The following is a 128,870-nucleotide window of genomic DNA, read 5'->3' on the forward strand; positions in this document are numbered from 1 at the left end:
TGATCCTGGGGAGGCTGGAGACTGGTTTGGCTTCCAGCACTTATTAGAGAAACTTCAAGGCTGTTCTATCCTAAACTTGCTGTAACAGTGCCTCCGGGACCATTCCACAAGCCCAGGATCATCCTTGGCACACTTGTACATCAGAGGGCTGGACAGGAGTGGCATAGAGGCAGCATATTTATTATTATTAATTAGTGGTATTACTGTAGCACCTTGGACACCTAGGAATCACTGTCAGGGACCAGAACTCCATTGTACCAGGTGCTGTATAAACACAGAATAAACATCTCTACATCAACTTGAAATTTCCCTTCATAAGTGGAATCACCACTAGCTACCCATTTAAGGCAGTTTTCTAAGATGCTGTGTCTTAAGGGTAGTAAAAAATGGCCTTTCACATCTAAGTCAGTAATGCAGATCATATCACCAGCTACCACATACTCTTAACATCTAGAACAGAGGTGGGCAAATTATGGCCCAAGGGCCACATCCAGCCCGTGGGACCCTCCTGCCTGGCCCCTGAGCTCCTGGCCCGAGAGGCTACCCCCCGGCCTCTCCCCTGCTGTTCCCCTTCCCCCGCAGCCCCAGCATGCCACACCGCCGGTGCAAATGCTCTGGGCAGCCGGGCAGCGCAGCTGCCAAGCCGCAGCCTGATCGGGTGCTCTGTGCTGCGCGGTGGCGTGGCTGGCTCCAGCCGGGCGGCATGGCTGTCAGTCACCGGTGCTTCAGGCAGTGCGGTAAGTGGGTAGGGAGCAGGTGGGGTTGGAGAGTGGGCAGGGGAATGCGGGGGTGTGGATAGAGGTCGGGGTGGTCAGAGGGCAGGGAACGGGGGGTTGAATGGGTGCAGGGGCCCTGGGGGGCAATTAGGAAGCAGGGGGGGTTGGATGGGGCAGTGGGGGGCAGTCAGGGGCAGGGGTTCCAGGGGTAGTCAGGGAGAAGAGGTGGCTGGATGGGGCAGGGGTTCCGGGATGGGGGGGCAGTCAGGAATGAGAGGAGAGGTTGGATGGGGCGGCAGGGGGCAGTCAGGGGTGGCGGTTCCAGGGGCGGTCAGGGACAGGGAGCAGGGGGGATAGATGGGGTAGAGGGCCTGGGTGGGCCATCAGGGAATGGGGGAGGGGGTTGGATGGGGCAGGAGTCCCGGGGGGCGGCCGTCAGTGAGCGAGAAGCAAGGGGGGGGGGGGATAGGGGGCAGGGGCCGGCTCATGCCTGGCTGTTTGAGGAGGCACAGCCTCGCCTAACCGGCCCTCCATACCATTTTCAAAACCCGATTTGGCCCTCGGGCCAAGAAGTTTGCCCGCCCCTGATCTAGAAGCTGTGCAATGGCCTGCTGGATGTGAAATAAATTGACGGTCTCAGAGCAGTTCCCAACGGGCTGGGGTCCACATCACAAACCTTTGTCACAGATGGCACTAGCTGGCACCCTTCTTGGCAGCTGCAGCAAAGAGGAGTCCATGGGGAGAAGGAATGAGCTGTTCTATGTATGGTCTCTCTCCAGTTCAGAGATGATGGCACAGCATAAATAGGGTCCCACCATGCCGCACTTGGTTTGTGAATAAACGTGACAATGTTAAATTCATACGTTGTAAACTCATTTCTTAGCCTATGTTACTAATTGCACCTTCGGCTTTTTAGAACAGAATAATTTAAAATCCAAATTACAATCAACACTGGGCTTTTTTATTTGCTCTTTGAGTTTCTTGGACAATAAGAATTAGTTAAGTCAGTTTCATTTAAAAAGATGCAGTGCTTGACCAGGAAAAAACTACAGGCAGATGTTTATTTGTTTCACAAACAACAGTCTCCATTGAAATAAAAAGACAATGGAAACATTTCTATTAATTTTAAGCTTTGTAAAATTTGTTTACAGAAGCTATGTGGTAGATTGTGCAACTCTTACTCACAATGGTGAACACCTTCCTGGGCAAATAATTCCATTGAAGCAAATGTGGTAGCTTCCTATTCCCTAGCAAATTAAATCATGGGAATTTTGCCACTTTACCTCAAATTCTAAAACTATGAGATTCCTGAAGCTTCTGATGTAGTCATCTTAGATGTGTGGCAAACTAATTTAAGAAAACTGACATTTTTCCTAGAATCAATATTGACAGAGAGAATTGGAATGATCCCATTGAAGTCAATGGAAATTTATACTTAGATTGTAGTGGGAGCAGGATCAGACCAAATATTTCCCCCTTGTACCGCTCCAAACCAGCAGCAAAGGAGGAAAAGTGTTTTCCCAAGTGATTTATTTGTGCAACCCCAAGATAGCATGTTGTTTCTCACAGGGGAGATCACCAGAATTCAGAAGTATATAAAGGGCCACTCCAAATGCTTTCTCTTCTTTCGTCTAACAAAGGTCTCAGAAGCTGGAGTTAACCTGATGTGACAAAGAAACTTTTGCAAGAAAAAACAAAATCACAGAGGGGAAAAATAAAGAGACTTCAAAGGAAGTTTTTCAAGTGCTGTCAAACTTTTAGCAGGTTGAAATAGGAGCTGCTCTGCACAATGGTTCAAGTGTGCACATTTCTATAGAGGTATCTGGAAAAAGATTGGAACCATTTCTTAGGGACTGTAAAGCCACAGAAGCTAGCCTTGGAAACAGAAAAAAAAAAAGATCAAAAGGCGAAGGGCTGTAATACTTCACCGCTGTATCTCAGCTGCTGATCAAGTTCTAAGAAACAGCCCAGGTTTCTTGGAAGACTCAGACAATGGTGCTCATTTAACTATATGCCTCATAGGCTAGAGTTGCAACACACTGTGTCAGAGAGAACAGTTAGCACTTTCAATGCTCATGTATTGCAGGACATTTACATTCCAAAATTTGTTAGTCTCTAAGGTGCCACAAGTACTCCTGTTCTTTTTATATTCCTTTGTTTTTCATGATGTGTTAGGACTGGTTTCAAGTTCATTGAAAGGTTGGCATCCATGTAAAAAGCCTTAAAAAGAAAAAATTACATTTTTATTAGAAACAGTAACTTCTGATGATGCGTATTTATCCACCATATTTTGTGTGTACACTTTGCGAGCCGGGTAACACAGGAATAGCTTCCCAGACAATAGGGTGCATGTACTTCACTGCCCTCCTCAGTAATCAAGCCAGCTTCCCTGGGTGGCAGTGATGCAGAGAGCACCATTGTATTTAGGGTTCAAGGCATTTTTACTAGCATGTCACATAGAATATCAGGGTTGGAAGGGACCTCAGGAGGTTATCTAGTCCAAACCCCTGCTCAAAGCAGGAACAATTCCCTATTTTTTTTTTCTTGCCCTAGATCTCTAAATGGCCCCCTTAAGGATTGAACTCAAAACCCTGGGTTTAGCAGGCCAATACTCAAACCACTGAGCTATCCCTCTCCCCTATAATACTTGCTCAGAACAGTTATGATGGCCAAAAAAAAGTCTAAGACCTGACTACACTAGTGCTTCCAGCATCATGCTATGATAGGAAATTTCCACAGCAATGACAGTGTTGGCATCTTATGGGTCTAATTCTCCAGCCTTTGCACTGAGTACCACTAACTCTCACAAGGAATTCCATAACTGCTTACATGAGTAAGTGCTACTCAATGCAAGTAAAGGTTGGAGAATTGGGCCACAAGTTAGCACCACCCGCAGGGCCATCTAGACCTGCTCCAGGTTCTCCAGTGCATCTGAGCCTGATCCTTCTCTATGTATTCAGACTTTAAGTTGCAACAGGGACTTGAGTTTCATACAGTGCTAATCACACTGTCAACGCGATAGCAGCATCTTAGGGTCTTAGAATAACTACTCTGCAAGCTGAGAATACTACAATTTCTGAATCTCTTAATGCTGAATTTTGCAAAAAATAAAATAGCAGGTTGTTTTATCCTTACACTAGCTTTCGATCATATGGATTCTCCTGCATGGACTGTCCAATACATTCACAATTGTTCTGTGCTTTACACCTCCCGCTATTGTATCCCACTGAATGAATCAGCAATTAGTAGCCCTTTGGAATGACAGTGGATGTTAAAAACATTCAATTAAACAAATTATTCGGAGGTAAACAAACGGCTAAAGCAAGCCAACATGAATAGGAAGATAAACAAAGCCACCACAACACTAAGGCCTTGCTTGTATATGTTAGAAGTGTGCATTGCATTGGGATGGTCCTGGCTACATGAGAAAATGGTACCAATTTAACTAAATCGGTTTAAGGTAAATCTACACTTTAAACACTGCAGCGGCACGGTATAGCACTTCAGGATAGATACTACCTATGCCTACAGGAGGGCTTCGCCCATTGTTATAGTAAATCCACTTCCCTGAGAGGTGGTAGGTAGTTAGGTTGATGGAAGCAGCAGAGAGTCCTGTGGCACCTTATAGACTAACAGACGTATTGGAGCATGAGCTGAAGTGGGTGAACACTCACTTCATCAGATGTATTCACCCACAAAAGCTCATGCTCCAATACGTCTGTTAGTCTATAAGGTGCCACAGGACTCTTTGCTGCTTTTACAGATCCAGACTAACACGGCTACCCCTCTGATAGGTTGATGGAAGAATTTTCCTTTGATTTAGCGCTGTCTACACCGGGAATTAGGTCAGTATAGCTACACCTTTGAGAGGTGTGGCTATTTCACACCTCTGACAGACTAGCTATACTGGTGTAAATTCCTTGTGTAGGCCAGGCCTCAGAAACTGATCTAATTATATCAGTGCAATTCCCTTTCATGGGCACTTATGTCTGGTCCACACTAGAAAATTGGGTGGGTTTAATTATCACTCGGGCTGTGAAAAATCCATACCCCGGAGCAGCATTGTTAAGCCAACCTAAGTCTCCACATAGGGCTTGTCTACACTGCAAAGTTGTTGACAAAACTTTTGTCTTTCATGGGTACTTAAAAAAGCTCGCCTGCAAAAGACAAAAGTTTTGCTGACGTAAGTGGCAGTGTGAACGCGGCTTCGTCGGCAGGAGCGCTCTCCTGCCGACAAAGCTAATGCCGCTCGCGGGGCTGGAAGTATTTTGTTGGCAAAAGTGCAGACAAATTACCGAAAAAGAGCATTTACACACGCTGACTTTTAGCGCCAAGGCTGTGTTGACAGATGCATGGCATAGACAAGCCCTAGACCGTGCTAGGTCAACTGAAGAATTCTTCCATTAACCTGGCTACAGCCTCTCAGGAAGGTGAATTACAGGAAAAACCCTCCCATCAGCAGGATCTACACTGAAGAGCTGCAGCAGCCCAACTGCAGTAGTGCAGCTGTTGCTGTAACGTTTTAAGCATAGACAAGCCTTGAAACTGAATCAAGAGTATCCACACAAAAAGATTACATTAATTTAACTAAATCAGCTTGGTTTGATAATACTGTGTCACATAGGCAAGGTGTAAATTACTCCGGCCTAGTCTACACTAAGGGTAGGTCTACACTTACCTCCGGGTCCGGTGGTAAGCAATTGATCTTCTGGGATCGATTTATCGCGTCTTGTCTAGACGCAATAAATCGATCCCGGATTGATCCCGGAAGTGCTTGCCGTCGACGAGAGGAGTACGCGGCATCGACGGGGGAGCCTGCCTGCCGCGTCTGGGCCCGCGGTAAATTTGAACTAGGTACTTCAAATTCAGCTACGTTATTAACGTAGCTGAATTTGCGTACCTTAGTTCGAAATGGGGGGTTAGTGTGGACCAGGCCTAAGAATTTACTTTGGTACAGCTATGTCTCTCCGGTATGAAAAATCCATACTCCTAAGAGATGCAGCTATCCCCACCTAACCCCTGGTGTAGACAGTGCTAGATCAATGGAAGAATTCTTCCATCAACCTAGCTACCAACTCTCGGGGAGGTGTATTATTTACATCAACAAGAGAAACCCTCTCATCGACATAGATGGTGTCTACACTGGGGTGCTGCAGCTGTGCTACTGTAGAATTTAAAGTGTAGACATACCCTCATTTAAGCTAAACTGACATAAGCTAGTATCGAACTGCTTTGAGTGTAGCTACGTTAATGATTTGCACCAGTTTAATTTTTTAACTAATATAGTTAAACTGGTGCATTTTTCTAGTATAGACAAAGCCTAAGGAAATACCAATGTTTTTATGTACGCGATTAACATTTATATTTTCATAGGTCTCATCTACATCATAAATGTCTCTGGTTTCAAGGACTCATTTACAACACAGTTTGCCCCTGCCTGGACATTATTGAAGACATGCTTCCAATCCTGCTATGGTTAAATCCTGAGGTCCCTATATTCAGCCTGGCTCCTTTCTGACTTGCACCTGGGGTAGTCATCTACACTAGTCCAAAGTGGACATAAGCACCAAACCAGAAGTCCCCTTCACACTGGTGCTTGTATTTTACACCCAGTAGCATCCCCTTACATAGGGTGACCAGATAGCTCAATATTAGGGGCTTTGTCTTATATACACAACTATACTCCGCCCTCCCTGAAAAAATAAGTGTCCTGATTTTTCACACTTGCTATCTGGTCACCAGGTCAAATTTTACAGGTGTAAGTTTCTACGCAAGGTGAGAGGCAGTGTGGAGTCAGACTCCCCGGCTTTTCCTCATGCCTTACCCTGGAAAACTCCAATCGACCTTTAAGCAAGTTTGCCAGAGTGAGGGCTGAGCAGAAACAGGGGAGGACTTTGAGTTCAGCCTTTGGGCTTGTGTGGAGCTGCAACACAAGTCAAGAATGTGTTTGTGATGAATCAGCTGAACATTAATTGACTAGCAGAGTAGTGTGATGAATCTGCTGCTCTCTCCTGCCCTGGAGATTCACAGATCAGGAGGCGGAAGGGTCCAGGCAGCTGGAGCGGAGAGTTGGCAAGGAGTGAGTCAGGAAGGCAAAGGATACATTAATAGCATAGTCACTTTTTTCTGAGTAAACATCCTACTTAAAATAAAGCCCCGATAGTAGGTAACATCCTTTTTTCATTCCCTTTTCATTCACTCTATAATCATAAAAGAAATTTTGGATTCTGCTAACTGGAGGATGAGGTGGACAAAGACATAGGGTTCTGCAGGGACACATGGCTCAAGTGCCAAGGACTCTCAGCCGTCTTCCACAATGGTTTTGACACAGGAAGCTGGGTTTTAAGAGGAATGTACTTATCCTGGTATTAAAATGTTGTGCATCACTGTGTGTGTAGCCTGCCAATCAAAGGATGACAATCGTTACGAAATGGAGCCTCCCAAGCTTTGGATTTTTTGGCTCCAATGTGGGAAGTTTCCCCTTGACTTAAGTTGCCTAAGCACTTGGCAGGGGTGGTAACGATACATGTGCTTATTTGTATAGTCTCATGGTGTCAATAGTTTTAACTGCACCTATTGGGGTGACCATTTCAAAGCGCAAACATCTTTACTGAATATGGTGCTCAGATGGGATTCTGGTAGGGAGCCATATAAATGCCTAGGTAGGTAGAGACTTTCAGATCTCCAACTGAGAGAAAGATGAGACTGGAGTAGTAAGTTGTTTCCATAGAATCCAGTGTGCCTGGGACTGAGGTCAGGCTCAGGCCTCTAGAAATGGGGTTTTATAATTTACATGCAACTTTATGTTCTTCATGAAACTTGCCACCAGCACGAACATCCTTTTAGGTAGAAAACAGTAAAGTGGCAACTGTCTAAACCCTTTTCTATTGTATATTTTCTGTGCATTATGGGGATTTCTACTTTGCAAATATACTAGAGTGGCAACAAGTATAAACAAAATTATCTTTAAATTATATATATGGGTGCAGCTTCTCAGGACTGCTCTCAGATAGAGTACACTCAGGGGATTAGATAAATCTGTCAACCACTACTAGAGGGGCGATCAGCAGAGTGTGATTGAAATAAGAGCTAAAGCACAGCAAAACTCTTCTCCCATTCTAAGATCTGCTGGGGAAACTACCCTGAGGGTGATCCTGGGTATTCTTATCATTTCAAGTTGCACCATAGAGATGTTCACTGAACAGACATTGCATTAAGGTGGGGGGAAAGATGCTCGTAGAAAAGTGTACAATTTTTAATTGACCATAAGAGCAGAGACAAGATGGGTGAGGTAATATCTTTTATTGGACCAACTTCTGTTGATGAGAGAGACAAGCTTTCGAGCTTGCACAGAGCTCGTCTTCAAGTCTGGGAAACAATGTCACAGCTAAATATAAGATGGAACAGACAGTTTAGCATGAGCAAATAACACAAAAACACAGAATTGGTTGTTGACAGATGACTCACCTATGCACCTTTATTTGCGACACAAATGGTGATTCAGGTAGAAAAAATCTCAACTAAAGCGTGTGTGTGTGTGTGTGTGTGTGTGCGCACGCGCAACTTGTCTCATCAATTTCAAGTTAAGCAGAACCAGAACAGACCTGCCGCAGGACATTGTGGAGGTGATTTAACAGCTGGCATTCTTCCCAATCAGTCATTACTAAACCAATCACCCAGCATTACCCGAGGCATCAAGGGGCAATGTGATGTTGTAGATGTCCACTTTAGATAAGACAGAAAACCGTGGTCCTGACCCCTTGTAGTTATTAAAGATCTTCAGCCCTAAGGGGGGGGGGTGGCTGGAGCCTGGCTGAATTCCAGGTTTCTTAATAATATTCTCACTGCCTAAAACTCCACCCATGGTTTTAAGCAGGTATTGGCTCTTCAACTCCTGTCCTAAAGAATTGTGTAGTGATGGTGTACTGTACATGGTCAATTGCCAAAATTACATCCCAGAGTTGATTGCATTTCATTAGCAAGAAGGCAAGGGGTATTCCTTTAGATGTGTTGTATACTTACCCTTTATCCTGGAATATATACATGGCTGTAAATTGTCTTTTTGCAAATCTATTTGTGAGTTTAGTTCTAAAGCCCCACCTATGCTACAAATACAGCCATTAGAGGGAATGTCGTTAAACCATAGGCATCCCTCAGTATGGTTAAAGGGAGGCTGAGTAGCTGTGCAAATGAGAGTTTGCAATTCCAGCCTGCTCATATGTCACATTAATGTACACACTCAGTTTCAGCAGAATTCAGAAATGTTTTGTTCCCTTGATTTAAGAACTCAAGAGAGATTTGTATAACATTTATCCAGTATCAACTGGTCATTCTTCCGTAGCATTAAAATACCTAATGGGTTACAAAGAATTTCCTAAGCTGAATGTTAAATGCGCAGTTTACATTGGCTACCATTGTGGACTAAAAAAAACAAACTAGGAAAAAATTGAGTGTGCGCCCCCCGCCCACTAATCTTTCAGTTCTGGTAATCTTAAGGATTACTCGTAACAAAAGTTTGTACATTTTTAATTAGACAGCATCTATTTAACTAAAAGGACCTAGACTGACTTTTTGTTGGGCAAGTGCCAGTTCTGCAGTCTAAACCTGCCTGTAGGCTGTATTAATTTGTGCACCGTTGGAGCAAGATCTGTAAACATTCTGTTCCCTTGGATTGAAGTACTCAGAACAGAACTGTGTAACTGCTTTCATGCACTATCAACGGGGAAATCTTCTGTCCTTCTATTGCACCAAGACTCTAATTGCTTGGAATGGGATGGCCCAAGCCAAATGTTAGGAAGACAGCAATCTATTATGATCTGTGACTATGCAACTTAGTTTCTTTACTTATGCACAAGAATAGGACTTGGCCTCGCCTACACTGCAAATACAACCATGTCAATGGACTCTGTTGTCTATCTGCAGCTAGCAAGAAAACTCTTGGATTTCTATTTATACGGTATAAATACTCACTGCCATAATATCTGAACCTGTCACATTCATTAACAGATTTTATCTTTATGGCAGACTGGTGTGTTAGGGAAGTACCATCTCCATTTTATAGATGGGGAACTCAGGCAGAGGAAAACATACATGATTTTCTCAAGGTCAGACAAAGTCTGTGGCTAAACTAGGAAATTAACCCAGGTCTCCTAAGTGCCAAATCCAGTGCTCTATCCACTAGGCCATCCTTCTTACCTGGTTCTAGACTTCACCATAATGATCCACACATGCATGACCGTCCGCCCCAGCTTAATTATTGTATTGCTTTGAACGTAGGCAACCTTATAAAGATACAGTTGGTTCAGAACAGCAGCCCAAAGTTCAGCAACACAGGGGTGCCATGGGGTGCTACGTCACCCCGGTGCTCTACATTTTGCACTGGGTTACCACGTCAAATTCAAGATTTCAGGCCTCATCTTCAAAACCCTCCATGGGGTTGTCCCAAGTGACCTGAGGAACTGTTGCATTCCGCACGATCCTGGCTTCCCGCACCACCTACATTCCACCAGACCCATAGAATAGCTATCCTCAACTATTAAACTCTGGCACGTGAGTGCTGTTTTCCTGGTGATTGAGGATTGAAGAGATTCGGATGACTACTAACACCAAAGTTTTCAGAAGTAAATACAAATGCCATTGCTTTGACCCACTATTCTGACAGTAATACCACATTAAAAATAAAAATCTGAAAATAAGAAAACTAACAAAACCCCCAACACCAAGTAGACAAAGCCCAGTTGCTCTATGTATATGTACGGTACATAATTTTGGAAGGTGCTCAGCTACCAGTGATGGAGGCCCTATGAAAACCTATCTAGACAGTGACTGACCATTGCTAGGTGTAGCCCAGTCTAGGGCTCTAGGGTTTCCTGAGGTTTTTGTGACCAACTGAACAAAAACACTCGACATTGTTGCATGGATCAGAGCCTCCCCTCTCAACACTGGAGCAGATCGCAGGAGACTGGAAAACCAGCTGCTTGTGATTAATACACCAGCCAAACACCATTTTCATGATTACTGGGATACTATTTTAAATTTTGAAATGCTCAATTTTTGACATGATTAATAAATGAAAAGAGGAAAAGGTTAATTAGATTAAATCTTTTGATGTATTTCTGGCAGGGTATTCCACTTGAAAAATAAAATTGTTTCAACATGAACATATTATAGTGACATAGTGAACACAGTGGTTAATATTTTCCCCTTCAAACAAAGATACACATGACTGATGATGAAGATAATTCAAGAAGTAGAATATGATCTGATTTCCTTGTCTGACATGGTCATATACCTTTAACAAAATACTGGATATCCTTTCTAGACCAGAGCCAGAACCTGCAGACGTGGGGGGTACTGGATCACCAGAAAGCACCGTACCCAAGGGCAGTTGAAACTTTAGTGAAATATGTGGTGCCACATTATGTAGAATATGACCTGCTTAGTGCTGATTACCCTGTGATGATAATTTGATCATCAAGATGTTTCCTGCTTTTTCATGGCGCTGGCCAGGGTACATTACAGTTCCCCACTTCCTCTTATTTCCTTCCTTCCACAACAACAAATGTCTATCTGGCCTTCTCCCGAAACCCCTTGCAAAGACCTACACTAGCTCTGGATATTGTCCCTTCTCCCCCGAAGAGCCCACCCCTCCAATGGAGTGGCAGAATAATTTGGGCAAGGGGAAAGTTAGGTGGAGTAGTGGTTTGGAAGTATACATTTTGAACCTCCGGCTTTACTGCAAGGGAAACAATCAACTAGTTTGTAAAAAGCATGATCTCTGCTTGAACCGGCCTCTCTCTAGACAACCTATTACATTTGCAATGGGACGTTTGCATGTCCAGCAAAGAACTTGGAAACAGAGTAAAAATTCCAGAGAAGTTACATTTATAGATCTTTAAATCATTTTGTAAGTCCTTTAGGTGATGAGCACTCAGTCTTAATTTTATAGCATTAAGATGCTCATTTTAGAAGACCTGGTGAATTGACTGCCAAACTCTATAAATGGCAAACTTGTTCTAGAGAATCTCCCTTTGGAATGCACAGGATTTGAGGAAGAAAATAATTTCTCTAGACAAATGAAAGGGTTCCCAGTCACTTAAATTCGTACATGGCAATGGGAAAGTTACCATCAAAAAGTATTCCTCTATTTCCCTCCCTCCTCCCCACCAAATCCTTTGAGGAATACACAGCCTCAGTTACTGTTGTATAGCAAGAGGCCATATTCAGGTCTACCTTAGTAAAGAACTCTCCACACCTGTTTATATTTAGAAACACCAAAACATTCTCTAGGGTTGAAATACCTGAAACAGGGAATTTGACTGCATGAACACACGTCTTCATGCATAATAGGACAGACAGGGAGAGGTTTTGTAATATTTTCTTCTAAAAAAAAAAGTATGTGCCTTTTGAAGTCTGATTTTGGAAGAGGGCTGAACTTCAAGGCTTTAAGCAGGACAAAGTCGGATTAGAAATGGGAAAATAATGTGGAAAACTAACCACTTCGTGTATGATGAGGAAGGCTGTTTTTTCCTCCCCCTCTGAAAAGGTTCTTCTTAATTTAAGAACTGCTGCTATGCTAAGTAAAGGTCAGGATTGAAATCACCTCCCCCCTAAAGAAAAAAATCTGAGCGTTTCAGAAGAAGCTGAGTGCCAAGGCTCAGTGGGCTGAAAGAATTAGCTCTCAGGTCAAGACAATGGTCTAGTTCTATAAAACCAAGTTATGTGGGTTTTTAACTGTGAGCTGGAGCAGTGGGAATGTGGACTGCTTGCAACTGGCAGTGGTGAACTTCCAGAAGGTGATTGATGGCCACGTGCTTTGCTATGCTGAGGGAAGCTCTCATGTAAGGGGTCTGCTGCTCCAGGGTGAGCTCTGCTCAGGTTTTTAGGAAAGTGACATTTGTCCTCCTTAAGTTCTGCTGCCACTACTGGTCATCCCAAGTCTGTAGCACTATCCTGTCCCATCGGTCCGTGCATGTTGGCCAAGTCCAAAAAAGCAGCAGTCCACTGAATGAAGCATTCCATGTAAAGGTCTAGGAGAAGTGTCTGCTCAATGTCAGCCTCATCCCGAGGTGCCTTACTAGGGCTGCAGACTACTGCCTGGTTGTGAGGTCACTGCACAACTGTACACAGGCCTGTAGTGGCCTGTTTATAATCATCACCATGAGGATTGCAGAGCTCACCAGTGCTTCATGCTGCCTGACAGAGCTTTAAAAAAAAGGCATTGGCTTGCAATGTCCAATGTACGATGACGTGAAAGGAGGGGAATCATGGCAATTACACAGTTTGAACGAAGCCTCAGAATTCTAGTGCCTTTCAGTAGATATCCCCATGATGATCAGTGTCCAGAAACCCCCAGGGATATGACCCCAAAGAATAAACAATTGAATCAACTGGTTGTATATAATGTTATTGTGTAAAAATATGTTGAGTAAGGTCTTTTATGGAAGCGTGTAATGTTCTGAGCTCGATGGTCATCACAGGATATGTATAGAGATGGTGGTTATGAATTTATGTATATAGAGAACTGGGTGTTTAAAGCTTTACCTCCATCTCACAGCAGGGCAGTGGTTGGCCAGGCAAGAAGGGAATGCCTCCCCAACCTAATGAGACTAGCCCCAAACACTTAGCATTGTACAACCCAGAAAAAGACAAATGATGGGCCAGTAAAGTTAATGGGAAAACACAGACACCCCAGCTAGAATTTCCCCACCCACGTAACCATGGTTACCATGGAAGGAGGAAAAAAAAGGAAAATAGCCTTTTTGAAAAGGAGGCTTGAAACCGAGCTCTTGATCCAGAACTGGAGGAACAGTCTTGAAGGTGGGGAGGAGGGAGTGGCTGCCTGTCAATGCTGGATCCCCTCTATGGAGCGGGGCACACTGGGAAACTGTTCAAAGGCACTAGGTAACTTGTGTTAGAAAAGGAAATGTATATAATATAGAAGTGCAAAGCTTGAAGTTGTGTCTCTGTTTATTTTCTCTGTAACTGGTGTTTGCTTTTCCTTATTTCATTTCTGAATCGGTGATTTTTCTATTAAATAAACTTGTTTATTTTTACCCCAAGGCAGTCTCTGGTGTGCAAACTGTGTGGAGTGTGTGCACCAAAATAAGCTGGTGTTGGGGGCAGGTTTCATACCTTTGGCGTGATGAACCAGAGGGGGAAAGTCTGAGTGTCTGGCAGACAAGAACTCAATGTAGACGGATTTGGGAACTCTTAGGACTGGAAGGGCCGGCAGGGTCACCCCGCAAGTAACAACTAGGCTGGTACAAGCCAGGCTGAGACCTTTATGCCTGGGGGCTGGCTACTGGTGTCATAGCAGCACAGCATTACAGCACCCAAAGTTCCAAGACAGGCGCTGACAGAGCACCTTACTCTTGGGAGATCCTCAAAATGTCACAATCCCACAATGGAAAGACTCCCAGAAAGCACTGAGCGCAGGAGCAGAGCAATGCACTATGGGATGCCTGACCAGCATGCAGAATGCTTGTTTCAAAATATTGCTCTGCTGTGTGGCAGCAATGATATAAGGCAAAACCTACCTTAATCACAAGGTAATGTTATCATGCGTCTGAACCGCTCATGCAACACTTGTTGCAGATCACTTAACACAGATACGCAAAACTGGCAGCAAGTTGCAAATGCAGACATACCCTTACTTACAGTGACATGAATCAGGAGTAGCTCTACTGAAGTCAGTGGAGTTCCACCACGGTAGCACTGGTGCATGGGGAGAATCAGGCCCTTGGATTTTAGCAGGGTTGTAGCACAGTTCAGTACCCAACCACTCTCCAGTAGAGAACTGTTTTAACTATTACAGGAGTTTAACTTGTAATCAGCTCTCCCAGCAGGTGATTTTGCAGATTAACAGTTTATACTTCTGTAGTGATTCAGGCAATACTAAGTCAACTGAAAAATAATACACTATGCTAGCTGCTTTTTCTCAATTTATTTCTTGCCTCATCTGGCAAGTGTTTATAGATTCCTGTGCTAACATTTTCAGTGCTTAAATGACCCAAAAATTGGATTTGTTTGGAGGAAGGATTATCTTGCGGTTAAAAGCACAGACTGTCAGATCTCCTGTGTGAAACTGGGCAGGTGATAGCCTCACATTCCACATCTGCGAAATAGGGCTGATTCCCGCCTCCTTCACGCAGGTGTTGTAAGACAAAACATTCATCAGTACTTATAGAGCACCGTGAGATTTCTGGATGGAAGGCTCTGTAGAGGAGTAAAGCAGCAGTAGTAAAACCACTGTATCTTTATCTAAAGACCTTCCACCATCACCTTGCAAAACAATTCAAAATGACGAAGTTCAGTACTTGTCCTTGGGCCAATCCAACAGCTTAGTGGTAGAGATCTACATTTGACCATCTATCACCATTCCAGTTAGCAGTATCTGGGAGCACAATGGGGCAACACAAATCTGTTCTGAAATGGGGAAAGGCCTTTACTGCTTAGCAGAAATAGCACTGTGTACAAAGGACTAGTGCTCTAGTACTGGTGGATTATGATGGGAATCCAGGCCTTGTTGGTGAGGGATGTGGAGAGCCCTGCTCCCACAAACAAATCACATACCCCTTTGTAAAACAATTGGAAGTTTTGCAGCAATTCACAACATCAAAGGCAGACATACATCCTCAGTAAGTGAGGCAGCAATGTATGAGGATTAATACTACATTACACACCAATGTGCATTTCAAGTGCTTTTGGGATAATACTGTAGTAGAAACCACTTACTTTTGTGCATGTTGGGGGAGGGGGAGGAATTAAAGTCCAGACATTAAAGAATAACTTATATAGTAAGAAAAAGGTCATCAATTTAATCAATCATTTACTTTAAGCAGGCAAGCAATTTGTAAACATTCAAAAGCGGCAGCATCCAAGTTACAAACAATTTAGAAGAAAAAGAATTGAGATTAAGGGTTTTTTCTTTCAAAAAAAATTGGAAAGGATCATTTAAAATGCTACAAACACTGAACACTCAGTTACATCCCCTATCATCCTGCTAATAGTTCTTTCTTATAAAGATTCCAGTATTTCTAAAATTCATGATCTTGTAATAACTTGTACATTAGCATTTGCTGTTGCTTGGGAGTTACACCTGTATTTAAATCCCATTAGCAAAGGTAATGCTTGTGTCTTGATTCAATATTTCTTTAACTTCTGAAGGCAAAGTGTCAAAGAGGTGATCTTCCACAACAAGCCCGCTTTTCCTGAGAAGCCGACATTGTCCTAGCATAGCTGGTAGCCGATCTAAGCAGTTTCCCTTCAGTTCCAGGTGAGTTAGCTGCACGAGCTGACCAATTTTATCTGGGATCGAGGTAATACAGTTTTGCCCCAGACTCAAAGTCCTTAATTTCACACATTTAAACAACTGTTTTGGCAAAATATCCACTTTGTTTCCTGTGATATGCAAATGCTGCAGATTTTGAAGCAATCCGATTTCCAGTGGAATTACTGCAATTGAGTTATAGCTTACATCTAAGCATCTGAGTTTCTGTAAACTGAACACTGCGCCTGGCAAGGATTCGAGTTTGTTATTGGAGAGATAAAGTGACTCCAAGTTCTTTACATGGGTAATGGAGGAAGGAATGTTGACTATTTTATTGTGCCACAACTTTAAGCAAGTAAGTCTTTTTAAGTGCTGGAAGCTGATGACTTCTTCAATTGTGCGTATGCTATTTGATTTTAAATCCAGATCCTGTAAATTAGACAGACTGAAAATGGCATGCGGAATTCTCTCCAGTTCACAGTTCTGTAGTTCTAACTCAGCTACATTCATCATTTTCTTAAGGCTATTCAGTACCACAAGCTTGGTGCCATCATTGTGAATTATTAGTTTTGTTAGATGCGGTGCCACATCTGTGATATTGGTGGGGACTTTGGTCAAATTACTCTTCACATGAAGAATTTTAAGGTGTCTTAACTCTCTGAGAGATTCAAGCCCTATCATCTTATTGTTTTCAGAATTCAAGTTGCCTATCAAGTATAACTCACGGAGATTTTTGAGCAAATACACCCAAGCAGGAATTTCTGCAACATCTGTGAATTTCACGTGAAGGCATCTCAAGTTGTCACGGAGGAAGCTGAAAGCAGTCTGCTCAACCTTTGCAGGGCAGTGATAGAGATGAAGCTCTTGAAGGTTAGTCATCTGGGAGATTTTAGCTGGGATTTTTGCTTCAGGAATCAGCTCAAGTTTCAGCACATCCAGGTCTGTCAGATCAAACACTGCATCAGGGACCCCTGATAGCATGAAGAGATGCAGCTCTTGCTTGTCTTGTGCATTGCGGGAGACATGCTGCCGAAGTTTTTCAAATGTCCACTCGTGGTTTAAACTAATTTCACGTAGCTTGTTTTCACTTACCTCTGACAAGAAGACACCAAATCTCTTGGAGTACAACTGGTCGTATTGATCTACCATGTGCAAAAGAAATGCAAAATCGTTTTTAACATCAGGAATATCACTGAAGCTGCTCTCTTCTCTGACCTTCTCAAAGGAATATTCTTTTAAGGGTATTCTAAACAACCAGAAGAGTGTGTACAGACAGACAAAACCATACACACAAATGAGAGAAATGTAGCTGATAAGCAGCTTTTTCAACATATAAGCCATATTGTGTGTGCACTCAAATTCCTTATAGCCAGTCAAATGCTCCACTTTTGGCTTGCAGTTGTGCTCAAAACTAATCTCATTTACAAAGTTAGCTGTATAGCAAAGAATAAATATGAACTTGACTGTCTTGATGACTGTCTGGACAACATAGAGTTTATAAATCAAGTCACTGTCCTCCACATGGGCCCGGAATTTTCGAACTTTTTCAAACAGGGCTTTGGCTTGTTCTCCGTCTTTTTTATCTAAAATAGTCATGCTGGGAACCTCAATAACTGGCTTTTCAGCTGAAAACTTGAAGCCAGTCTTGGTTATCATGGGAGTACTAGCACTTGGGCTTCCTTCATCACTGCTAGTGGAAACGTGCTTTGGCAGGGACTGGGCACCCGTTAGTCTCTGTTTGTTCTCCTCAGAGTCCTCACATGCTGTTTCAGATAATGCTTTTGTAGTCCATGGGGATTCAAAACACTTTCCTAATATAGACACAAAATGTTCAATTTTTGAGCATGTTTTGGGATATTTAAACCAAAAATTGCTACTGACCATTAAAATAATAGTATGTATGAGAGCAAGATAGGGAAAATACTTTGAATACCAAGGAAGAGCCAAATGATAGCACATCTGGTTAATAAATACATATTGCTGATAATCCAAATTGGTTTTTCGGCCTGAAGAATCCTGTTTGTCATTCTTCGGCTCCTGATTTGATACAGTAGATTGCAACTGAGAATAGGTAGTTCCGCTCAGTGGTATGTCTGGTGTTATGGTAGGCGCACTTTCAAAGGAAACTGTTCTCATTGCCATTTCTTTATCCTGATCAGTGGTTGCTTCAAATCCTGGTGTAACATCAGCATTCCCTGATATGCTGGGTTGTGCTTTTGAATTTACAGCAGACTGCAATACTGGCAAGCAGACCACCTGATCTTTGGTCAGCTGCATGGTTCCAGCAAAGATGGCAACCATTAGCATAACAACAGCAAGATAATCCATAAATACATCCCACCATGGTTTCAGGATGCGATAAGTTGGCTGAATGTCATTAAGTGATGCAACTTCTGCCAGGGTAAACATTCCTGAAACAAAACAAAACATAAATTACTATAATTTGTTGTTGACAGACTGGCTATAATTTTATTTTCTATTGAACAACGTAACATCACAAGACATATAGACTCTGAAAAAGTTTTCCTCTGCTCTTTGTATTTTGTTGAAATGTATGCTATTGTCCACCACCCCATAAAATGGAAGAAAGCCAGACAGGATCCTTTCAAGGGTGTACGGTGTCTCTAGAATAACAAAAACAACAAAATCTCTCTCTCTACTGTCAAATTATATTTAGAGAGAGCCATCACTTAACATTACAAGAGCTAAAGGTTTGCACTGTATGATATAAATATCTGGACTGTTAAGAGCTGTAGTTGATATATTTTAAAAACATGAATAGCAAATAGAATATACCTTGCGAAAATCAGTTTCTGTAAAAGTGATTGCACTGTGCACTTTGAATATGTGAAGCACTATATTCGTGTTCATTAAAAATATATTTTAAAACAAAAAAAATATAAAACATTTTGCAAAACATTCTGCACTCTTATAACAATATGACAAATCCTCTCATTTCCAATTCATTCAAATAAGCTAAAAAAACAAAACAACAACAAAAACCCTCAATACATTTCACTCCTTTGTTATCAGATCCTTTTCCTTAGGTACCACCAACTCACATCTTAGCAATGTTAATGTTTCAGCTATTATATAAAAATTCTATACTAAAAGAGCTGCTTTCAATATTTTTATTTATTTTATAGTAAGATATTCAAACTATTTAAAATAGTCTGGAAAATGGATAGAATCTCTCATTTCTCAGTTAATGAAAAAAAAAAAAAAAGACAATTATCTGGAAATCATTTTATATACCAAACTAGTTTTCCAATTAAATTTTATCCATTGCTACCTTGAACTGTAAATCTGATTTGGATTCCCACCCAATCCTTGTTGCAGCATAGTTTACTGCCCATCAAATAGATGTTTCCTTTTATTATGCAGTCTGGAGGGTAGAACCCATCTGTTCAAAGAATAAACTTCCCTTGCAACCAGGATGTGGTAAAAACATCAGTTTAACTGTTATATTCATGACTAAAATTTGTAATTTTAGCTGTAATTATGTAATGCATGTGTCACGTGCATCACCTATACCCACACAAGCGGCAGGGAGGAGGAGGGGAAGGGAAATCTGTATCACATACAGTCAGTTTAACATAGTAGGAGTAGCTAATGGTGAGAATGGCCAATCAGGATACTAGGAGAATCCAAAGCAGGCAGGCCTAGGATGGACCAGCTGGGTTAATTATTTTAACTGTGTGGCAGTTCAGATCTATGTAGAAGTACACCTCAGTTTGCTGTTTGTTACTTAGAAGGTACAGTCACAAGTGTACATGCACAGAATGCGATCACTTGGTTATTTCTAATCCATATTTCTTCATACTTGTCAAGTAAGCTTGGACGGAGTCTATAGCAGGACTGTATTTTAAGACACTGAATATTTACAGGCCAAATAGTGCAATTAATAGTTGCTTCTTGCTCACATCTGTGTGCAGAACTCAAAAACTGGCCACATTCCATTTGGCCAACTTCTTATATAAACAGAGTTCACCTTTAGGCTGAGAATGAGCAGGAGACATTTCAGCCAAAGCCAAATTTTAGTCAGAAAGTTAGAGGCACCTGAAAATAGGGGCCCAGAATGGAAGAGTCAGCGCCATCATGCTGCTACAACTACCTGCACTGTAGCTACAACACAAAAGCCATGGCCCACATCATCACCTCCTGTGGGGAAACTCACAGGAAACAGCTTTGAGGGAGGCAGTCTTCCATGAGGATCTGTAGGAGGGGATGAGGACAGCATGTTCCTTTCTCCCTCCCGCCCTCTGTCAAAACAAGGTGTGGGGGCCACCCACAAAGCTGGTGGATCTGGTCATTTGCTTAGAGACCCAGTACCTCCAGACCAATGCTGCCTTCACTGACACCATCCACTCAACGTGGCTATACTGGAGCCATTTTAACAGGGATTCCTGCGCCCATGATTACTCTGGGGGAATCCCAAAGAGAACAGCCTCCACAGTAAAGAGAATTCATCCCCAGGCTGGAAAGGCCCACTACTGCTTCAGCTGAAGTCAATGACAAAACTCCTATTGACTTCAATGGCACCAGAACCAGACACAGTCTGTTAGTCATTTATAATTTATGTAGTTAGATAAACATATAACGATCCTCCCCACCCCTCAGGGCTGGGGTCACAGGTGGCAAAATGGCTATCCCACCCAGCGTAGGAAAGGAAAATAATAATAATAATGTTTTTTCCTGTACAGATCTTTCAAAGGGGCTTTGAAATAAGGCTTCTAATGGTCTCAGATACTTTCTCCAAGGTCTGGTCTACACTAGAATTTTAATAAAATTTCTCCACCAATGAACGGTAACAGTGGTGAGACAGCTAGCAAAGACAGCCCACCAACAGCTACTGGTACTTTGCCCATTGTCAGCTAAACCTACGCTGAGCATGGTCAGCCGATGCAGCAGCCAGAGAACTAGCTGCCAGTCTATTCTACCATTCCCACCATTATACTACTGCTACTGGTGGTAGTACAATAGCAGCATTTTTCTCAAAAACTTCCTTATGTAGACACAGGCTAACTATGCAGAAAATGGTTTCATTCAGTCTACGCTAGCAGAAGCCATTTTCAGTTCAGGGGAACCTATTCCTAAAACCACTGCCACCAAGGGCTTAATTTCACAGTGTAGAAAGGATGCCATGAGAACATTTGCATAACACTGAAAACTGGCCACCATTAAGGCCAGCAAGTTAAGAGTCATCCAGTGGGCTGGCGGAGAAATGCGCGAAATAGAGACAGAGCTCAAGAGTTCAAGTAGTTGTTGATTTTTTTTTTATATAATCTTTTTTAAATAATCTATTGCAGACTTTGTCCTATGCACAAAATTATTTCAAAAGTTTCAGTAAACTTGATAGCTGCTGTAATCCTCTTACTGTAGGCTGCAGCAGTGTGATGTAACAAGAGCTTTACACAAGAACAGCATTCAGCTCTCTGAACAGATCTTTTCTTTCAAGTTACTGAAGCCCACAGAAGAACTGCTGTTTCAACAGAGATTAGCAGTTATAAAACATGGAAAATGATGATGTATTACAATCTAAAATTCAGCATGGCATAAAAAAGAGAGGTAGACAGTTTCTAGCTAGTATTGTTGGGTCTATGAACTGAAAACCAGCTCTCCTTTCCCCACCTGTAAAATATTTAGGCACTCTGAGTTAAAAACAAAAACCCCCAAAAGCCCCCACAGTTCATAAGTCACATTCTGAGAAACTGCAAGTGCGTTCGATATACTCCACAACAAGTCTTCAATCTCCTCAATTTCACTGAACTAATAACCATAAAAGTTGAATTTATACTTCAATGCTAATTTTTCACATTCCATCTACTGCAGATTTGGAGGACTTGAGACTTCAATTTAAGTCAGGACAACAAGTTTGCCACTGTTTTTATGATTATTTTACTAAAAAGGCCAGCTCTAAGTACTTACAAACTATAGAACAAAAAACATGTTCAAACTGTGCAATACCCTTTCATAAGCTGGAAAACAATTTCTTTCACAACCATTTTTCATCTTCATTTTGGGGATAGGGATCAAGTTTGATGGGAAGGCAGAAACTGAATTATTCTTGTAAGTCTAATGTAGGAATATCAGACTCATTTGGCATTGGGGGACAAACTATAGTTTAAATTTGGATCTGTGGCCTGGAATTAGAAAACCAGGGCCATAAACAACACTTTGACTATAGCAGGCTTCCTGTTGAAGTCAATGGGAGTTCTGTGCAAAGATCCAGGGTAGCCTATTCTGTAGGCTGGCATCTTAGAACACTGGAGAACACATACCATTTCATTGGAAAGCCAAGAACCAGATTTCCTGTGGTAAAAAACCCATCTACTTCTAGCCCTTGTGGTTCATCAGGCACTAAATGGTAAATAGGCCTCCAGTCTCTCAGTCGAAGCACTGCTTTTTTGACACCATAGTCCAGGACTGAAACTAGAAAGTCCTGGTTCCCGAAGATGTTTTTCAGTGATTTCCATTCCCTAGCACAGAGTTTAGAGGGCAGACACTTACTTTAAGACAGTGTGGTTAAGTTCAGTTTTGATGTAAAACTAGTCATTTCAATTATCGCTATTACAACATGACAGCTTAATGCTACATAAATAACTGGAATACACAAGAAAGCTATCTACAGGAAATCCTTGTATTTTGATGAATAACCTCCTCTCCTTACCTAAACCTTCCAACAAAATAATCATTGATTTAGCCAATCTAAGTAGTCAATATGATAGAATTTTATCATTTTTATCAGCAATGCCAAGTCCCAATTCAGAAAGCAATTTTCTGTGAGAATTCTCTCTTCTTCAGATAAATTATGGTTAGCTAGGTTAGGCACCTCAGTTTTGCTCTCATCTCCTCCTAAAATCTTAGAAAGAACCTTCAAAGTCCTGGCAGCATGAGTGCACCAACTCCCCTTTCATTGTGAAGGTGACTTGGGAGGTATTTTAAAAGTATTTTAATTTATTCTATTATATGGGTTAGATATCAGGGCAGTTTAATGATTCCTAAAAGCTCCAACCTAATCTGAGTATAATGTACCTGAACTTTTCTTGAAAAAGAAAATATTCTCCATAAAGTCTCACTTTCTCGTAGATGTGATTGTAAAAAACCAAAGAAATTACTTGCAGTTAAAACAATCAGAGCAGAATGAGAACCGTTGGCAATTACGTATGCACAGACAGAAAGATAATAATACTACTGATCTAAATTACAGGCTTCAGATAAATCAACAACTGTAACCATTATTACATAAATTGTGTTGCCTGCCCAATTAAATTCCCTTTAATTAGTTTTTGAAAAGTAAGTATTAGCACAGCCCCTGAGAGATGTGATTAACAGCTCAGGAGTTTCATTGGCAGACCTCAGAAAGCAACTACTCAAACAAACAGTGAGTGGACATGTTGGGATATTTCTTACTGGGTCACAAATTAAACTATTCTATTTGTAAATAAGATCAGTGTAAAATCTAAAGGAATCATTGGAATAGGAAGCAGCATCTTGGTTTGCATTCTTTATGTTTATTTACATCCCACTGCTTCCTGTACTCACTGATCAAAATTCATCTGGCCGTCTCTGTAAAAACAGGAGTATCTGTGAGTTACGGGCCCTATTTGATAAACCATTTCATGTTTTCATTAATTTCACAGAGAGCGGGGGGGGGGGGGGGGGGGGGGCAGGGGGAGGAGGGGGCGCAGGGGGAGGCACCTGTCTTTGTACCCCTCTGAAAATGGAAATGTTCATCAACATCATTCCCTGGAGTTGATCAAATATTTCTGTCAAAACTTTTCCAACAAAAAAATGCCTGTTTGAACTAGATGAATCACTCAGCTCACTCACACTCTCTCTCTTTCTCACTCATTCACACATTATTCCCCCCTCCCCCTCCTCTTTTTTTTTGGACCAGCCCTAGCTATTAATCATCACCTTCAGAAAGGTAAAATAGTCCCAATATATTTATTCTTAGCTCATATGGAAGTCTTTCCATGCCTCTCTGATCATTGCCACTGCTGTTCTCTAGGGCTTTTTGGTTTGTGCTATACCCTACAGAAGATGGGGTGACTAGAAATGAACTTAATATAGTGGATGATGAGATTGATATTTGCAGTGTCTTGCTGGTGTATGAGGGATTACAGTTGTTCCACACTTCCTCAGAGAGATCTCAGAGAACGGTATTGAGAACACCTTCTCTTCTTCCCAAGGAACCTAATGCAAGGGGCCAGAGGATTTGATCTTTTCGTCCCTCCTGGATAATGTGTATACAGAGAACCTGAGAGAGATTATCAGGCATTATGGGACCCAGTGGCACCATCATACAGATGACATTTACCTCTATGCCTCATTTTCACCAAACCTGGATTATAGGGTTACTGAACCTAGTGGAAGTTAAAATCTGGATGGGAGCAACTTCCTGAAGTTTAACCTAGACAAGGCATAATCAATGCCAGAAGACTGAGATTCATTTCAGAGCAGACTGTGCCTCAAACTTTACTTGGGTGTGTAGCATCACCCTTTCCTAGCATGCTTTAAAGTCTCCTGTCCCATTGGATCACTCGCTGCTTCTAGTTACTCACAGAAGCAATGGCAACCTACCAATATCGTCTCCCATTTCAAGAGAAATAGGATGGATAAATAGTTATAAGCACATGACAATTGTGTTTCGCTACCTATTCCATTCCAGGTACAATTCAAAGTGCTGGCGACGATTATCTTTGTGACGTACAAGTGACGTACAAATCAAAACTGAGAATTCAGCAAAGTGCAGATTTCTATGCTGAGTGCTCCTACTCATCAGGTCTTGGGGAGAATTCAGCACAGAAATATAGAGAGAGATTTTAAATAACTATTTTAAATGTTTCTCAGTTCTGCTTTTTGATACTTCTTGTGTGACTTAAGGTATCACAGAATACATCATCATCTCACACCAAAGCCGTGAGTAAAAGAGCTGCAATGAGATTTCTGCTACTTGTAATGTCACTCACAATTCCTGCCTTTGAAGCCATCTTCCTTAAGAACCATTAGAACTTACATTTCACAATTTGATTGTTTTTTAATTTAGTCAGTCTTTTAACTTAGCATATGTTATTTTCATTTATTAGATATTTTAGGCTAGGCAATCTTAAGAAGGATGGAATTTTTTTATTTATTTGATTTCAGTATATTTTAAAGTAATTTTTTCTACAGTAATAAAACTACTGTACAGCAGGTAGGAACTTCTGTGAGACCTGCTATACTATAAAGCATGATATATTAATTTAGAAAAACAATTGGGGCCAAATGGACAAGGAAAATATTGGTTCAGGAATGTTGAAGGAGGAATTCCGAACAAAGAGCAATTAAAAAATTAGGAACGACAGTTTAACTCTAGCCTTAAAAAAGTAAGAAGTTACACCATTGCCCTATACCATAATTTGTAGCTTGTACCTGAAGATTAAAAAAAGAGAAAAAGAATCATGCTAATTAATCATTACATTAAGTGAATCAAAAGATAACAGCTAAAGGGCTGGATCTTCTCCCACCATATCACTGGGTCTGAAAAGTATCCTCTGTCTAGATAAGATTGTTCATAAATGCCTCAAAGCCATTATCTTCGTCTTTCCATACAGCACCGAGTATGCTGACAGGGTGAAATAAATGACTATCATCAACTAACCCACCCTCTTCTACTATTCCTTATATATGCTGGGTATGTAAACTTTGTGCTTCATTAGCTTTGTGTCATAAATGGGACTCCTGTTTTATAAACAAACAATGTCAGACTACTGCTCAATATTTTTTGTTAAAAAATTCTATAAAACCCCTCTCTTCTACTCCTCAAAAGTTTCTGTCCCTCAAAGCTAGACTTTTTCTGGTTATGAAACACCTTGTAACTTAACTTTCAATCCTGCTATTTTACTGTTTACCTTCTATATTCCCTGCATACCACCAGGGTGGATTTGGTTTAAATCTAATTGATTTAAATAATGATTTAATCACTAGCCAGGAAGACTCGATTTAATCATGGTTTTCTACATAAAAGTGCATTCTTGTTGGTTGTTATAACCTTAATACGCATTCTTCACAACTCAGAGATAGATGTAGGTTTCATTTTTAGAAAGTACACACGATACATTTTTAAACAGTGATTTATTTTGAAAACTTTTCAGATTAGTTTTACAGCTATATCAGAAAATGAATTATTGTTTGGTTATTTCATTTACCAAAGGTAAAGCAGATATTTATGAAGTCATAGGGAGGTGAACTATCTCCAACTCAACAGGTTAATCATTAATATTCAGAGGATTTTCTTGCCATGCTGTATTAGGAGGAGTACATCACCAGACAGACATTTAAATTGTTTTACTTAACTAAAACAACAATGTTAAGTATTCTGGATTTTTTTCTTCAACAGCAAACATATAATATTTTAACAAAATAAGCATATGTCCCTCGCTTCTCACATTTATCTCCAGATTTCTTCTCCTTGTCCAGATCTATTCTGCCCCGAACAATCTTCTATTCATTGAACTTTTTTAAACTCTGCACTTTTAGAGAGAGGTAAGGGATTGATTTTGTGTACACAAATTTGTAGAGGGACAATAGAGTTGTCTGTTATTTCTCACCTCTATTATTTATTTATTTTAAAACATTTTTGCTGTTAACAAGCATGTTACCTTTGGAGACACTAATCCACAGTTTTGCAGTTCTCAAACTAAGCATCTCTGATGGTACCTTCTAGACCACTGCTTCTCAAAGCCGGTCCGCCGCTTGTTCAGGGAAAGCCCCTGCAGTCCAGGCGGGTTTGTTTACCTGCCGCCAGGGCCAGCTTTAGGCCGATTCAGCCAATTCGGCTGAATCGGGCCTCGCGCCTAAAAGGGCCCCGCAGCTGTCCACCCCTCCCCCAGCTCACTTCCCCCTTCTCCTCTCCCCTGAATGCTCTGCCCCCTGCTCCTCCCCCTCCCCTGCGTCCCACGAATCAGATGCTCGTGGGAAGTCTGAAAACAAGCAGGGGCAGGCGGGCAGCAGCAGGTAAGCTGGGGTGGAGGGGAATGCGAGGAGGAAGGCTCCAGGGAGGTGCGGCGCAGCCCAGTCCGGGCCTGGCCGAGCAGCTCCCTCTGGCCCTGGGCACTAGCACTGGTTCCAACTGAGCGCGCCGGCCCAGGTTCTGGCCGAGCGCACTGCCCGAGCAACCCCAGCGGCTCCGGCGGCTCTGGCCCTGGGGCTCCAGCCCTAGCCAAGTAGCGCCAGCTGAGCACCGCCCCGGCCTGGCTCGGGCCCCGGGGCACCATCCCCAGTTCTGGCCGAGTGTGCCGACCCCAGCGGCTCTGGCCCGGCTCGGCTTGGGCCCCCGGCCCTGGCCGAGCAGCGCCGGCCGAGCACCCCCGGCCGCTCTAGCCTAGCTCGGGTGCCGGCCCCAGCGGCTCCGGCCCAGCTTAGCTTGGGCCCTGGGGCCCCGGCCCAGCAGCGCTGGCCGAGCACCCCCGGCGGCTCCGGCCCGGCCCCCACCCTGGTTCCAATTGAGTGCGCCGGCCCTGGCCCCAGCAGCTCCAGCCCAGCCCCAAGCCCCACGACTGGAGCTCCGAGGAATCCCAGGAATCGGGCCCCACTCTTGCTAAAGCCGGCCCTGTCTGCCGTGTCCGCAGATTTGGCTGATCGTGGCTCCCACTGGCCGCGGTTTGCTGCTCCAGGCCAATGGGGGCTGCAGGAAGCGGTGCGGGCCAAGGGATGTGCTGGCTGCCCTTCCTGCAGCCCCCATTGGCCTGGAGCGGCGAACCGCGGCCAGTGGGAGCCGCAATCAGCCGAACCTGCGGACGTGGTAGGTAAACAAACCGGCCCGGCCCGCCAGCGGCTTTCCCCGAACAAGCTGCAGACCGGCTTCGAGAAGCACTGTTCTAGACTGAGCGCGGAGTCCCAGTGAGTAGATAGAAAGATTAACCTAAATAATCTATACGAAGCCTGTGGAACCCCATCAGATTGGGTCCCTAATCCATGGACTGTTGGAACTCATTTACAAAACTTTTCTTAAACATTACATGAATATATTGTCTCATACTATAAAATTAGAATTTATAATCCCTACTCCATGATGAGATATCTTTGAGCTATAATGATCTTAATTAAAACTACCTTTAGATAGTTTTTTTCCTTAAAAAGCATTTTATAAAAAAATCCGATTTTTTTGATTAAAAAAAAAAATCATTGATTTTTATCCACCCTGCATACCACCCATTTAATTAATAATTGCTTGAAAGTATTGATATATAAATCAACCATACACAGAGGTGTGGTCTCATCAGTGTTGCTTATGCTTAGAGCAGCAAAATTATTTCTCACACCAGAGGGAAATGTTACAGGCCCCCTTCCCCCTTCAAAAAACGTTTCCTAACATTTCTGTTCATCCTAGTCCAAAACAGCCTTCAATGGCAGCTGCAGGTGCTCAGCACCTCCCAGGTTTTGGTCCATTAGGGTTAAACTATTTGACAGTGTTCTTTTGATTTATGAACAACAATTCAGAGAGAGCCTATCAGCCTGATTCTCAGTTAGACTAGCATAAAGGGACCTTAGTGTAACAGTCACTATCTCTGCCTTCTCCCCAGTCTCAGCAGCAAATCAAGGGAATGTTAGGCCAGATGGGCAGCATACATCTGAAAGAGTGACCCCTTCACATGGGGAGAGCTGTACAACCAGAGGTACATGAGGCAGGGTTTCAAATAGTATTCCAATTGCAATTGCCCTGTGCACGCATGCCTCTGTATCTTTGGCCCTCTCCCATCCTCAGTTGGGTCATAAAAGGTGCCAAGGCAGTAGGGGGTGGAGAATAGGAATCTCAGAGTAGGAAGAAAGCAGAAGCTTTGAATAACAGGAGTATAAGTGAGCTGAAAGCCTAAGCAGAGGTCACAACGGTAGAGCTGCAGGAAGCCAATAAATGAGGTCATGAAGAACAAAGAAAAAGGTAGAGATGCAGGTTCATTAACATGACTCTCAATAGTAGTTTCATACTAGTCAGTGTTCACTATTCCCATTCATGCACAAACACAACAGCTAATCAAGAGAGGGTAATAAAGAGCAGAGAGGGGAGGGAGCAGAAAGCATTTCCTGTTGCAGTTGTTATAACTCATGAGGTATATACCCACAGCATTAACACTGTCTTTATTGCAGACTCCCATAGCTTTGCTAAATGCTATTAATTATGATAGCACCTAGGAGCTCCAGTCACAGGCCCCTATTGTGCTGTACAAGCACAGAACAAAAGCTGGTCCTTGCCCCAAAAAGCTTACAATCTAAATAGGAGCTTAGAGTCAGTGTTTTAAAAGCTATACATGCTTGAAATCAATATGAGCCACACCACCTAGGAAAGGAAGACACACAAAACTAAGAGATATTATTAATGGAACTAAGCCACACAATGAGCTTGTGTCCTGACCTTTCACCTCTGTATATCTGGAATCAAATGCTAGCTTCAGTCACCAGGAAACAAATTTGATGGGTTGATTCTAATTCCTGCTTATGTACAACATGTACATTTACAATGCTCAAACTGGCACAGTTTTTAGTGTCTACCAAATAAGTATCCTAGACTAAAAAGCAACAGAGGGTCCTGTGGCACCTTTAAGACTAACTTCACTGATACTTGACACCTATCTTAGACTAGTGTTTCTCAACCTTTTTGATACCAGGGACCAGCTTGCTGCCTTCCTAAACTGTATCAGGGAGATCTCAGGGACCAGTGCCCAACCTAGACAAGAACAATACTTGGTGCTGCAGGTCAAGACTGACAGTGCACCAGAGCTATGCACAAACAGCTTCAGACTAGTGCTAAAATGAGTACCAGATTAACTCACATTTTACAAGAGAAAAGGATCTGAGTAGAGACAATAGAAGTAGCATTGATTTCAGGTTAAATGACAGATTCACAAGCAAAGTGTGTTACTTACGCAGTAATTAGTTGCTTGACACTATCTATAATTAGACTATATTGAGGTTGTGGATCGACAGAGTACGTCTCACTGCACAGCACTGACAGTGGCATGTAGGGTATGCATACCCACAGTGAAAAGCAGGCTGCATCCACACTACGGTTTGCTACATGCGGCAGTGAAAAGCTCTAGTGGGGGAGCCAGTGGGACACCACATTGCTAAAAATAGTGTAGACAGGATAGGACCTGCTTGGGTGTGTAGAGAGCCGTGAAGAGTCCATAAAGAGTCAGGTGTGTCTTCACCTCTGGTAAGACTATCTACGTTACTATTTATACCTGTGCTAGGGTATGTATGCAACAGGCCACCATAAGGAGTGTGCAGTACAGATATACCCAAAGTTCACATCCCATTCTCGGGTTACCATACATCCTGTTTTTTCCAGACATGTCCGGCTTTTTGGTAATCAAACCCCCATCCGGGGGGAATTGCCAAAAAACTGAACATGTCCGGGAAAAATACCGCCGGCTGGGCACTTCCCCTCCCGCGGCTGGTGTGCTCCTCCCCTGACTCTTCTGCTCTGTTTAAGAGCCGAGCTGCCCGAGTGCTACCGGCTTCGGGCAGCCCCCATGCTTCCGGACCCTGAGCCGCCGGCAGGACACTTCCCCTCCCGGGCTCCGGGGGTGCAGGGTCCAGAGGCAAGGGGGCTGCCTGAAGCCGGTAGCACTCGGGCAGCTCGGCTCTTAAACAGAGCCGAAGAGTCAGGGGAGGAGAACAACAGCTGGAGCCCGGGAAGGGAAGTGCCCGGCCGGAGGTGCATGGTCCGGAGGCCTGGGGGCTGCCCGAAGCCTGAGCACTACCGGCTTCACGGTTTGCCAGGCAGCCTCCAGACCCTGCGCCCCCGGCTGGCGCTTCCCCAGTGCAGCTGGAGCCCAGGAAGGGAAGCGCCCAGCCAGGGGCGCAGGGTCTGGAGACTGCCCGGCAAACCGTGAAGCTGGTAGTGCATGGGCAGCCCTTTTCGCATGGCTAGGAGGGAGAATGTGGGGCGCTCAGGGAGGGGCGGAGTTAGGGCGGGGACTTTGGGGAAGGGCGGAGTTGGGGCAGGACCAGGGTGGGAAAGGGGCGGGGCCAGGGCCCCGTGGAGTATCCTCTTTTTTTATTTTTTAAATATGGTAACCCTATCCCATTCCAGAGAATTTTTAAGATGCACACAACCAGTAATATTGATAAAGATACAGAATGGATGTGTGTACACAAGAGAATTTGGCAAAACACCTTGTTGTTTAATTGCCGCAGTAAAGGCACCACTAAATATGATTGCTCTTCATTTAACTTGGACTGATTGGGCATATTATACGATCACATAAGGTTATGAGAGTCTATAATCCATATGCTGTATGTGGGTTGAAAGTCAGGTTCCAAAATTTGTGCAGGGTGTGTGTCTCCATCCGTCCGTCCCCACTTTGATGAGCAGAGCGACAGATTGTAAACATCATACATGCAGCCTGCTGCCTCACCATGAACCGATGTCTCTTTGGTTTCTAGTGAAGTACGTGTGGTTCTGCATAAGCGCCGTTTTCCTTTGTTTGCTTCTCCACCATTAAAACAGAGGTTCATTTAAAGAAACAGTAGGATAAGGGGGTGGGGGTGGGGGAGAAGGTGAGAGTAAAGTTATATTTATTGTAATCACTTTAGACATCTAAAAAACACTGAAGCCCCAAGGATCTTTAGGGCCCTAATCTCTGATGTGTTTGCTGAATTTACTTTTATTTTCAGCCCATGTGATCATGACAGCCCAATAGCCGGAAAAGTCTTTTTGACCTCTCTCCTCTATTCAAAATGTGTGTGTGTGTACACATGCAGGGACTGGAGGATCCAGTCCTCTGACCTCATCCCTGCCTGCCCTTATCATACAAGGAAGCCATCCAGAGCATGGCCTATGTCAAATAGAGGGTGCAGATCCCTGTTGCCCCTCCCCCACACACACTGCTGAACACCATTGGTTTTATTGCCAGAGGACCCTCTGAATCCAGACTATTTTGTTGGGGGGCGGGGAGGGGGGGCGGAAGGGAAGTGTTTTTGTTTTTAAACTTACTAGATATTTTCTCTTACAAATATAACAACATGTTCTCTCTAGCAGAGAATGTGTTGTACCTACATTGACCAAGCACAACAACTGTTGGGTGCACTAGGTGTGCTTTATTCTCAGTACTCATGAATAAATAAAATATACCCACACTATACATATGCCTAGAGACTGTATTTTTATCTTGGGATTCTGCTGACATGCACAGACCACTAACTGTGTTTTATGATCTACTTCCTCAAAAACCTGCATAAAATGACGAAGTAAAACAACAAGAAGAAAACTGCTCTGACAGACTTGTTCTCTTCTAGGTCTGCAGTCTCCTTGCTCACTAAACCCTGCTTTAAAAAAATAACCCCATTGTCCCTGCCAATAAGTTTCACAAGGGCCCATCACACCACAATTGGTGCTGGCAAATAAGCCATTTAGAATGCAGGTAATGGTGATCTTATACTACAGAAGTAACATTAGCATTCAGAGTATTTTCCTCAGTGATTTTCAAACTTTGTGTGTTTGTGGGTTACTTGCTATGTGCTGACCTTGTGTTTGTCTGTCTGTTTGTTTGTTTGTAGGACCATGTGCTGTGGCCAGCAGTTGGAAGCTGTGAGCTTCTAAACAAGGTTTAAAATCTAGAAGCCTCTGTTCATTGGCTGAGCCTTAGTCAGGGGGCAGGGCTATCAGGAAGGCCAGGGCTTTATAAAGCAGTGAGTCAGCAACCAGGGAGCTTTGCGACCAGGGGCCGCTAACAGGGAGTTTTGAGAGGGAGTGGGAAGGGGGCAAGGTACACTTGCCATTCTTTAAAACCTTTAAACTAAACTATAATCAAAACTTCTTGATTTAAACAAAACCCCTCTCATTAACCTAGGTAGCTGTAGGAGAGAATGCAGGCAGAAGCTCAGCAGCAGAGTGGGGGCTATCCTGTTTATTGCGCAAAGTGTAGCATGTATGATTACCTGCCCTGTGGGCGGGTGGCCTATATGTGCATTCGGTGCAAGGAGCTCCTGGCCCTCAGAGACCGCATACGGGCTTTGGAGACCAGGGTGGTGGAACTGAAGGAGCTAAGGGAGGCAGAGAGATATGTTGATGAGGCTTTCCGGGACACTGTAGATTTGTCCCACCTCCAGTCAGACAGCCCCCTGCACTGTTAAGGAGGATGAAAGGCTCAGGGAAGGAGAGCAGTCAATGGGAGCAGAGGGAAACCTTCCCATAGTTGGGACCCTCCTTCCAGATGATGTTGGGGTATCCTCTCGCACTGAGGTTACCTCTCCGGGGGAGGGAACTCCAGTCATTAGGAAAAGGCAGGTGTTAGTCATGGGAGATTTGACCATTAGAAACATATATAGCTGGGTTTGCAATGACCGGGAGAACTGTATGGTAACTTGCCTGCCTGGTGCGAAGGTTGAGGATCTCTGGAGGCATCTAGATAGACTTATGTGTAGTGCTGGGGAGGAGCCGGTGATCGTGGTACATGTAGGTACCAATGACATAGGGAAAGGTAGGAGAGATGTCCTGGAGGCCAAATTTAGGCTGCTAGGAAAGAGACTGCAATCCAGGGCCTCATGGTGGCATTCTCAGAAATGCTCCCAGTTCCACATGCAAGGCCAGGTAGGCAGACAGAGCTTAAGAGTCTCAATGCGTGGATGAGACGATGGTGTAGGGAGGAGAGGTTTAGATTTATTAGGAACTGGGTAAACTTTTGGGATAGGGGAACCTATAGAGGAAGGATGGGCTCCACCTAAACCAGAGTGGATCCAGACTGCTGGCACTTAACATTAAAAAGGTTGCAGAGCAGTTTTTAAACTAAGAGATGGGGGAAAGCCAATTGCTGCAGAGGAGCATGTGGATCGGACAGACACTTCTCTTAGAGGAGAGTCTATTGATCGAGATTATCTAGGTTTTAGTCAGGAGGCGAGGATGGAAGAGGATAAAGTATGGGCCAGATCAGATGAGAAACATTCACATAAAAAAGAAAGTGACATATCAGAAAAGGGCAGACAAATAAACAGTGACAAGTTTTTAAAGTGCTTGTACACAAATGCTAGAAGTCTAAATAATAAGATGGGTAAACTAGAGTGCCTTGCGTTAAAGGAGGATATTGATATAATTGAGATCACAGAAACCTCGTGGAGCGAGGACAATCAATGGGACACAATCAGTCCGGGGTACAAAATATATCGGAAAGACAAAACAAGTCGGGGGGCGGGGAGGAGGGGGCGTGGCACTATATGTGAAAGAAAATGTAGAATCAAATGAAGTAAAAATCTTAAATGAATCCACATGTTCCATAGAATCTCTATGGATAGTAATTCCATGCTTTAATAAGAATATAACAGTAGGGATCTATTATCGACCACCTGACCAGGACAGTGATAGTGACTAAGAAATGCTAAGGGAGATAAGAGAGGCTATCAAAATAAAGAATTCACTAATAGTGGGAGATTTCAATTATCCCCATATTGACTGGGTACGTCACCTCAGGATGAAATGCAGAGGCAAAATTTCTCAATCCTTTAAATGACTGCTTCTTGGAGCAGCCGGTACAGGAACCCACAAGGGGAGAAGCAAATCTTGATTTAGTCCTGAGTGGAGCACAGGATCTGGTCCAAGAGGTAACTATAATAGGACTGCTTGGAAATAGTGACCATAATATAACAACATTTAACATTCCTGTGGTGGGAAGAACACCTCAACAGCCCGACACTCTGGCATTTAATTTCAGAAAGGGGAACTATGCAAAAATGAGGAGGTTAGTTAAACAGAAATTAAAAGGTATAGTGACTAGAGGGAAATCCCTGCAAGCTGCATGGACACTTTTTAAAGACACCACAATAGAGGCCCAATTGAAATGTATACCCCAAATTAAAAAACACACAGTAAAGAACTAAAAAAGAGCCACCGTGGCTTAACAACCATGTAAAAGAAGCAGTGAGAGATAAAAAGGCGTCTTTTAAAAAGTGGAAGTCAAATGCTAGTGAGGTAAATAGAAAGGAGCATAAACATTGCCAAATTAAGTGTAAAAATTTAATTAGAAATGCCAAAAAGGAGTTTGAAGAACAGCTAGCCAAAAACTCAAAAGGTAATAACAAAATGTTTTTTAAGTAGATCAGAAGCAGGAAGCCTGCTAACCAACCAGTGGGGTCCTGGACGATCGAGATATAAAAGGAGCACTTAAAGACGATAAAGTCATTGCGGAGAAACTAAATGAATTCTTTGCTTCAGTCTTCACGGCTGAGGATGTTAGGGAAATTCCCAAACCTGAGCCTTCCTTTGTAGTTGACAAATCTGAGGAATTGTCACAGATTGAAATGTCATTAGAGAAGTTTTTGGAATTAATTGATAAACTTAACAGTAACAAGTCACCGGGACCAGATGGCATTCACCCAAGAGTTCTGAAAGACCTCAAATGTGAAATTGTGGAACTATTAACTATGGTTTGTAACCTGTCCTTTAAATCAGCTTCTGTACCCAATGACTGGAAGATAGCTAATGTAACACCAATATTTAAAAAGGGCTCTAGAGGTGATCCCGGCAATTACAGACCGGTAAGTCTAACGTCAGTACCGAGCAAATTAGTTGAAACAATTGTAAAGAATAAAATTGTCAGACACATAGAAGAACATAAATTGTTGGGCAAAAGTCAACATGGTTTCTGTAAAGGGAAATCGTGTCTTACTAATCTATTAGAGTTCTTTGAAGGGGTCAAACATGTGGACAAGGGGGAATCCAGTGGACATAATGTACTTCAATTTTCAGAAAGCCTTTGACAAGGTCCCTCACCAAAGGCTCTTACGTAAATTAAGTCGTCATGGGATAAGAGGGAAGATCCTTTCATGGACTGAGAACTGGTTAAAAGACAGGAAACAAAGGGTAGGAATAAATGGTAAATTTTCAGAATGGAGAGGGGTAACTAGTGGTGTTCCCCAAGGGTCAGTCCTAGGATGAATCCTATTCAACTTATTCATAAATGATCTGGACAAAGGGGTAAACAGTGAGTGGAAAAGTTTGCAGACAATACTAAACTGCTCAAGATAGTTAAGATCAAAGCAGACTGTGAAGAACTTCAAAAATATCTCACAAAACTAAGTGATTGGGCAACAAAATGGCAAATGAAATTTAATGTGGCTAAATGTAAAGTAATGCACATTGGAAAAAATAACCCCAACTATACATACAATATGATGGGGGCTAATTTAGCTACATCTAATCAGGAAAGAGATCTTGGAGTCATCATGGATAGTTCTCTGAAGACATCCACGCAATGTGCAGCGGCAGTCAAAAAAGCAAACAGGACGTTAGGAATAATTAAAAAAGGGATAGAGAATAAGTCGGGGAATATCTTATTGCCCTTATATAAATCCATGGTATGCCCACATCTTGAATACTGTGTACAGATGTGGTCTCCTCATCTCAAAAAAGATATACTGGTATTAGAAAAAGTTCAGAGAAGGGCAACTAAAATGATTAAGGGTTTGGAATGGGTCCCATACGAGGAGAGATTAAAGAGGCTAGAACTTTTCAGCTTGGAAAAGGGGAGACTAAGGGGGGATGTGATAGAGATATATAAAATCATGAGTGGTGTGGAGAAAGCGAATAAGGAAAAGTTATTTACTTGTTCCCATAATATAAGAACTAGGGGCCACCAAATGAAATTAATGGGCAGCAGGTTTAAAACAAATAAAAGGAAGAAGTTCTTCAGACAGCGCACAATCTGTGGAACTCCTTGTCTGAGGAGTCTGTGAAGGCTAGGACTAAAACAGTTTAAAAGAGAACTAGATAAATTCATGGAGGTTAAGTCCATTAATGGCTATTAGCCAGGATGGGTAAGGAATGGTGACCCTAGCCTCTGTTTGTCAGAGGGTGGAGATGGATGGCAGGAGAGGGATCACTTGATCATTACCTGTTAGGTTCACTCCCTCTGGGGCACCTGCCATTGACCACTGTCAGTAGACAGAATACTGGGCTGGATGGACCTTTGGCCTGACCCAGTATGGCCAGTCTTATGTTTAACTTGGGATCCCACTGAATCGGAAAGTTGAAGTCAGTAGTGGCAGCAGTAAATCTTTATATTATGGTTTTGCCCAAAGGCCCTAATTATGATTATGGCTTTATTACGATGGGTGCGGCACAAACCAGACAATCCCTGCTCTAGAGAGTTTATAATCTAAAAATGATCATTTGTTAGGCATTGCTGCTGCTTGCTGCTTTACAAGACAAAAAGACAGGATTTATCACAGACTACAACAGAAAAAAGCTGTAGGATAACATATTATATGCTTAATCACTCTAATTCAACTTTCTTCTAGGCAGTCATCTTTGAAGAGGGTTAGCAAAGTGTCTTTGTAAATCCCTTTACAGTACAACATTCCTATATGCTTAGCCACACTCTGTCCACTGCTTTTAGGAGGATCCTATCTCCAAAATAAGTCACACAGAAACTAACAAACTCTACATTCTTTAAAACTACCTTTTCTAGTCAGGTTTGTTTTAACAGTTAATGAAGCATTCTAAATATTTGTTTTAGTTCAGATCATGAAGAAATAAGACATATGGATGCAGGGAGAAGAAATCTTATTTAATCTCACTTCCAGACAGACTCTCATTCCCCCTAGCATTAAACCGAGTTTGATGCTCTACTCAGCTGTGACTGAAAAGCAGGAAACACATGCCTATAGAATTTCCCCATGGGCACTGTTAGACCTGTTCCAGATTCTTATCGCTAGAGTCATGATTATCAGAGCCCTAACTTGATGCACTAAAAAAAAAAAAAAATCTTTCCAACAGGCATTGTCAGAGGTACCCACTATTGCTCCATTTCATTGTCTGGCTTTTACAACCAATATGGAGTCTATTTAGTTAGCTAGGCAAAGAATCAACTTAGAGACAGAACATTTACTTTTTCCCCAGGCCCCACTCCTCCAGTAATATGTTTTCCATTTGAATTTGGATTCGTATCTGAATAACTGGGACAAGAAAGATCACTTTCTTTAGAAAGTATTTTCTAGCTTTGTCTCCCATGGAGCATCATTTTGCCAACACGCTCAAATTTTTAAAGGGAAATAAGATACATAAATGTAGAAGTCTTGACTTAAAGTACATCAATAAAATGCCACAAATTTCACTGCCACAGCTCTTATTCTGCCCTCAACTATAGGTATTGAGAAGGGCTTCAGAAAGAGGTGAGATCTCATGCTCAAATGTATTTGTAGGCTAACACAACAGGACAATGTTAAGATCTGAGATTTAGCCTTCACCTGAATTTTCCATTTTTTCTTTAATGTTATTTTAATTAAGTTTTCTGTATCTCTCTTTATTTTGGGCCAAATTGTTGCCTGTCTCAGACATGAATGCAGGTGAATAAAGGGCATAAAGTTAATAGATTATAAGGTCAGATCATCGATTCTAGGCTGACCTACTGCATAACACATGCCATAGGACTTCAAACAGTAACTAATTCAATGAACAAGAGCATCTCTTTTAGAAAAACATCCCATCCTTATTTTAAAATTTCTAGTGATGGAGAATCCACTACAACCCTTGGTAAATTGTTCCAATTATTAATTACCCTCACTGTTAAAGACTTGCACCTTATTTCTTGTCAGAATTAGTCTAGCTTCAATTTCCTGCCATTGGATCTTTTTATACCTTTGTCTGCAAGACTGAACAGTCCTCTATTATCAAACTCTTGTTCCCCATGTAGGTATCATTACAGACTGTGATCAAGTCATCCATTCACTTTTTCTTTGTTAAACTAAACAGATTTTGCTCCTGGAGATTATGACTATAAGGCAGGGGTCGGCAACCCTTCAGAAGTGGTGTCCGAGTCTTCATTTATTCACTTTAATTTAAGATTTCGTGTGCCAGTAATATATTTTAACATTTTTAGAAGGTCTCTTTCTATAAGTCTATAATATATAACTAAACTATTGTTGTATGTAAAGTAAATAAGGTTTTTAAAATGTTTAAGAAGTTTCATTTAAAATTAAATTAAAATGCAGAGCCCCCCAAACCGGTGGCCAGGACCTGGGCACTGCCCTACCCCTGCTATAAGGCATGTATTCCCAAATCTTAAATCATTCTTATGGCTCTTCTCTGACCCCTTAACTCACTTGCACAAGCTACCTACATCCTAGGTAACAGTGTAGGGAGGAGAAATCTCTTCTGGGCTGCTATGTTTCCCCCTCTACAAGTGGGAAGAGCCTTTCTCCAACCCCCCAATGCACCAGCTAGTGTAGCTATACCAAGTATAGTCTTGACACAGGATACTCTTCCTCTCTTCCCACCCTCACCCACCTTTGAACAAGACGGAATATCTAAGGTACACTGTGATTCTAAGAGTGGCAACCCTGGAGGCTATTGCAAAATTAATTTGAAAGTTATGCCAAGCTTTTGACACCTCCCCCTCCACAAAAAAAAAAAAGGGGGGGGGTACAAAGTATCAACCTATGTGACAATATAACATCCTATTTCAAACTAGGATACATAGATTTACTTATAAATTATAGACTGTCACAATTTTAGTATGGATCTAATCTAGAATTCATATTAAGACAGCTAGCCAAAGCATCAATTACTTTCCTATGTTACTGTTATCACAGATGCACAATATGAACTAGTGCTTGCAAATGTGGGTACACAAAACTTTTATACATGATTAAATTCCTATAGACATTCATTTTAAAAGTTTGTCTTGCTAGAGCAAGACAAACCAAAACAATGACAAAATAGTCTGATTAACTATAATTTTGCAGCAGCTCCTCTCTATGTGGCTGAGAACTTGCACACCAAATTATGACTCAAATAAATTTTCATAGGAGCAGATTTATCAAACCCCAGAAAGCAATAACTGTATAATCTCTAGACTCAGGAGAGCAAGACAGCAACACCGATCTAATTCTACACTACCCAATGGCTAGTTACATCACCACTATCTTATTTAATCTAAGATGAAGTCACCATACTGTTTTGTATGCTTAAAATCTGCTGAGATTATTTATCCAAGTCTTTATCTGGGTTATGATTTAAGTGGTGTTTCTTACTGTGCAGTTCTACTCACAACATAACTTGTTAAAAGTAACACAGTGGAATTTCCCATTTTATTGTGTTTCATTATTTCCATATACATGCACTGTTTACTAACTGCTAATCCTTTAAACTCTTGCTGGGATCTGAAAGTCAAGCTGGGTGCTTTCCTTATACATCTTTGCAAGTAATAAAGGTTCATTGGCTAAATCAGACCCTCAACTAACATCTGTGAAATCACATCTTGCTGGGGATTTGCACAGGTGTAACTGATTGGAACTTAATAAACAGATTTGCTGACAATGCAAGAAAACTAACAGAATCCAGCTCATTGTCTCTTAACTGTGTTGGCTCTGCAGAAGCAACAGTAAAGACTCATTTTGATCACTAAAGTGAGAAGATGGGAATGTTTACATACAAAGAGCAAATATGAGTAATCAAGTGGCTTTAAAAAAATCACAACACTTTAATGAAGGTATAGTCCAGGAGGATTAGACAGTGGAATCACATTCATACAAATAAAAGCAAATAATGTGGTTTAACTATTAAAAACTCTTTACTGCCTCCAGTGAATAAACTCACTCACTTGATGAGCGGGCTCTCATGATGAAAGCCAGTTTCCAGTCACATAAAACTATGCCTTCCTAATGATTAGTTGTTTACACATGGTTGTGATTTGAAAAGAGAATCAGGATAAATATTTTTTCAATATAATTTATTAGAAATCAAAATTAAAGCAATGTAGTGTATTAGGGGGACAGTGTAAACAAACTGATATGGATAATGGAAGAAGCTTCAACAGATTAAGAAATTCTCTTTCTGCCCCATCCCTGCTAGCAAGTGTTGGAATGCTGCAGATTAATTACTGCTTATTCCCTGGGGCAGGCATGGCTCCCTAAACTCCACCCTGCATAGAAAAGAGGTGGGAATACCCTTCAGAAAGGGAACTAGATTTTGGGACAAGCTGGTCCTCAGAGTAGGAACCCTAGAAGCAGCTAAGCCAGGGAAAAGGCTTTAGGTTGCAGTTATCTAATATATGGTTACCATACGTCCAGATTTTCCCGGCTTTTTAGGCTCCAAATCCCCGTCCGGGGGGAAATCCCAAAAAGCCGGACATGTCCGGGAAAATCGGGACATGCGGGCGGCGGTGCTGGGCCGGGGGCGCCGAGCGCCGGGGGCTGGCGGTGCCGAGCGCCGGCGGTGCCGGGGACCAGGGGGGCCAGGGGCGCCGAGCGCCGGCGGTGCCTGGGACCGGGGGCACCGAGCGCCGGCGGGGCCGAGGGCCAGCGGGGCCGAGCGCTGGGGGCACCGAGCGCCGGCGGGGCCGGGGACCAGGAGGGCCGGGGGCTGAGCGCTGGCGGTGCCGGGGACCAGGGGCCGGCGGGGCCGAGCGCCGGCGGTGCTGGGGACTGGGGGCGCCGAGCGCCGCCGAGCGCCGGTGGGGCCGAGCGCCGGGGGCACCGAGTGCCGGCGACCAGGGGGGCCGGCGGGGCCAAGCGCCGGCGGAGCCGGGGGGGTGCTCGGCCGGAGGTCCGGGGGATGCTGAGCGGGCCGGGGAATGCTCGGCCAGGGGTCCGGGGGGTGCTGAGCGGGCCAGCGGGGCTGGGGGGTGCTGAGTGGGGGGGGTGTTCGGCCAGGGGCCCGGCGGGGCCATGGGGTGCTCGGCCGGGGGTCCGGGGGCCGGGCCGGGGACCGGCAGTGCTGGGCGGGCCAGGGGTGCTCGGCCGGGGGCCGGGCCCGGGGCCGGCCCAGGCTGGAAACGCGGGGGGGGGGGGGGGCAGCCTGGGCCGCGCCTCCTCCCCCCACACCCCCCCTTACCTGCTTCAGGCTTCCCGCGAATCAAATGTTCACGGGAAGCAGGGGAGGGGGCGGGGACTTTAGGGAAGGGGCGGAGTTGGGGCGGGGGGGCTGGGGGCGGGGCCCTTTTGGAGGCTCAAAATATGGTAACCCTAATCTAATATTACCTTTAGAATTACCTCTTTGTTAATAAAATCAGTCCACAAGAAGGGTGACTTGTGGATTCTACAACTAGTATGTAGTTTAGTATCAGGGGGTAGCCGTGTTAGTCTGTATCTACAAAAACAACAAGGAGTCTGGTGGCACCTTAAACATTAAGGTGCCACCAGACTCCTTGTTGTTTTTGTAGATACAGACTAACACGGCTACCCCCTGATACTTGACACCATGCAAGGGACTAAATTTAGCTGTATGGAGTGGAAATCCATCAACCTCAACAAAAAACTTGCACAGATACAGACAGACATCATCTTCCTCTCCAAATGCAAACAGATGGACATCATACCAAAAGGACTGAAGGTAAAAAATCCATTGCAATCAACATACTACACTGAGTATGGTGAGAGACTGTGCCACACACTCTTATATCTGTTAGTCTTTAAGGTGCCACCAGACTCCTTGTTGTTTTAGTATGTAGTTTGTGTCTGTGAGCTGGTGGGAGTCCCATCTAACTCCAGACATTTAAATACATTTATACTCCTAGGTTCAAGCTGGACTGGCTTCCAGGATGAATCACCCGGAAAAAACAAAGCAAAAATCTGTAGGCTCTCAGCATGTGATCCCCTTTCAGAAAAAGTTAAGTCATAAGAACCTGAACACCCTTTTACTATGGCATAGACCACTGTGATGGAGGTTGGAGTGCAATCCACACGAGTGAGGGGTTGAGTCACCATCTGCCCTGTCGCCCTGGGTCCCTCACAATGTTTTGCTGCTGTACTTCCCAACCTGGGAGGCTCACAACCAGGGTACAAGCATACAAGTCACTTAGTCTATATACACTTTTATAATATAGTACTATTGTATTCAATCAGTTGATTCAGTTGCGTATCACTTGATGTTCAGTCCCTTGTCTTTACAGACCAGTAAACCCTTGATATGGGTTCTTCTGAGGGTTGCCCTTCAAAGTAAAGTTTATTCAAGCTGCGAGGAAGGCCACAAAGTCTGGTGGTGAAGGAAGCTCCATGCTCTTTCTTCCCTCACGTTAGCTTATGTACAAATTGTTGTTTCCTGCCCTCTCCTCCCACTGCTGTCTTGATGGTCCTGCTGTTTGCTGCTTATATGTAAATATGGATCCATAGGTGCCAGAACTAACGGTGCTGGGGGTGCTGCCGCACCTCCTGGCTTGAAGTGGTTTCCATCATATACAGTTTGGTTCAATGGCTCTCAGCACCTCCACTATACAAATTGTTCCAACACCCCTGTATGGACCTTTATTACCTGAAGATCAGGCTGGTCAGAGAATCAAATCCACATTCCTTTGTCTAAGGCAGTTGTGTTTACTAACTTCCCCTGACATGCCAGGTTTAAACAAACTTTAGTCATAACTTTGGCATATATCCATAACTCTTAATACCTAGAGTCCTGCAAATCTGAGGATATCTCCACTTTATATCCGTGGATGCAGATATCTGTGGACCATGTTTGAGGACTACAGATCGTGGCAAATCCAAATTTTATATCTAGAGCCCTGCAAATCTGCGGATATCCCCTTTATATCTGGGGACCATGTTTACGGATCACAGATCAGAAGAGGATACAAATATATCCACGCAGGGCTCTATTAATACCCACCACATACATACATCACGTAAGAATATTAATGATCAGTGAACTATTAGTTTTCAAATGCCAACCAAGAAGATATATTTTGTACAAAGATTATTACAACAGTCTGTAGGGCCCCAATGACATACTAACATTACTACTGTCCAGACACTATTGATATTGGTCCCACAGTTCAAATTCCTTTTCCAAGAGCAGTAAAACAGGGCTTTACATACACTCTGCTTTGCCATTCCACAGGAATTAGGATAGGTAATAACCCTTTGGAATAAGGCAGTCAGCATTTCTAAATACTGACACAATAGAGTAGTGACTATCAACATTGTTAAAAAAAAATATCATTGAAACATTTAACTTAACTGAGACACAAAGCTCAAGCAAGAACTAACTGGGGGCTAACATTTCCATAATCTGTAATTATAGCTCACAATATGCTACAAGTGAAATGAACATAGGAGTTTAGTACATTAAGATTATACAGAACAAATTATAGGATAGAAAATTATGAAATTATTGCAACCCTATAATACCAATTTAAGGTAACAAACTGACTTTAATCATTTGTATACAAAAAAACTGCAATGGGTCTATGTTGTTTTTCCTCTTTTTTGGTTAGTTTTTCATTGCATGGATTGCTTTAAAGCACAAAATCAAAATCCCACCAATGTGTTCCTTGGTAGAAGCACACAGACCACTTCTACATCTCAGCAGTCATGCTGTCTTCTAATGCATGCCTGTCATTACTTAGTTCACTGTATTTTCCCCAAACGAAGAATGAAAGCAGCAACACTTTTTCCTGTATTGTTCTATGATCTCTTTCAGTTCTTGGGTAGACAAGAATGCCAAGAACTATGAATGCAGTTTATATTTGGGATCGGTCAATTAACTAAATGCCCTTAACTTGTGACTTACTCTTTAATTATTTTTTTAAAAGCCTCTACTAAACAAAACATATCACCACAGTTTAACAAGTGAACTAATTAATTAAGTACACATGCACCCTCACAGTCCAGGTCAGATGCATTGCAAACCATCATGCAAGCAGCTATATATTAGGATGTATCGATGAACTGAGAAACTCATTTAACAAATAAAATTTCTCTTGTACCAAGTGTTGTAGGAGCCTTTTTGCCTCATATATTCATGTCTCAAAATCAACACACCTCCCTTTGCAACCTGGTCTTCTACTCCATTTTCAGAACTGTGACTTGCACCGTGTGACTGAACACTCTGCAAGTTACAAAGGTACCGCATACACACACTAGATAGCCTATTCCAGGTGCCCTCCCTCCACACACAATAATTCTGGCCAGCGTGTTGTTGCACCTCTCCCACAATCCATAGCACAGCTCCTTGGAGCAGATGCATAGGGTTTATTGTTTTAGTGAAACATTTGCATCTGTTCAGAGTTTTTTGGCATGTCCTATTGGATTCTTTGGCTGGTTCTCTGAGGCATGTAGATAGGTACCTGAGTCACGAAGGGTAGGTAAGTTTCAGAGTAACAGCCGTGTTAGTCTGTATCCGCAAAAAGAAGAACAGGAGTACTTGTGGCACCTTAGAGACTAACAAATTTATTAGAGCATAAGCTTTCGTGGACTACAGCCCACTTCTTCGGATGCATCCGAAGAAGTGGGCTGTAGTCCACGAAAGCTTATGCTCTAATAAATTTGTTAGTCTCTAAGGTGCCACAAGTACTCCTGTTCTTCTTTTTGAAGGGTAGGTACTATGCCCTGCTACAGCTACACTCTCAGACTTGCAGATATCAGGGCAGAGAGCCACCAGTCTCTCCTCAAACTCTGCCGGATCAATTGTGGGCCTGGAGTCACAGACCCTGATAACCCTGACACCTATGGGTGGTGGCCCTGAAAACTAAGGAGCTTTATACTTAGTGTTCATTAATTTAATATTTATGAATTTAGTTTTGTTGCATTATTTTATGTTCTTGTTTGGGTAAAAAAATTTTCTGTTCTGTATCTGGACTAACATGATCCAATGAGGTTCCCTTCAATCCTCTTCAACTTAATGCTCTAGGAGCCCTGGATATATATCTGTGGTGGAGAAAGGGGGAAGTAACAAGAGAGAGCTTCAGCAGCACAGATGAGCTGAGTGGATTTACCTGGACATACGAGGAGAGGAGAGGCAGGCAGGTACTGTCGCTCTGCAACCTTTAACTAAGGACCCTTTTCTTTGCTATTTTTTACATCTCAGGAACATGAGAGTTGCTGCTGAGGCAACACAGCGGAGTGGCCAATCCTGAGTGAAGGAAGTCCATCTGGGGAAAGGGAGGGAAGTGTCTATGTCAGGGGTAGGCAACCTATGGCACATGTGCCAAAGGCAGCACGCGAGCCGATTTTCAGTGGCACTCACACTGCCTGGGTCCTGGCCACCGGTCCGGGGAGCTCTGTGTTTTAATTTTATTTTAAACTAAGCTTCTTAAACTTTTTAAAAACCTTATTTACATTACATACCACCATAGATTAGTTATATATTATAGACTTATAGAAAGAGACCTTCTAAAAACGTTAAAATGTATTACTGGCACACGAAACCTTAAATTAGAGTGATTAAATGAAGATTCGGCACAGCACTTCTGAAAGGTTGCCGACCCCTGGTCCATGTGCATGTGCATGCCTGCCTGCTAACTAACCTCCACTTTTTGTCCTTTGTGTTTTGCAGGTGAATCCCTGTTGGGCAAAGAAAAATGTCACGTATCTGTCAATAGTAACAACAACATTGCATTTTTCATACTATTTGCATCTTTTTTTTTGCCACACTGGAGATTGGGGTGTCAAGGAAGAGTTGGAGAAGTAGCATAAATATATCTATCAACCAGCATATATATCTACCAAGAACCATCGCAGCTGCTCTCAGGCCAGCATAGGGTAGGCTTGACAGGTGATGCAACTTTGAAATACCACTGAAGGGCAAGCAGAAGGACTGTAGAGTTGCAATGCTGCAATGAGTCCCAGCGCTACCACTGAGCTTGCATTTCTTGTCCATACAGGAAATGCAAATGTGCAGGAAGATCCAGTGTGGGATGCAAAAGGGCTTAGCTTTGCTTATTGCAATGGCAGCATGATTGCTTTTATACCACTGCAAGCAAATGTTATGCAATGTTGCTATGGGGCTAGTAATGCCAAAATGCTCTAGGGTAGACAGGGCCTTTCAGGTAGGGTTACCATACGTCCGGATTTTCCTGGACATGTCCGGCTTTTGGGGGCTCAAATCCCCGTCCGGGGGGAAATCCCCAAAAGCCGGACATGTCCGGGAAAATCGGGAGGGACGGAGGGCTCGGCAGTGCTCGGCCGGGGCCTCTGGGGCTGGGGTTGGCGGTGCGGGGCCGGGCCGGCGGTGCTCGGCAGGAGCCAGTGGTGCGGGGCCGGTGCGGTGCCGGGCGCGTGGGGCCAGGCCGGGCCGGGCGCCGGGGTCGCAGGGCCGGGCGCCGGGGTCGCAGGGCCGGGCGCCGGGGTCGCAGGGCCGGGCCGGGAGCCAGGCCCGCGGGAGGAGCATGGGGTGGAGCGTTCAGGGGAGGGGGCAGAGTTGGGGCGGGGCTGAGGGTGGGGAAGGGGCGGGGTTGGGGCGGGTCCAGGTCCCCATAGAGTGTCCTCCTTTTTAAAAACTAAAAGATGGTAACCCTACTTTCAGGGTGCATCCACAAAGGAAAATTATGGTTTCTGCACCAGTGTTACCAATGTTGTAAACTGTAGCATAAACATGGTGCAGGCACTTTTACCACCATGTTCTCTAATCCAGTTCAGAGAGCCATAAAGTCCCTATCATGTGTACATTAAGATACTATCTCCCAGTCCACATCTGTCTGTTGTGGAGTAGAAAAGACACACACACACACAAAAACCCATGTGTAACCTGAGTTATTTAATGATATGTAGCACACATAACAATGTCTATTAATAAGGTTACCTAACAACTTCCATAGCAACCTTCTGTTTTTAGTAGGTTCTAATGTTGTCAAACAGTAACTTTTGGGTCTGAAATTTTCCATGCTTGGTCTTCTTGCCTCAAGTTAATTTTTTTGAAAGTTTGATCAAATATAGTTTAGTGATTTTGGAAAACGGAGTCAGAAAAGGAAAACAAAGCCAGTCTTGGTAGTGGTCCACATTTTATGTAGCCTTTTTACGAACAGCTGAAGAGTTGAAAATAAGCAAAAATTTGACCCCGGTGGAGTGGGTTGTCCTGAAGTCACAAAAGGGCTTTTCACTTTCCCTGTGGTTTGGCCAGTTGTAAGCCACTGAAACACACCATTTGCACATGCTCTGTAGAGTCTGTGCAGCAATGAATCACTCTACCAATACACTGCACATGCACCCAGCACTTGCTAAATCTCCTGCATGGTGTCCATGCTACCACACAGTGCTTGGACTCCATAGGAGACAAAACCAAAATGGCTCTTATTACCCCAGTACTCTTTGGGCTAAAATTTAAAGCAGTGGCCTGGGAGCCAAGAAAGCATGAGTTCTAGTCTCTGCTCTTCCAGTCAAAAGGGTTGACAAAGTAAAATATAAAATGTGAAATTGTCAAAGAATTTAAAAACCAAACAAACCGCTAAACACAGGCCCTTCAGTTAAGCTAGAAATACTGTTCTATCTTTGGAAGAATCCTTCCCATGAATTGTGCCTTGATGTGGCAGGAAGGCTTGTGTGCTCCCATGAGAGCTATGCGGGGTAGGGGGTGTAAAAATGGTAGGACCATCCAAGCCAGACAGGTCGAAGGACAGGAGCCAGACCAAAGGCAGTCCACCAATCCTCCTGATAGGGCGTTGGGAGTGGATTAATGAGCCGCTCCTGTAAAAAAACAAAGCTATTACAGAAACCTATGCTACTGCTCTGCTCAACAAACTCAACTCAACTCAGTTAGACCAAGAAAAGAGATGATGATGCCAAGTGGCCAAACCAGCAAGGAAAGTACTCCACTGATCTACCGCTCTCTCCTAAATCTACAACTGAAATTGGTACATGTGGACACTATACGAGTCTCATAAAATGGCCCAAGTAACAAAAGAAATAGACAGATATAAAACAAACATACTAGGTCTAAGTGGAGTGAGATGGGTAACATCAAGACAAATAACTTTGCCAGCTGGACACATCCTACTGTATTCTGGGCTACCAAATGCCAGTAACATGGTGTGTCTCTGATACTATCAAGGAGGGCAGCCAAAAGCCTGAGAGAATGGGCACCTGTTTCAGAAAGGATTATAACAGCACAGTTTATATCTAAGTTCCAGAAGGTGTCTATTATTTAAAGTTATGCTCTAACAAATCAAGCTAGCCAAGAGGAAAAAGAAAACTTCTACAAACGACTCCAGAACACGTAAACAAGGTCCTGAATAAGCATGTCCCCCTAGCAACTGGACACATGAACACTAAAGTGGGGAGCAACACTACTGACAGGGAAGTAATTATGGGGAAGGCCTCAGTGAAATGAAAGGAAATGGTGAAATCATTGCTGATTTTTGTGGAATGAATGACCCGCTCATTAGAGGTACTATTTTCCATCACCAGACTATTCACAAGGCAACTTGGAGGTCACCAAATGAATCATATTACAATTTGACACAAATGGAGAACAACTTTAGAGGATGCACTCTTCTGATAATTGGGCCTACAAATTTACCACGATTGTGAGCTGGACTGTAAGAAGTAAGTGTAAGTTTGTAAAATGTCACAATAACCTATAACAATAAATGTTAACAGGAAAAGGTGCAAAAAGAGACAAAAACTGAATTAGTCCAAACAAAACCACCTACTGATACAACTCAAGGACTATGTTAATAGAACCCTCTGCGGCTACAAAATTTTTATCCATATCCGATCTGCAAAAATGGTTTGTGGATATCTGTGGATTTGCAGGGCTCTACGTCTTAAGATCATGCTTGGTAAATAAGAGAGTTGTGGAATTGGAAGCCAATAAAACAAAATTGGTGGGATGAAAATTTGGCCTCATTGGTGGACAAAATGATGAAGGGGTGCACTATTCCACCCACCACTCTTTTTTTTTAAAAGATGTTGGAGGGGAAAGCTGGCTATGCTACACTGACTGACTGAAAGAAGGGGAAGGAGCAAGCTTCACCCTCAGGGCTGCCACTTCTCCCTCCCCTCTCCTCCCCCATCCTGGAACCCCAGACCTCCTTCATCCTAATCTTGAAAGACATCCTGACCAAATCAGGCCAGGGAGATGGAGCCAGGTGACATCACCACCTCCAGCGGATTTGGCTAAATCCCAAACACTACCTAGGATGTGAGACTTCATCCTGCTCAGTGGCGTAGCCAGGGTTGCTGCTGAGGAAGAGCGGTGGAGGAAAAAAGCACATGTCCTTCGGCAGCATTTCGTCAGCCCTGCGCATGCGCTGAAATGCCGCCGAAAGACGGAGCGGCGCATGTGCAGGGACACCAAAAGATGGAGCGGCGCTGGAAAAGGCGCCACTTGGGGAATTCTGGGCTCGGGGGAGCAGGAGCTCCCCCTGCTCCCCCCCCAGTTACATTACTGATCCTGCACCCCCCACTGTGTGTCCTTCCCTTCCTCACCCTATTTCTTTTCTTTCCTAACTCTTTCCTTTAGCCTTCTGTTTAATATGAGTCTGGCTTAGCCATCCAAGGCTACACATTTTGTAACAATGCTGTGAGCCTCTGACCAGAGAGGAAACTAAAAGCAATGACCTAAACAGCTGGTTGCTAATACAAGTTTGACAGGTCTCAAGAGTGACTGATAAGACCATACACCATACTTGTTCTTTTCTATCAGTGACGTTGCAGAGATAGAAAATGCAGCTTCTATCTTTCCTATTCTTTTCTCTCCTCTTTTGTGTGTTTTTGTCTTCTTAGAAAATGGGATTAGACATTCACAACTGCAACAATAACAGTTCCAGCCCATCTCAACTAACTTCTTCTCTTTTCCCCAAAAAGGACTGTTATTGCCATCTCTGATATGCCTAAAAGACTGTCAAACAAGGGAGTTTTCTTCCTTCTAAACACTTTCCAGCTAAAGAGAACAGGGGATGTTGCCAAAATGAAAGTCTTACTTAAGATTTTAATATTTCAAATGCTCTAAGTGTTTTTTCTCCTTTTGTGTATCTTTACTAAAAGATGAAATGTTTAATGATTTGTATGCCATGGTACTAAGCAGGCTGAGGAACCTGTATACCAAACCCTGAACCTTGTTTAAAATGGTTGGACAGACAGTGACTGGGTCATGTTAACACCTTTGACTCATTAGGCCCATATATTCTATCTAAATGAATACAACAGTACGTAGCAGGGGATGGGGTTGACGTGGGAATGGACCATGCATTAGTGGTAGCTAAATTGAGAATAAAAATAAGAACAAAGTAAAGAGAGAACTGGACAGAGACATTCCCACATTATAACATTGCCAGGCTAGAACAGACACCACTAGAGTTCAGAATTGCACTAGCAAATAGATACCAGGCACTTGAAATGAAGACAATAGAACAGCAGAAGGCAAATGGAAACATGTAAAGGAATCTTTCATCAAAACCTGCAAAGAAGTGTGATGCTTCATGAAGAAACACCACAGTGAATGGTTGTCTGAGGATACATGGCAGAAGATAGATGTAAAATTAAACTGAAATTAATTCAAGCAAGAACAGAACACAAACAGTGACTCCAGGAGGAATATGCCATAAAGAGATCAAAAACAGTGCCAGTAAATAGAAACAAATTTTATAGACAAAATAGCAACAGATGCACAAGTCACCATAGCACAAAATGATATCAAGACTCTGTAAAACATCACTAGACAGCTGTGAGGGAGAACAAACACCAAGCATCCAAGACAGTGAAGGTAATGTAACAATGAAAATACCAAAAAAATTAAATATATGGAGGCAGTACTTTAGTCAACCCCTTTGACACAGAGGTCGGACAAGCTCTAGATGCCGAACTAGGACTGATCAGTAGAAGTAGACAGGACAGTTAATTGATTAAAAAATGGAAAGGCACCAGGGTCAGACAACATCCCAGTGGAGAGTCTTAATGAAGACTTGAAAAACAAAGTAGACATTTTGACAGACCTCTCACAAAAGATATGGGAAGAAGAAAAAATACCAGATGAGTGGGAAAAGTTTATATAGTGAATCTACCAAAGAAAGGAGAACTCAGTCAGTGCAAAAAAATGGAGGGGCATCCAATTATAATATATTCACATGCATTATCTTAGGCAGACTAAGGAAGGCAGTAGATTCAAGGCTATGGCAAAAACAGGCAGGGTTCAGGCAGGAGAAATCATGCACAGATCAAATTATAACCCTATGTATCATCATAGTAACGTCAGTCCAATGGCAGTCCCTGATGTACATGAATTTCATCGATTTCCAAAAGCCTTTGATACAGCAGATAGAATAGCCTTATGGAATTTGCTATGCCATTATGAAATGCTGCAGAAATTTGTGAATATTATCTGGAACTTCTATGAAAATATGACATGTCAACTAATACATAGCAATAAATTGACCAAGCCATTCGACATGACTACCTTCATCAGACAAGGATATTATATTGCCCATGACCTTCCCATGGGCTGAGTAATTAGAAAGACCACAGAAAAATGAAGGCGCATAACTAAGGCTGCAAGTCTGTCATGGAGGTCACAAATTCCGTGACTTCTTCTGCAGTGGCTGGTGCTGGCTCGGGGTCCCTGGGCCAGCAACAGCAGTTTGGGTTCATGGGAGGGGGCTCAGGACTAGGGGCAGGGGATTGCTGGGGGCATTTACCTTGGAGTGGGGGGCTCCCCAGCTCCCACTGGCATGGCCCTGCACGTCCTAGGCAGAGGAGGGACCAGGGGGCTCCGCATGCTGCCTGAAGGCCCCACCCCCACAGTTCCCATTGGCTGCAGTTCCTGGCCAACGGGAGCTGTGCAGCTGGGGATTGTGGCGGGAGCAGTGCACGGAGCCCCTGACCCCTCTGCCTAGGAGCTGCAGAGACACACAGAGCCAGGTAGGGAGCCCCTGCCAGTCCCACCCCCCCTCAGGAGGGGTCCCAGGCCACACACCGTTGCCCACCTGCCCTCCCCCCTCCAGCACCAGTGGGGTTCTGAGCCACCTCCCCCAGCACCCATGACCTATCCATGACTTTCACTAAAAATACCCATGACAAAAAATATCCTTAGGAAGAACATTTACACAGAAGCTACAAGACCTCAACTTTGCAGATGGCACCAACCTGCTGTCCTATACCCACAGAGATATGCAGGCTAAAACAAATCATCTCCAGATCTATGCACAGTTAGTAGGGCTGAAAGTCAACACCAAGAAAACGAAACCCACACAACAAGAAACCCCAATAACACTTTCTGGGATTGCCATTGAAGAGGTCCAACACTTCACATCTTGGCAGTATCATAAGCAAAACAGCTGGAACAGATAAAGGCATTAAAGCCAGAATGAAAAAAAACAGACATGCCTTTGCAACCCTAACACCGATATGGAGAAACAGAAACCTTGCCCTCTGAACTAAACTTCAAATATTTAATGCCTTGTAAAGTTTACCTTATTATATGGCACAGAAATGTGGAGACTTATCAAGACCTTACCATTTAAGTTCCAAGTTTTTATAAACAGCTGCCTTAGACAAATCCTCAATGTCAGATGGACAGAAAAAAAATCCAGAGATGAACTCTGGAAGAGGATGAAACAGAAACTGACAAGACAGGACATTATGGAACAAATAAAATAAGACAGGTGTTGGACTGGAATCTCCAGGGCAAGAGGCAATGTGGTAGACCAAGGACAACTTGGAAACTGCAGCAAGAGACCATCAAAGACGGGAAGGCAGTGGTAAACACCATACGTTCCACATGGAATAGAGGCAGAAGACAAGTAAGTTGTCCTTGGATGAATGGAGAGGTCAAGCGTGAGATTTCCTCAGCCCTCAGTTTAAGGGAGGGTGCAGTTTAATCTTAACAAAGGGACCTTTTCTCCCAAGTGTTTCTGAAAAGTTAAGTAAAATAGGTGGGTGTGAGAGGACTAGTTGAACCATTTCAGTTTGTTTGCAGCCACACTGGTCCTAAGCCAACTCAGACTGAACCAGTAAGTTTAACCAGTTATTACACTCGCTGACAAGATAGCTGTTCTGATTATTAAAACACTGCATAAGCTTTTTGAAGTGCTTGTGCACGTGCTGATGCAAAGTGATCTATAAATGTACAGGGGGCTTTAACTGGTATAATATCTCTAGTACTGACCAAGTAGTAATGGGATAAGCTCACTAGTTCTCCAGTCCTCCAAAGATTCCTACAGCAAGAAGGAAGATAAGAACGTCTACATTAGACAAAACAAGAAGAACCTTTCCCTCTCTCTCATCTCCCTCTTCCTGCCACCCCTCCCACCCAAAAGAGCCTTTTTTATATATCATGAAGCCACCAAATAAAACCGCAAAGGGAAAAACCTGTAAGTGTGATGGGATTCCCGGGGTACAAGCTGCAACTGGGGGTACCACTGTGCCCCCTTAACTCTCCAGTCTGGGCTGTCTCTCACAATGCTTTATTAGTGACAAGCAGCAAACCTCTCCAGGTGCTGTTATCACTTAGTACAACAGCATGTGGAGTCCCACACCCAGTTAGGTTGCATGAATGCCCCCAAAGCCACTCACAAATCACATAGAAAAAGGCACCAGCAAATCTCTCAAACCCCCAGCCTTGACCCCAGAACTGTACCATCTTGCCCTGGTCAGAAGCCTGACCAGCGTAAGCTTATTACCCAGTTCGCCCCTCCCTCAATGTGGAGAGGATCCACGCTAGCCTTTGTAAAGAGAGCTGAGATTTCCCAAGCACTTCAAGCAAAACGCACTGTTTTAGGTAAAATATAAAGCAGATTTATTAACTAAAAAAAGATAGGAGTACTTGTGGCACCTTAGAGACTAACAAATTTATTAGAGCATAAGCTTTCGTGGACTACAGCCCACTTCTTCGGATGCATATAGAGTGAAACATATATTGAGGAGATATATATACACACATACAGAAAGCATGAACAGGGGGAGTTGTCTTACCAACTCTGAGAGGCCAATTAAGTAAGAGAAAAAAACTTCTGAAGTGATAATCAAGCTAGCCCAGTACAGACAGTTTGATAAGAAGTGTGAGAATACTTACAAGAGGAGATAGATTCAATGTTTGTGTGTGTATATATATCTCCTCAATATATGTTTCACTCTATATGCATCCGAAGAAGTGGGCTGTAGTCCACGAAAGCTTATGCTCTAATAAACTTGTTAGTCTCTAAGGTGCCACAAGTACTCCTGTTCTTTTTTTAAAAAAAGATAGTTACCAATCTCTCAAAATCTCTCTCTGACCTTTTATGCCTAAGAAAATAAACGGTAAGCGCACAGGCTAAATCTGAAACCGTATTAGACTAGGCAGTGTTTGGATCAAGCAGTTTTTCTCACCCCACAAGACACTAGCCCAGACATATCCTGGTGGGCTTTGCTGAGTCACAGAGTTGAGCAATCCCAGATGTGTGATGCTTGCCCAGCTCTCTTACAGCATTGTAAATCACCTATTTACAACTCCCCTGCTGATTAATGGTCAGTTAAAACCCTCCTGAGTGTGGATCACTTCCTTTGTTGTTACTCGCAAACTTACAACATATTTCAGTAACAACCATACAGCAAAATCTCATAATTTGATGCACACCAATGATATACATATTTTGACAGAACAATGGGTTTCAACAGATCATGACCTTTCATATGATATCTTACATGGCATGCTTTGTATGAAATATATCCTAATTATACGATGGGGTGAATACGGGGGTTCCAGGATGCTGTTTTGAGGTACAGAGTGCCACAGCAAGTTATTCTTGGTGTAAAACTTTATTCAGGGCCTTTCAAAGTGTTGTCCTACACCAAACACATCATATTGTCATCTGGGGTAAACGATCTTGCAAATGGAGGGAGAGGACAAATACTCTTTAGCTATCACCAAGTTCTTATTATTCATTTTCATATTGTTAAAATGGTGCAAAAGGTTACTATGACTTGCACAAGCAAAAACAAAAAGTAATAAGTAGTAGATATTCTCTGTGACATTACTAACGAGATACTAAAAGTTAATTTACACTATATAAAAGTATAAACTCTCCCTGCAGCAGAAGGCTGATATATGCAAAGCAACATATAGTTATTTTTCAGTTACTGCCACAAAACTAGAACTAAACTTTGTTTTCCAAACCACTTGTTTGTTGCTTCAACAAAACTACCACCAAAAAGATATGGTCCTTAACAATTCTTTTGTCTAGTTAACCACGTCTATTTAACTTGATTCCTTATCTCACTGGCAGAGGTGAAAGTAAGCCTGTACCATCCGGTACAGCGTATTGGCAAGAGCCAGTACGCCATGCCGGACTGCACCGGCTTCCACAGCGGGGATTTAAAGAGCCCAGTGCTCCGGCTACTGCAGGGAGCCCCAAGCCCTTTAATTTGCCCCTGACCCCTGGGGGCTCCCAGCCACCTCTGCAGCTGGGAGCCTCAGGGTGATTTAAAGGCCCTGGGGCTCCCAGCCACAGCTGGTGCCCCAGGGCCGTTAAATCTTGAGAGGCCCCGCCTCTTCCAGTTGAGGCTATGCCCCCGCTCAGGACTCCGGCCATACCAGTAAGTCCTGTAAGTTACTTTCACCCCTGCTCGCTGGAGAATAAGGCCTTGTCTACACTGCCACTTACACCGCTGAAACTTTCTTCGGTCAGGGGTGTGAAAAAACACAATGCAGTGCAATGCAATGCAATGCAAGTTTCAGCTCTTTAAAATGGCAGTTTAGATAGTGCTACAGCGCTGGTAGCTGCACTCCCAGCACTGGTAGCTATTCCCCTAGTGGAGGAGGTTTTATTACAGCGCTGGGAGAGCTCTGTTAATATCAGCTGTGTAGACATACCCTAAGAATGAAATACATTATACTGAAGATCTTGTTTGTTTTCTCATAGTGGGAATGTGTTCAAATTAGGAGAAAAATTACAAAGAAAAAATTGAGTGGTTTTATTATGACAAGTAGATACCAGGAACAGAGCTTCCTCAGTATTAGATTTCTAAAGTTATTTTATACTGGCTCAGACCAGTAAACCATCTGTTCCTATATCATCTCTTTAACATTAGCCTGTACCAGATGTTTCAGAGGAATATGCAAGAAGCTCTGTAGTAGACAATTATGGAAAAACCTTCTGAACAGAGTCAGTTTCTTCCTACCCCTACAAATGATTTTAAGCCCTGAAGCACAAAGGTTTAATATCCTTTTTTATGCTAACAGAACTCGAACTACTCATCCATTCAAATGTCTAATCCTTTTCTGAATCCTACTAAGCTCTTGACCTCAATGTTATCTCGTGGCAGTGAATTCCCAAGGTCAATTTTGCATTATATAAAATATATATTTTTTTCAATTTTACATTGGTTGCTTTTCAGGGTATGTCTATACTGCATAGCAAACCCAGGCTCAGACTCAGGCTTAACCCAAAGTACCTCTACATCAACACACAAATCTGAGTTGGACCCACAGACCCACCCAGGAGTGTGGGTCCAAGCCCAAGTCCTGCTATGCTGCAGGTTCAAGCCCAGGCATTTGCAGTATGGATGAAGCTCAAGCCTGGGTCACCAGACTCATGTCTGAACAGTCCACTATTGCAAACCAACAATCCTTTGAGCCTGTGTTTCCCAGCCCATCCATCATAAAGCTTCCCACTCAATTCCCAGCAACCTGTTTCAAACACAGCTGCTCAGCATTTAACCCTTCATTTCCACAGACTGATCAACACAGTTAATACTCATGTGTGTTAGCTATGGCCAGCACTAATAAGAAATCCTACATCAAGAGTGCTACTGGCTGGCTAGAGGAACAGATTCTGGTTAATCTCTGGTGCGTGCCAAGGGCAAGACATTTGACTTCAGCAAGAGCACAAGAAATGATCACGTCTACAAAGCTATATCGAGCAGCTGGTGGCATCAAGAATCAACCACACTGGAGATCAATGCAAAGAGTGAATCAAACGGCTCAAGACCGATTACAACAAAGTCAAAGATGCTAACAGCACTTCTGAGAGCTCCCCATCCATCTGTCTCTTTCGCAAGGAATTCAAAGGTGCTAAGGACTTCAGCAAGCACTGAGCCCACCATGGCATAGGACAATCTGCAGAGCAGGGATGGTAGGTACTCTGATAACCCCACAGTCACAGGCACCACTGGAGAAGAGCCAGCAATTGCTGGATGAAGATAATGAAGTGCCTCTGGTGCTAATGCCAGTCCCTGAAAAGGCTATCCTGCCAGAGCAGCTAAAACACATCCCGGGTCCATATTCAGAGGAGGACCTGTTTGGGAACAGCCCTAGGGAGCAGCCCATAGCACAACCCAGAGCATAAGAAATCTGGAGCCGTAGCCTGGTATGTTTCTGCCACCATGTTTGTTATTAATATATGAATGGGAGGGGTTTCTAGCTTCTGGCCCTCAGAAATGATTAATACAAGCCAGGAGTTGTAGTGTACTTCCATTCAGGGCAGAACCCATGCCAGTTCCCTAGCACTTCCATTTCCCCGAAACCACATGGGATACAAAATGAACACTGGGAACTGAGGGGGAAAACAAGCAGTTATGTAATTTTTACTAGATACACCTCTACCCCGATATAACACGATCCGACAGAACACGAATTCAGATATAACGCGGTAAAGTAGCGCTCCCGGGGGGGTGGGGTTGAGTGTTCCAGCGGATCAAAGCAAGTTCGATATAATGCGGTTTCACCTATAACGTGGTAAGATTTTTTGGCTCCCAAGGACAGCGTTATATCGGGGTAGAGGTGTACTCACTGATTGTTAGAAAGGTGGGTTGGGGCACTAAAATTATGAGCCGCACATACCCAACCTTGCTAATACAGTGTATCTGATAAGTCAGACACATTGCTCTGTCCCAGTGTTGGTGTATTTGGTCCATAGCACAGTAATATGAGCCCAAATTACAGCAGAGGGTGGCTGTCTGTGTGTGTCAAGGGTCCCAATGGCTGGCAGTCAGGCCTGTGCACAAACACAAGGTGCTTGTAAGGAGGCTGTAGTACATCTCCATGGTAACTGAGCCTCTTGTTGACTGTGCCACGACTTTCAACCCATTCCTGGCTGATGATGAAAGTGACCTCACAGAGCAGGAACTCCAGACAGTCGTTTACGTTCTGGGACAGAACTGCCTCTGTAGCTCATGAGCCTCATCCATTTGTAGATGTGCTGGACAGTCCCTAGAAGCCTAAAAATCTCCTCTGCATACCCAGATGGGTGTACTCCGCTGGCCTGGAACAGAAGTTCATGCTCCATTCAGGGAGCTCCAGGAAAAACAAAAATGTCCTTCAGAGTTTGATCTTCCTGAAAGGACTGTAAAACCATAGCTAATAACAGGCCCCCTCATCTGAACCCCCCTTCCCTCTCCACTCTGAGAAAAATGATGGGAATATATAAATAATTTTAATTGAATTTGTATATGTATCGTCCCATGATGTGTGATGGCTCTCAGTACTACTCCAAAGGATGTCTGAACTGGCCAGTGGTTTTTGTATGAATATAATAAGACCCAGTGATTAGAAGCATCTTTTGATCTTGCATTGACGCAGGCCCTTTGAAAGAGTAGAAATGTAATTTTTTATCATGGCCAGATAATAACGTGCTCTTTCATGTTCCTTTCCAGGCTCTTCCACCTCTACATGGCACACACAAGGGTCCAGGAGCCTGGGGGAAAGAGACTCTCCAACTACAGGCAAGGGAAAAGAAGAAGAAGAAAAAAAGTCAGAGAAGTCCATGGGGGATACTTCTGAGAAAACCAATGAGCAGATGAAGTACCAGAGTGATCAGGATGCAAGAAAGGTGGAGAGACAGGGCCGGCTTTAGGGCGATTCAGCCGATTCCCCGGAATCGGGCCCCGAGCCCTTAAGAGGGTCCCGCAAAGTCCTGAAGGAGCTGCTGCCGAAGTCCTGCCACTGTCTTCGGCAGCAGCTTAATCACTGCCGCAGAGGAAGGTCCCACTGCCGAAGTGCCGCCGAAGGTCCCACTGCCGAAGTCCCGGCACCGGTGGCAGCGGCAGCTCAATCGTTGCCGCTGTCTTCGGTGACATTTTGGCGGAGGATCCTTCCTCCGCGGCAGCGATTGAGCTGCTGCCAAAGACAGCAGTGGGACTTTGGCGGCAGCGCCTTCGAATCGGGCCCCGCGGTGCCTAAAGCTAGCCCTGGAAAGAGAAAAAGTGCACAGAGATTGGCAGCCCCATTCTTGCAGAGCATGGCCGCAAGTCGAGAAAGAAAGATAGTTGCTTCTGTAGCAGCCTGTTTGAGCGGTTGATTATGCTTATGGTCATCAGACTGCAGGCTCTAGCCCCACTTCCACAGACCCCTTCAGCTCCTGCTCCATCCCCATTCCCTAAGGCCTCCATCCACCACCCTATAATGTACTGCATACTACACAGCCTTTGGACAATTCAGGGATAAGCTGGATCACGTCACAGGCAATGAACACTAGTACATGGAATGGTCAAATGTACCCTATGCATTTCTCCACTCCAGTCCAGCTGCAAAATGCACTAGACAGGCCATTACAAACAAAGGGAAACTGGACATCCAGAAATAGATAAACTGCTTCAGTGGCAATATATATAGTTGGAGTGATTTGCACTGTTGCAGAGACCCGCATCTCTCTCCCTTCTGACCAGGGTATTTCCAGGCTGCACAGCACCCTGCCTTCACCGTGTATTTCCCAGCACTGACAGGCAGGAGCGCCGCTAGCTAGCCCTAGGCAGCAGAAGGTCCAGTCCCGAAATGCCGCCCCCCCCACAGAGGCGGCGGAAGGTCCCGCCGCTGAAATACCGCCTTGGTCACCGCCCCCCAAATTGTAGTGCCCTAGGTGACCGCCTAGGTCGCCTAATGGGTTGCGCCGTCCCTGCTGACAGGTTGCCCCAAGACACCTGCTTGCTTTCTCTTCAGAAACAGTTAACAGGTGTAATTGCTACAATTATGAGGTACCACACACCACTTCCTAGGCAACCTGCTTTATTCTTAAGGTACAAAAGCATTACAGAGAAAATTTACTCAAAGCAATAAAAGAACCTACACACACACTAAAACTTTCCAAAATTAATCCCAGCCCCAACATGGATTCTGGCAGGAGTAGTCCTTTAAACCCACACCCAATGGGATTCTTGTAGTTACCACTTCATCACAGCTTCAGCTCAAAACAAGCACTCACAGTCAGTCCTTTGATCCCTACCCTAAGGACTGGGGTCTTCCATGGACCAGGGGTTTGGTCTGTTTGCTGAATCAGGAAAGGCCCTGAGCCAGTTTAAAACCTAAAACCCTTTCTTTTTCTAGTGTATGTGTATCTGTCCAGTGGGGTGGCTTCAAAGGGTTGGTAATGGAAGAAATACATTTGCATCCCCCCTCCCTATTAAAGAAGATACGTACAGTGCCACAGTAACACATGCACAATTACATTTTTAATACAATGAACCGCAAATATATTAACCCTAATTCAATAAGGTTTTAACTTAGTTCAATAAAGTTTATCTTAATTCCATGAGGTTTGTTCAGGATATTTTTAGTTTGTCACACATGCCTCTACCATATCTAGTCTTAGCTGTCCTGGTTTACACTAAACCATCCCAGTCTTTAAAATTGATCAGATGAGATGTATTGTACCTGTGCTGTAACTGTTCTGTACATAAAAACAGAGTTAGCAGCCTTCAGTGTCTATGAGTGTCTCTTTCAAGGAGTAATAAATTCACTAAACATAATTCTACACAACAGTTAAGAAAAAATGTAACAGCCTCGCAAAAGTGGGGGGGCCCTGTCGTAATTTAATGTCAAGTGTAAGCAAACAAGGTAAGTATTAACATGTAATAGCCATTAACTGTGATCTATATGAACTCAGTTAGAGATACAAACGTGTACACACAACACACACACACACCCTGCTACTGAATCTACACAGGTGGATCCTTCCACTTCCACCTATGCACAGCCTTAAGTCAATGGCACCTCAGAAGGTACCCAGTTGCAGGATCAGGGCCAGAAGTATGTTGTACAAGTTAGTCCCTTTTGTTGAACTTCAGTGAACTAAAAAAAATGTTTTGGCTCAAGTCAACACAGTCTGGCACTTGCTGTTCATCAGGAACTCTTCAACTTTTTTTGGAGTGGTGTGGGGGAGCACAGTCTTAGATGATTAAGGGAAATGAACAAAGAAAATCAATATACAATATTTTAGCCATTCAATTCTCACTTTTAAAAACATTTGTTGGGGATGGGGAACGGGGAGGACAGGCTAGTTCTTTTTTAATAGATTAAGAGTAATTTACAGTCATGTCCCTGTTTTATACAGCGCATTACACCTAAAATATGAGGCAGGGATCCAGAATTATTAATCTCTTTGCCTACGTCTAGTCCAAGCTATACAGTGCTCCTTGCCTAATTTTACATTTATAGTTCAGAGTCAACTCACTGGGACAAACAGATCAGTTCACAATTTTCTCAGAGCTATCGTTTCAAGGCAATCTGATGCTGTAGGCAGATATCAGCACATTGGTTCATAAACACGGACTATTCCAAAAGTTTTTCTTCACAACCATAAAAGGTTAGAAATTTAAAACCTAAGCGATAGCCTAAATTCTGGTAATTGGGCAACTTAATAATGTACAATTAGATGGCAATTTATGTGACCACAAGTTCACATTGTGTACTAATCCCAGTTTACAGCGGCAGCAAAAAAAACTACACCTCTACCCAAATATAACGCTGTCCTCGGGAGCCAAAAAAATCTTACGGCGTTATAGGTGAAACTGCATTATATCGAACTTGCTTTGATCCGCCGGAGTGCGCAGCCCCGCCCCTCCCGGAGCGCTGCTTTACCGCGTTATATCAGAATTTGTGTTATACCGGGTCGCGTTATATTGGGGTTGAGGTGTATTTGAACAGTTGAGATTTTTTAGCAACACCAGGAATGATACAAAAGAGGAGATGGAAACAAGAATTTTATATTGGATTCCACAAAGCAATGGGACTTGATTAAATATTTAATGTCTCCTTGAAATCTAAAGTAGTGATCCACAGAACACGTCCCTGAGGGCAGACGTGAGCAGGCTACTTATATCGGGCGTGCTCCTCCTTGCTGTTTCATTGCAAAGAAAAGCCCTGAGGCTTGTAAAAGCAGCTGGAACCAAGGAGCAGACTGCGTCTCTGCCTCTGCTACAGACCACTGCCATGCAACAAGAGACGCTGTGATTAATGTTTTTCCAGAGAGAATCACAGACTTCTGACTTTAAAGACAGTTGGGAAATGCATGACGTTCCTCTTACTTTTCCTTGTATGCAACTGCCGTAGCATCCACAGGAACACAGACTGACAGAGAATGGGGGTAGGGGGAAGAATTCCATGAGACAATTAAAATGTGGTCTGTATTATGAAGACGTTTGAGGCCTCCTTCACTACAGCAACAAGCTGCCCCAAATTGAAGATGCTCTTTCACTTCCCCTTGCCTCAAGCATATTCTGAACCCGTAAACAACTCCAGGGTAAGTACAAATCAAGTCCAGGCTAATCAGTGAAAGCTGCATCACAAAGATAACTAATACACCAGTTATCTTAATAATTCCTCTGAGAGGGATATTAACTAATCAACTGCAAGTCAATTGATATTAACAGAGAAGCAAGCAGTTTTGAAAAAAGTGAACTCAGAAATGCTGAAGGGAAACAGCTATAAAAATAATATTCTGAACTAATTTTCCATTTGGCTTTACCACCATGATAATGGAAACACTGTGCAACTGCGTTAGTTTTTACAGGAGTGGAAGGGAAGTAAGTATTTGAAAATTAGGTCAGGCTCAATGGAATCTCAGCACTTCTTGGTTCATGGAGCACCACCATGGTAGCAACATGCTCATGCCAACTTCAGGAAACCCATGTGAACTGTTTTCAGTTCCAATTACATTTTTAAGACGTGAGACCTAAGCAGTGTCACCTATTCAGGGATGTGAATGGTGGCCCAGACTCCTCAGAAAGTCTATATATAAACACACTCACTTCCCCTTTACTTCCTACCAACGACACCAGGGGCCAAGTAAATTATCCCACTGAGATCTGCTCACAGAAGGGATATTTGACAGTCAGATCCACTCATTTTATCATGAAAGGGGATCCAGCCACCTCCACAGCAGCATTGTGGGATCCAGAAAGAACTCTCCACAGGACCAGGAATCTATGCATAGGGACAATAAAGGGCTGGTGGAGAGGCAGGGGACAGGAGAAGACATAAATCATCTCTCTCTGTACCCACCAGGAATCCCACAATGATCCCATAGGGCAGAAGATAAATACAGTCTTGAGATGCACTTACTTTTGCTCAGAGCCCTCTGCACGATGGAGCCCCTTTTTAGGGCCGTTCCAGGGGCACAAGGAGGCAAAAGGGAAACCCTGAAATAGCGACTACAGTCGAGGCACACTCAGGCACGAGCAGCCAAGAGCTAGCAAGGCACAGGGCTTCCTGGTGGCATTTCTACCTGCACAGCACACCCACACAGATTTTCACAACTGGGGTGCAATGCAAGCGCATTGAAGCCTTCCCAAAAGTGGGAGACCAGAGGCCAGAAGCCCCCACCCCCGAGGCCCCTCCTCTTCCCCCCAAGGCCCCACCCCGGCCATGCTGGAAGCCGGAGGAGGGCCGGGGAGCCCTGTTCCCCAACTCAGGGTGGGGGTCGGCCCAAAAGCAGCCCCCTGCCTGTGTCCCCGCCCCCGGGCTCACCACCGAGGGCAGGTGGAGGGACCCAGGCTCCCCACAGCTGCCCAGGCAGCTCTGGCCAGGGGATGGGGCCTCAGACCCACAGCCTGGCCATGATAAGGAACCTGGTGGACCCTCCACTTGCTCATGGACCCTCCTCTTCCTTGCCCCACACCCCCCATGGCTGGAGCCAGGTTGGGGAGAGTCACATCGGCAGCTGTGGGGAGCTGCCACAGAGTCATGGACACTCCACCTCCCCTGGGCCGGACAGGGAGCCCAGGGGCTGCTCTCAATTCCCCAGCACAGCGGGAAGGTGGAGGGTCTGCATGGCTCCCACAACTGCCCGGGCTCCCCGCTGGCCTGGCCGGGGGAGAGGAGGGGAAGGCGGCAGGGTCCACCCTGGCAAAAAGTGGCCAAGCCCATCCACTTTCAAGAAATGGGAAGGCCCTGGCCCCCTCCTGTTCTGGCAATGCAGCCCCTTTCTTCTGCCCACACCGACACAGATCAAGAGGAGTGAGGGGAAATCGACATCACGCATCAACCTGATTCACCCCAGCACCCTGCTTTGGCTTATGTGATGTACTCTGATTCACCAGTCTCCCACTGCAGATCCAATTCCCTTTTTCCACCAGGGGAAATCACTGTGCCCGTCATCAACCTGCCTCTCCCAAGCTGACTTCCACAGGTGAATATCCCATGGTCTGATCTTCCACCAAGAAAAGTTTGGTTTCTTGGGGTGGCAGGCTGGCCATCTCTTCTACCAATGAGTTTCTTTCTTTCTCCATCTCCCAACAGGGGCTTTGAGAGAGGTTTCATTCCTTTTCCTGCAGACTCTACTTATTGAGCACCCAGCATGTGTTGTTTCCCTGATGGAGCTGTGACAGAACGGAGCTAAAATGCATGATCCATAAGTGCTGGGTTCAACTAGGAGACTTCCGTTTCCCTACAGCTAAAATTTGCTCGTACAAAAAGTGGGGAAGACATTTGCTGTCCTTAGTTTCATCTCATACAAGTGCCCAAAAAAAAGGGGGGGGGCCCCACAAAATTAAAAAGGACCATTAATTTTATATTTATTAAAGGAGCAATATTTTGGCTTTTACACAGTCATCCTGATTTTGACTGTTGCTTTAGGTTTACAATGATCCTGCATGTTCTCCCCCTTTCTGTTAACACCATTCATAACTGCAGCTCAGCACTACAGCTCAAGAATTCATGCTGCACTGCAGCTACATCTAGAATTGTGATCTAAGATAAATTAAAGGTTAAAGTTGGCCAAAATGCACCTCTGTCTCTGAACCAGAAGATTTAGATAACTCCTTACAAGTTTTGGCCTCAAGGAGCACAAGGCTCTGGTGATGCACCCCTGCACAAACAGCAAAATGGGATGCCATAAATACAAACACCACAAGGTCGTAACTACATAACAGTGCCAAATATTTGAGAGCCACCTCCTTTTATCATGAAACTAGCCCAGCCATAATTTAATTTGTGAGTTAGTGTCTCGGGGACAATTGAAGTAAAAAATGTGAACTTTATGTTTAATTACACAATTTCCCTTTACAATGTCAGGATGACGAGCAACCCCATATTAAAACTGTTACAAGTGTTCACTCACCTTTTACCTCCAGGCTTAAAAGTACAAGAAATGCAAAACACTGGCATTTTCCAGACTGTCAGACAAATGAATGTTTAAGAGAAAAAGTGCTTGAGTGTATGTGTGTGATGTACCCTACCTACCCCCCTCACACACTCTCTCTCATACACACACACACACACACACACACTTAATTGTTTTAAAAGCTTGTCCACATTCCAGCTACTGCCAGAAAGTAATGAGGGGTTAAAGACTGAAGTATAATGAACCATCTAAATCACATGAAAACACCAGTCTCAGACTTTAAGGCCAGAAGGGACCATCGTGATCATCTAGTCTGACCTCCTGCACATTGCAGGCCACAGAACCTCACTCACCCACTCCTGTAATAGCCCACTAACCCTAGGTTGAGTTACTGAAGTCCTCAAATCACAGTTTAAAAATTTCAAGTTACAGAGAATCCACCTTTTACTCTAACCAGCAAGTGACCCATGCCCCAGGCTGGTGAAAAACCCTGCCAATCTGACCTGGGGGGAAATTCCTTCCCAACCCCAAATATGACAATTAAGTTAGACTCTGAGCATGTCAGCGAGACCATCAGGCAGACACCTGGGAAAGAATTCGCTGTAGTAACTCAGAGCCCTCCCTATCTATTGTCCCATCTTTGGCCAGACTGGAGATATTTGCCTGCAAGGACACATGACTGGTAGTAGCAATCTCATCATACCATCTCCTCCATAAACTTATCAAGCTCAGTTTTGAAACCAGTTAAGATTTTTTACCCCCACTGATCCCCTTGGAAGGCTGTTTCAGAAATCCACTCCTCTGATGGTTAGAAACCTTCATCTAATTTCAAGCCTAAAATAATGGCAATACTCAGCTACTTAAGAGTGCTGTAATGTCTTCAAAGCACTGTAAACATTGTACCCAACATTTATGTCTCTATAAATAACACCTAAACAAATGCAGAGAGGAAGCAACATTTACAGTTTAGGGAGAGACATCAAAATAAACATGTCACTGTCACTCAGAGTAAACTATATGTGAGGATCTGAGGATAATTTGAATGCTTAAATTTGGAACAAATCATGGGGAAGGATTTTTTGTTTTACACATTAATTATTAATGAATCTTTTCATCCATCCTACTTCCTGTGATGAGTCACTCACTCTCATTGTTAAAGTTAAAGTTGTATAAAAGGGCTATAGTTCAACTAGCATACTACCATGTAATCTGTAATATTTAACCCAAGGTATGACAAAGGCAGCTTAAATGTTTTTCTTAATAAAATTCTGTCTTACCAGTGAACTGTAAGAGAAATTATAATTAGCTATATATCAAAGCAATACTTGGGATCTATATATTTTTAATAGCAGCAAGAGGAGATAAAATTTCCATCTCTAACAGTCATTTATAATAAAACCACCCATAAGGTAGATGGTTCTGATGATGCTACGGGCCTCGAGCAAAGAATATTTTTTGTTCATGTCACCAGATCTTCTTAATTACAGCCTCAGTTTACATGCAATTAAAAGGCCTGATTCTTTGTTATCCTCACACAGACAATTCCTATTAACTTCAAAGGATTTAACTTTAAGCATGCACTCCTTGTAGGTGTTGGTTTATAGAGCCTGAAAAACTAACAGTCTGATCCTGCAGCCCATATTTACATGACCAGGGCTTTCAGAGTCTACAGGACTATTTGCATGAATTAAGCTACAGAATTGGAGCCTAATTTTGGATTCCGACAAAAGCAGTTTGCTCCTTTCCTGCACTAAAATTATTTCAGAATGATGGAACACATTTGCATATCTCCCACCCACGCTCTTTTCTTATTTTGTCAACAGTGACAGAAAACCATACGAGACACAAGCCAGAGGTAGACACAAAAGAGGAGGATGGAGGGCTTCACCAACAAGCTCCAGAGGAAACACCCAGATTGAAGTCCACCTACCACTGCCAACAGCTGCTAGCAGGGAGCTGCAATTTCTACCAGGACACAGTCATTTTTCCTAGCCTCCAGCTTTTAAGTGTCATAAATATGAAAGTGCCCCCTGGAAATGAAGAGCTATTTCCCCTCTCTATAGCCTCGTGTCTGCTCCAAGAAGGGAAACTCTTCTCTCCCTTCCTCCAGCCTCCTGCTGGTCTGTGGCAGGGAAGAGAAGAGGTAACGTTACTCGACCCAACTTATAGCCTCTCCCACAAAGAGGATGATCGCTACTGTTCTCTCCGTTTCTCCTGCTGTCACGCTGTTTGGAGTGGCTCACAGCTGTGAGCACCAACCTCATGGTAAACTGTCAAAAAGCCGGGCAAGCACCCCAAACTAATTGTACATTGTAGAATTAGATTTCTCCAACTCAGTAACAACTGTGCTCCTAAAGCACCATAAATGTCTTACCAAGGAGTCACAGTCAGCCCCCTTCGGCATTCCAGTCTATCTTGCCACCTAGGCAAGGTGGACTATGTGATAGATGGTAATTTTACACCAAAAATCACAATAATATTCAGGTTACTCCCAGTCCCAAAGGACCAGTCACTTAACCCAAGTCATTTATATGCAGATCTCAAACCAAAGACAACGCCTGTAGCCAATCTTGTAATAAACTAACTACAGATTTATTAACTAAGAAAAGAAATGAGAATTATTTACAAGGTTAAAACAGGAAACACACACACACACAAATGAGGTACAATCTTAAATGTAAAAAGGTAATATAAGCACCTATAATAAGCAGCATGGGGATCTCTTGCTTATGGTTAGACACCTTTTCCCCTCAGAGTCCAGACAGCATAAAGAGAACCTAATTCCTTTGGTCAGAGTTTTTTTAAATCACCCTAGAGTTCAAACTGATGGGACAAGCACTCTGGCACATAATCTCTTCATGGGTGAGTCGGCAGAACCATTGACAAAATCTTTGTTCTGATGGCTCATTTGGATTCAATAGTCCATCTTGATGGGCAGGAGATAACACGTTTTGCAGGAATCCAGCATTTTGCATTAGGTGAAGTTTTTTTTTCCCTGTTTGGTGAGTTAGAGTTTCAGAACAAACATTTTACAGTTACACAGCAAACACTTAAGTATTACCCAATAGCAGCGGTTCTCAACCCACGGCCCAACTACCAAACAGTTGCGGCCCAGGTGTGCGCTAAAGGCTGCCGGGCCCGTGGAGCGAGGTCCGGTTCCTGGCCGCCCAGACGGCAGGGTGAAGGGTCGCCAGCTGGCCCCACACAGCCAGGTCCAGGGTTGGGGCTGCCACCCGGCCCCACACAGCGGGATCCAGAGTTCCTGCCATCCAGCCCCCCACCCAGGGCTCCGCTCCTGGCCCCATTCTGTGGAGGGGTCTCTGGGAGGGAGGTGCTGCACATAAGGGGCCTGGGAGGGGTGTTCGGGGGGGGGGGGGGGGACGGCGGGCGCGCATACTGTGGTTCTCAACCTGTGGTCCAGGTAACACATTGTGGGCTGCATATGTGGCCCGCAATGATAAAAAGGTTGACAACCACTGCCTTATAGTATGGGATACAGATATAAGTAGGATTAATATATGCAGCATCTTACAAACATTCCATAAAGTCTAAACACATTCTTATACCACTAATATTTAACTATACTAACCCACAGGTAAGCCAGACTGGCTTCCAGCTTGCATTTGTCAGTGTTCAGTGATGCCTGGGGTCTTCGGATGAGATGACACCTGGTTCGCCAGTGTCACACGCCTCACCCTCAACTCCTGGTTGCAGTGAACAGGGTGTGGAAAGATGAAAAAAGGTCTCCGCTACACTACTTCTCTGCCAGGGCCTGGTTTATGTGAACAACTCTAGTGCCTGCCTCTGCTTTCTAGGTAGTAGCCACAGTGGGAAATACACCTTATTCTTGTCAGTTTCGCAACTAAGCTAAAGGTTCTCAATAACATCAGTGAAACTAATCAGTCTTACTATTTCTTTTTCGGTTGTTGCCTGGCAAAGCTATGGAAAGCAGCAGACTGGAACGGTCTGAAGACTCATCAGGGAGCCATCACTGCATTATCTTTCACTCTGGTGAAAATTTGGAAAGTTATGTTCACAACCAAACATGCAAGGATTTTTATTGAAATAAAAGCTTAACCTTCCGCCAAAAGTGACTGTGTAGGTCCCCTCCCTCACTCGCCACGACAAACTTCCCACTTGGCCCAAGAAAAAGAGACAGGAAATGGAGTTTTCAAGCTTTGTATTGAAGTTTAAAGACTAAAATTATAGGTTTTGATATCAAAAGGTTACTGCCAATCACTGGTATCTACATTTCACTCAGGGGATCAGGTGTTATCAACCTGTGAAAGTACATGTAAGTGATTTTAAAACCCAGAATTGGAATACTAGTTACATAATTTAAGGTGTGCTATATTAAGAATGGGCACAGGCACAAGGGGGGTAAAAAAAGGATCAAAGCCATACAAAGTCACAGCCCTGCTCTTATTTTTCTTTCCCAGCCCTCCTCCTGAAACTCTCTCCCAACATTCCAAGCTTCAACACCACCCTGCAGCCTCCCCTAAATCACTGCAGCTCAGACATACAGATGCATCTTGATTAGGTCAATTAACCAGTGACTCAAGTGATTATCAAATATTTTGCAATTTGTGCAAGACAAAGCCCAGAAGAGGCTGAAAACAAGCCCAGAAGAGTCAAATTTAAAAAATAAATAAATAAATATGAAAACCATCAATACCAACAAAATAAAACCCCAACATGATATACTTTTCAGAATAAATAGCTGTAAAAAAGTGTTCATGCACTTTGCACCCTGGTTCATGTTATAAACAGTGGCACAATTAGAAAGGAACAAAGCAACCAAAAATTAACATGCTTGAGGATATATCAAATGAATATGAGTATAAAATATACACAAAAGATTAGATACTACCGAAACAAGTCTGTTTTGACACCAAAGCACTATACAACACAAAGAAAATGTAAGTTAACATGGCCAAAGAAAGGAAAAACAGAAGAGAAGGCAAGTCTTACAAAACAGCAGTGAGTCAGCTACTGCAGACTGCCTGACTGCTCTGAAAACAAGATGTACACTTCTTATGTGCCTTACACAATGCTAAAAAATTAAGTAAGACCCTCTGCGTATATTCTGATATAGTAGATAAACAGATCAAAAGAGACACAAACACTGGTAACAAAGGTTATTAAGTCATTCCAATTTTGAGCAACATTTTCAACCAGAATATACGCACGCACACAGTATTTTAACCCTAGGTACATCAATCCAGCTACATTGCTCCCATCTAATAACTGGTCCTCTTGGCAGCAGATCACTGAAAATGACTTATCTGAAGGACACCTCCAACTGAAGAGGGTCATCTAGATTATATCTAATAGGTTCCTTTTTTAAAATGCCATGACCCCATACCCCACCTAAGTTCCATCAATGTATTAGAATACTCAAAAAGCCAAGAATAAGCCCCAAGGCATCTTCCTGTGAAGAATCATGTTAAATTCAACTATTCAAAAGTTTTGAGTAAAAATAAATATGATTACTATTAAAAGGAAAGATGGGAGATGTTTTGTTACACAGCACCATCCACATTTATAATATCAGTCTAAAGATTAAAGTTACTGTCAAGTTAGTTTTCATAACCTTTCTTCCCTTAGACCATTTATAACACGTCCTTGGTTACTAGCAGCTCTCTCTCCTTGACCATACCACAGCCTGGGGGTTTGTGGTTTTGTTTTCAATCATTGCTGTAAGTTTGCTAAAAGCAGTGTGGCTGATTTTTGTAATATAACATTGACATCATATATGAAAAACAGACAAAACAATTACTTCAATATTGTTACTATAGAGAAAAAAGTAGGTCAGATGAGACAAACCAACCCTAATATGCCTCTTTTATTTCCTCTAAATAATTAATAGCAGCTGTTAAGTCTTTAGCAATACATATATTACCATAAAATGGTATTTTGCAGACAAGCACATTTTGAATAGGGAACCTCTTGTCTCAAACCCAAAGGGACCCTATCACCTTGAAATCTAGTCAATTTCAAAAGTGAATGAAGTTGTTCAAGCTGCACACTTGCCCACTGAGTCCCTCAGCCAGTTATAGTGGTTTATTATTATTAAACATTCATATTGCAGAAGTACCTAGAGGCTTCAACTAGGTCAGGGCTCCATTGTGCCAGGCACAGAATAAACACATCATAAATGACAGTCCATGCCTCATCATATTTCCCTATTTGAATGGGTTCTTTCTCCTCCTACCCATGCTGTTGAGTGGAAGAGCTACACAACAAGAGAAACTGAACAAGCATGCAGAGACAATTCAAACATACACAAAGTGTTGCCAAATGCATCAGGGAAAGAGGAGTATTCTTTCTCCCATCTCCTTCAGTTGTATAAGATTTAGGTGTTACTTGTAACAAGATTAGGTAAAAAATTTAATGTAGAAGTATGATTTATTTTAAGATGACAGTGTCCCTTTGATAGAAAACAGCAGAAATAACAGCTGAAGACAGCTTTGAAATGTTTAATAATAAGAGCTCTCCTTTCCGTGCCTTTCCACCTCTATGTATTATGCCTGTTTTAACAAAAGTTCCCTTCAGTTTAAGCTACAGGAGACCAACTGAAACAAAGTACTCATCAGAGCAGTAGGCGGGAAGCACACAGAAAAATAGTGTGAAAGGCTATGACTGCACAGAGGACAGAATGCTACATAAATAATGAAGGATGCCCATCAAAAGACGCAGTGCTCATCTAAGCATTTCAATTATTGTTGAGAGATGCACAATCAATCATTCTAAAGCTAGAGTGGATTCTCCCCCTTTAAACAGGTAAATGATTTCTAGGAGTCTAAAAACCCTTATATTAGCAAAGCATTTCAGAAAGCAAACTTTTGTTATAAAATTCTCAACATCATGGGGGTCGGGGGAGGAGTCAGTAAAGAGGTACTGAGCCCCCAGTTCTGCAATGTGGGTGCAGGAAACAGGTTGTACAGAAATCGCTGAAAAGTATTAGCCTTCAGTTGCAGGGCAGCAAGCAATACTTTAAAATAGTATTTATATGCTTTTATAAAAAAAAATATTTCCCATTCATCTTCTCTTCCCTCTTTATTCATACACACATACACAAAGCGCCAAGGATCTGATCCTCCTCATCATTATAGCTGTCATTTACATTGCAATATACATACGAAACAAAATATTACAATCCTGCCCCTGAAAGAAGGGCAACAAAAGTTCTGAGTTTTCTCCATTAACTAATATTTCTGTTTTAAAATAAAATGTATCATATTATTATCATTAGGCAAGGGCACCGGAAATCCATTTCATCATTTACCACCAATTGCTGACGAGGACACTGACTCTAGTTATTCTTTCCATCACTGCCCTATTCTCTGCATAATTCAGATTCTGCACAAAATCTGGAGGCGAAATCCTGGCCCCACTGAAGTCAACTGCAAAACTCCCAGTGAGGTCTATTAGAGTTTTGCCACGGACTTGAATGGGGTCAGGATTTCAGCGAACACCTTTTAGAGGTTGCCTAATTCATGTAAAACAAACAGAATTAATCCCTCATTGCAGCTCAGGGCTGATCTACGCTACAAAGTTAGGTCAGCTTAAGTGTGAAAAATTTCACACCCTGTGAGATGTAGTTAAGCCGACCTAATGCCCAGTTTAGACACTGCTAGGTCAACAGCAGAATTCTTCCATTGAGCTAGCCACAATCTCTTGGGGAGGTGGATTACCTTTGTCAACAGGAGAAGTGCCTCCTAAGCATAAGTAGTATCTACACTGAAGAATGACAGCAGCACAGCTGTGTCACTGTTGCATTTTAAGTGAAGTCAAGCCCCTAGCTAACATCTCTCAGAGTGGTGGATTTACTACAGCAAAGGAAGAAACCCTTCTGCCACTGTAGTAAGCGCCTACACTACAGCAGTGCAGCTGCAGCACTTCCAGTGTAGACATACCCTCAGGAATCACAGATGCCCTTTAAATAAAGTTACTGATCATGTGATGGAGAAAAAACATACCAGCCTCTTGTCTTGTTCGCTGAAAAGGTGTCTGACTAGATGACATGTGCATATATGTATCTGAGCTAGTTTTAACCTCACTGTGTTCAAATATATGCATTGTTGTTTGTGGACTATTTGATAATATTTAAGTGCAATCATAGAGATAACCATTGGCGTTGGGCATTCTCCTTAGCTACCTAAACGGCCAATTTACTTTTACTATATTTCACACAGTGGCCTACTGATTTAATATATATTCTGCCTGAAGGGCCAATTTATTTATCTTCATATATAGGCACTTAAAACCTAAACACCTTCTGCAAAATGAGATTTAGGCTCCTAAATCAATTAGATGCTGCAATGCTGAGTGCAATAATGCTTAAATACATTTAAAATCTGGGCTCAAGTGACTTAACAGATAATTAATACTACAACAATACCCCAGCAGCATTAAAATGATCCTTCAAAAAGAACTCTGCCAGCCTGCCACTTGCCAAAATTTCCTTTTCTACCCCTTCATTGTTTGGGATGCAGTATTACCAGGGCCAGTGCAACCATTTAGGCGACCTAGGCGGTCACCTAGGGCGCTAGGATTTGGGGGGCGCCATTTTCTTCGGCAGCGACCACGGCGGCCAGATCTTCGGCCAACGCGGTCACTGCAAGTATTTAGGCAGAGGGAGCTGGGGCAGTGGAGCCCGAGGGCCGCCTGCAGCAAGGGGGGGGGGGGGGGGGCGGCACGCAGAGGAACTCCCCACCCCAGCTCACCCCTGCCCCGCCTCCTCCCCGAGCACGCCGTCGCTGCTCCACTTCTCCCGCCTCCCAGGCTTGCGGCGCCAATCAGCTTAGGCAGGACACATTTTGATGGGTGATAAAGTGTGCCCTCCTTAGGACCAGGGTGAAAACTGGTGGAAGACCCTACTTTGACAGTCACCGCACACCCATAAAAATGTGTCCCCTCAGGGCCGAGGGTGAAAACTGAGGAGGTGTAGCCCAATTTTGATGGGCTCCCCATGCACATCAAAATATGCAGCCATACATTACACTGTTAGTAATTAAGATGGTGAACTGCCACATTTTGATGCAAGGCACATTTTGACATGACATCACCAGTTTGCTAATGATACTTAGTTTTGCACCAGTCTCATCAATCTCACCCAGATGTTATACCAAACACTTCCCAGTGACTGACCCAAAACTTGGCTTCAAGAGCTAACTGGCTAGCTGAAGCCCAACCCGGATAAAACTGGTTCTGCTGATTGCCTGGGTAAATCACCAGAGGAAGTGGTGGCAGTTACATCTAGCTCCTCTAGGAGGGAGTGTGGCTATCTTTGTTATTAACAACCGATGAACTCTTGGCTATGCAGGGAACAATCAAAACAAAAACAATGAACAGTAGGCAAATAAGGCCATTATCCATCTTCATTACACAAAACCAGCACAGATCAATGAAATCTCTTACTATTACCTAAAAAGTGGCTTGATTGCACTGTAAAAATGGAGTGTTTTTATACTGATAGCTACCTTGATGTAAAATACGAGAGAAGACAAGGCACAGGTAGTTTTTACCTTGACATGGCTTCACGAAGTAAACTCCAGGTGAGGGGTATATGATTGACCTTTACTAGCTACAATGAGGTTAAATCTGCCTGCCTTGTCTCCACTAAGATTTTATATGGAGGCAGCTATCTCAATATAAATATGCACCTTTTTGGCAATTAAAACAAAGCCACATGTTGTTTAAAGCACCGTGTACTTTCTACTAGGGCTGTCAATTAATAGCAATTAACGCATGCAATTAACTAAAAAAAAAAACAACACTTTTTTTTTTTTTTAAACACACACCCACCTCTGAAGACCGGACTTGGAGGCAGCCGGGCGAAGAGGGAGGCACTGGCTGAAGCGATTTGGGAGAGATGGTTAAACACTTTTCACGGGGGAGGGAGGAGCCCAGCTCCCCACCGCCTGCACCATCACCACCTCACTGGATACAGACAGCCTTAGGGGTGAGCGAGGGAGGCCACCACGCAGGGTGCCATGCTCGGGAGGGCGCTGCTGCCTGCCTACAGGGCAGGGGTGCCCCTTCTCCCACTGCCATGCTCCACTGCTACTTCCACAGCCCTCCCACCCTCACCATGGAGCTGACCCTGGCCAAGCTGCTCTGGACTGGGAGCCTGCCAGAGCGTCTGATGTCAGGGTGTCCCTCTCCCCTCGTCTGTCTATACGGTCACCACTGAGCTGGGGTTAGGGAACAGGGGGAGCCTGTCTGCTGCTGTTGGTGATGGCTCAGGAGTGAGTGCTGCTGATAACACCTGCTACTGGCTGAAAAAGTGTTCAGGCTCATGAGTGCTTTGCTTAAAGAGACAATGCTCCCCCAACATGCGCACATATGCGCGCACGCATTCACACACACGCACACTTCCTCCCCAACACATACACACACACACACCAAACCAAAATCTGATATGGTGCCCCTGTTGAGCCAGGAGTGGCCAGAGACCTGAGGGATGGCTGAGGGTTCTGGCAAGATGCAGCCCCCATGCGATATTGTAAATAAGAAACGGGCAGCATTATCTCCTGTAAATGTAAACAAACTTGTTTGTCTGTGTGATTTGCTGAACAAGAAGTATGTCTGAGTGGACCTATAGAATCTAAGTTTTACATTGTTTTGTTTGTGTGTGAAGTTATGTAAAAAAAATAGTAATTCTACATTTGTAAATTGCACTTTCACAATACAGATATTGCACTACTGTACTTGTAATAGGTGAATTGAAAAACACTATGTCTTATTTATCTTTTTTACGGTGCAAATATTGGTAATAAAAAATAATAAGCGAGCACTGTACACTTTGTATTGTGTTGTAATTGAAATCAATATATTTGAAAATGTAAAAAGCATCCAAAAATAATTAAATTGTATTCTATTATTTTTTAACAGTGTGATTAAAACCACAATTAATTGAGACAATTATCTTTATCTTGCGATTAATCAATTATTTTTTTAATTGTTTGACAGCCCTATTAAATACATACAGCGTTACCACTTCCACCACTTTTCCTTCCCCTGGCAGCTGGTGTTAACAGCACTAATGACTATAGCTGTTGTTTTAGCAGACTCGTCTCCTTCCATTCTCACTCTCCCCTGCAGCCAAAGACTCACATGGCTTAGACACATGAAATAAAATAGCCCATCAGTACAGACTAAAATTGGTGTTACATAAACAAATTACAATAGGCTGACTCAGGACACCACAGTTACTTTGAGTTTGTTATTGATAAGTTTTCACAACTGTGGAAGTCACTGATGCATTGACCAACCAACCCATTAGATTTATTTTTCTCTCTCGCTGGAATACTGATATTCTGTAATGTGAAGTTCCAGCTACACAAGGCAACTTGCATCAGGCATGGTGACTGGAGAGATGCAGAAAATCCTCAGACAAGTTACTTTTTATCCACAGGCCTTTTTGTTTGTTTGTTTTTTTGCCTTCCTCAACCCACCTCCACCAAGTTTTCAGCACCACGTACAGATAGAATATGTCTACACAGCAAAGAAAAACCTGGAGCTGACCCATGAAGTTGTAATAGGAACAGTGAAGAAGGTAGGAAATAGATATAAATAATACCTCAGGTGGATTTGATTCCCCCCCCCTCCCCACCACAAATTACATTACAAAAAAAGAGTTGGTCAGTGAAATGTGGTAACTAATTTTTTTATTTACATTTGAAGATAATTGCCAATGCCTACATATTCCACAATTCTGCAGTCACAGAAGCTTTCTATTTTTATAATTTTTAAAATATACATTTCTAGCTATAATATAGTTGCAAAGGAAATCGTCCAAAGCCTCATCTACATAAAAAAAAAGTTCTACTGCTTTAAATATACCAGTATAATCATAACCAGTACAACCTCCTATTGTGGACGCATTTGTACCAGCACAGAAATGCTTATATTGGTACAGCTTATTTTGATACAGGAAGGGAAATATGGTATACTGGTATAACTGCATCTACACTAGGGTTGCACAAGAGTCACACCCCTAACGGATATAGTAATAGTGGTACAAAATTGGTATACAGACCAGACCCAGCAGTGAGCAGAGTATAAACTGACACCGCTTTTTGGTTTCTATTTGGATTCTTCCATCACATTTGGCACTGTGGCTATGGTCACACTTAAGTTGTCTACATTTAAAATGCTACACTAAATTATGCCTTTGTTGTGCTTCAGTGTAGACACCACTTACATCAACAGGAGGGGTTCTCCTGTCAGCGTAGGTAATCCACTTCACTGAGAGATGGTAGCTAGGTTGATGGAAGAATTCTTCCGTCAACCTAGCACTGTCTACACTGGGAGTTAGGTCGGCATAGATACGTCTCTCAGGAGGGTGGATTTTTCACAACCCTGAAAGACGTCGCTATGCTGATGTAAGTTCCCAGTATAGACCGTCCATGTGTAGTCTTCCCATGCCTGCAGATAGCCTGAAAAACCCTCACAAGTATGACTGCTCCATGTATCTCAATGTGGTGTTAATCCTGAAACCCAACAGTGATGATTTAAATATCAGCGTTTATTTCACTGGTGATCATTTTTAGCAAACAAAAGATGCTTATGTAGTTATCCCTCAAACCACCTCTCAAGCCTTATCTGGTGCAAGATGACCAAACCGTGTTCTACCCAGCAGCAAAAATCTCCCACTTCTCCAGTGACGACTTCTGTAACACAGAATTGACTTGTCAATTTTCAATATAGATTGTGTAAGGGCAGAATAACATTAACTTTCATATTAAAATACAAACTCATTCAAGGTATAACACACTAGCTCCATTATTTTCTTATTTAAATAAAAACCTCCAATATTTATCCAGATCTGCTTCAGAATTTCCAGTCTGCCACATCAAACTGATGCAGAAACTAGGGAGCCTAGTTGCAAGATTTAGGTCAGCTTGCATGTGGAATACGTGAGGCCTTGCATATAGACATATAGTTTCTAGTAACGATTCAATAATCCCCTCATCCTATTATGCAGCTATTTTACTTGTAGCTTCTAGCTTCCCTCAAACTCTGTGACAAAGACACTCTAGTTTATCACTTCATTTGGAGAGATGTTTCCAAGTGAATAAGCCACCACCTCTTCCCTGTGGGGCAGGAAACCAGTCACTGAATCAAAAGAATACTGGTTTATATTCCCCCAATGACACTAACAGAGTATTCTCCATTTCCTTCAACTATCAAGCCTTTTCAGTGCACACCAGTCAGGAGCTTGCCTTTCCTTAACCATACTGGAGTTATGTACCACACTAGCAAGCTTTCAGCAGCACAGCTGTACCTATGCAGCTGCGGTGCTGTAAGATCTCTTGTGTAGCTGTTCTATGCTGACGGGAGAGAGCTCTCCCACCAACATAGCACTGTGCCGGCAAAAGTTATGTCCATTAGGGGGGTGGCTTATTCCCACCCCTGAGCAACCTAAGTTTTGCTGACATAAGGGGTAGTGTAGACATTGCATTTTCAGTGAAATTTACAATTACGGCTAAGGCTACAGGCTTGTACACACTGTCACTTATGTTGGTTAAACTTGTGTCGCTCAGGTGTGTGAATAAGCCACCCCCTGAGTAACGTAAGTTACACCGACCTAAGCGCCGGTGTGGACAGCACTATGTTATCAGGAGAGCTTCTCCCACCAAAATAGCAACCACCTCTTGTGGAGGTGGCAGAGCTCTTTCCCATCAGCCTAGAGCGCCTTCACCAGACATGCCACAGTGGTGCAGCTGCACTGTTATAGCGCTTCTAGTGTAGACTAGCCTGGTAACAAATGTTATTAAGTTATTCCAATTTTGGAATAAAGTAGGATCCAAATTAGTTTGAAACAAATTCAAATCTGGTAAACAGATAAAGTGCTGTGAGACATCTGGCCAGAAAATGTAATTGAGAACAGGCCCCACAGTATATACACAGTAAACATTTTGCCTTAAAAGTCTGCAGGAAAGTACCATTCCTAGCTGTAAACTAAGGCCCTGATCCTGCCAAGACTTATGCACATATTTACGCCCCTGGGACTCTTTGACGCCCCTGGGACTCTTCATGGACATAAAATTAAGTACATGGCTCAGCCTTTGCAGGATTGGGACCTAAGCATACTAGTCCCTACTAAACCAAGCACTGTAGCCTGCCACCATTCTAACTGCTTTTTAAAATTGAAGAGACAATTGTCAAAAATAATGGAGAACATCCAGCTATTTTGTAATTTTTTTCCCTTCAGAAGTTGGATTCTCCTGCCAGTTTGTCATTATTGCACAGCTACGTAGATAAACCTAACAAAGTTTTCTGGAAGTGTGGAACTTTTGTTTGCAAATACAAATTCTCAGTTTACAAAAACAGTCACAGCAAATTCTTTCCTCTTCTAAGTCCTTTTAATTAAAACTAGAAAATCTGTAACCGCCAGGCACCACTCAGCTAATACATACAATTTTCCTTAGCCCCCCCAGTAACATTATGTTCCTGGAAGGTTGTGCTGTAAATTTCCCTTGTTAGCATAAAGAATAAAATAATTCTGACCAAACATAAAATCACTCTTCAATATTTAAATAGCTTTCAAGTGAAAGTGTACTAAGAGTTATAACCTGTACTTACAATTTGACAACAGAGCCTTGATTCAGATTTTGGCATCCAAACTGCCACTGAACTGCACTACCATCATCCATGTGTCAATCAGACATGCATGAAGGTGCCAAGTATAAGTCCCATTCCCGGATGTTTACGTCTAGGTGCAGAACTTGTGTATGCTGTGAGTTGGGGGAAGGGCCCTATTGACATAACACACACCAATGACAGCAGGAAAAAGGACTTTCTGTAACTAAAGGATACATGACCATGTCACTAGTCACTACCATGAACAGCTAACACACCCAGGGAGTCATAGTTGTGTCTGCTGTAGGTATCTCAAGCATGTAGCCATCTTGCTTAAAAAAAAAAAAAAAAAAGCAGATACTATGGAACTCATTTTCAAGAGTGCTGAGCACTTACAACTCCACCTAAAGTCAACAGGATCTGAAGGTTTTCAGTAGTTCTAAAAGTCAGGCTGGTATCACGTTCTTTCGTTTTAAAAGCTACTGAGACAAGTGTTCCAACATAAACTCAGGCACACCTGGGTATCTAAGATGCTGCAAAGAGTGCATATTATCCAGAAAGCAACTTTATGGCAGAATTAAAGTGGGGGCAAGGAAGGGAGGGCATACCTCTATTTATTTTAATAATGCTCTTTAATACTCCAGGCTCCTCCTATAGTCAAACATTTGAGAGCCTACAATATTACTGAATTGCCCTTACATCACTACCAAAAGCCTGTGATGTAATCTTTAAGACACATCCCCTACATACTACCTGTCTCCTTCTATATGTCAACTCTCACTCATCCACACCTACCCCAAAAGTGCCCCTCTTTTCCTGCACTAGAGCATTCCACTTGTATCTCAGCTGTAGAGCATGGTTACACCAGCAACAAATTGCATCTTCAGGCCAATCACATTCTCATCTCACTTACATGCCCCACGAGTATTTAGATCATATCTAAATCATTGCACAACACTGTCATGGCTGACATGTTCATGAGGTGCCCTGATAGAACATTTAGCATATGGACACTCAGGAGTCAAGGAGTCAGTTTAGCGAAAAGGCTGCAACTCCTATCAAACAAAGGTATGACAAAAGATAATAAGGTACTACAGGCTTGTCTACACTTATAGGGATGCTGTAGTGCTTAGTGAAGATGCTACGGCGTAGATATTCCACCTCCCCAAGAGGCAGTAAACTTTGTAGATGGGAGAAGCCCTCCCATCGCCATAGCGCTGCCTATACCAGGAGTTAGGTGTGGATTTTCCACACTCCCGAGCAATGTAGTTATACCAGTATAAATTGGTAGTGTACACCAAGCCTATGTCCATCAAAGCTACTTCCTAGCGCTGCCACTGACCATGACCCTGGCTAGTTACATTTCCTTCAGTATCATTTAGGAGACAGAGCAAGCAGTATTATGGAAGAGTGATGGGTCAGCAAAAGGAATACATACACACAGTTATGTGACTTCCCTTGTACTTATATTTGTTTGATCTATTAAATGTATAAATGTATTTCATTATAAATCAAGCATCTTTACTGCAACAGCCTCCAACAAACGCATGGCATGTTGCCATGTATATTTACATTGCTGTATAACAATCAAACGCCAAATAGTGCTTTCCATAAAGAAGAAAGAATGATTCCATACATTTGACATTCCCTTTTATTGGCTATTCTGTGCAATAACAGTCTTGTTTATACTCTAAGCAGTGCTTGTTATATAGAGATTAAGTACAATTCTACTGATGTATTCCCACCACTCAGAATAACTCCCTTCCAAAAAAAAAAAAAAAAATTATTCACACTCATTATCACCATTATTCTGATGCTAAATTTTAAACCTCAAGATGGAAAGCAAAGGTCTGCAGAACAAACTTGTCAAATACCATTGTTTCCCATTTATTTCTAGAGATAAGGTGCTCGCTTTTGCCTTTGGCAAGATGTAGATGGGGAAGCAGAGCCCCACCTCTTGCAGCTGAAGGAATCTGAGGTCTGTTTGGGAGTCTGCAGGTGGAAGGGAGATGACAGCAAAGCCTAAAGGCCTGTGCTGCTTGCTATGCATCTTGCCCATCACAAGAACAGCTCACAATAGAGCATTTTCAAGGAGCATCAATCACTCAATGGCTTAATCCAGAGAAGTCTGGATCAGCAGTTTTGACTCCCAGGTAATTCCGACTGTCAGCCGATAAAAGCAAATACCCAGGCAGACCTGAGTGTAAGACTAAAGGTAACTTACTGCTTCCACACAGGCAGCTGAGGTGAGCTAGCTCGCCCCTATCTCAGATCGCTGCCTGAGAAAAATGACAGCCCCGTGCTCACTCCGTGCTTATTCATCTGAAAACTGAACAAAGTAACATTTAAGTATCTCTTCCCTCCGGAGCAGAGCGGCTCTCTCACGCTCCGGTAACTCGCCGACACCACCATTGTCTTGAAGGCTCCCTACCCGCTTCCCCGGCCGTGATAAGATCATTTAGGAGGCTGCAGGAACAAAGGGCTTGAAGCTGCAGCAGCAGCCGGCGATCACAGGCTGGAATAAGCCGGCCACAGGGAAGAAGCATGCTCAGTGCGAAGTCCTGAGCCAGGAAAACAAGGTGCCCATTTCCAACGCAGCCCCCGGTGCACCGCGCGCCGGAGGAGGTGTACAAAGCAGACGCTATGGTCCAGGTTCTAGACCCCCCCACACCCTGCTGCCGAGCAATACATGAATAGCAGCAAACGGGGCTGCCGGGGGCGGCGGCGGCTTCTCCCTTCCCCCAACCCCGTCTCTGTACCTGATCCGGCTGCGCTCCTCCTTCCTTCTCCTGTCCTGCTTCAGCTGGACCCAGCTCGGGCTTCAGCGGGCTCCGGGCGCGGGGGGCCGGGAATCCAGCAGCGGAGAGTCACGCCCTCATGTCGGCCAGCCTTGCACACCACCGGGCACTTCCTGCGCGACAAGAGAGCGAGAGAAAGCCCGCGGCTGGCGGCGTGCGGCGAGGAGGTTCCGCCGGCGGCACGAGCGCCCCTGCCATTGTCAGCCGCTGCCCGCAGACCCGCCCCAGCCGCTGGCAGCCCGCCCGCGCCCCGCGGGAGCTCGCGCGGAACCCGCAAAGCTCCGCGCGTGCTCGGCCCACGAGCTGCCAGGATCCCGCACACTCCCTGCCGGGAAACCAGCCCCGCTCCGCAGGCTGCGCCTCGCGCGCGCCGTCCGTAAAGTTTGCAGCCGCCTCGTCTGCAAAGCTGCCCAGTCGGAGCGGGAGGGTAGGAAATTGTTTACGTCTGCACCGCGCCGGCTGGCTGGAGAGCCAGGCTGATCCCCGCGCACGGGGGAGCTCAAAGCGTACCGCTCCCGCTGGCCTCTGGCTGTTGGTGTCACGGCCTCGAGGCGCTGATAGTGGAAGGGGGTGGGGCGGGGGGGGCTGCAGTTAATGGCTTTACTGAAACAAAGGTAGGCTATAAAATGCGAACTTTCGCTGCTGCCCGAAGGCTGCAGTAGACAGCAATGCATATTTACTGCATGCTGGCTGATAACGGCTCCTGCTCACTGGCATTCCCCGTCCCATCAATCATGCTCACTCACACATAACAAGCCCAGACCCATCGCCACAGCTCTTAAAAAAAAAAAACCATGACAGGGTTAGCCGAAGCATGCGCGGTAGCGGCGTTTGCAAGATATCAGGTGGAGTGGGGCATATCGCAGCTCCTAATGGAGCCTTCGCTAGCGAATGGCCAGGATTAAGGCGTATGTACATGTAGATACTTAATGCTGGGGTCCAGCATGTCCAGAGGGATAGCCAAGCTAGACCGACCCTGAGGTTAACTCCTTTCAGAAATCAGCGAAATCTGAAGAATGAAAAAAAAATCAATAACTAAGAGTCTCTGAGGATGCAAGAAGATATATGTTTATGACCTGCCCAGATCCTTTTGGAATGCTGTGACAAGGCCCCCTTAATTTTTTCTGATAATTACCCTTTATATCCTATTATGCTGCATCAACTGCTCAATGCAGGAAGCAGTCTCAGTTCAGAGGTAGATAAGGTGTATCCTGTGTTCTGCCACCTCGGTGAGATTGCAGCTGTGGTGAAAAAGGCAACCTCAGGGCGTGTGTACCCTAATGCCTCTCTTCCCCGTTTGCATAAATCCACCTTTGTGCTTTCATTAGCAGCATTCCCCCCACCCCAAGGATTTGTCTACAGTTGGAAATATCCCAAAAATAGCTATTCCAGAATAAGTCTCCATACAGGGCCATTAAATATACATTCTGGAATAGCTACTTTGATACCTTTCCAAGTGTGGGAACAACCTCACCCTTGCTGCTTCAAGCGTACAGCAAAAAAATAAAAATAAATGGAGATATCCTATCTCCTAGAACTGGAAGGGACCTTGAAAGGTCATTGAGTCCAGCCCCTTGTCTTCACTAGCAGGACCAAGTACTGATTTTGCCCCATCCCTAAGTGGCCCCCCTCAAGGATTGAACTCACAACCCTCGGTTTAGCAAGCCAATGCTCAAACCACTGAGCTATCCCTCCACCCAAGAAGCCTGACCAGGACATCACCATCTGCAAATAATCCCATGAATCTTGGGTGCCACTTCAAAAGTGCCTTATTTTATTATTTTTAAAAAATTATGAATTTGCTCCAGTCTTAATCCCAGCCTTCTGTAGAACCTCCCCCCCAGTATTGCCAATCCCAAGCATTCAAAAACCATGGAGACAAGCCCCCAAAATATGAGGTTTTTTTAAAAAATATAAACACATTTTGGGTTATTTGTGATCACATGTTTGAGGCTTTAGGGTGCAACTATGATAGCTAGAAACATTTTTATTTTAAAATTAAAGGTGAAAGTCTCATGTAAGCAGGACCTAAGGCTTTAAGAAAAATACTAAAAATCTGGTGATAAAAAAATCAAATTCCTTTTTCCATATTGTCAAGGCAGGTGTAAGAGCCTTCTCTGCAGTTCCTGCCACTAAAGGTACATCTACACTGGCTAGGTATGTTGATGTAGCTACATCGGCACAACCCTGTAGTGTAGATTAAGACCTGATCTGTACCTAAAACGTACATTGACCTAGCTACATCGCTCAGGGCTGTGAAAAATGTCATGCCCTGTGTGACACAGTTAGTCAACCTAACCCCAATCTACATGCAGCAAAGATAAAAATCCTGTCCATTGCTGTAGGAAGTGTCCACATGAAAGCACGATAGCAGTGTTAGCTGCAGCTGTGCCGCTGTAGTGCTTGTAGTACAGACGCCCCTAAGAAGTACCTTCCTGAACCTGTAAACCTCAGCCTCTCCATTTTATTTCAAACCCTATTTGAAGACTTTTCTCCTCTGTTTATAGCTTTTCTGTTCTTCCCCCTGCGCCTGTCTAAACTTAAAATTTAGATCGACATAACTATGTTGCTCAGTAGTGTGAAAAATTCACATGCCTTAGTGCCATGCTCTGACAACCTAACCTCCGATGTAATGCTTCAATCACTCTAGGTGCTGCAACTGGAGGTGGATTATCTAGAGTGATGGGGGCGTGGGGAATCTCTTCTGTTGCTGTAGGAAGCATCTACAGCGACAGTGTAGTCTGAGTCTTATGGACAACTGTCTTAAATGTAGTCCAACAAAGCCACGTCTTAGTTACAGAACCATCTGCTGTAATATAGGAAACAAAACACACTAATCACTGTTTTTGTACTGCTAGTATTGTGGCTGGTCGGTATGCAGGACACTATACAAGAAGTGTATGTTTTAAGTCTGTCTGATAGCCATTTATCTCCCAGCTCTCTCCCTGTCATTCCTTCTCTGTTCTCTCAGGCCCCCTCAACACTGGGAAAGTTTTTTTTAAAAATGTGCACTGGTGTACCTACATCTCTACAGCATAGCCAGGCCTTCAGTGCTTCTGGCATGACATGTGATCTCCAAATGGACATTTCCTATAGAACACTGCCTATATGTGGAATATATACACCTGTCCTCATTCTTTCATTAGTCATCAAATCCTTTTATTTGTTATGTTTGCTATGTAAATAATCATTACTAACAATCACTGTACCCAGGTGTAGTAACTGATTTTTCAAACACCGATGAGGCCATTTTAGGGGAGGGCAGGGAGAGAACATTTCGTTTTTGTGGGGAAGGTGTGAAGCTTCCAAAAACACTTCAAAAATTAAAGGCAACAATTTGAAAGCAAATTTCAATAGGTCTTCCATTTGTCTGAGTTGCCCTCCAATGCTTGTGATTTTTCAATCACTTAAAAAAAAAAATGCTGGTTTCCTCTCCAGTTTCTGTATGAAAGATCCACACAGACAGGGAAAACTCACTGGATATATAGGAGGAAACAATGAAAGTGACTATGTACACAGTGTTGTCAAATACACAAAGTAACCAAACCAGAAAGGACTTTTGTCCCTCTCTAGTCTCACAAGGTATGTCTACACTGCAATTAAACACCCACAGCTGACCCGTGTCAGCTGACTCAGGCTTGTGGGGTTATAGAATTGGAGTGTAGACATTTTCCAGACAATTTTACAGCTCCAGCCTGAGTCAGCTGACCGGGACCAACAATGAGTGTTTAATTGCAGTGTAGACATATGCTGAGTTGAAAGAATCTTAGTGTTACAAGTAACACCTAGAGGGTCACAGAGTTTGTTCTGTTGGCAGAACTCACAGCACACAACATGGGTTCCTTGTAATTTTCCATTCCCCTTCAAGCTCTCTCTGTTACCACCTTCCCATCCCACTCTATTTCAGGGACTCCCTATAAACCTGACCCCATGCCAGGAGTTCTGCATTATACCTCTTTCCTCTGACGCCAAGGAATCTGGGTGCTCATGTCTCCTTCCCCCAGGCCAGGGTCCCCTAGTCTTCCCCTGCCAGCCATTTTATGGGTTCGTCTATTCCCCACACAGGGTCCCTATGGTCCATCATTCTTATTTATTCTCTCTGTCTCTGGGAGATAAGTCATTCAGAGTGTCACCAACTATTTTAAACTGCATTGGGAGGATTGTTTGGAAGGCTTTAGTGGCTGCCATCAGCCAGTTCTTTAAACTATAGGCAATTACGGAAGCTGATAACCAGATGCCAATGGTTCCATGTCCCCCACCCCCTTTTGGTTTATCATCACGTTACACCTCAAACTGAAAAGTTCAGTGCAAGGCTATGCAAACTTGGTCAACTGGCAGGTAAAAATATTTTCAGACAAATATGATTGCCTTTGAAGAAGCCCTTAAAATGGGGGTGGGAGGGAAATGAATGGAATGCTTGGGAGAGGTGGTAAATGCAAGTTCTGAAATCTGCAATCCTCTCTTTATCCACAGAAGAAATACAGAGTGGTAGCAGCCCTGAATACTGCCCCAGCAGTGTTTCAGCTCTGGCCTGGTCTCCAGTTAAACTGGCACTATGGGTGTGAACAGGCAATTTTAAACTGATCTAATTAAATGGTGCAAAGCTCTATGGGGACACTACATTTGATTTAAACCCAGTTTATATTGATTTAGCTTGCATCAGGAAATTTACAGGCACATGCTATATCAATATAATCAGTCTGAAACTGATGTGTGTGCATCTACACCATGCATTTGCACCAGCTTAATTGCATACTTTTTTAATGGATTTTAGTTAAACTAGTGCAACTTGCATATTTGTATAGTGCCTTAGGCAAAGACCATATTTCCAATTATGAGATTAGGTTCAGTCTAAAAAAAACAGAATCCCCACACCTTTCACTTGCAGAATGGTATGATCTATCCCTTTTAGATTTCCTCATGTTTATCTTGTCAGATTGCTGCCTGTTATCTCCTCTACCTGCCATACTTGATACTGTTTCCAATTTTTTTTTGTCTTCATTTACTAACAATTCTTGTTTTCCTGTAACTCAAGGCTAGTCTACAAACAGAATTTGCACTGATTTTTTATTTTAAAATAGATTTTGTTACAGTGGTGTAAATCTCTCTTGTGGACAATCTTAAATTGGTTTGAGTGCCTTGGATTGATCTATCTCAATTCAGCAACAGTTAATCCCTTACCAAATTAACAAAAACAATTTACATGTGTCCGCAAAGTTTTAAATAATAAAGATTTAAAACTCTGTTGTTAGAGAAGGCCAGTTTCAGATTTCCCTGATTCCATGACCCACTCCACCAAAGATGTGCCAGTACAACAGACTTCTAATGCTTTTTACATCCATTCCCCCATTTCAGGTGTTACTTTTTTCTGTTCTTGTTTTTGTACAACCTATCCTTACTCCCTTTTCACTTTGTATTTCAGGTAGAGTAAATGACTAGAATCACAACTTTTGAAACAGAGAAATAAGTACGAGACACCAAGACGTATTTGCACTACAAGAGATTTGGCTATTTTTGAAGGAACAGGATTATCAAATCTATTCTCCATCTTCCACGACCATATATGCAGGCAAGATAAAATATTGAATAGGCCTGGCATAGATTATAGAACAAGTACCTAAAATAAAACTTTTAAAGAGGAAAAAAAAAATGCCCCAAAGGTTTCGTGTTTCTTTCTTTAGTGGTCTTCCAGTTTGAGAAGGCTTAGGATTTATTATATATATATATATATATATATATATATATATATTTTAAAAATGGAAAAGGAGCATGCATATGCAAGTTTCTGGATAGCAGTCATTGTGAGGAACTCTGCGTGTAGGCTTCTGCTTTTGTATTTTTAAACCTCAGTTAGATTAAGCGTGAAGTCTGATTCCTCTCTGCATCTTTGATTAAGGCAATTGCTAATTTATGTGGAAAGTGTAGCCATATTGGTGCTTGTGGGGGCGGGAGGGGAAGTAGAAGGGCGAGAGAATGTAATACTTTTCACTGGTCTGGACCAACAAGTCAACTTTTAATATACAAACTGTCAGACTAAAAGGATTATTGACTTCCTTTTGGCAATTTGTGCAAAAAGCACTATCTATAATGTGTAAGTTGGTGGACATGTTTGAATCATTAGTGGAGGTTTGCATTAGTACAGTACAGAGAGATTTATTAATGAATAGTGTCAAAAGTCGCACCAATGCAAGGCACTGTAATCAGAATCAGATAAGTATTGTATAAACAATATTTTTGCACATAATACTGATACCCACAGATGAAACCTTTGACCTGAAAGCTTAATTTACAATCCGTTTATGCATTATTTGCTGATCGGCGTACTGGATGTAGACAGAAACAATCAGGCTGTGGACAGAGTTTATTAGCATAAAAAACATTTAAGAAATACAACTTGAAATATACACACAAAAGTTACATTAAAGATCTCCATTCATTTATCAGCCCTCTTCCAACTTTACAGCACTGCATTCTCTCTCACACCTCACTTCAGTAATTCTGCACAAGAGATCATCCATTTATTCACGTGCTTTACCCTGGGGTCTACCTCTTATCAATTGCTACTAGTGGAAAAGTTCCCCTTCATCCCCATCTTGAGGTCTGTGTCTACAGCCAGCCTTAAAGAATGAGCATAAAAAAAAAAATGGGTGTGGTATATTGGATTAATTTCTGCTTATAACCATGGCTTTATACTTGTGACCGAGAGGCCCATTGGTGGTTCACTACTCTGTGTCAACAAAGAAGAACAGGAGTACTTGTGGCACCTTAGAGACTAACAAATTTAGCATAAGCTTTCGTGGACTACAGCCCACTTCTTCGGATGCATATAGAATGGAACATATATTGAGCAGATATATATACACACATACAGAGAGCATAAACAGGTGGGAGTTGTCTTACCAACAGCAACTTGTCAGGCCTGACATACTCAATACATCTAACACAGTTGTCATCAAAAGGTGGCATGTAATGTACCATTGGAAAACACACAACTCACTGACCAGTAATATTATTGTGTGGTGTACGAATAGGTAACATAGGCAAAACATGCTGACATTATGTTTTTAAAAGGCACTCCACCCCACCCAGAATGTGGTTCTGCATGCTTGCATGTGTCTTCAAGGTAAATTGAGAGTCATTGGAAAAGCATTTACATAAAAGGCAAACAAAGCCATCAACCTAACATGGGAAGGAACCAACATTAAGTCTTGGCCAGACCACATGATGTTTCTTCCCAGCAGGAGAAAAGGAACTTCATCTGAATATGCATTTCAAAGGTTTACTAGTCTATAAAGAGGTGATCTGTAACTTAAATGATACGCAATTGAATTCACTGATTGTATACAACAGTACTGTATTATAAAAGCATATCAAGTAAGGTCTTTTCTGACAGCCTGTGACACACTGGTGATGATGTCATTGTGAAATGTATGTATTTACACAATGTGAGGAATTATGGATACTCCATGATGTTATGCTTTAAAGTCTGTGACTAAACACAGGGAGAAAATGATTTTCTCCCAGACAGGAGGGAAGGTAACTATCTACATTTCTCTAGTGCATAGGCGTGCGCAGGGGGTGTGCCAGGTGTGCCTGGGCACACCCTAATGCAGGGCAGGCACAGCTGTGGGGGGGGGGGCTACGTGCTCCCGCAGGGCAGCGTGTATGGCGCCACACTGAGCCAGACGCTGCTAGGAGCCTCCCTCATGGTTTGGGGGGGGTGGGGGTTGGAAGTGGCGGGGGGGCAGTCAGGGGACAGGGAGCAGGGTGGGTTGGGCCAGGGGGGTGAGGCACTCTCACCTCGGGGGCAGCTCCCCCGTCCCCAGCATCCCTGCGTGCAGGGGAGAGTCTCGGCAGAGGCAGGGCAACTCTGTATGCTGCCTCTCTCCCCCCTCCCAGCGCTGACCTGGTTCCCAGCCCATTGGCTAGGAACCCCGGCCAATGGGAGCTGTGGGGGGGCGGTGCCAGAGCTGCCTGACTGTGCCTCCCCTGCAGGGAGGGGGAGGGAGCTGCAGGCAGAGAGAGCCTCAGGATATTCTTCAGGGGGACAAGGAGTCCAGGGCAGCCTGGAGGGTTAGCGGGGGGTCTGGCACTGGCAGCAGCAAGTGACCTGGCCCCAGCCCGCTCTGCTCCACCCCACCGGCTCCCAGCGTTGTTCAGTGGTGGGGGTTTGGGGGAAGGGGTGGAGCATGCTGGGGCCGGGTTGCTCGCTGGGGCCGGGTTGCTCGCTAAGCCCCAGGCTGCCCTGGACCCTGTGTCCCCCTGAAGCACAAGGCCCCCCCAAAGCACAGCGTCCAGGGCATTTGCCCCGATCCGTCCTATGGTTGGGACAGCTCTGCTTGGGCACCACCAAAAATCATACGAACCTACCGCTCCTGATTGGATAGGGGGTGGGATTATGGGGTGGTGGTTAGGGGCGGGAGTCTCTGGAGGGGGTGGTCAGGGAACAGGGGGGGTTGGATGGGGCATGGGAGTCCCGGGGTCTGTCAGGAGGCGGATAGGGGTCAGAGCAGTCAGGGGACAGGGAGCAAGGAGGGTCGTTGGAGGCGGTGGTCAGGGGACAAGGAGCTGGGGGGGGGTTGGATGAGTCGGGAGTTCTGGGGGCCCTGTCAGGAGGCAGGGGTGTGGAGAGGGGTTGGGGGAGGCAGGGAGCGGGGGGGGTTGTATGGGTCGGGAGTTCTGGGGGTCCTGTCAGAGGCTGGGGAGCAGTTGGATAGGCATGGGAGTTCCGGAGGTCTGTCTGGGGATGGGGGTGTGGATAAGGGTCGGGACAGTCAGGGGACAGGTAGAATCCTAGGGGGGCAGTCAGGGGATGAGGAGCAGGGAGGCTTAGGTAGGGGGTGGGGTCCTGGGGGGCAGTTAGGGGCAGCGGTCCCAGGAGGGGGTAGTCAGGGGACAAGGAGCAGGAGGGGTTGGGAGTTCTGGGGGGGGGAGGAGTCAGGGGGCGGGAAGTAGGAGGGAGTGGATGGGGGCAGGGTGGGGGCCGGGCTAGGGCATGGCAGGGGCTAGAGTGGGGCTCCCTGGGTGCACACCCTAATGAAATGGGCTGCGCAAGTCTATGCTCTAGTGTAAGTTAAGCAATGTGGAATAAAACCAATGGGAGCCCTATTTACATACAAATCAGCAGAGGGAGGGGAAGTCCACAAGAAGGGAAGAACAGCAGGAAGCCTTCCAGGCTTTTGAAACAGACAATGAATTTTGGGTGATATAAGGGGGGGCAAAAAGACGTTTGAGTTATCACTTGAGGGATTCAAGGGGCTGGAGCTCTTGAAATCACAGGACACTGGGTCCTTCAACCAAGGGGGTAGAAGTTTCTGGGAATTAAGTTTATATAAGAAACCTACTTAGGCAAAGACTGTAACTTGCTGAAATTAAGTTTTAGTCTTAGAAGCATATTTTTACTTTTATTTGCTTGTAACTCTTTCCTTATTCCTTATACTTGACATCGCTTAAATCTATGATGTTTTGTTTAATAAACTTGTTTCACTTTTACTATAAACCAATTCAGTTGTGTGATTGAAATAAGACCGCTTGTCAAACACCAGTTAAATTAATAAGCTGCAGCATATTGACTAACAACTTTTGTGAGCAGTCCAGGAGAGGGCTGGACACTACAGACAGACAGTTTTGGGGAAATTTGGGACTGGGAGGATGTTGGGGTCACTCTGCAAAAAGTAACTGTGTGGTGAAGCCAGGGTGGGACCTCAATGCTTGTAATACTGGCGGTTGGCATCAGGGCTGTTAGCCACAGCAATATAGCACTGAAGGCACCCAGAGTTACAGGACAGGCAGTGAAAACCCCTTGCCGGTCTGCTGTGAACCCCAAAATGTCACAATACTATATAACTTTCCTATGACTGCAGAGATCATCTTGCAGCAAGCTAGGTTCTTAAAACAACACTGACTCAGCACTGCTTCTAGTAAATGTGAAATCTGGCCTAGCACCATTCGGGTTTTACAACACTAGAGGAAGTTCTAAGCCAAGGTTCCTGTAGAAAACAAAAACCACCTTTTATGGAGAAACCCATTGAGAGTACATCTTTAGTTCAGAATTAACCCAGGCTCTTGCTTGAGATTTAGCCCAAACTCTCCCCCTTCCTGCCACACAGAAAAACCTCTGAAGCTGGATTTGGAGGTGCTTTAAGCCTGGGCTAATTTACGTGGCTGTCGGGGAGGGTCAGAGCTCAAACTCCACTTTAACTAGGACTTTAACTAGGACTGGAACATGCCCTCCTTGAAGTGGGGACACAGGCAAAGTCACTCAAATGCTGAAATTCTTCCAGTGTCTTCCCACAATTAGTTGTGAAGCCCCAGCACAAAGAACAACAGGATACGCCCCATGGATATGCAGAAAACAGGGATCCAGTAACATGGGTAGGGCTTTGCTGTGAGAATGCTCCCACCTGGGCTAAGCTAACTTGGGTGCCAAGCATCCAGTTAACTGTGCAGTGAAGGTATACCCTTAATGGCGATCTGAAAAAAACAAAAATCAGACTTTGTGTTCTTTTTGTTTGTTTCTTTATGGTGCCTAAAGAAGGCCTAAGGTTTTAACTTTACTTTCTTTATATCGGAAGTCTAGGACTCACTAGTCTTGAGAAGATAACATGAAGACAGCAAAACCTGAGCAATTGAGATGAAAACAGTTTTTTTTTTTTCAGATTGTTTCAAACTCTTGTTTATTGGGGTTTTGTTTACCCTTTTTAATTCAAATGTCAGAAAAAAAAACAGGTGGAAGAGAAGCTCTTTGTTAGTATGAAACACCTCCTCCTCCTCAACTGAGGGCTGAGAAAGCTCCCACTTCACTTCTCTGGTCCTCCAAAAAGTCTCCCAACAAAACAAGAAATGACCAGACCTGATATTTCTAATATGGAAAAAACAAAACAAAACAGACTTACACTTTTCAAGCAGTAAAAGAGGTCACAGGCTCAACTGTCTCACTCTTCCGTAGGTCACCTTTAATACAAAATGCTGGACTACGCAGAACCATGTGCTCTGCTCACCTTTCCTATTGCTAGTTGCCCTACTGCATTCAGCCTGCTAATTTCCTCATTCCCCTCTCTAATATTGCTTCCAAAAAGAGCATTTTGGTCAAGACAGGGGTGGCAAATTTTTGCCATCCTCGTCTAGTGTGAAAGTGCTTTGTACCACAGTTATTCCTTAAAAGTGGAGTAGCACAAATTGTCCCCTTACATGGAACATCACTTTGGTGGCTAAGAGGGGAGCACAAGCAGAAAGAGAAAGTTGTAGACAGTAACAGCGTTAAAGAATGTATTTGAAGCTATGAAAATATTGTGCTTTCACACAGATAAGATGAAAAGGACAGAAATGAAACTATTTCTCTTTGTACAAGTGGCAACAAGCAGGTGCTTGATGCAGTGATACCACTTGAATACCACTGCTTTTCTTTCTTAAAGATGAATGAAATAGATACTTTGCTTGCTAGATCCCAAAAGACAAATCTACTCCCACAGAAGGAATATATTTTTAGGCCCCAGGGCATTTCTGGAGGTGCTAAATCAGGGTCCTATAAAACAGGCTTCTCTGTTTCAGGAAGGAGATGGGAAACCAGTTTGCAAGACTGGAAGAATACAAAGAATACAGAGATATTGCAAAAGAGCTTTGATTTCTTTCACGAAAGAAAGTTTCAGCAATAGACTGTTAAAATTAACGATGTGGAAATGAGTGCGACTTATTGACTGTGTTACAAAGTGCCAACCTGACTTGTGACGCACTTTGCTTTTGAATAGGTCAAAAAACAACAAGATGATTCTCAGCTAGTTGAAAGTTGAGAATGCTGGCTTTGTTCTTTAGTAAATTTGTATGGAGTCTCTGAAAAAGTTTTGTTTGGCAATCAGTGCCTATTCTTGCTAAGTGGAGAAGAGAAAACTGCACCCATTTTACTCAGCCCAAGAGATTCTGAGCCAAATCTATCCCTGGTGTAATTATGATCGAGTCAAAGGAGTTGCACCGTTGAAAAACGGGACACAAAATGTTCTCAAGGTAGAAGTTGGTCCAATAATAGGTGTTACCTCACTCACCCATCTTTCTCAAGGTAAGAAGCACTTGTCACCATGAATAAACTGTGATATATTTATTTAAAACAACTAATTACAATTGGCTTTTCTGAGCCTAGTGCTATGATGCTAGAAAATGTCAGTCCAGTGTTTAAACATGATTTAAAGGCCCACTCCTGCAAACACTCACTAAAAACATGAGCCTGTGGAAGCCAACCAGTATGGCCAATAGTAAATTTTTGCAGATTCCCTAAGACTATGATGCCAAAGACTTTTACAGGGAAGCAGACCCATGAGACTACATTTGTGAAAAATCACGTACCTCCAAACGTTTTTGCAGGATTGGGTCCAATTTTCAGTCTGCTTTGCCAAAGAAACACTTTCACATAGTTTAAAATTTATAAAAGAGTTTACAAGTCTTAATAGAAACCAAGACTTTGGGGGGGGGGTTGTGTTTTTGTATTTTCTAAACACTTCAGTGGGGGAAAAAATTGTTTTGATGCAAGCCTCCCCCTGCAATCTTTGGCATTGTGGTATATAGCAGAATCAGGGAAATAGAACTGAATAGAAACAAAAACATAACTGAGTAGTCTAGTTTCACAGTTGAAAGAAATACAAACATAAACAGCCTAAGATGCGAAAAGCTCATTTAAAAAAAATATTACTACTCAAGTACATTATTAGTAATGCTACAAATTGTAAAACTACATGAAAACAAGAAGCAACTGCAAGAAGACAAGGAACTTAAAAATAATTTGTAATTGTCTTATATCTCTTTAACGGGCAGAAGAAAACCTTATATTCTTTGTATTTTACAAAAGAAACGTTTTGATTTAATAATCAGGTGTTCCCTTTTGTTAGTATGTATCTTGGAAACTGGTTTAGAGTTTATTTCTCTGAGCTCCCACACTGCTTCCACCACAAAGTATGCCACATTTCAGCAAGATGTCTGTCTCCAGCACTAGGCTCTAATTAAGAACTTTAATCCTCAAAACATTGTCTAATCCTTAGAGATTAGCCAGGGTCCCTTGGATTAAGACTAACCAATTCTACTGTGGGTGAGAGAGGTACAGCAACAGGAAGAGGGACCATTTGCAGCCACTGGGATGAGGCACTGACTCAGGATTCTTGGTCATCCACCCACCCACTGCCAGACTGCAAGAAGAGGAAATGACACAGCAACAGATGGGATCAGGAAAGGGGGAAGAACCAGTGTCACACAGGGCCTGATCCAAAGCCCTCTGAAGTCAACTCCCACTAAATTCAGAGTAGGCTTTGAATCAGCACCATAATACAGAGCAGGGAACCAATGAAAAGGCTTTGAGGAATGGGGGTAGAAAGAACTTCAGTTGAGAATTTTCAGGTCAGTCACACTATTGGATTAAAGCAACACCTATCACATTTATTCATGGTTACAAGTGCTTTTGACCACAGAACATATGTCTAGTTTCAGAGCCAGTGCTGGCCCAGCGGGGGCCCTAAACAGGAATTTCCCCCCCGCACACACACACCCACACCACATACTAATAATGTGTGGGGGCTTGCTGCTTGGGGCCCTAAGCAATTGCTTAGTCTACTTATGCCTAGTGCCAGCTCTGGCTAGTTTTCTCGGACTGCTGCCATGCATTCCATTTCTTAAATCTCCTGCATTTGGAAACACTTCCCACAATACCATTAGTTTTTTGTGACTCACCAGAAATGGAATTAGGAAAGATGCCCAGAAAGAAGATGTATAATTGGCATATCTCCTGGTTGTTACCTACTTCTAGAGGAAAGAAAAACACTTTTCTGAAGTCATAGGAAAGTGAGCTGGATGTGCTCTCAGTAAAGCTGGTGCCTCCAGCAAAGCTGCATGTGTCACAAAGAAGTAAAATGTTTAGCAAGGCTAAACAATGGAATACCATGGAGGAAACAGATTTTGCATGTTCCAATGAGTTATAGTAGTGCTATGTTTGATATTTAATTTTTTTTTGTGCGTGTCTGACTGCTTTAACTTACCCAGCTCTTAACATGGTCATTACAAGAACAGGCTTGTTCCTATCAATATTACCTTCATGTGGTAGAAGCATGCAAAGTTTCCCTATGTTATTATTAGTGTTGTTGCTTTACTACACCTCCTCTGGGTTTGAAAACATTACACAGACAGTTGTCCCACTTCTAAATGGATTTTAGAACTCCCATCATATACACAGCATCATGTTCTGGAGATTATGAATTTGTTTTATACTGTGCCATCCTCCATCCCACTTTGTATAGTCAATGTAATCTTTGTCTCCTTATCAAAGCAATCTTGACAGCAGAGAAGAGTATCTGTTTAGACATTCCTTGTTTGTTACATGCCATGTGGAAAATGGCTATGCACAATATGTCCAAGATCTAGGACAAATACTGTATTATTTTAATATTAACACTTTAATTTGCTGTACAGTGAACTCTGCTGAAGAATTGATAGACATCACAAAGGCACATAAAATATCATCAAAATAACTTACTCTCAGGCCAAGACCTTGTAAGTCAAGTTTAATCAGACAATACAAGGTTTACAGCCAAATTATAAATCCCTGAGAATGGATTTAATTCACAGCACCTCACTGCTGGCCTCACAGTGAAGCTTGGTGTACTGATCCAAGATCAATGGTGAATAAATAATGTAACATGAATTGCTGTTCACTGTTGAAGCCTTTAATTTAGTCATGAAAAAAATGAATGTAGACCCACTGGAAAAGCAGAAACAGATTTGAAACTAGGGCACCTTTAGCTTGTGAAGTAAAGAGGGCTAAAATGTATTTGATAGGTTACACTGGGGGACCAGGACCTCGGTAGCACCCCATCAGATTTTACTTTTTAGAAGCGCAACGTCCCCTGTCCACTTAGCAGTTGCTTACCGTGCCTTCAGAGATAATTTCTTTTCTATCTTTAATGCTACCAGAGCTGATGGTCATAACCCTGTTTCTATGGCACAGAAATTAAGCCTTCCCTAAATATATTTTAAGAGAGAGAGACCACCATCATTGACAACCATGATCAGCAACATGTACCACAAACCCGTGCTGAAGATAATTTAGCTGCTGCTATAAACAGGAAAAAAACATTTTCAGCACCATTATAAAAAGCATTCCTGAGACTTGGTTTTATCAAGCGATAGGTCAATCACCTAGAGACTGAAGAGTCAATTACTGGCTCTGTCATAGGCTTACTGTGTGACCTTAGACTTCAGTTCACACATCAGTAGGACAGGGATAATAAAACTTCTTTAACTTGGAGTGGGGTTTCAAGGATTAATAGAAAATGCTCTGAGATTCCCATACAACAGACACTAGAGAAGTGTTATTGTACTGCCATTTACAGCAAGGATACCTAAAAAGCAGGGGAATAAAGATGGTTCATTGACCAAAAGTCTGTGCTGATGTAGGAAGTGTTATAATAAATGTACATAGCAAACATTACATAGGTTAAGGCCCTTTATCTGTGCCTAGTGCAACATCAAGAAAATATTTGATACCATACAAAAACCACAAATAAGTGGTTGCACGCTGATTTCATAATGCAATATGGTGAAAGAGAGGGTCCAGAAAGAGACTGATTTTTTAGCTGGAGTAAACTTACATACCCAAGGCTTGCTCCAATATCATACTCTGGCATGCAATGCTCCATACGTGTGCACACACACGCACTCACAGAGTAAAAATATTAAAGAGAGATTTTAAAAAGGAAAATATCTCTGGATGAACTAGAATATTCTTCCTGTCAACTGCAAAACTAGTTACCCTTTCGGTTTCTACTAGCCAGTATTCCAAGTGTTTATGGATGCCCCTGTTGCCACGGGAAGGCAGAGCTAGTCTTATGAGTGTGGGTATTTATAACTATTAATCTAGGGATACTATTCCTGCCTGCTTCAGTTCACTTTGCTAGTTCTGGATGAATTCTAAGCTCTCCTTATCTAAAAGGGTTTCCCAGCCAACATAATTGCAAAAGTCCATATTTATCTTAAAACACCAGGGTGGCAAGAGATGTTCAGTTTTCCTGCAGTGGTATTGATCTGGCAACCGGACATGGGCTCTGTCCTTAAGTCCCGGGCCAGCCTCTGGGGCTGCCCTGTCAGTCAGAGTAGATATAATCCCTCACTGGGAGACATCGACATCATTTTTATTCTTAGCATTTCCTGTAACCGGCTGTTTGTTGCATAAGGAAGAGCCACTGGGCTGGGTTTCACCTTAGCGGAGCTACAGCGGCCGGGTAAGACCAATGCACGTGCAGACGCAGCGGGAGGGACGAAGCAGGGAAAGAGGAAGGCGAGGGGCAGCGCCGCTGTCCGGGAACCGGGACGCTCCCCCAGGCAGCCGGATTCTCCTCCTAACCCCAAGAAGCTCCACTGTGGGGGGGTTCCTGCTAGCACCGCTCCCCCCCCACCAGGCTGTAGCAGCCTCCCTGCCTGGAGACCTCCACTGCCCGCACCACCCCGGCTGCACCTCCCTGCCCCCCGGGGCTGCAGTAACAAACCTGGGCGGAGGGCGCGGCAGGCAGGTGGGCGCAGCCGCACGGCGAATCACTCCGGCGGGGCGGCCATGGGGGTGGGGGCTCCCGGCCGCTAGCAGCGCCCTGCAGCCCGCGCCGCGCAGCCACACGCCACGCAGCGGCACATGGCTCCGCTCGGAGACGCGCTGAGCAGCTCCGGCCCGGCAGCGGGGGCACCAGCCAAGCGCGGCCGAGGACACAGCCAATGGCCCCCGCGGCAGCGCCCATGTGATCGCCAGTCCCCGCCCCGCTGCGCGGCACCCCTGCGCTGCCAGGGCTCAGGTGCTCCGGGGCCGCTCGCTGCAGGTGCGTGCGACTCTCCCTTGTTGCCGGGGTGCTCGGGGCCCCGCTGCAGGACCCGGGGCGCCCCGCACGGGGGTGTAGGGAAGAGAGAGCAATAGATTGCCCCCCCCCCGGGTGTTTTCCGCCTGCTTCTAGATCCGCTGCTTGCAGCTGCTGCTGCTCCAGCCTCACCGCGCTCCGAGAGCCCGACCCAATTTCCAGGGCCCCCTTCCGAGCCCAGCTTCCCCACGGTGCGGGGCACTGGGACTTTGGGCAAGTTACCTAATGCCGCTGTGTCTCGTTGGCTGTCTCTGACAGAGGGAGAACAGCGACAAAGGGACTGTGAGGGGCACCGTTGAGCACCCCAAAGGGAAGAGCAAAGTCTTAGTGGTCAACAACTCCATGGTCACTGTGCTAAACACCTTGGCCACGGGGGCTGCCTGGCAATACCGAGGATGGATTTCAGATCCTCTGTTCCAAAACCACAGGCACAGCTTTCACTACAGGCGAATGTTTTTTAGCCATATGGGGCATAGGACACACAGCCAAGCACTTTGGACTCTACACCCTCCTCTCCCCCTCCCCGCCCCCACATACAATTCATTATAGTTTTATTATAAGAACATGGCAAGAATCTCAGTGCTCTGAGAACTCTGTCCCAAGTCCTGCAGGTTATTAACTCTGGGCACATGAATAGTCCCATTGAAAACAGTATCATTGACTCACATGCCTAAAATTAAATATGTTCATAAATGTTTGCAGGATGGAGGCCTATAATTCTTATTAGCTCTTTTAATGTTCTTTCTATAAGTCAATCATATCTTTACCTTTAACACATTTAGAACTTTAAGGTTCCTTCCTTATAAAGAGGCAGCTGAAGGCAATTTAAACTCCCTATTCAGATTGTGGTGAGACAAGGTGGGTTAGGTAATAGTGGATCAGTTTCCATTGTGGGAGTGAGACAAGCATTTGAACTTCATGGAGCTCTTCCTCAGGTCTGGGAAAGATACTCAGGGCTTCTCTACAGCACACAGCTATTAGTGACAAAGCTGTGTCGACACAGCCTTGTCGCTAAAAGTCAGTGTCTGTAAATGCTCTTTTTTGGTACTTTGTTGGCACTTTTGCCGACAAAGTACTTCCAGCCCCGCGAGCAGCTTTAGCTTTGTCGGCAGGAGTGCCGCGTTCACACTGCCACTTGCGTGGGCAAAACTTTTGTCTTGGCGGGGGAGGGGGGGAACGGAACTTTTTTAAGTACCTGTGCAAGACAAAAGTTTTGTCAACAACTTTTCAGTGTAGACAAGCTCTCAGAGTGTCACAGCTAAATACAAGGTCAAACAGAATTTACCATAAGCAGTTAGTACATATCTAAGGGACTATTCAAGGTGAAGTGGCCCATTAACTCCCCTGTAGTCATAGGACATAAAGAGGGGTTAATGAGTTACAGATTGTTGTAATAAGCCATAAATCTAGTGTCTTTATTAGGACCATGATTTTTAGTGTCTAGCAAGGTTATGAATTTAAGATCCTAGGCTCATCTTTTGAAGGTGTGGTGTGGGTTTCCTTTAAGGATGAGGATTTATAGGTCAGCGATAGAGTGATTGCTTGTGAAAAGTGTTCACCCATCAGGGATGTGGTGTACATTATCCAGTGCACTAAATGCCCCCAACAACTGTGGATGAAAGGAGACTCTCACTCACTCGGATCTGGAATGAGCTCACATAGGAAAACGATAAAAGACAAAAACACAGACGTTAGTCCAGTAGAAGATATTACCTCACCCACATTGTCTCTCTAATATCCCTGGACGGACACAGCTATAACATCACTGCATGTTTAGGTTTTGGGAAAAAAAGCTTTAAAAGACTATAACCTTTAAAAACAAATAATTTCAGTGGAAAGATAATTTTGGTTTGGAGTTAAATGTTTCCTGCAGTGTTTGCAACCCAAACACTGTTGTATTGTGCTAATGCTTGAGTATCAGAAACAACAGCAAAACACCTATAAACAAAATAAAGCCAAACAGTTTGTTTCATTGTCCAGGATAAGTGAAATGCAATAGGAAACAAATCCCACAAATGGCATAAAGTACATTTGAATTTTAAAATCTGTTCAATTTTAATGGGATTATTTGCAATCAGGATCTTTTGGTAACTGTCCTTTGGTTCATCCATGTGGTGCTTAGTACAGGCCCTGGAAAGTGGGGGGAGGGATCAAAAGATAGTTTTATACCACCTTTGCCCTCCCTCCTTCCACGGGACTCCAGGGTCTGCAATAATCTACATTCATTTATGAGAGCCTTTTAGAAGCTGTTACATTACAGGGGTTCCCAAACACGTACACTGCTCTCCAGCAATACCCCTTCGCTGGGGAAGTTGGAATGGGGTGCTAAGTGCTATCCAGGTAGGAATCTCCAGCTGCCTGGTTAGGGCAGCTTTATGGCCCAATTGGGCCTTTGTTTTTTTTTAAATCTGATTATTTGGAACCTGCTCTTCTCCATTTAAAGCTCTTTAAAGTTATAGAGGAAGGACCTCTTTAGCAGCATCAGCTTCAGAGAACAAAGGAAAATTAGATCAACTCTATACAGCTTTCATCTTTTAGCACCGTTTTCATCAGTTTATTTTAATTTACTTCAGTTCTGTTTTTAGCTCAGCTCCTGTTTAGAATAATTAGTTGTAATTTATTTTAAGCTGTTTTTTAGGAAGTGAAGTCTGGCTTTTGGTGATTTTCCTCTCTTAGATCATCACTTATATTATTTTTGGCCAGCTTTGGAAAGTCTCACAAGTTTAACCTTGGTAGGGTAATTTGTTTTGTTTTAAACTGACATAGAGGCCATGCTTATGAGGGGTCTCTGCTACTGGGGCTCCATGCAGTGAAGGATTAACAGAGATAAAAGCAGTCCATGGTGGTAAACATCAAGAGAGGTGAAGACAGATAATAAAAAGAGTCAGTGATTGGGAAATCCTGAATTTTTCTGCCAGCTGTCTACAATCAAGCATAAAAAGATTTTTACCAACTCAGAACTTGCCAAAACTAGCTGGATCCACATAAGTTTAGTGTCAAATCAAAGGAATCTTGCTAAATCCAGATGTACTAGCAAGAAATTTTTTTTTCCAGGAGCAGTAAGTGAGAAAACAGCTAGAACCAGAGAGATCTAGATACAATTAGAGCCCAGTGCTGACACAAACATGTAGTAGGTGCTGTAATGGAGTGTAAAAGGCTCACCTCCTACAGAACATATGGTTTTTATCTCTTTTAGTTACGTGTCTCAGAGGTAACTATAACTCTTTAAGCTCTATGCCTCCCTTATTTTAAAACTTTCCTGCCACATAAACTCTTAACATTTCCCCAGTTTGGAGTGTGATGTTTGCCTTCTTCAGAACAGTCTCCTTTAGGCTCAATTCCTTATTGCCCTATGGCCCCTTTTGCCAGATAGGAGCCCTTATGCTTGGCACATGGATGGTTGCGTCTCCCTCTCCACAGGATGTGAGGCATTCTGAGATGTGATGGAGGAAGGAGATGGTGATTCTGGCTCATGGCAATCGGCCCGGCCAGGGCAAACCCGTCCCCCCACCTTCTCTGCTTTCCTGCAGTGGTCCACAGCTGGCCATTGCTACAGGAGTATGAGTTAGAGTGGTCCTCAAGTTATGCTATCTAAGAAAAGATATAGGAGAAACAGAAGGGGTTCCGTGAACCTGAAAAGCCCATGAATAGGAGGCACAAACTGCATCAGCTCAGTCCCTGGGTAGGAATTAATCTGACCCTTTACGATAAAGAAAACGAGTGAGCCTTGCTAATTTGCACTAATGGCTGCGGGAGGCATTAAAGATTGCTGAATTTTGTGAATTAGTGACTACATTAGCAAGCAAAAATACAGTGATAGTGCATCACAGAATGTAATTTATTCATTTCATTTTACAATTGCAGTTTAGTTTTAATTAGGCTAATTTTCTAGTCTTAATTAACCTAAATCATTTTGTGCCATCTGCAAATTTTGTCACCTCACCAGTCCCTGCTTTCTCAAATCATTAATAAATACATTAGAGAATATCAGCCATACCAGGGAACTCTGGGGTACCTGCTCTGCATTTTGCCAGGTTGAGAAATTGACCATTTATTCCTAGATAATTTCTAATAGAGGACAGCATTCTACCTCTCTCCCAAAGACAATATATTTCCTCTTGTGAGAGAGACTGTGTGGAGAATGAGGGAAACAGCCATTTTATTTTTTTTAAATATCATGTGCATCTCAGTTTACCTGTGTGATACTGTCCTGCCTGGCTGTATAGAGTTAAATCAAAGGAGGCTGCGAGGGGGAAACCAACAAGAAACAGAACAATGGTAAAGATAAGTTTCAGAGTAGCAGCCGTGTTAGTCTGTATCCGCAAAAAGAACAGCAGTACTTGTGGCACCTTAGAGAAAAACAAATTTATTTGAGCATAAGCTTTTGTGGACTACAGCCCACTTCTTCAGATGCATAGAATGGAACATATATTAAGGAGAGATATATACACATACAGAGAGCATGAAAATGTGGGAGTTTCTTACCAACTCTGAGAGGCCAATTAAGTAAGAGAAAAAACTTTTGAAGTGATAATCAAGATAGCCTAGTACAGACAGTTTGATAAGAAGTGTGAGAATACTTACATGGGGAGCTAGATTCAGTGTTTGTAATGGCTCAGCCATTCCCAGTCTCTATTCAAACCGGAGTTGATTGTATCTAGTTTGCGTATCAATTCAAGTTCAGCAGTTTCTCGTTGGAGTCTGTTTTTGAAGCTTTTCTATTGCAAAATTGCCACCCTCAGGTCTGTTATTGAGTGACCAGTCAGGTTAAAGTGTTCTCCTACTGGTTTTTGAAAGTTATGATTCCCGATGTCAGATTTGTGTCCATTTATTCTTTTGCGTAGAGACATTGGCCAAACCAGACAGTCTTTTGAAAGTTTTTTGAAAGTCCAACCAAATTATGTCAGCCAGCTCTCAACCATGCTCAAAGAATTCTAGTATATTAGAGAAGAACAATTTTGCTCTGCGGAATCATTGCTGGTTTGTTCCTATCATGTTTATCTTGTGTCTTAGAATACTCTTTTTAATCTTTGTTTCAAACTATTTTCTTCACACTGAAGTAGGACTCACCGTTCTGAAATGTCCAGTCTCACACTAGCACCTTTTGTAAACATAGGTACCACATTGGGCTACCCTCCAACCCTGATATAGCAGCCAATTTCAATGACAGATTGCATATATTTGTTAGAAGTTCGGGCACACCAAAGTTCCTTTAGAACACTTGGATATATTACTGCACAATCCTGGTGACTTGTGGCTCTTGATTTATTCATCCCAGTGCCTCCTCTTGGGGTAGGGCGGGGGAGAAAAAAAAATCAATCTGACAATATATCTTCTTTGTACTTGAAAAGAGTACAAAGAAGACTATGAAGTCTATCGAAGAAATCAATTACAATCTCTAATATCTTTACCCTCCTTAATTTCTCCCTTACCTCCCTGTTGCACCCACCAATTCTCACTACTTCTGATATACTTAAAGAATCTACTCAACCTGCTATACAGTATTTTGTAAAAGTAGTGACATTTTCGCAATGAGGCGTCACTGCTATGAAAATTCAGCTTTTTAATCTTTGCTGAAATAAGAAACTGTAATATTTTATCTGTTAATAACTTGTGTGGTTTAGCAAATAGCAGTTCAGTAAATTTCTTCAAGTGAAGGTAAAGATGCCAGAAGTAGTTTGTGTCTGCTGTTCTTGGTTACATTGAATACTTAGTTTTTCTGATATTTTCACTTTTTTGTAAATGAATTTCTATGGAAGATATATATAACCAATTGGTCAGTCTCCTTTAAGAAATGTGAACTGAGTACATTTGAAAGCTAAGTAATGTTAGCAAGCAACTACAAGCTATGAAATAACAGCTCCAAAGTTCCAAATTTATACCTTACAGAGCACATTTAATCAGCAGAACACTAAAGAATAAATTACAATGGATTAGTGATTAACTGACTACTTAATAAGACACCAGCAGCTTTTTGTATGGCCATCTTACTGTACTGTACTATTGGGTGCAGAGAAAATGCAAAGTAAAAGTAAAAGAACACAAACATGATGTAAAAAAACCCCAACCAAATCCAGAACACAATTTATACTGACAGACGGTCAAAGGGGTATGTAGGCCCTCATCCTGAACTCTGAAAAGTAGTCAGGGATTACTGCTGTAAAAAAGGAAAATCCTGCTGACAGTAAAAGTTCTACCTTGCTTTCAAGATGTAACAAATCGCCAGTTACTCCTGAGAGTCCGAGTGTGGGATGAGCGCAGGCAGGCAATAGGTAGGGTTATAAAACATTCCTCCCGCATGTAATGAATTTTACACAGGTAACCTACCCCAGATCTGACTTTCAGTTTACCATGAGTTCCTGGCAGAGCCATCTCGCTGTACATTGAAGGTGATTAGTTATTATTTGTACTAAAGGCCTCGGGAAGGGATCAGAAGCCCACTGTGCAAGGTGCTGTACACACCTAGCAAACAGGCTGATCCCTGCCCCAGCTTGCTTACCATCTATAGCTAGTACTCATTGATTAAAGGGTTTTAAACCCCACAAAATCCACAACGAGAGGTTGGTGTGGCAGGGGAGCAAGAGCTATGGTTGTGAAAAATGTAGTTTCCTGTCTATATATCCCACCCTCCACTGCTGGGCCTGTTATCTGCAGCACTGTGAACTCAGCGGAGGCATGACTCCTATTCAGAAGGAGGGCTAAAGTTTTGGGTTGTTTTTTGACATCCAAAATGGCAGCTGCTCCTTTTGTGTAGGATCTGGTATACGTCCGTGTTCCCAAAGCATAGTCACTCTATTTCCCATGTGCCTGATCTAGTGGTGTGCTGAGTACCCTCAGCTCCCTGAAGTCAAAGGCAGATGAGGGTGCTCAGCACCTCACAGGAACAGGCCTGAATTAGGCCCTGTTTCAGTCATGGCTTTCACTCACTCATAGCTGTCCCATCTTAAACTTTGCATTGCATTGAACTTAGAAAGGCCCATATCCTTCCTCCTCCCTCACCTGCTACACAAGTTAAAATGACTGACTAGAAAATGAAAGTTAAAGACTGTCTGACCACAATAAGTGGGGACTGCAAGAGGCTTTCGGCTGTCAGAACACAGGCTGCCCAGCTAGCTGGAGCAGTCTTCCTGTCTCCTCAGCCTCTGGGACATTGGAGTCAGTTGTTCCCTACTTCAATTCTTGCCTGATACCCTCTCATTCCCCTTCAGTTTGTGACAGAGTTTCTTTGCAAAGGATCTGTGGCACTGTGCAGGATGTGCATGACGCAAAAATAAATTGCATTGCATCGTTAAGGGGGAGACAGTGTTTTTTTAAGAAACAGCCAGTCAGCTGTAGCTTTCCAAAGCACTTAACTAGTGTTGTGCTAGCTTTGAAGCTTTACTGCCCACCCCCCAAACTCCTGCTTTAAGTACCTAAATTATAATCATTAAGGTCTCTTGAGTTAATATTTTTAAAGAGGAAGAAAGTTTAAAAATAGCCAAGTCACACGTACATAATGAGAGGCACAGCTGGGCAACACGTTCAGAGCAGGAGGAGAAAAGGTGGGGTAGGAGGGAGATCCAAAAAGGATAGATGTGGGAGCAAAATACCACAGCCCTGAACCTGCAAGATGCTGAATGCATCTCCCACTGAAGTGAATGAGGACACACAATACCTTGTCAGGTTAGGCTTGCAAGGCAAGGTCCTGCAAGGGCTGGGAGTAGGCAGAGCATCAGAAAAAGGGCTTCATTTATTTTTTATATGCAGCAGCTCCTGACTCTCTTGCTTTTTGGCCTTGTATAAACAGTGCAGGCGAGACCAAAAGGACCACAAGTTATTCTGTGAACAAAGAGCAAAGAAATCTCATTAAAACACAGAGGGTTAGCTAGGGAGTTTGGGGAACTACAATTACAGCATCCTCCTTACCTTGATAATTGATACTGGGCCCATTGATCAGTGGCATGGGAACAATTTTTATAATAGGGCTGAAATCCATTGAACAAAATTGTAAACCCTGTATATAACGGAAACCACTTCAAGCCTGGGGGTGCTGCTACACCCCATCATCCCTGCCATTGACTCTATACTTGTGAGTCTGCAGATTCCGAATCCAGCCATTTCTGAGCTAAAAATCTGTGATGCAGAGATGAGCCAATTTCATCTGGAGCTGTTAGACTAATATTTTACTTTTGTTTCATTCTGCTATTTATGTGTACACAGAATATATATCAAACAGAATCACCGACTTCACTCTAGAGTCTCTACTCAAGGCAAAATGAAGCCACAAGACAAAATAATTACTCTAGTGAAACCAGCTTCCTGTTCAAAAACCATGTCACCAAATCAAAGTACTCAAATTCTTCAAGCCACTCTGATTAGATACCCACTGGTAAATTAGTGTACACAACTCAGTCTTCCCTAATGCTACATACTGTAAAGAACCCAGGTAATTCCTGATTCCCTTTCCTAGTTTGCCAAGCCATCACAGTCTCTCCATTCAAAACACTCTAACAAGCCACCTTCTTAGTGATGATGACAAGACGTGAGTTTATAACAATATAACAATATTTTCTCTCATTAAACTGGACAAAAAGCGATGGGACAGCTTCTCTGATCCAGAAAATCGCTCTCTCTGAACTAGTTACTATCAGACATCTCCTCTACCACGTTAGACTGATAATGTCCCAGCACTTTTCTCCCCAGCCTCTTTCTTATCTTTATAAAGTGCCTCTTTGGCATCTAGGTTATATGTTGGCTGCTTCTCTTTCATTTCCCTGTCCCCTCCCCAACCTCTTTCTCCTTGTCTGTTCAAGGTTTTAAAAATTCCTTTAGCTACATCTTCACTGGTTTTCATACTCGCCCGCACTAACCTGCTTCCCTGGGCTCTCTCTTCATCTCCAAGGCCTGGTCCTCAATAAACCTTTGTTTATTTGACTGTCAGCTTTTCTTTCCTTCTTCCTCTCATAGAGCTCCCTCTGGTGTTGGATGCTGCTAACCTTCAAATAGCAAAAACTTTTCATTTGAGGCTGCTACATGATGCATGGAAATAACACTGTTTATAAGGTGAAAAATATTGTCACAAGCACATTCATTCTCACAGTTCCAGTAGTGATGTCGATGTCAAGTAGCACAGATAGATTAGCTATTTAGGTTTCAAAGTAGCAGCCGTGATAGTCTGTATCCACAAAAAGAACAGGAATACTTGTGGCACCTTAGAGACTAAAAAATTCCGTGAGGTGTTTGAAGTCAACAAGAGCAGAGGGCACTTGGCACCTCACAAGGAGTGCTCAGCACCTTGCAGATGAGGCCTTAAAACTCTTTTAATTTGTTAAGAATTACCCTGGAAAAGGCAGCACTTAGTGCAATGCAGCTTTATTCCCACTTCTTTGGAGAAAAGAATTGGGTATTCATCTTTGTCTTCTGCTTTTAATAGTAGAATGTTAAAACAATGTTACATAGTACTTACATATTCAAAGTACTGATTAGTTTGCTCAGAAATCATTAAGGGAAAGTAATTTTGGACCAGCACACTGGGGCGCCTATATGGAGGGTGGCAAGTCCCAATCCCATGAAAAGGATCATGGATTCTCTGTCCACGCTGACCGAACAGGACCAATATTCATACAGACTCATTTCAAGACACCCACACAGTGTAAACTGTCCAAAACTCAGTGTGTCGGTCTCTGAAGGATGAAGGGCTGAGTCAATGCTGCAGAGATTTAAACTACAGTTCCAGGGAGCATAAGTTTTTCAAACCTGAAGATTAGACCACTAAGCCATTGCATCCAGATGTGATAAATCACAAATCTGTCTATACACTGAGCAGCACCCAAAGGCCTTACTTCTGTTGATGGCCTCACTGTATTTCATTGTACTGGGACTTTTATTCTATAAAACACTGCAGAAGATTCTTTTAAAAAAAATCAAACTCTTTAACCTAAATCTCCTCTAGCCACAAAAGCAACTTGTATTAGTTTTAATGAGGAGGATGAGACTATAGCAGGGTAGTTCAGGAATCACATGGCTGCTCCGATATCATGGTGATGAAAACCTGCAAGAATATCCCCACTTTGGATACCATTGCCACATTCAAACACTTGTTGATTGGCTCTGCTTACATTGCCATAGGAACCACAGCCTCAGCATCTGCTGCTCACCTGCTCCCATGCAACTCTGATGCTCCAGCCAAGTAGGCTCTGAGGCCCACCTGCTCCCTTGGGGTTCTTGCTGACTCTGCCTGACCAAGCCACATCTGTCTCAACAACCTATGACTTGCTCACTAACTCCCTATTGGCTAATTATTGTTTCAACTGTTCATTTATTGCATGAGTGATCATTTGCTAATTAATTTCTCAGGTAGTGCACCACACATTCAGGGCTTGTCTACATTACCCGCTGGATCGACGGGCAGCGATCGATCCAGCAGGAGTTGATTTATCACGTCTGGTCTAGATGCGATAAATCGACCGCCGAGCGCTCTCCTGTCGACTCTGGTACTCCACCAGGGCAAGAGGCGCAGGTGGAGTCGACGGGAGAGCATCAGCCATTGACTTACCGCAGTAAGACACCGCAGTAAGTAGATCTAAGTACGTCGACTTCAGCAACATTATTCACGTAGCTGAAGTTGCGTAACTTAGATCGTTCCCCCCCCCCCCCCAGTGTAGACCAGGCCTCAGTCTTCCTTCTCCACCATGCCCAACCGACTCCATTTCCTCTCTTTCTGCCTCCCTTCCTTGCAAGATTTCCATCTCCAACCCCTTCTATCTTCCCACAACTTCTGCTCCTGCCAACTCTGCCTCTTTCTCTCTCTCCCATTATCAGCTTAACATGCGCTCCCAGTGTGATGCTGTGGCCAAAAGAGCTAATGCGATCCTGAGATGCATAACCAAGGGAATCTTGAGTAGGAGCAGGGAGGTTACTTTACCTCTGTAGTTGGCATTGGTGCGACCACTGCTGGAAAACTGTGTCCAGTTCTGTTCAAGAAGAATGTTGATAATTGGAGGGGGTTCAGAGAAGAGCCATGAGAATAATTAAAAGATTAGAAGACATGCCTTATCTTGATAGACTCAAAGAGCTATTTAGCTTAACAAAGAAAAGGTTAAGGGGTGACTTGATTACAGTCTATAAGTACAACGGGGCGTCCGGTGGCACCTTAAAGACTAACAGATTTATTTGTGCATAAGCTTTCGTGGGTAAAAAACCCACTTCTTCAGATGCATGGAGTGAAAATTACAGATATAGGCATACATATACTGGCACATGAAGAGAATGGAGTTACTATAAATATCTACATGGGAATAAATATTGAATAATGGGCACTTCAATCTAGCAGAGAAGGATATAACATGATCCAATGGCTGGAAGCTAAAACTACACAAATTTAGACTGGAAATAACATGTAATTTTTAAAACTGTGAAAGCAATTAGCCACTGGAACAATTTCCCCCATCATCGTCTCTCCATCCCCAACCCCAACCTTTCCACCTGCTGCATCCTTCCCTATCACCATCTGTGTCCCTTCCCTCTCCATCCTCACTCTAGTCATCCCCTTCCCATTTCTCTCCTCATTCTCCTCCCCCACACCTTACACTCCCTCTAACTCCATCTCCATGCAAAATATTGCCAGATTCTTCATGGAGACTGAGAAGACCAGACATGAGCTTGCCTTCCCCTGCGCTCTTCCCTACTCCTCCTTTGCTGAGAATGTTTCTCGCTTTTCTCCTCTCACCTTTCCAACTGGCCCAGTAACTCCAACTCCTCCTGCCTCATGAACTCCCTTGTTCCCAGCCCCACTCCCTCCATCACCACACTTCTTAACCTCTCACTGTCATCAGGTTTCTTCCCTTCACAGTCTATCACACTGTAGTCTCTCTCCACCCGAAAAAAAACCAAGAACTCACCTTGACACCAATCTCCTCTTTCCCCTTTCCCTCCTGGGCCATCTACAACACACATCCAGTCAATGGTCAAAGCTTGTCACTTCTTCCTCCAGCACATCTCCATGGTCTGGCCTCTCCTCCCCATCCACACTACTAAAATCTTAGATTACAACAGAAACCTCCCGAAAGGGGGTCTCTCTGTGAGTTTTGCACACCAACTCTCTCTCTCTCTCTCTCTCTCTCTGTGTATACACAGCCATGTTGTAATGAGAATAGGGTGTGGACTCTACCAATTCAAGGTACTTTCAGTGATTTCAGGTTTCAGATTGCATGTTGAGAACCATCATCTGAAAAGCAAAGTATTAGATGGAAACATTATAAAATCTGTTATTTTACTTAATGAGTCAGTTTTGCAGTAGTTTTACCGGTTTTGGTTTCTTGCATACATCAGTTTCTCTACAATGAAAAGGTATTACGGCCTGTTGTGCTATCAAGTACTTTTTGGGTATCTCTTTCTCCTATGAGTTGCTATCTCACATTTTACAACTACTAATTTAGCATATGTTGCCCGAAAAATCCCTTCCACTGATAATAACTTCTCCCAATCAAAATAAAGACTACTACAGGAACACCTCAAAGTTGTTGTAAGTGTGTGCCAGCTCTAGGTGTGTTTAAAGGAACCCTTTTTTATACAGATCTGGGTGAGTCATGTACTTCCTTGAATCAGCAAGAGTAAAATTTCACTAGATTATCTTGTAATAATATCTTGTGAGCGCAGGGCAAGTGAAGGACTCTGCTATTCTGTCCTAAATCTAACTGCAATGTTAATTTGTGAAATTTTTGCCCACCAAGTCATCCCACATATTTGGGTTTCAAATTTCCACCTCCCCCTCCCCACACTCCCTGTAGAGCAGTATCCCATACACATTTGAAATTAGCCTCCTGGATCAGACCACCTCCTCTTATTCCTCATTAGTTAGTAACTTTTGACACTAGCCCACATACCAAATGCCTTTTTTGTGTAGACACAATATAGGGGAGACTCAGAGCTACGTTTTTTCTTGATTTCTTCCGCATCGTTTCCCATCCTCAGCTTCAAAGCTCTGAACAACTGTGCCTCACTTGCACCTCAGCTCTCGTTCCCTTCTTCTCATCTCGTATAGGGGGAAGGTTACCCCACATCTGCCCAGTGAGGGCTTTTACACCTTTCTCTGGAACATCTGGTGCTGGTCACTGTCAGAGTCAAGACACTGGACTAGATGGTCTAATCCACTACAGGAAGTCTTACGTTCCTGCCCACACTCATTCTTAATTCCCCTTATGTATTCTTCTCCTACTACAGTCTTTATCTCCTCAGCCCTGTATCTCCACCATTGCTCTTGTAATTCCGTTCCTCTTCTTGTGCATTAAACAGCTACCCTCCCTTCATTCAAATCCTTCCTTAAAATGTGCTTCTTGCACAAAGCCAATTAAAATTAATGCATCAGAGAGAGCAGTGCATGCCATACAATACATACAATGTTCTGTGCTGCTCTGAGGTGAGCCATGCTGGTACCTGAGGGCATCATGTTTCTGATATGCATCTTCTTTCTAACTACATGAAAGCTTCTTGGGTCAGATATTGGGCTGTTGTAAATGGATATAGCTCTATTGACATCAGCAGATGAGGATCAGGCCCTACAACTTTTTCTATGTTTTATATCTTGGCAGTGGTCCACAAAAAACCTTCCAAAGACAAACTAAGATCGGCTTTCTCCATCCCACGGCCTACTCATGTAAGGTGCTGATCACCTCCTGCAGCTTGCTGAGCACTCTCCACTTCCCCAAGCAGGGGATCAGCACTTCACAAGCCAAAAGTGAGCTCCCCAGAGCTTCGGCAGTCAGCTCTCTCCCAGGCCCCAGAGCCCTGTTCCCAGAGCCCAGCTGGGAATCTACTACATTTGTAGAATTGTTTTTAAAGTAGGTTTCGTTTCATGCATAGAAAAGATTTCTTTCTTTGTTAACGTTTCCCCAACAAACAGCACTAGAAATAACAGGCCTCCCAGACAAGAGAAAGACAACAAGCTTTGGTTTGTTTGATTTTGGCAGTAGGATTTTGGGTTCAATTCCACAAAGGTATTTAGACATTTAACTCACACTGATTTAAATGGGAGTTAGGCACCTAAATATCTTTTAAGATCTGGGTCTTGACCCTATATTGCCCTTGCCCTCTATGCCAATGAGTAAGGGGGAGCAGAAATCCATGTGTCAGGGCTTGGGGAAGTTCGAAAGGGGGAAAAGCCAGCTTCAGAACGTACTATCCTTTAATCCCAGTCCCGGAAAAAAATGTCCATGAGAATTACTCACAGTAGGAAGCACTATATCCAGTAGTAACTGTTAGCAGGATCAGGCCCAAACCTGTGCACATAAAGAACATTGACTCTGACTGCTAGCAAAGTTATTATCCTCTGCATGTTTATTTCAGCTGCATTTATTTACTGAATAAAATTAATTTATAAAATAAAAATTGTACCTGAATATTTTGTGCCCATGAATCTTGCACTTATTTATATAAACAGGGTACATAAACAGAGTAACTGTTGTCATGTGTTTCCATGCTCAACTACGTAGTTCATACACACAAGTGTAGGATATGCAGTAGGTGCTGTTGTAGGGCAGGTATACCCCATCAGGGGGACTGTCCTTGGATGTTGGGCCACCCTTCAGCACAGAGCAGCATGGCCCAGTGGCCAGAGCCAATGGGTCTTCACTTTGACACAGGGCAGGGCGGTATGGCCTAGGGGCTGAAGTCAATAAGACTGCCCTTCTAAGCGGGGCAGTATGGCCTAGTGGCCAGGCAGGGGGTGTCACCCAGGGGTGGGTTGGTGGCTGGAGTAGGGGGACCCAGGTCCTTCCTACTGCACTGGGTCCCAGCCCAGGGCTCTATAAGCAGTGAGTGTATCCGCCACTGGGTCAGCGGGGATCCTTCCGAAACACAGACTCTGTTCCCAGTTCCACAATTGGATCAATGTCTAGTTCCCATGGGCTACTTCCTACCCATTCTTCCTGTGCTGTTGTCCACAGGTCCTCTGGATCCTTGGAATCATTGACTGGCGAAGTTCCCGATAACTCCGTTCTCTTGTGGGCTTCTACGGGCAGCTGGGTATTCACCTGGTTCTCGGAACACCTGGCCTCCATGGTCTCAGGCTCTGACAACCCCAGGTAGGAGCCCACAACACATGTCCTCTCTCCTCTGCAATCAGCCCAGACTTAGCTGGGCTGCTCCCTTTTATACTGTGGTTCCAGCTGGAGCATGCGCAACAGGGGCGAGGGGGTGTGACTTCCTCAGTCCACAGTATGGGGTTAAACCCCTTCCTGTCCAGTGCAGGGCAGGGATACCCTTCACAGTGCCTATACAAAACTTGCAGGGTCAACAGGCACATTTATTTGCAAATTTGGCCCTGATGCTTCTGATTAACCTTAAAGCAGCATCTAAAAGGATAACAGTTCTGACATTAAAATATTGGTATTCCCAGAAGTCATGAATTTACCCTTTTCTTAAACCAGGTATTAAGGTATTCTATATAGACTCACGTACTACAGATTTATAGAACGATGATAACATAGCTAGATGCTTTTTTTAATCTCTGCCACAGGGATTCTGCAAATCTGTTGTGCGGATGTATTTTTCTCCCAGCACATCTTGGATTACTGAGAATAATTTTACTGCTTTTAGATTGCTTACCTGAGAGAAAACTGCTGAGACATAATGCTGGAACTTCCTGCTTGCCCTATTGTGTGGTTTTGGTCTATTTTACTGAGGCAGCTGTACAGATTTTTCTGGGCAGTGACACATATTCCACTCCGAGGTTATCGTTTTAGACACTGCTTTAAGGTTAATCAGAAGCATCAAAGTACCCTGTGTTCTATCAATGTCGCATCTCAGAATGCAGTTGCTGCTATTGCCAGGACTAGCACATTTCTGTGTGACAAGAAAGAACCAGAAGGCAATGAGGAAGGATGGGATGCTGGTAAAATTAAATACCTTTTAAATGAAACTCACTCTGCCCTATGGTATTCTGGATTTAAATTTGACTAAACAGTGGGGCTGTCATCCAGGCTAAGGACCGCTGCATAAGATCTGTAACCGCCCTCCCCCGCCACAAACTCACATAGCCCCCCCACACAGAACATGAAAACCACCTCCCAGACTGACCAGGGTGCCTAGTAACTGCAATGTGTGTGTGACCTTCTGCTGAACCTGACCCCGTGTCTGTACCCTGGTAAAGGTGACTGTCCTCTCCAATTACCAACCCCTCCCCCCCCTTCAAACACACTTTCCTCTAAAAGAACATGAGGGAAACAATAATTAACAGAAACTTATTTTTTATTAACAACTACACAGTTAGGGGATGAAACTGGGACGGGGGCTTGGGTGAGGTGCTTTTGGAGTGAAGGAAAGGACTTATCAAATCTTTGGGAATGAGAGCCTTCTGTTACTTGAGCAGTCTGCAGGGGTGGAGTGACTGTTTTCACGGCCCCTGCCGCCCCTCCTTCTTGGGACTTTGGGTGAGGGGGGGATGGGACTTTGTGGCGGGGGAGGGCAGTTAGAGAGAGAATGCAGTGGGGCTCTGTCCTCCTGCCTCTGGTCCTGCAGAACATCTACAAGGCGCCGGAGCATGTCCGTTTGCTCACTCATTAGTCCAAGCAGCGTTTGAGTTGCCTGCTGGTCTTCCTGCCGCCACCTGTCCTCCCGTTCGCTGTGTGATCGCTGGTATTGCGACATGTTCTCCCTCCACTGGGTCTGCTGTGCTGCCTCAGCTCGGGAGCAGCCCATAAGTTCTGAGAACATCTCGTCCCGTGTCCTTCTCTTTCGTCGCCTAATCTCTGGGAGGGGGATGCCGGGGTAGCTCGGGAGACACTCGCAGCTGTGGGATGGGAAAAAGGGAGTGAATTCCTCAGAACGATACAGTTTTGCAAACAATGAATATAGTCTCTCTCTGTGAACAAGACCATGCACAACACCTATCACATGCGCACTCAGTACAAGGTCGAATTTTTGGCCTTCCCATTGAGTGCCTGGGGTCTTGCTGTACAGATCACACAAGCGGGGCCGGACAACGGAATTCGGCTAGCAGGCGGACATGGTAAGCCATAGACTTTTGGCTGCTTAAAGCTTAATTTATAGCAGTGCCCTTCTTTCACGTTCCAAGCAATGCTCCTACCGTTGGCCAGTTCCTGCTGCCGGCAATCCGGCCAGCATAAACTCTGCCCCTGTCCCACCCCCGTTGCGGCTGTGCCCGGGAAAGATCCCTCCATGCTGCTCCTGTCACGCCTCCACCGCGTGGCTATAAACGGCTGGTTACGGTTATGTAAAGGAACAGGCAATCAGTCCCAATACTAACATTCCCCTAATTCAAAGCAGTTCACCATGAGTGATATCACTCTGATGAGGATTTCGGAGACAGAGAAAGACCGCATGCTGCGTGAATGCCAGCAAGCACCAGGGCCGTATGCCGCCATGCTTTGCGAGGCAATGATCCCGGAGTACTTGCTGCTAGCCTGGTGCGGAAAAGTTTCCTACCATGGAGGACGCAATAAGGCCGCTCTCCCCAGGAACCTGATGCAAAGGCTTTCACAATACCTCCAGGAGACCTTCGTGGAGATGTCCCAGGAGGATTTCTGCTCTATCCTCGGACATATTGACAGAATTTTCCAGTAGCTGCATTGGAAAGGACTAGAAACTAAAGCGCCTAGGGCAAACTAATCATGAAAAACCCATTGTTAAGATACCATTCCTATTCTGTTCAAAATAAATGTTTAAAACACTTACCTACTGATGTTTCCCCTGATTCACGGTCTCGGTTACCGCCTTGGGAGGGTTAGTAGGGGATCTCCAGAGGGTGATGAAGAGATCCTGGCTGTCGGGGAAATCAGCGTTGAAAGTGCTGTCGACTGCCTCGTCCTCCTCATCTCCTTCCTCATCTTACCCGTCCGCGAACATCTCCGAGGAAGCGGCCATCGACAATACCCCATTGTCAGAGTCCACGGACAGTGGTGGGGTAGTGGAGGTGGACGCACCTAGAATGGAATGCAGTGCCCCGTAGAAACGGCATGTCTGGGGCTGGGATCCGGAGCGTCCGTTTGACTCTTTGGTCTTCTGGTACCCTTGTCTCAGCTCCTTAATTTTCATGCGGCACTGCGTTGCATCCCGGCTGTATCCTCTCTCCGTCATGGCTTTGGAGATCTTCTTGTAGATCTTTGCATTCCGTTTTTTCTATTGCAGCTCCGAAAGCACGGACTCATCGCCCCACACTGCGATCAGATCCAAGACTTCCCAATCAGTCCATGCTGGGGCCCTCTTTCTATTCTGCGATTGCATGGTCACCTCTGCTGGAGAGCTCTGCATCGTTGCCAGTGCTGCTGAGCTCGCCACGATGTCCAAACAGGAAATGAGATTCAAACTGGCCAGACAGGAAAAGGAATTCAAATTTTCCCGGGGCTTTTTCTGTGTGGCTGGTCAGAGCATCCGAGCTCGGACTGCTGTCCAGAGCGTCAACAGAGTGGTGCACTGTGGGATAGCTCCCGGAGCTATTAGCGTCGAATTCCATCCACACCTACCCTAATTCGACATGGCCATGTCAAATTTAGCGCTACTCCCCTCGTCGGGGAGGAGTACAGAAATCAATTTAAAGAGACCTCTGTGTCGAAATAAATAACTTCGTTGTGTGGACGGGTGCAGGGTTAATTTGAGTTAACGCTGCTAAATTCAACATAACCTCCTAGTGTAGACCAGGCCCTAGATTAAGACCTGGGGAGCATAGGAATTAAAATCAGATGATGTAAAAAAATCTACAAATTGAGGGAAATGAAGTAATAATTTCTCTCTCTGAATCCTCTATCGATTATGATTTTGACTCTGGGAAGATTTGCTGAGAAAAATGTACGATACACCCATAGAATGGAATCATGTATAAGAAAAATGGGGTTAACCGAAGGAGGCAATTACGCCTGCAGGGATACGCCTTTCATGTAGTTTTCCATCACAAGTACAATATTCCCAAATACACAATTCAGGCCTCTGGAGTATTCATGCATCAGTCATTAGCCAAGTATTTCATTCTTTTCTTTTCACCCATTTCATAAAGGCCCTCGATTACACATCTTTCTCCAGAATTAAAAAGTGGCTCAAGTAGTTGATATGGTGATCCATTGACAACAGTAAAAGTAAGAAAATGACTGTGATGCTGGTTGCTGTTTACTGTGATGTATGGAGCACTGCCAGTTTAGAAAGGACAAGCATGCCTTGCTGTTACACCAGTTTAAACACATATTACCCTGGAGAGAGTTCCAGTCTCCACTCAGTGTAGCTACTGGGGGAGGAGGGAGTTAAGACCGCTTTTTGGCGCCCTTAATTTTTTTTACAGCGTTCCTGGGCTGGGCTGCCGGCGGCATGCTGACACGTGCGGCTCAGACTCCCTCTCCCAGCACATCGGCCGCTCCACTTCTCCCTCCTCCCAGGCTTGCAGCGCCAATCAGCTATTTGGCGCCGCAAGCCTGGGAGGGGAGGAGAATTTGAGCGGGGGCGGTGTGCTCGGGGAGGAGGCGGAGCAGAGGTGAGCTGGGGTGGGGAGCTGCCGCATGGCTCCGCGGGGGGGGCCCTCAGGGCAGAGGGGGGAGAGCTGCCGTGGGGGGGGGGGCACCTCAGGGCGGGAGGAGGGTGGGGAGCTGCCGCATGGCTGGTGGGGGAGGAAGGGCGGCGCAAGGTGGAAGTTTCGCCTAGGGCACGAAACTTCCTTGCCCCAGCCCTGCTTAACATCTTCATTTCCTGACCTTGAGCATTGTGTGTGTATAAAGGTTACAAATCAACATATGGTTTTAAAGATAAATGTGGGCTGTACTATAGTTTGCCTAGCAGCTAATCCAAGATCCACCACTGAAGGGCAGCATGCATTAAAGCCATCAATAAATGGAACAGCTACAGCTTATTTCTGGTATTACGCATGCTAGTGATTAAAGATAAACTGGTTTTGATACCATATCTGTGCCTTTGCTCAAAATGGGGAAATGCTTTAGAACTGCTCCGAGCTGGCAGCAGTACAGAGGGGCTGAGTGGGAGTGCAAGAAGGAGCACCGCAGAAGAGGCAGAATCTAATAATATATCAGACACATAGTTTAGCTGTTTCTTCTCTTCTGTCCAGTTCTATTTCCTTTTATTTTGCCTTTTCATTCCTTTCAGTTTTGCATGATCATCTTCTTGTCTGAGTGAAAGAAAATTAAGCTTTTTTTTAAAAAAAAAACCCATGCCATTTCAGGAATTTGGGAGCCTGAATTCTGCTGAGGAAGAATGCTAAGTGCTCTGGGCCTGATGTTTAAAGGTCAGTAGGTGCTTAAAGATGCAACTGGGATTTTCAAAAGTGCCTAGGCCCCAGCTCCTATTAAAATCAATGGAAGTTAGATGCCTAGGCACTTCTGAAAATCCCACTAGGCCCCTATCTCCACCTTTAGGCACGTAAATACCTTTAAACATATGCCACTCAGCTCTGCCAAACAGGTTTGTGTATTGACATTTGCACAGCTGCAGCCTACAAACTCCATCTTACGGGATTTTTCTGTAAATTGAAAACTTCTGATGATCTGCTGAAGCTGCAGGAGGAATACATTAATGCTTAGCACATCTTTGGGCACGGCACAAACATGAAATGGTCATAAAAACTCTCCAAAAAACAGGTCAAAAACCAAGCGCTAGCAAATGCTCTGTTGAATTTTTAAGTGCCACCTTTCATAATACAAATATTGTAATGTACACTCAATACATAGTATGTTTCACAGTCTTTTGAGCAGCAGCAGACCCTTAGCTAGTTATAGTGTGCCCATAACACTAGTAACTAGGCACTAACAGTTGCTGAGAACATTTTTAAGAAGTGGAATGTATCTTAGGAATTTTTCAGTATAAATCCATACTTGGGAAAAATGGATCTTCTGTTTAGTTACCGAAAGCAAATATATTCTTACTTAACACAGTGGCTACCTGTGCATGCTGCATAAAACCATATAGATTATCGAGGGAATTAAACATGAGACATCTAAGGAAATTGTAGGTGTTTGCCCTATCATCATACTTGGAATCAGTTTTCAAATACACTAGGATCAAAACTATCCTAGAAGTTAAATGGTGATTGTGCATTTAAAATATCTTAGGCCAGGTTACCAGGCAGGGTATGCTATGCCCACAGGATGAGGAAGACACTCAGGAAATACTGAACTACTGATATAAATTAAAGGAATAAGACAGAAAGGAGTCAGGATGTTTGGAAAACCTGTAACTTGCCCTGAGTGAGACTGTCTTGTCCAAGGCACTGTGCGGTAATAAAGCTAAGGAATGTTGGCAAGAAACTGAAACTATATTTCACAGCAGCCAAATATCATAGAAGATACCATTGAAGTGGATTGAGAATGCAGCGTATGTCTATTTCCCCTTTTAACCAACAGATTAACAGACAGAGTGAGTTTCTCTTCAAACCAAGCAAGATGACACTGAATCATCTGGAGATGGTTTTTTGTTTTTGTTTTTTGCACAATACATCAAAGATAGTCATTGCCCCTTCGACTATAGTCAATGCAGTTATTCGTACTGTCTGGGTGATATTGGGCTTTCAGATGAAGGGCTAGCTTCTGCCAGCCCCTGTGCATTTGTATGGTAGAGCAGGGCAAGAGGAGCCTCTCCCCTCCCCTCTTACATCCCTGCACAGGGTCTGTCCAGAATCCCAGGGAGGGGGCATAGTATCTGCTCCCTCACTGGCCCACAAAGCAGGGAGCATACTGAGCCCCTCCCTCACTCCTGCCAGTGTATCTGAGTGGCAGGGGCAAGATCTGGCCCAAAGTGTTCCCATGCTCTCAGTAATGTTCTGCTATTTAATGTTAACACATTTGGTCAATCACACAGTTTTTAAAAGTTATTTGTATAATGTCAGCAGTGTACTAGGTGCTTATGGACAGATATCCCTGTTGAACAAGGTCCTGGTCCAAAAGGCCTTATGGACAGTGGGATTTGCTCCCATTTCAGCCCTCAGTGGTCACCACCAATTAATCTGAACATGTGAAATCCCCAAGGTGGAATTTCCCTTGATTTCAAGCAGGGCTAAGGTATAAACAGAGCTGGGCCTGTCTACATTAGGGGTGAATCCTGGCCCCACTGAAGCCTACGGGAGTTTTGCCATTGACTTCAGTGGGGCCAGGATTTCACCCTAAGGGTTTGCACCTGTGCAACTACGTTGGTGGTGACCACTGAGGGCTGAAATCAGGACAAATCCCCAATCTAGACAAGAACTAAGTAGATCGAGTATGAAAAAGGGATGGGGGAGAAGGTTTGATGAAAAGCAGTTAGAGTGAGTAGTGAAAACGAGCATGCATCTCTTTGCTCCACCAGGTTTGTCTGAACTGCCTTTCAGTTTGCTCCGTTGAGTGTTCCCAGGTCTCAGTCTGATCAGTCGGCATTGATCTGCAGGGAGGTCCAGGATTAACAGGTCTTTTGACAGAGGAATAAAATGAAATGGTCGAATGAAGGAAAGCAGCCATAGCAGAAAAGGATGATCATGGTCGTGATAACATGGCAACATAGCGATCTGGTGCTGGCCACTGTCAGTAACAGGATATCAGACTAGATGGACCATAGGTCTGGTCCAGTACGGCAGTTCCCATGTGCCTGTGTCACATGCTTGTTCCTTGCACTTGCTCAGATACCAGCTTTTATCTAAATCTCTGAAGTGAAGCTCAGATGATTTCTGCAGCTCACTGGTAACTGCTAATAGTTATTTTAAAGCAATTGTTTTACTTATAAACATTAAAGAACATTTAATGAAATATTCTTCACTGCACGAGGTGGCACAATATAATTGGCATATGTAAAAAATTGCTTTTGAATGGATTACAGAAAAAGAGACTTTTAGCAATTGTTACCATAAATGCGGATTTTAAATTGGTTAGACTTGAAAATAAGCCTATCATCTCAAGCTGTGATAATTGTTCTCTGTAATTTGGGTTAGGTTTCTACATGCCAGTAGATTAGCCTGATGGATTTTTGGATAATGGCCAATCCAGTGGATTAGGCACTAGTGCATTAGTCATTTAAATCTAGTTACATCTGCAATTAATGGCTCAGGTTCTGCAGTTCTCAGCTAAATCAGACTCCCACTGAAATTAACAAATACAGGATCAGGTCCAGCACCTGGTCTGTAATCTCCATCCTCAAATTAAACAATTGTTGGTTTTAGTGATAAATAAACTGCATCTGAATTAACAGAATACAAGAGAGAGAAAAATCTTTGTTTGCAAAGGAGTTTGCACTGATATATTTTGATGAAGCAGTGTCATAAATTCCAATTTGCTGCTACATTTTTTGCCCTTTGACGTGCAGAATGTAGATCCCAGTAGTATATCTGATTTTTGATGAGCTCTGAAATCCATCATTAAACTATGTACTTTGACATTTCTAGATAAGGTAAACAAGTGCTATAATGGTACAAAGTTCAAAAGGATAAGTGTGTATGAAGCTAACAGACACTAGAGGGCTTTGCTTCCTCTCTAGAAAACGTCTGGCTGTTGCATTCAGAGCATTGCTGATCATATCAGGTATTACAATTGCAAATACTAAGTCACAAGTGTACTCAGTGGGAAGATTGATATTTAGAACAAAGGGTCATCTGAGAAAGGGAAAGCCTGTAAGTGACACCAGCAGTGGAGAATGGCTGGATGAGGACCAGAAGGTGCAGTGATGGCATTGCCAGCCATAGGCAGTAGGCACCACTCTGGACCATGGCAATGGAATAAGCAGAAAGGGGCGGGGAGAGCTCGCTGTGTGCAGGAACACAGACTCTGTTATGGCATTACAGCGATATAAATGAAACAGAATCAGTGTAATTGTTTCCTGTGGTTGTCCAGTACCTCGGTGAAGGCCCAAATTCTGGTCCCTGTACAGAACCTGAATAAACAAGCTTCGTCAGGGAGGAATGGGATCCACCTCCCCAGATACTTGTTTGCTGCTATGCATGTTCAGAGACATGGCTACCTTTGAATCTTTGTAACTCCCACTTGTTGAGAGGGTGGGGTTTAGCTGGTGAAGACAGCAAGGTTTTGTCTCATGAGTCCCATTGACTTAATCACATGAATTCAGTTCCTAGCTTTACCCTGTATTTCCTGTGTGACCTTGAGTGTGCCACAGGATCTCTCTGTATCTCAGTTCCTATCTGAAAAATGGGGATAATAGTAGTGATCTGCGTTGGAGGGGTCCTATTGGGTTCCAGGAAGTGGGCGGACTTGTGCTAAAGGAGTTGGAGGGGTATTGCAAGAATAATTTCATTAGTGTAGAGGAGGTGCTCAGACACTACCTGTGACAAGTGCCATAGAAAAATCTATAGCAGAGCTATGGAAAATTCTAATATTGCAACATTTATTTTAATCCCAAATCAGGGTGAAAAGCTGAAATATTTAATTTTTATTTTTCCTGATGGAAAAATTTGGTTTGGCAGAAACTGCATTTTCTGTCAGAAAATCATTCTGACCGAAAATTCCCAAACACCTCTCATCCATAGCCAGGGAGCCATCAATCCAGCCCTATCCTCCATGGTGGCTTAAATAGGGACCCATTAACCTTTGCCTATTGAAAGCTTTTTTTCTCGAACATTTCCCACAGTGGGTAGAAACAGTAGGAGTGCTTGTGTTAACAGGGTGCTAGGGGCCTTTAACCGCCAAGTCATTTCGATCTTTTGCCCATGGCTGCTGTGTTGCTATCTCTAGTGGAGCTGAACTGGTGGCAGTAACAGTGGCTGAAGGGCAGGGAGAAAAGCTAACGCAGGCACAATTCTACACGGAGCAGGGCATGCAGTCCCTGCATCCTGCCCCCACCCCAGCTACAATTGCATAGCTCTGCTGCTGTGTTCAAGGCCTTCCCTGCACCTAACTTTGGAGTGTACAGGTTTTGTCCTGAAGGCCTGGCCTAGAGTAGGATCTGTAGGCATGATGTTAGGACATGTTAGCTAGCCGGACCTTACAGTTCTAAAACTCTAGTCAAGACAAGACATGTTGTACAACAGCATGTGCCTAGGCTCCTGTCTTGTGCTATATTCTGCACTAGACTTTTCAAACATGTCAGTTAGAACATGCTAGCTAGCACATTCTATCACCCCTTTTATCCTCATCTAGACACAGCCTTTGACTATGAAAGATCACTCTGTAACACTCACAAACAGGACCGTCAAAGCGATTCCAAAGTATATGACAACCCACTGACCATCTGGCAGGGAAAGAGCATCATTTCCCTCTTATTTCATTCACCACATTGATAAGAGATGCAGTCGTGAAAGAAAATCTTATTGTTGTTCACAATTTGGGTCTAAAGTAGAGTGCTCTAATAACATACAGAGTGACCTCATCGTGGCAGTGCGCTTTTATTTCATTTTCTTGTCTTTGATAAATAAGAAGGACATGTAATAAATGTAAAGGGATAAAGGAGAAGAAACTAATATTGGAGCCAAGGGAGAAGGAAAAGAAGAAACAGAAAGATTTATACAGTTAATGGGTGAATTAATCCTAGAATCAGAGATGAAGGGATCAAAGAGGACTTCTCAGGTTAACTCAAGTGAGACCCTCCGCTAAACTAATCCCCTTTAGATTATTTGTTCCCACAGTCCTTACTCTGCCAACACACACACAGAAGTTGGTGAAGCCAATATAGGATGCCAGATTGGGTCTTACTTCAGAACTCATCAAGAGGGGAGGGTCCCGGAGCCCAGGCTTCAGCCTGAGCCCAAACATCTGCACTGCAATTCTATAGCTCTGCAACCTGAGACAGCTCACCCGGCCAGTGGCTGGTGTTTTATTGCAGTATAGACATAGCCAAGTTCTATGATTTCCTCCTAATGAGTTAGAGCTCCTAGCTCCCCTGTTACTTTATTTTTCCTTTCTAAGGTCTCCAAATATTGGTGCTTTTTAAAATTGCAGACAGTCAAATGCAATTCTGGCATGACTGAGTAAAGTAGCTTTCCCATATGAGGGATTCCACCTCCCCAGGGATAGCATTTGCCTGTTTAGCAGCAGTATAACATTATGAGCTGGTGCCTACTGTGACCTTGTGACGAAGCGGGACTGTTCTTAATGTTTCTTCTGAATACTGTAGGGGTGCCTCAATTTCCCCTATGCATTTCTTAAGTCTCTAGGTGGTGGGATAAGGGGGTGTGATTGTTGCAGAGCAAAGGGCCGGTGTACATAAATGGCTGACACTCTGTCTCCTGGCAACTAATGGCCTGGGCCCTTCCCCCCTGCAAGGTGATAGCTAAAGGTGTTGGAGAACAAAGGAATCAGGTGACCTCCTGGCCCAGGAAAGGTACAAAGCCCAGAAGAGGGGTGGAGGGTGAGTCAGTTTGGAGCTGGCTGGGGACGAGGAGTGAAGGGCAGACGTGGTTGTCTGACTCACTGCCCCCCAAAATGGACCCAGCTGAGGGGTCCTGTTCTCTGTACCTACAAGCTCTGTTTTAGACCATGTTCCTATCATCTAATAAACCTCTTTTTTTCTGGCTGGCTAAGAGTCACATCTAACTGCAAAGTGGGGTTGCAGGACCCTCTTCCCCAGGACCACGCCTGTGTGGGCTCGCTGTGGGAAGCGCACGGAGGGGCAGAGGATGCTGAATGCTCCAAGGTCAGACCCAGGAAGGTGGAAGCCATGTGAGCTTTTTGCCCTGAAGACAGTCTGCTAACAGAGAGGAGACTTCACCAGAGTCTTGACTGGCTTTGTAGGGAGCAGTTCCAGAGCATTGCCCAGGGACTCTGTGACAGACCTCAGCAGTAATGTGGTACTAGTTTGAATAATGTTGAAAGCCTGCCCTTGGTATTCCTGCTGGTTAATTCTCCCGAAGTTTATGATGTCATGTTTGTTTATACAAAGTCTCACCTCGTTTATATCCACCCACTTCTAGATAATTGGTGAGTCATTCTGTAGCTCTGAGCAGTCTTCTCTGGAGTTTACCATCAATCCCAGAGTGGTATTTTCTGAGGTCCTCCTATACACACAAAGTTGCACTAGTTTAACAGAAAGCATAATATTGAACCAGTTTAGTTAAGTCAGAGCAACGTGGATACTCTTAAATCAATTTAAACCTGTGAATGTACATGGTCAAGCTAAAGTGATAAAACTAGTTTTAAACTGATATGTATGTCCCCCACAGGGGTTTGCACCAGTTTAACTAAAGGGAGGGATATGTAATAGGATGGCCTGCCCTTTCAGGGCCAGAGGCCTGAACCCATCAGTCCCATCCAATTATCTCTGCCCATCACTCCTGGAATGGGGTGTGGGGTTTACTTAATAGAACCAACTGGGTACAAAGGAACTGATTCCCCTACAAAGAGCTACAGGAAGCTATAGACTGAGGGGGATGTGTAGGGAGAGAAAGGGTATAGCAATAAAAGACTGCTAGTCTGCCCAGGTTAGTTGAATGGGGCTGTAGGGCAATAAAATCACAGTGTAGATGTTTTAGTTCAGGCTAGAGCTTGTGCTCCAAGACCCCATGAAATAGGAGGGTCTCAGAGCCCAGGTTCCAGCCTGAGCTGGAATGTCTGCAGTGCATTTGTATTGCCTGTGAGCTCTGACTCAGGCTCTGAGACTTGGTGGTAGGGATTTTTCATTGCAGTCTAGATGTACCCAGAGACAACCAGGGTCAAGCTGGATTGAGAGACTTCAACAGAGGCTTGCCAAGGCAGAGAATGGTTACTGGGAGCAAGTAGGCTCCAGCAGAGAATGCTGAGTCTTGAAGGAAAACATTCCAGGAAGAGGAAGGCCTGGGAGACCCACAGCAGGAAAGTTGGGGTGGATGGACTTAATGGAGATTTGAGAACATTATTTTGGGAACGATTTGGTTATATGAATAAAACCAGCCCCAAAGAGGGGCATTGATGAACCAGAGAAGAGCTGCTTGGTAGTTTTATTGAGGAAAGCCCTGAGATGTGGGGAAATGGAAGCAGGGCTGTTGCAGCTGTCTTGGGAAGTTACCAGCCCATTTACAGAGGGAAAGATTGTGTCTAGCCACATCCTCTGAATGCAGCTGGTGTGCATTTTAGGGGGTCCTCCAGATTACTAATAGTCATTGATTTTTAAGGACTGAAGGGACCATTCTGATCACTTAGTCCAACCTCCTGCAATGTATCTATTGAAGAATTGAAGCCCAGTCCCTGTAGGAGACCATGAGACAGTTCCACCCAGTTGGAGGTTACATCATTAATAATTATTCACAACCTGTCAGCTATTTTTTTTACTCACAGGATATTTATTTTGCCAACTTCCATTTTTAATGTGGCAACATATAAAAGCTTTATCGAAAACAATCTGAAGCACATCTACCAAGCTCACATGTACGTAGAAGTCACTGACAGGATCTATATGTTATGGATCCATGATATTTATCCCTCAGCAGGATGTTCTCCTAAATGCTTTCATATATACATGCACATTCCTTTTCCCTTGGTTTAAAGATTTTACCTATTGAAACAGAGTAGCTGGTCAGTGGATCATCTTTAAAAAAAAAAAAAATTGAAACTACATTAGCATTTTCTCTTGCATCAGGTGCCTTGGCTATTTCCAAGTTATATTCAGCAAGACTGTGAGCTATTCTTCAGTTTTTTCTCTCAGTTCTTTAGAGACTCTTGGGTTCATCTCCTCTGGCCCTACTGATCTTACAAGGTGTTCCCTCACCATCTCTTTATGGATATTGGGGTCTGCTTCTACCTTGACCTCAGACAGTAATTTACATCTATGCAAAGTCATTGTAACACAACAGCATGCTCAGAATTCTACACTCACATGTGCTG

The 128,870-nt window shown here is 43.7% G+C and overlaps 1 protein-coding gene across 3 annotated transcripts; it reads right to left on the reverse strand.

Moving 5' to 3' along the window:
- Positions 1-15,507: 15,507 nt before the first annotated feature.
- LRRC8D (leucine rich repeat containing 8 VRAC subunit D) lies at positions 15,508-99,982 on the reverse strand. Of its 3 annotated transcripts, XM_054037056.1 has the most exons (4): positions 99,823-99,982; positions 83,270-83,421; positions 82,735-82,839; positions 15,508-18,398 (listed from the first exon to the last, which is right to left on the reverse strand). In XM_054037056.1, the coding sequence occupies exon 4, from the start codon at positions 18,394-18,396 to the stop codon at positions 15,823-15,825; it is 2,574 nt and encodes an 857-aa protein (XP_053893031.1). In that variant the 5' UTR covers positions 18,397-18,398; positions 82,735-82,839; positions 83,270-83,421; positions 99,823-99,982; the 3' UTR covers positions 15,508-15,822. The 3 variants fall into 3 exon arrangements, with proteins under 3 accessions (XP_053893031.1, XP_053893030.1, XP_053893032.1); XM_054037055.1 differs by lacking the exon at positions 82,735-82,839; XM_054037057.1 differs by lacking the exons at positions 82,735-82,839; positions 83,270-83,421.
- Between the last annotated feature and the right edge of the window lie 28,888 nt (positions 99,983-128,870).

Source organism: Malaclemys terrapin, chromosome 8, assembly GCF_027887155.1.
Source record: "Malaclemys terrapin pileata isolate rMalTer1 chromosome 8, rMalTer1.hap1, whole genome shotgun sequence".
Lineage (NCBI taxonomy): Eukaryota > Metazoa > Chordata > Testudines > Emydidae > Malaclemys > Malaclemys terrapin.

Excerpts from the sequence above, each read along its gene's own strand:
- LRRC8D (XM_054037057.1), bottom strand. The coding sequence starts at position 18,396 with ATGTTTACCCTGGCAGAAGTTGCATCACTTAATGACATTCAGCCAACT.